The 144179-nt window shown below is 36.4% G+C and overlaps 1 protein-coding gene across 2 annotated transcripts; it reads right to left on the reverse strand.

Annotated features, from left to right (window-relative positions):
* Window positions 1–35133: 35133 nt before the first annotated feature.
* On the reverse strand, window positions 35134–103757 carry CDH9 (cadherin 9). Of its 2 annotated transcripts, XM_062568005.1 has the most exons (11): window positions 103530–103757; window positions 80036–80330; window positions 58640–58759; window positions 56830–56997; window positions 52770–52957; window positions 50688–50941; window positions 49171–49307; window positions 47645–47766; window positions 38748–38865; window positions 38408–38659; window positions 35134–35621 (listed from the first exon to the last, which is right to left on the reverse strand). In XM_062568005.1, exons 1-11 carry the CDS (start codon window positions 103752–103754, stop codon window positions 35134–35136), a joined length of 2367 nt encoding a protein of 788 aa, XP_062423989.1. In that variant the 5' UTR covers window positions 103755–103757. The 2 variants fall into 2 exon arrangements, with proteins under 2 accessions (XP_062423989.1, XP_062423990.1); XM_062568006.1 differs by lacking the exon at window positions 58640–58759 and having other exon boundaries at window positions 103530–103598.
* Between the last annotated feature and the right edge of the window lie 40422 nt (window positions 103758–144179).

Genomic DNA, 144179 nt, shown 5'->3' on the forward strand with positions numbered 1-144179 from the left:
CCTCATAAATGAGATGTAAATTTGTAGAATAGCAACAATGCCTACGTTTTAAACAGTTTTCCACCTAAATTCTAAATATCTGATGAATATCTGATATTGGCCCCTGACTTCTATTGGCCCCTGATTTCTTCAGTAAGAATACCCCAGACACTTTTGGTGTTGCTTACTTCTGCATGCTTGGGAGGAAACAATTCTGCCAAATAGAAAATTTTATTTTCTCTGTGAAAATAAAATCTAGTAAATAAAAGCTTGCAAGTCAGAATATCAAAATTAATTTTTTTTAATGACTACTTCTGTTGCACTAAATTTAAAGAGTGGTCTACACATCTGCTTACTTTCAAATGACTAGGGCATAATAAAAGTCATGAGGTAGATTTAAAACAGGAGTTTTAATGTTTGCTCTAGAGTGAATGTTAGCTTTTCCTACTTCCTTCTTGGAAGCTTTATAATAGATTCTAATCAGATTTTGAAGCTTTACTTTGCAATCATAAGGACTAGAAACTTATTTTTGTTTTAAATGAGATTTTCATGTAAGCACTTTGTTTCCATGAGCTGAGCTTTTTTTTTTTTTAGGAAGAACGCCAAGTATTTTGAGATTTGCGAGATTTGCAATATAAGAATTGGTGTTATGATAGTAAGGTCCAAATGTAGCTCTCAGCTGCTGTCAAATATGCAGCAAATATACATTATACACAAAAATCAGTGATAATAATTTCACAATGCACTTCAGTGTCAAAAAAGTATATTCCAGAAATGAAAATAACATTTCAACAGCTACTTGTGTCTTCATAGAAGGTTTTCTTCCTTCTCCACTCTACCTGCTTGAGAGCTGTGAAAGAGTTAAAAAAGCAGAATGAGAGTGTGTGTGTGTGTGTGTGTGTGTGTGTGTGTGTGTGTGTTTATTTCTCCATCTTAATGAATAAGCTTTCCTTCTGAGGTGTCACACTTTAAAAAAGTAGTACAGGAGTTTAGCAAAAATAATGGTTTGTGGGACAAAGCAAAAGGTAGAATAAGAAATGGTGTTGATGACGAAATTCCTTGGCTTATGGTAATATAAGGCACCATTTTCTTTCTTTCTTTCTTTTTTTTTTTTTTTTTTAATTCAGCACATTTCTGATGCCCCAAAACTTCTGTTTAACTTTTTGACTCTATGCCAAACATTTGCCGTTTAACTCTAACATTATCAGCTTTCTAGTTAAGTATGATCATAAACAGAAATATCACCATCTGTGGCAATGTCAGTTTTGATGAGATATCGTCAAAAGTATGGTGATAGATTCTCTCATTCTCTAGTAGTAATCTTGTAGCATGGAGGATAAGGCATGCACTGGGATGGAGGAAACCAGTTCTGCTAGATTCAGATTTTTAATCAGTTTGCCACTTCCTTAATGAATTTCTGGGTGGAAATAAATTGATCTATCTTTCTCTTTCTTTTCCTCCTCTACCTTCTCTCATTTACTCTTCCAGCCACCCCCCAAAAGCCTCCCCACAAAGAATTCTGAAAGTGTTTTTTTTTCTTCCTATTTTTAAAGGAGAGAAAAAAAAATCCTTTCAGAATTAAGTTTATTTTCCAGACAGTCCTATTTTTTCATCATCTATGTAACTAATAGGACTAAATAGTCCCGGCAAGATGTTTTCATTTAACACTGAGACTTTTGGGTTTTTGTCCCATTACATCTTTTCATTCAGTTACGTATGCAGCTATTCTGTAACTGAAATCAGTTTATGCACTCCTAACACTTGCTCTGAGTTGGCCACTGACTTAGATAATTTGTGGTCACACTTGCTGGTCCTCTTCTACACTCTATTCTCCCCTGTGGACTTGCTCCTGAGGTCGGGCAGTGCATGGCTCTCGGTGGAGAGAAAGCTTCAGCTCGTGAGCATCAGTTGCTTCTCTCTCTGCAGTAGTTCACCTTCACACCTTGCATAATGATCTGAAGAACTGCACACTTCATCATCAGTGAGTAACCACAAAAGTATTCAGTTCAAAGGATACTATTAAACGCACTGGAATTTCTTCTCAGTCTTGTTAAAGCTGCTCTCTTCTTTTACTCCAGTTTGAGCTATGTCATATGAAGGATTACTGACAGAGCAGTATTGATTTAAAATGTAATAATGTGCTTGAAGATTCACTTCTAAAACTAAAATGAAAGCTGAATATCTTTTCCAGGGTCAATGGCAACAATTGTGGTTGTCCATAGGCTAAGGGTGAAAGGTTCACTTCTTTAAAACCTCTATGAAAACTTGCATCTGTCAGCTGTGCAGAATCATGGCATCATTTTTCCCTTTCCTTCAGATATACTGTATAATTCCTGCACTGTGTATATGTACATGTAGGTATGAATGTACCTCAGGAGAACACCTAGCCTATAAAATGTGATTAAATGTAGCATTATTTTCACAGTGAAGTCATTAACTGTAGGTGAGTTATGTTGTGAGCTCTGTTTACGCTGTGTTACATTACTTGGAAAAGTGATCATAATGTAGCATGCTTTTCTCCTTGATATACTCTGCCCTTGTACAATCTATTTGAAGTAATACATCACTATTCCAGTAAGTGTAGTTAAGTATATTTTGGTGCATAGATGTTTTAAAAAAAAACATAATCGTGTTATATGCAAGCAAGTATATGCTTATACAATGACTGTGCCCAACTCTCCTGGGACTGGCCAGTCCCATTGTGTTCCCAAGATCCGCTCCAGCTACTGGTTGCTTCTGCAAGAAAATTGAAATCCAAACTGTCCTTGAAGCAAATGAAACTGGGGGGGCCTTTTCGGAAGGACTGCTCCCTGTTTTGCTTGCTTGATATTGATCACATAAAGGTGTCACGAAAGATGGATGGGGTACATGCCAATGGATCCTAGAAGCCTCCCTAGATGGCAGGTAACTGAATGCATGCTAAAATGCAGGGCATACTGAGGGTTTTCCTTTGGTGCAAAACAACTGATTCACAGAGAGCCTTACCTTTCTTGTGTTTCTGAGGGTTAATAGCATGGGACGTAACATAAATTTTGACTTTGGTCATTCATGCAATGAAGTTTCAGTTAGCAGGTGCTGTAATGCAGCTTTTTGAGATGATCAAAACTTACCAGTTGCACATGTGCTGGCTTTTCTGCTAGTGCTTCCATCACTGCAGGAAAAAGTAATGCTTTATTTTAATACTATTTAGGTTCTGTTATGATCACATTCAGGCACTGCTGAATCAATATATTTTGATAGGTCTGAATTAAATGCTTTGGAATTTCTATTCCATAAGAAATTTTTAAGCAGCAATGCTTAGCAATAATTCAAGAAAAGTGAAAACAAAACACAAACCCTTTAATTCTAGCCTTTCCCAGAGATTCATTTTTCAGAGCAGCTTTAATGAGTAGCAGCATTAGTTTAGCTTATGCTACAGATACATTTGAGGGGTACTGTGGTTTTCTGCTTTAAAAGGTTTTGAGGAAGGCTTGTGCATTTGCTTGCTGAATTTTGTTAGTGTTCTCTTTTCATGAGAAAATTTGCTTTCTCAGTTCTCCCATTGTGTTTTGTCTTAATAAGGCAATTTTTCTGTTTCATTAAGGTAACTGATACAGAGTGATTTCTCCCCTTTTTGTGCCAGTGCAAGGTCCACTTGGACATCTGTGCCTAAAAGGACATCAAAGAGGAGCTAAATGTTCAAGCTTCCCCCTGCAAAATTGGCTTTGTAGATAGTATGGAATAGTAAATATGTAACAGATGGTCTACTGCCTGCAGAAGGAAATGCAATAGTGGTACAAGGAAGGAAGCATGATATGACTGGAATATGAAAGCTCTTTTTATATTATCTTTCTTTTCCTTCTGGTTTTATCTGCTTGAGACTGTAGCCTTTCAGGATAGGGAGGGAGGGGGACAGGAGGCTTTAAGTCATTTTTGCTTTGCTGTGGAGAGAGGCCAATTGCCCCAATTATTACTGGAGAACCAGCTGAGGAGACAGAGCTGGAGGTAAAACAGCTCCCTCGACTTGAAAGAGAATAATAACGTGTGGAAAGAAGCCAGCTGTTCCTAGCCTGGAAAAGCTTAGGTGTCTATTTAATATTGTGTTGATCCCTTCCCCCTTGCACTTTTAATTGTCTTGATGTAAAATGTTTTGTTACACTTAAAATAAAACAACAACAACAAAAAATCCTGAGCTAGGTCTTTTGGTCAAAGTAGCCTGTAATACAGGATAGCCCAGAACTGGGGTTAGAGAATCTCGGATCGTCTTTCTGCTTTGCTGAACAGCCTCATGTAGATTCACATCCTGCAGCCTCAGTTTTGCTGTCTGTCAAATGTCACTGAAATGTACTGGTGAGCAATACCATATAATCCTTATAAAGATACTCTTTGATGAGCATCCAACTTTGCAGGCATGTGATAGAAGTCTTAGGTAAGGTAGAGAAATATTTGTAAAGATAACTGCCATATAACCTTAAACATGCCCTCCCCCACCCCCAAGTAATTTGGCTTATATTCAACTACCTTCTCATAGTTTTTGTTCTTTTTAAAGAACTACCTTAAAGAAGCTGTGTATACCTTTCTGAGACTTACATGACATTGATACTTAAACTCTAACATTTCACTTGTTTATAATTTGCGTATACCAGTTTGATGTAAATGATGTTGATTATGTACTTATCAGTTTAGATAAATATCACTTCAACTGCACTATACAAATTAATTTTTTTTATGTGTAATAACTGTTTTCATGCTTTCTTTTTCCGATGGATTTTAAGCCTACCTTCCTAAAGCAGTAAGATTACTTACCTGTGGTTCATGTGGCAGTTCTGAACTCATGTCTAATTGTAACTGCATTTGGATCTACTTAGAAGACAAAGTTCTACTCTCTCCACCACATCCCCCAGTAGCTCTGCTTGAGAGGAAAAAGGCAATCAGAAGTAGCAAATAGCTATTACTTTTGACTATTAGTTTTGCCAGACAATTGACATGTGCATATGGGCAAATGCTCACTGGATCATCACGTGCTTGTGCAAGCCATGGCAAGCCTCTCTGGCATGGCAGTATCCTTCCTTGTCTCTGAAGATGAAGAATTAAAGCTAAAGCAAGAGAAAGGAAAATCTAGGAAGAAGAGGCCTATGTGTAAATGAGCTTCATCAGTTGAACGGTTGGTTCATTGCACGTTGTGATATTCTCCACTCCTGGCATGCTTCTTGCGCTCTCCGCCTCTAAATTTAAGTCCTTCATTGCCTAGATTCTTTTCCTTACTTGAGATATTTTTTTTATAAAAATTATTTGCAAAAGTTTCCCTTCAGTTTCTGAAAAACACATTAATTTCCACTGCTTCACTTCCATCTAGTATTTGGTAATTCTTCTATTACTTGTCCAAAATGAAACAAAATTGTATTGATCATACAGTCTGGTCAACAGACTTAGATTGTGTAAACTGACCACATCTCTAATTGCTCCTGAAACATAATTTAGCTTACCTTTTTAGGGAAAAATGACTTGATAGCATGCAGGCTTTATTGATTTTTTTTTTCCATTAGAAATCTTAAACTATTTAAGTCTTGAACAAGCCTTAATTTTGTTTTAAAACAACAATGGAGTCAGTTGAAGCCATGCTAACAATTTCTGCCAGACTCACATAGTATTTGCATGAACTTTGAAAATAGATCAGAAGAGTATTCTGCATGATTCTCAAAGTATGCAAATATTGCCTTTAAAGAATGTATGCATGAAAAAAAAATATGCTTGCCATAAGTATTTCTTATGCTTTACTTTTTTCTACAAATCATTGACTGAAATTCCTTTTTTCTTCTACTGCAGCTTCAGAATTTTCATTTGTTCCTCTTCATTCTTTTGCACTCTTCTGTCTCCACTTCTACCTCTCCATATAGAACTATTCTCTGCTCCTTTATTATATTCCACCTCTGCTTCGGTAGACAGAAGATGGAAACATTTTGAAATATATTCAGTTCTCATGGCAAATGGCCATGAGAAAATATAAATCAGTGCAGGAGTTTGACTGTAGATGTAGTAAACAGAATTAAACCAGCATTAAGGAAAACTTCCTAAATTAATAAAAACCCTTAAATTTGTCATCACTGGTTTTGATTATTAGACTTATAAATGGTAGCTTAATAATAAGGGAAATAAGTAAAATATGGAATTCTGATATCAAGAAAGGAAAATGCATGTTATGTTGCTAAATACTGTTAATTTTCAGAGCTAAATAGGTCCGTGTGTTGTATTGTCCAGTCCAGTTCAAGTAACTTTCTTCTAGAGAATTCCTTGCTGGAGAATGTTTCTAATCTAAATAAGGCAAGAAAATTCTTCAAAGGTTCAAGCAAACTTACTTTTGCTCTGTATATATTTTTAATCAAAGAATACTTTTTTTTTCAATATGTGCTATATATTCTGATCACCTTAATGCTGTTTAGCAGACATTTCAGTAAAAAAGTATTATTACATTGAACGATTGCTGTAACTGCTTCCTGTATTTAAAGTTAAAAAAAGCTTGTGTTAGCAGCACTATTATTTTTACACACACACATAGACTTATCTGTAATTTTAGCATTTGATCATGGTTGACTCAAGTGATTTATTATGAGCTTTTGTAAGAAATGTTGGCTTCCTGCACAAAGGAAGCCACCTCTCTGGTGGGCTAGCTAGGAAATGGGACAGGTCTTGGAATGAAATCCTTACGCTCTGCTTAAGCCTCATTGATTTTTAGTGGGAGTCACTACAGCTCTTGAGAGGAAAATAGATACCTTTGAATGTTCAGCAACAAAGCATCAGCTTCTATCTCTGTGTTACTCTAGTGACAAATGCTGTTGGCTGCACAGCACAAAAGAAAAGAGCTCTTTTCTTAGACGGAGCTCATACTTGCAATTCTGATGCTGCCAGCTTTGACAAGCAAAATCCTACCACCTCCACTTTCCTTATTGCTAGTGTCAATATGGCTCGTAGATAATGAAGCAACGGATATGTTGTGAATCTCGGTGTACAGAGGTGAAAGAATCAGGGCTCAGATTACAAAGGAAGACAGCAATTCAGAAGAGCAAAGCGAAAGCAATCATTATGGTATAAAACATTGTAGAAAAATCCTATGAAAAAAGAAAGACTGTTACCTAGCGTTCCCATATGGTTTCAGCATCAAGCCTCTATAAATTTGCTAGTTTAATATGGAGGAGTTTCTCATAGAAATGTGGAATATGGGAATTGCTTTGTGTTTTCCTTTTTAAGTAGCAAGAAGTGAAACAAGTATCAGAGAAATTGCTGGATTGAGGCAAAGTGGTGATTTACTTGGTTTATTGTATGTTAAATTGGCCTGGGCGGTCTACTACCAAGAGCATGAGCAGGACAAAGCAAGCTTGTCTTCTGTGGCTGCTGACTATCAGGGCTGGAAACCTGCTCATGTGCAGCCTCTCCAAGTCCTTGCGAGGATCAGGGTAGGAAGAAGGTGCTGGTAAAGGCAATGGTACTGCCTGCTGAGCAGGGATGCAGAATGGAGTAAAGCCATAAGCAGTCTCAGAGCAGGTGATTCCCCCCACACGCACACCTTTAGAAAAACAAGAGGGGACTGCTGTGCTTGATAGCAAAAATGATGAGAGTTTGTAAAATCAATACTAGTCTTGAAAACCATTTGCAAGGATATTTTTTTTTGGGGGGGGAGGGGTAACTACCTTCTTAATACCTAAAATGAGCTGAACATTTAATGTCACATTGTAAAATGGAAATGTGGGATAACCTATAGTTAATCTGGTGGTGTTAATAATACATAATGGACTGTTATTGACTATGTAGATGACTTAAAGTGCAAAAGGAGGAAGAATCATTTACTGACAATAATATGTAGAATGCTACAGCACCCCTGGTCACTTACTTTACCATTTATGTTCATTGTTGAAAGATTATATTCACTTTACAGCTAGAGAGGAGTTTCCAAGCACTTCATCCTGTGCTGATTCTGAATATTAAATTAAATTTATATATCAGGCAAATTTTTAGTTGTTTAAAAGGCAGGATGACTTTCTCCTTGTGTGTAAGTGCTTAAAAGTCTCTGTTCAAGTCACTTTAATTCTATGACACTTCAGCTGTTGCACAAATGAGATGCTATTTAGGAATGTGTTGCTTTCACGTTGAGTCTCCTGGTAAAGAACTAAATGTTTCTAAGAGGATACCCTTGAGAGAAATAAAGAATCTACCCTCTATACTGTTATAATATTTTATGGCTTTTAATTTCTGTTAGGAAGTGGGTTTGTTTGTTTGTTTGTTTGTTTGTTTTTAACTTTTGGTTAATTATCATAATAACATCTCCTCCTTACTGAATAGTGAAATATAAAGATATAGAAAATATTCATAAAAGTCTCTTCTGGTTCTGTTCATCTCATATATAACTGTATAACTCTTTGAATTATATGCTGTTTGAATGTGACCCAATGTATCTAATTCATTATAACAGAATGCTTCAGAAGACAACATTGCTGCAAAGAAATTCACCTGTAATGTTGCAGTTTTCATTTATCTCTATCCACTAGCCATGAAGCAGAGGAATAACATCATTGTGCTGCTTTGAATCCTAGGCTGCAATATATTACTGTTATCAGGGTGTGTGTGTGTGTGTGTGTGTGCGCGCGTGTGTGTGTGTGTACATACTCCATATGACACAGAGGTGAATATATATTTATTTGAAAATGTGCATGAAGTTTGAAAGTACATATAATTCTTAATTCATTAGTTCTCTAATCGCAGTTTGTTTTGCATACTACACCAAAAAGCCACCACAGGTACATACTCTACATTTAAGGACCGTCATTTTCAGTGGCATGTGAGTCTGACTATATGGGTTTGTGTAACAAAAAAAAAAAAATATATATATATATATATAACTCAGACTCAAATTGGTAGCTTTACTAAGAGAGCAGGTCTGTTGCAATTACTCTATGTAAAATATTCTTTAAGCTTTTAGTACTTCCTGGAATTTTCTCAGTTTCACCCATCCATTAACACCTTCATAAAAGCTATATATATTTTTTTAAGAAAGAAAAAACCCTGTGAAACCTTGTTATTGCTGTCATAAAGATAGAAATAATACACCTTATACTCCCTAAAATCAGAGTGGTGATTGATAGAAGCACAGTTCTAGCAGGAAAAAAATCAAGGTGTTCCTTACTAACTAAATTTGTATGGCTGCTTGTGCAGGGAGCCATTAAATTCCAGGCAAGTAACACAAAGAACAAGGGCACTCAGCATGGTTTGCACAGTGTTCTTGAAGATAGACATGAGGGGATGGGCCCTGCGAATATTAAATTTTAAAAGCCTTTTTTATACTTTAGGAAGCCTTTAAAACTATAAAAAATTTAAACAGGTTTATAAAAACTATATATACACAGTCTTCAAAAGAGCTCGAAATATGTTTGGAAAGATCAAAGAAGAATATCTTACATTATCATATGTGGGGGGAAAGAGAAGGGAGGGAGGAGAGAACAAGTGCTGGAGTTTGGTGTTACGGGTAAAGAGCAGCAATGAGGATAAAGGTCTGCTTTTCAGTCTTATCTGGCACATGCTATTTGCAATCCTCACTTTTATATCTATCTTAGTGCTACTTAGAAAATGGGAGAAGGAGGTGGGGTGTGAAATGTCTGAATAACCCGTGATATTCTGCGGAAAAGAAATGTGCCAGTTTTAGTGCTTGAATGGCTCTAATTACCATATTGTGGGCGAGAGTGCTGAAAGCTTAACATTTCAGTGAAGTATGGTGGGATTATACAATGCAGGATGTTGATATGCACCTATAACTTGCGCATGGTATAGTGTGACATCAAAGCAACAACAGAACACCCTTTGCCCTTAGGCTAAAACAGTGTGGGAAATTTAGGCCTCTTCTAAAGGCCCTTTATAAATGTTGCATATTGTATGTTGCAAAAGGCTTACGCAGCGGCACTTGACAGTTCAAAGTGTTCCTTTTCGTTTTGCTATCGCAAGTGTGCTTCCAAACTGGAGACTCAAACACCCTCCACTTCTGAGCAATTAAAACACCTTTCAGCACATTCAGGGAGCTGTTCATTAAGCTTACATCTTCCTCTTGCTTTCTGGCTTTATTGTTGTTTGTTTTGGTATGTTGAGGTTTTTTTAGTGTTACAAGAGGTGATGTCAGGTTGAGTATTTTAAGCTAACAAAACATTAAAAAGGCAGATAGGAATGTGCCATCAATATAAAACAATAACCTTGAAGGAAGTTCTTGTGTTTTTGCAACTGGAATACTGTACTGCTGATTTAGTGCCTGAAAACCTGAAAACTGACAATAGTTTTAAAAATACATATATGAATCCCCCAAAATCACAGTCAATTTCTCACTGTTCCTCACTTCTGCTTCACTTTCATTTTGCTACTTTCCTTGAATTTTCCACGACTGTTGATGGTTCATGCTCAGATAAGTTGAAGTGATTTAACCCTCAGTTTATTTTCCTCTCTAAAGACAGACTCAATTCTGATGCAACAAAATCCATTCTCTCTTCAGCACTTGCAATCACTGCCATTTGCTACACTCTATTCTGCAAAAATCAGTGTTGCCTCAGAAACTTTTATCCTTCCTACTTTTGGGGGTTTTCCATGTTGTCTTTCTAGATGGTCCTGTACCTGCATACTGTTTCATGTCCCCTTCCGGTCTAGAGTCTTCCTGAAAAACATATAGGGGTCGCTGAGGATGCGCCTCCTCTCCCACTGCCTTCTGCACCTGGAGCAGCTATTGCAGTGTGATGCTGGTGGATCTTCTAGCTTGACTGTGGTGCCTGCTTTTGAGTCAGGCTTCTCTGGTGACCTGGAATGAGTAGCCAGCAAGAGCCTAAAGAGTTTTCTGTGTTTTTTTTTGTAGACAATAATTGGCTGTGTTAAATGACTACTTGGCCAGTTTTTTTATTAACATGAAATTGTATGTAAACAGAACACATGGGAGTTGGTCGTTCCCACTGTCTGTCTGAAATTGCTATATATTAAAATTAATTTGTCTTTTAGATCAATACTTTTAATGTTACCAGAGTGTGCAAAGGAGTAACTATGCTTCCTAAAGATGTTCAGGCGCCTTATATTCTTAACTGCTACATCTTATTTTGCCATGTTCTACAGAGCTCTCCCAAGAATTGTGCAATGCTGTATGATGCTGAACCATTTATTAGAGCACAGTTCTTCTTTTCTTTATCTTTAATGTTATCTTAAATAGAACTATGGTATTTTTCCCCAAAAGGATTCTAGCATATTTTACAAACTGTATAGTAATTATGAGATACTTTGAATTCAAATGCACTATAATCCTATTAAATAGTCTTTGAAAATATGTATGTACAGATAAAATTATGTATTTATCTACCCTGAGAAGCACGCAAGTGATGCACATATTTATAAGTCATATCTTGAATTCTTGCTACATTTGAGACTCCCACTGAAGCTATCAAGCATGTTACTTTCACAAGGAAAGTAGGCTCCTACTCAAAGTTAGTATTTCTTGTATACTTGTTACTTGTTATAGATCAAACCAGGGGATACTGAAGGAATACTGGATGCTACCTTTAAAAGTTACTGTAAAGTTTTGAGTTTTTAAACAATGGTATTGCAGGAGAGTAAGGGTGTGCAACAAACAATAAAATACTCCTCCCCTGTCTAAGCAAACCCATTCACTTCTATCAATTTGGTCAAATACAGACCATAGGGTGACTGATTACTGGCACAAAATAGAATGTGGTTTCTCTAAAACAAGCAGAATAAAGGAAGAAAAATAGTACACTATTTTTGTGAATGTGTGGCTTCAGCACCTCTAGCTTGACTCCTCTTACTTTTGAAGCTGATAGATGGGACTGGCTCACTTTTATTGGACTTGGCCAGATGCTCTTCCTTACTGAATGTCCTAACTACTTTACCAAAAAAATCAAGCTCTTCTACTGAGGTTTCTCTTTTCTGGAGTTAGTTTCTGTGTTTTTTGGAAGATGCGCACCCTTTCCCCATAGTATTCTAGCTAAAATATTTGATCAATTTGCTCGCTTTGCAAAAGCAAAGAATAAGCGTGAACAAAAACTATTGAGGTATTTTGAAATCTGAAAGTAATTTTGGCTTCACCATATCAGAATGGTTAGTTGCTATAGTAACAACATCATGTAAGGGGGAATTAAACATCAGTATAGCCATTTTTGGATAAGTACTGAATAGCTGCTCAAAGCTTTTCATCTTGAAATATGGCAAAATGAAAGGTTCATAACTTTGTTGCAGCAAAAAGGCAATCTGAATGGCTTTTTCCTCTCCCAGCTCACTCTCTGGAGGGACAGCAGATTAGCAAACTTCCCACAAGTAAGAGCCAGAATAAAAAGCTGCAGTGCCATGAAAGGCAGCGTAATGGTTAGGAAGGATAAGGAGACTTTGGATTCCACTCATGAAATGCTTTATTAAGCCAAATTCCTGTAAGTAATGTCTTTTAACTGCATATGGAGAGTGAAAGATAATGGAGAATACCTGAACTCCATTATCGAACGTGCAATAAATTGCATGACATTTTCAAGAGTTACAGAATGCTAGCTGGTGCTCACACTGGTTGATGCTAATCAATTAAAAAACAAAACAACAACAACAACAAACCCTTCCTAATCTCAGAAAATTTGAAAAGGAATGTTTTGTTATCACGTACTTTGTTTTTTTTAAAGAAAAAGTAGCAAAAGTCTAAACGTTCAATATGTTAAGTGCCTTGGGTAATGCTGAAAAAGATACAAAAATGGAATGTGTAGGTTGGCAATCCTACTAGCTAGGGTAGGAAATATGGGCCAATCTATCACTTCTATTCATATCAGCTTTTTCATTGTGTGCTAAACATTCTCTAAATCTTTCTGTTAAGTAAGGTTGCTAAGAAATCTCAAACACTTCTCTGATGTAATGTTATGTCACACAAATGTAAGACTCCCCCCCCCCCACACACACACACGTGGCAGTAGGGAGGGGATCTAATGATTTCAGTCATTTTCAGATGAACATCTCGTTTTGATTAATTTGTAAGCATCTGCTTCTGTTTACACACTAGTGTGTTGGACACTCTTCTGTCCTTTTGACTTTATATCAGAGCACAAAAGATATCAACTGGGAGAGTTGATAGGAGAGTTGTCCTGCTTCTCTGATATCTGAAACTTTTTTTAGTAGAGTTTAAGGATAAGTATCGTGAGACTAGGTGTGGTGAAGGACTTGGGCACCTTTTCATTCAATGCTGTAACTTTTAGAGGAGTCTGATGTTCAGAGCAGAATCTGGGCTTGACTGAGACATTGTGAACTTGTGTGCCTATGGTCTACGTGCATATGCTCAAAGCTGGTGTGGACTGGGTGTGTTGGACTCGGCAAACTTAACATCACTTAACTGTTCTGTGCATATATAGAGGTTTTCACTCCTGCTGAACACAACGAATGCAGCACGCGTGCGATCCACGGTGCAGAAATGCCCAGTTCCAGGAAATTCATGCTCAGGAAATCTCTGCTTCCTTAGCTCAGCTGGGAAGCTAGGCACTGTTTAAACTCCTGTTTTAAAGATCTGAACAGAGATCCTATGTCTCTCAAAACTCAGTCGTGGTGCTTTTCTATATAATTTTGATAAGGAATTGTTCCATGCTACAAGGTCACTCCATGCCTCTGCCTGTGCTGAGTTGCCTGTAGTGAACCAAACCTGCATTTTTTTTTTTTACCCCCTGCTCTAACCACAATACTACTGCAGGGGTGAGAAGGCGAGATGAGAGGAGATGGAGACAGTAGGTTGAACAGGAATGCTTTATTTGTCTCTTTGAAAATGAATCATTGCAGGTCAAAAATACAAAAGAAAACCAAGTTTGCTGAGATAGAGAGCTCCCAAATGAACATAGTTCTGTAACCTGCTTTTTAGATTGCATGTTTGAGGCAAGGCAAGCTTAGATTCTTGTCTGTGCTTTCAGACAACTTATTTATTTTATTCAAAGTGATTTTTCAGGTAATTCGCAAAACAATCCTTAGATTAGGGAATGAACTTTGTCATCATAGGCAATTTGGGTGCTTCACAAATTGATACAATTGATTTCCACCTAAAATCTGCTGAAATTCTTTTTTCTTTTTACTTTTTTTTTCTTTCCAAGGCTCATGATTTTGTATCTCCTGAATGACTAAAAAAGGGTATTTAGTAACCACCTTAGACAGCTCACACATTCACAGCAGTGTCCTGCAACGATTTGTCTTTGTTCCTGTATTTTCCAGTTCTTATGCAAAGCCTCCTGGCAAGATCATTTCTACACACCATGCAGAATGCAATTAGTATGCTATAGATAGAAAAGTGTGTAATATGTACAGTATATCATTTGTCTAATGTACCCTAAAGGATTGGTTACTACTCTGGAAGAATTTTTTAATAAAGGTATCTGATGGGTATGCCAGACCTATCTCATACAGTGAAGTGAGCTATAGGGAGAAAATGGATAACTCTCTTTTCAGAGCTTTATCCAAAGAGCGTGCAGTAAATAATTTATCTGTCAAACATTAAGTAATGATGGTATAGCAAAATGCAGAGCAAGTTTCCCTATGTGAAACCATCTATGTTGTGCATGGAATAGGAGGGTGAGGGGAGGCACCTCTGGGAAGAACATAGGTAAACAGCAATTAACAGACTGTATTGTAATTTATAGACATGAGGGGATAAAATATATGTTCTGCAGGCATATTTGTGGCATTTCCTAACTCCCCATGAGCTTGATTTTCTTTCCACACTAATTAGCAATTTTTGTAATCTGCTGATTTTCCAGTGTGATTTATATTTCAATTATGTACCATGGGTATAAAGCAAGTGATCTTATGCATAATAGCAAGTGATCTTATGCATAATTCTGTTAATATTTTACTCTTAAACATTAAGTATGTATGTGTATGTGTTGTACATATTCTGTGATATCATTATAACCTGCCCATTAGAGGTAATCAAATGTGGCAAAAATTGTGCCTGACACTTGAATTTGAGTGGCTCCCAGTTCAGTCCGTCATAAACCTTTCCCCACATTTTTATTGACACAAGAGGAATTTTAGTTGAACATTTGTTTAGAATGCCAGTCTCAGCATAAAATGTCATTTGCTACTGTGTGTTTATAATTTTTGTTTTGGAAAACTGTAGGCAAAGACTAGACTAGCTCATTTAATTTCATTGCTGTTGTATAAACGTAAGACTTTGAGTATGCCCTCAGTGTCTTTTCTCTTCTTACAATAATAAAGGAAAAGGGCTGTTCAGTGTCCTGACTTTTCAGATTTGCCATAAGGACCTGGAATCCTCTTGTGACCCATGGTGTGGAGTAGCATGTAGGGGAAATATTCTGTGGTCCCTCGGGTCAGACATGCATGGGCTGTAACTGTATGATGTTCAAGCCGCCCAAGCTCCCTTCAGTGCTCTGCTCTGACTCCTGTTTACCAATGGAAGAAAATGAAATGTATATTTGGAAACAAAGTACATGATATAACTGGTGGAAAAAACAAAGCAAATGGATAATGACAGCCTGTTGGCAGAAAAGCCTAAGGTGCTCTCTAAGCTGCTAGTTGTGAGATTTACCATTAATCAGAGGCTTCATGATGCAAAATGATAAATGATATCTTTAATGAATGCTTACAAATAATATAAATATTTGCAGAGATCAGGATTAATTGAAGAGTGTTCATTAGAATCTAATGTTGCGAACCATTTGGACAGCTATATGATTGTATAAGGACTGATCAATTGCTTTTCAGCCTCACTTTGGATTTATTAATTAGTAGGAGTAGGATGTTGAAACTTCAGTATAACTGATCCTCAGCTAAGCTTAAGAGAACAAGGTGCTGAAACTCTGTTAGAACTCAGTTTGGAAGAATAGCCTAGAGTTTAGAAGCTGATGACACTTGACTTCCAATCTCTCCAGTGCTACAGCAAATGACTTGGGTACCTGTTTACTTTCTCTATTCTGCAATTTACCATCTGGAAAATAGGAAAAATGTTTTTATTCCATACCTAAAGAGTCAGAGGTAATCAAATAATGTAGAAATTCATTTCTTAACAGCCTCTGCTTCCCTCCAAGATACGTATTACTCATAGAACAAATAAGCTGTAGGTTCTGATACCAAAAGCAAAATCCACGTATAGATTATTGCCTATATGCTGTTATTTATGAAATGAGATTTCAGATATAACTGGCTACACAGTATTTATTGGTTTACAGAACTGTCTGTCACTGTATGGGTACAGAATGTCATTAATGTTTTACAGCAATTTGTAATTGCTTTATTTTTCACATTACTAGATTTATCTTTGTGAGAGGTAATAGTAGAATAAAATATTTCCAATTAAACAATAGTAATCTCCATTGTCTTTGCAGGGACAGCTGCTGCTACTAAAACAAAAGCAATTCTCCTAAAATATTTTCATTTTTAGTATGCAGTGTATGCAAGTACAGATGCTTGCATATTCATCTTGTTTTGGAATTACTTCAGAATCACCTTAGAATGTCTTTTGTTAAAAGCAAGCAAAATCTCTGCATTTGCTAGTTTTAAGATGTGTATGCAATGCAAGAGAGCACTGTTTTCTCAGAAACATATTATTGATGACTACTGTTTAGTAAAATGATTAATCTGGTTAAACATCGGTAATAAACTTCTGCAAAATTAATGAATTTAAACACTAATATTCACAGAGACAATAAAAACTACTTTTTTATTATGACAGATTTTCTTCCCAAGCTTTGACAGGTTTATAAAAATCTACAGATTTAAAATCGTGTGAAATTTGCATCTACTGACTCTGTTCTCTATAATAGTAGAAAGTATCTTAACATAAGTATGAAAATAATATTAAAACTATGCTAGTATTTGTATTTTTTTTCCATTTATGGTTAAAGTAGGACAGCTTAATTCACTTAAAATACCTAAAAATAAAGTGTAACATGAATATGTCTTTAGCTAGTTATACAGCTGTCTGATTCTGGTCATAGTTCAATCAAAAAGACGAGTAATATTGTTGTCACTTGATTATGTAGCCCAGAAAAATAGATCCTGTTTTGCAGTGTATATTTATGTTAGCCCTTTTTGATGCATTACTTAACAGAGGAAGTAACAAGATAGTCTTTTTATCCACAGTCTCAGAAGTGGAGTAGTTTTTCTTTCATCCTTTTTTACTGTAACTTTTCTTCTTAAAAGTAATAACATTAATGAAACCAAATTTTGTATCGTGACTGATCTCAGTAAATATAGAGTATGTCCTTCAAGTACAAAAAGTAAGTTTTCACAATATCTTAGAATATTTCCATGATGCTTTATCAATAATCTTGCATTTCCTATATTCTACTCCCTTGTTCAGTGTACAAAAAGACTCTCTTGAGTGTGCAACCTAAGGCACTTTTTTAACATATCAATTCTAAACTTTCCTACTCTTTTTTCTTTTAAGTAAATACTAAGCTGTATGTAAAGATTGTGCCGCTTCACTGTAATTATGCACTCAGGTGGCAATTACACCCCTTATATCATACTCCACAAATGGGTACTACACATTTAATACAATTGAGATATTTGGCTTTTGTGTCCTTTGGTTTTTGATACTACTATGAAATGACTGCTTCACCAAGCACTGTGGATTATTTTAGCAGAATCTCCTACAGGCACTTCCTGTGAACTACAAAATCTAGTTTACAAGTCTTTGTAAAAAAAAAAAAAAAAAAAAAAAAGGAAAAAAAGAAAAAAAAGGGGAAAAAAAACAAAGAAATGAAATAGTCTATCTTACTGTGATTTTTTTCCCTGTCTTTCCTCCATACCTGTGCCTTCCAGATAGATTCAAAGAGCTTACATCCTTTTACTTTTTTCTCCCTCTCCCTCTTACCGCCTCACAAAGCTGTCTCTTTGTGAGTTATAGTGCTATGAATCTCCCTAATCTTGAGCTCCTATCCTTATGAAGGAAAAAAAAATTCTATCATTGCTCATCATATCCCTTAAAACTGTTTTCTTGCCCTGAAGCAATTTATTTGTCCCAATTCATTTTGGGTTCTGCTATGGCTTCCATAGAAACCGCTTTCCCTAATGTAGTTAGTGTCGTCTTATTCTTTGCTAATGAAGAGTCCTCAACCTCATTTGAATACTTAACGTTGTTGATAATCCCATCTTCCTGAACCATCTCCATAGCAATCCTAGTTATCATGTAGTTACTTTCCCAAGAATCTAGCCCATATTGTTGTCTTTCAAATTTTGGGCACCTCTTGGTGCTGATAACCTCTCTGTCTATAGCATAACAAGGTTAGACTCATGATCCTCCTTTTTCTAAGTCCAGTTGCACAATCTTCTTCTTTTTCCTTGTCTGTACTAAGTAGATTCCCAATATTGTATTATAATCGTAAATTCTAAATGTACATGTTTTAAGGAGAGAAATAGGTTAAGGAATGGTTGGCGTTAGAATTGAGATGTGATTTTTAAGACAAAATCTGTCATTGGGAACATACAGAGGATGTCAAGTATCTGCATAAAAGATGCCTTTTTAACTTTTTAAAGAATTTTAAAGGAAAACAATTGTTTTAGCATAGCTGAATTTACCAAATAGTTGTAAATCAAAGCACCATGCTTTCTATTTTTGCCTAGATGCATTGATTTGCTATGATCGGATATCATTAAATACTCTTTAAGTTGTATCTGGCAGTAACATTTATGATAGTTCAGAGTCAGTATTTTCAGTGGCTGAATGAATAACTCTTGGCTCTGGTACAAAATCATGAAGGAGATTGGAGGAATTATGGCTGAACTGGTAAAGACTAACAAATTTATTGGTACGTTCTAACATCTACATACCTTTCCTGATGTACCAGGAGATGATATCATTTACAGGATAAATCTAAAATTCAGTTTTCTCTAATATTAAAGTTAATCTAAACCTATACTGCATAATGATAGGGGGAATCCATATGACATATATGAGGAAGTACATTGCTTTTTTTGTGCATATGAGTGTAGAAAAACTCAGAAAAAATAAAGAATCAGGAATTGTAGAATCAGACTTTAGTAAAGAAAAAAGACTTCACACTAATGCATTTTTTCTTGCATAAGGCTTAACAAGATATGTAACACAATTAGTTGTAGCTGAATTTTAACAAAATCTTAACTAAAGTTTAGCAAGGATTCAGAGCATGCCTATGTTTGACATAAATATATTTGCATTGCAATATCTTTTGACATTATTTCTAAACTATTAGCTATTCAGTGAGCATAACTGATTAATTAGATGAAAATCTAATGACATGGCTGAGCATATTTTAATGTAGAGATATGAAATAGAAGGCTTGATTACAAATGAAAATTTCAGAATATCATCTTTCTTTGGAAATATGAATGTAGTTAATCCTTGAAATGAAGAAAAAAACTACTCTTGTTGTTTCAGATCCCTAGTGCTGAAATAAACAATATTTTCTGAGCTATTGTTATTAAACCATCTTGACTACGGAAAATATGATGCCCCAATAAATCTTTTTTCTGTTTGTTTTTTGTTTTTGTTTTTTGTGTTTTTTTTGTTTGTTTTTCAAAATCAGCTGAATAATTATTAGAAGTAAAGTTGATTTTGAGTTTTCTTCTAGGAGTAAAGACTGTACCTATTGAGGTCAAAATCTAGGAATACCCTATTATTAGGTTAGCATATACTAATTTAAGACAAAAAAAACCCCTCCTAAATAAACAAAGAATGCAAACAAAAAAAACCCGGTGTGATCCACTTGAGGAAAGATGCTGAAAATTACAACTCCAACTAGTGTAGAATAAACTTTAACTTATTTTTACTTATATTTGCTAGAAAATAATGTTTCGTATGTCAAGTACTGTGAAAACTTCAGTCCTTTGTGCGATTTCAGTTTCAGTTTCATTCGTGCGATCCATGTATATTTAGTTGTGGTAACCTTTTAAATCTTTTGGAGTCTAAGCTCTGTGCTGTCTGCCCATTGAGAAAGTTGGGCGTTTTGCAGAACATGAGCATCGAGATTCTGCATACCCCATTCATAACAGGCCTTCCTTAATTATTTATCTTTAAAAATCTTACCTTAAACTGGCTCAAGAATCCCAGAATTAGGCAACAGGATTGAATCAGCACTCTCAAAATGGTTCCGCACTCATCTCCAGGGGCGAAATGACATTGGCGCCGGTGCTTTTTTGTTTAAAATCTCGCCCTAATCCCGTCTAGGTGGCTGTGCTGCTGGCGCTCCCTAGCCCTCGCTTTCGGAGGACAGGGCAGCACTGCTGCCCCAGCTGTGGCCTTGCTCCCGGAGGCCGTGGGGGCTCCCGGCGTGGTGAGTGGGCCCAGTTCTGCTCGGTGTCTGGGACCTGCTGTGGGCTTCTCAGGTTGCCTCCTTATCTAACCGTTCCTCCAGCTGGAAAGCAGGAGGGGGAGTACAGTGTCGCGCTTACACACAGAAGTGATGTAAAAGCGGAGGGAAAGTGGCAATCTGGACCTTGAGAGTAGGTTAAAACATGATGTCTCACTGAAATAACCTAGATGCATGCGATCCAGTTCACAGGTGACGTATGAGACCTTGTATGTGTTTTTCTGCATGGCAGTTCCACTGATAATATCTGCAGATGGCAAGTCTGCAAGCGCATGGTGCACAGCTCAACACTTGTTTCTCTTCGGAGTAAACCAGTCTGCAAAAAGCATGCTGTAATTCAGCGATATCCTGTGAGAGGCAGCTGCGCTGGAGTGTACTTTGTAGCTATGTAGCATTAACCTGCTATACTGCTAAGGCTTAAGTTTAAAAGTACGTATTGCTGTTGAACTACTACTGTTGTTCGTCTGAAGAACTTCCTGTGGGGCTAAGTTAGCAAAGCACACATTAATAAAAGCTTTGCAGCTTCTTCTTTGTACTTAACAATTCATTTTAAAAAACAGGACAGGTTATTAGAAACTGAAGGAATTACTTCCATAACCATTTTTTCCCTGTGCTTGATTAAAAGAATCATTTAAAGAAACGTGTTTTAAAAGATTTGTTGTAAACTTTTCCATACAATAGGTTTCCAACTTGCTATATAGATATGGTATTATAAGCAAATACAAATTTGTATTCCGGAAGGAATTTTGCATATTTTTTTTTAACATGGAAACGAAAAAAAAAAGCATAAACTTGAAACTTCCCTAAGAAAAAAAGTTGAAAAAAATGTTGAGGGAATAATTTACAATGCATTTGTGATAATAGTCAAACATTTTGTTTTGATAATTTTATCTTTATCTTGGTTTTATTGAACTTATTTTTTAAGTAGAATAAAATTTGATGAAAATTAATGTATTCAGTGTGCTCAACTGGTAAATTTTTTATCTGAAGCATGAAATAGGCTCCAGAGTTGAGGATTTGGCCTCAAATGTTCAGGCTGCAGTATATAACAACAGCAACAGAACTGAGGATGAGATCAGCTTCACAGGTGGTTTTTCATGGCTACAAACTAAGGTGATGATTTGCACCTCTTTTTCCCTCAGCTTTCCGTGCGGAACCATGATAGTGAAGGACCAATCCATGTTCCTGAGTGGGTGTTCCAGGTTCGGCTCACTTCCCCCCACCCACGGAGGTGCAGACAGTGGTTCAAGGGCACGTGGAGAGCCCTGACTCTCCCCCTGTGCGTGCAGTAATTCGTCCCCTCTTGCCCTTCCTAGCGGGGGTGGCCTTTGGGCAAAAGGGGTGGCCTTCTCGGTGGCAAGGGAAATGGAGCAAAAGCAGTAGAAACTGCTCAGAGAATCCCACTCCCTGCTAGTGCTTTCCTACAGAGAATAAGGCTTTCTCTCCCCTCCCTCCCTGCCCCTTTTTTTTTTCCTTTCCCCATTTTTTTTTTTATTTCATATGTATCCTCGTATGGTAATGGCAGTACATCAACTATACTTCAGAACTGCATAATACAAAAAAATGGGAAAGAATAAAGAAAAGGTCCACATGGGAATGCTAATATTTGTATATGAATGTAGGATACAGAATATGTATATGCTATGGAGATTTAAATTTCCATATCTGAGGTATTGGTGATTTGGTTTTCTCTGATTACGTCCTGAGAACGTGAGAAATGTATGCTGTTAACAACTAATACATTGAACATCATATTTAATAATTTTCAAAGATAATCAAAATACTCAATATTTTCTTGTGGTTTCTTCAGTATAATGCTGAAATTAAGGCCAATGAAACACAGTTTTTTGGGTTTTTGTTTATGTTCCTTAGAATGCAGGAGAACATATAAATGACACATACTGGGCTGATTCAAGCATTTTGCTGTATTAGCATAAGCATTTCTTTTTGAAAACAAACGCATAAAAAGCACAGCAGGAATGTAAATTTGGCATTACCATGCCCCAGAGGGTTTATGCTTATGTAGTAAGGTTAGCAAATGAGAGCTTTATTCCAAAAAGTAGAACTTAGCCATATAAAGACAATTTGATAGGGGTATCTTACAGATATGCGAAGGTTAGCTGGTAGAGAAGCTCTGCAGGACCAGGTTCTGCCTCTCAGTACTATGTCATTAAAAAGAAGGAATCTACATATAATTATTTAATATTGCAGATGCTACTGCTGTAAAAAAAGAATATGGTCTTAGTTCATTCTCCATCCATCCCTTATGCCTTAGCAGAATGATTCTCTACTACATTATTGTTTGTTCTTTGCCTAGTTAATTTACATTGTATCAAGTAAACGAGCTTCTACGTTTGTCCTGGGGAGATAATTCTCCAGCACTTCGATACTGAATTTCCCCATAGAGACTCTGTACTTTCCTATTCTTAATTTTAAATGGAAAAACCTAAGTTTTTTAAGGAATATATCTTGTAGACCATACCAAGTATTTAGAGTTTTTTCCATCAGTCTTTTAAAATTTTTATGGTGCATTTCTACTGTGCAAAGCTGCTTGTTTTTAAAGGGCATCTCCTGATTTGTTTGTATGTTTTTACATTTTGTGGTTCATGCACAGGGTGTTGGCTGGATTATTTTCAACTTTTTAAATACCATAACATACTCTCCTTTCCTCTCTTTCCTTTTTCCGTCCATCAGTTCTAATTGCAGAACTGCTGGTGATGCATGAGCAGAAAAGGAGCACAGCTTGACTTTCTGAGTCCATGCTGTGTTTGAGGCAATGGTATGAATGAAAACAATATTTTTTGCTAGGAACCTGAGCATATATGATCTTGAAGTCACTGACACTTAATAAATTTGGTACTCCCATTTTCGTAGTGCTGTTTACTATGATAGGACTGTATTTTTTGTTATCAGTTGGAATTTATGTAAGTTCACATCTTACAAGGAGGAATCATACCTCAAATTATTTTGAAGATATTGCACAATTTTAAAAATATGAACAAGCTAGTTTAAAAAATAGGTTTGGAAATTAGATTAATCATATTTTGAATAGAAATTATAAAATATTTATAGAGTTTGTGGCTGAAAGAGGTTTCTACCATCCAGTTATCAACAAAAACTGATCAAGAGGTTTATCCTCTTCCAGTTTTCTGATTCCCATCACAACTCAAACCAATAGTATGCAGTAGATGCATAGACTTCAGTATATCCCTTTTCTGTTCTTGGTCACTGGTCTAGTCTCTGACGGCTCTCTGTCCATCTTTTTATCAGTCTGGCCACATTCTGTGACCCTAATGTAGTTTAAAATGTGATCAAAATGATTTATTCTTCCAATTTTTGCTCCCAGATTTCCATTACATTTCACCATTTACATCTATCCTTTTTAATTTTATCATTTTGATATCTGTATATCTCTCTCTCATGATATGTTTTGTTTACCACGTGACAATGAGATCTGTGATCCATAGTAATTAGTAAAGAAGTAGTATGTAAATGTTTGTTATGTCCTGCTCTTCCTGCAATTGCCCAGTTATTACATTAAATTTAGTCAAAAAATATATTTTTATCTGTAAGCAATTAGTTGCCACAAGGATGCTTTATAGTCTCTAATGAGCATATGTAGTTTTTCAGGAAACTGAAACAACATTACATTAATCATCTATGAATTAAATGATATCCTTCTAAACTTCAGTGAATTGCCAACACCATTTAACCTCCAGATTTTTTAAAAAATAACTATTCAAAAACTATGTATACAGTGGAAGAAATATTCAGGTAATTTAGAAAAGCTGAATTTTGAAAACTGTACAACCTCGCCATGTAGTTGTTTGGGAAAATCAGGTGGCAGGCTAAAAACAAGCACAAGCTCAGCTCATATTAAATAGCAGCTATTCAAAGTATCAATAGAATCAAGAGATTAAAAGCTTCATGAAAGATAGATCTATTTAGTATCTATTAAAATGACGGTCAAGAAACAGAATAAGATGAGTAATGAATCAGGCTCTCCTTTCATTTATCGAGGTGGTTTGTTAGAGCTTAGTGGTGTTACTGTTACACAGAGAGAACTCATATCCTTTGGTAAGAAAAACAGCCATAAAAATAGAGCTTTTATGTTCTTGAAATGCGAATGAATTGATCTTTCATTAAGGAACATAGAGAAATGGAAACATTTAAGATAATGTAATTATTGTTCTACAAAGCATTTTTATGAAAAATAATATTGTCCTAATATCTACACAAGCCTGAAAAGGCTGAACTGCTGGAGGAATCTTTTTCTGTGTCAGAGTGAGTAGAGAAAAAGCATTATTTTTTTTCAGTCTGTTCTATTTATTTGCAATATGCATGTTTGGTTGCTTTAACAAAAGAGTATTAGTAACATATCAGCAGAAGCAGCAGTATTTGTGAGAACGGAGCCCCATCCACAGCTGCTTTTGCAGTTTACTCCAAACCATAATCAATACTATAAAATTTGAAGGCAGCAGTCCGGGATCATGCAACATTGATGTAAATGCATGCATAAATATTATGTAACAATAAATCTTTTCCTTTGTAGTCAGAGATTGTAGGCCAAAGTTCTGTGGTTAATGACAAAGGATGGAGGAGGAGTAGCAGAGAAAAGGAAAAGCATTCAAATATAAATTTGTTCTTGAACTTGGCAAGAGATGATGGAGTTGTTCAGCTCTGTTGATATATGCTATATAGGTTTGGTGATTTATATATTACATAATGCCTCGTTTTATATTTTTAAGCAGTGTAAATCCTTTATCAAAGGAATTTGTGTAGGTTCATCATGACATCATTTTGCCATGCTCAATAAGAAAGGGATATGGTGCTGTTGTACACACGGAAGCTAAATACTCTGTCTGAGTCCCAGATGTTTCCCTCTGGAGGCACTACAATATTAAATCTAGAACAGCTAAGTATCATGTGATAACTTTACCACTTTCTTCTCATACCTGGAACCCAATAAAGCGATATCAACGAGCTTTCATTTTCACATGTGTATTCAGACATATCAGTAGTATCCTCTTTCACCTTAGAATAGTACTGTCACTAAATGGAATCATAGGAATCCATAAAATCTCTAGGGAGTAAATCCTTGATGTTCTTACAACTTGAGAGATACTCCTCTGACAATACTCTGCATCTGGGCGATGCTGGGAGGCTTGAATACCGACGAGGCAGGATTTAGATGCTACCTTTGTTGAACTGCAAATGTAAATAACTTTGGAATAATGAAGATTCAGGGTCAAGAGTTAAAAGTTCATCTCTAACTGAGACAGATGCATCTTAAATTTGGCTCCATAGGTAGAATATTTCTTCCCCCCCTCCCTTTTCTCTTTGCTTGCTTTTGCGAGGCGCAGAGAAAGGTTCTTGCTTTTGACATTGATTACCTGGGGCTGCATCCTGCAATGTCATGATTCTCTTCTTTGGCTGCTGGAACCCACTGACCTCACAAGAATTGTATGTGGTACCATAACTGCATACATTACAAGAGCCATGGGATGAATTGTCACTTAGTGAAATGTATTTAGAATATGTATTATACTTATGAAAAGTGTACTAGTTTTACTTTGTTGAAAATTGGTTATCTATTGATTTGAACCTTTTGCTTTTGAATTTTGCTCTTCTGCATCTCTGGGTATACTGACAGTCCTGTCCTGCAAAACTCAGGCTATATGTTGCCCCATTGGCTGAAAAGTGAGATTAGAAGAATGTTCTCTCACAAACAGATTTGCTCTCATCTTTATGCATATGTGACAAAAGTGAATTATAAGAAAAAAATACCAACTGGCTACTTAAATGTTACTATAGGGCATATCAGCACATCTACCTTGAAAAATGTCGATTAACAAAAATACTAAACATTTGCAGTTTATAAGATGTGAGAACTTCTGATAATAAACAATTTAAAAAAGAGTTTGGCACCTGGATTTAAAAGCTTATATTCTATAGTGGCATTGGGGATTTTTCTGCTCTTTGTCAGACCTGATGAAAGTAACCGTCTGTAAGCCCAAAAGCTTTTATGGTTTTATGAAATCAGGTAATATGACTGGATAAAAGATGCTACCTCTCTCTTCATACTTTTCTTCTTTTACAAGTATATACCTCTTGTTTTACGGGGAAGTACTTATTTGCTAGGCAGAAATGTATCTTTTTTAATCTTACTATTTTATGTAATATAATATAGAACTATAGTCATTGTAAGATTATTTAAAATTTATAGAAATAAGCTTTCTACAAATTATGTGAATGACCAATATTACTGCACTTCTCTAAATCCTATTAAAATCTATTTAAATCTGCTTTATAGGATTGTTAGGATCCAGCTTCTAATTTATATGCAATTATCCAGTTTAAAACATTGAAAGATATTTTCTTTAAATTACTCAAATGAATGTGTAAATTGAATTAGGCCAGATTGCATCATTTTTACTGGCATTTTTAATATTCACGATGCAATGCAAAACCTATTTTCGCTTTTTAAAGATTTTTCATAAATGCAGGATAAAAAAAATCATTAACATGAGTTTTTTGTTTCCTCTGGCAAATTACAGTGTGTGACTTGTCCCAGTACTTTGCAACGACTTTGGGGTTGTGAAGTACAGCAGCGAGTCACTGATGTTCGAAGAAAAATGCAGTGGGTGAAATCTGGCCCTCGCTGGTAGTGCTGAGTAGAAGCTGGCTGTCAAATGATGCAGGGTTGGCTGTACATCAGTGACAAAAAATATTCTGGCACTGCTGGACAAGATGGCTCAAGGCACTCCGCCACAGCACGGCGGAAAGCGTATTCTGCCATTTCTTTGGAAAAGATCAAGCTACCCCCTTGGTCAGCACGCTGCAGATGGCAGCATATGTGTTAGCAGGTGGAGAAGCTGTTACTCCCTTTGGCTGCCGGTCCCGGTCCCCTTAGATGGTGCTGTGCTGCTCGGTGTCCGCTCGGTCCTAATTTGGGCGTTCGTTGAAACAGAGCCCTTCAGTTGCACAGGTGAGGGGGCTGAAGAGCCTCTTTGTGCCACTCTCTGCTGAGTGCTGGTCAGGCTTGTTTCTGAAGCTCTGTCGTTAAGTTACCAATCTGGCGCGGCTGGGGAAAAAGCAATGCTTTTCTGCAATCAGGAGATGACGTCTCACTGAGAAATCAAATGTGAAGACATGGAAAGAGTCCTTGGTAATAATAATAATAATAATTATTATTATTATTTCTGAAGGAGTAGAGACCAGCTAGTGTTGGGTACCACAGCCTGATATTCTTCTGCTATTTGCCCCTTCTGTCGCACTGTCACCTCTCTTAAATTGAAATGTTAGCTTTTGGGTTAAGGCAGCTGCTTTGCTGAAGCTGGGTATGTTGCTGCATATGTCTAAGGAGCAGCTTCCTCCACATTTCATTGCCTCTCCTTTGCCCTTCTCCCTAGGATTGACAGCTCTTTCCCCTTCCTCCAGAAAGCGCACCAGTCTGGTCCTGCAGCTAGCTGGGGCGTCTCTCGGAGGCACGGACTTGTCCAAAGCACGGCTTCAGCTTGGAGCAGGCGTCTGACTCATGCAGGGCCCTTGGAGGTGCGTGTTCATTTAAGCCAGATTTTATTTTTTGAAGTTTTGGGGGCAGTTAAAGCTCAGTGAAGAGTAACATCTTACAGTCAGCTGAAGCAGTGAGGGTCCAAACCCTAGTGTCTCCTGGATGCTAATGCTCTCCTTGAGGCCATGCAGCTTGTGAGGAGAAGAGCTGGGTTCTGCCCCCAGCCCCAGCACTGTCCTGCTGGGCCACCCTGGGGAACTAGTTCATGCCGAAGCACTTTTCCAACCTGTAAAACAGTGATAATGATACTGACCTTCTTTGTAAAAAGCTTTAAAAACTAGGGGTGAAAAGCATTATATAAGAAGTAAGCATTATTATCGTTGCTCCTAGCAACTAGCAGCCTGCTTCCTGACAGCTGCAAGAGCAATTCACAAGTGACAAAAATCCTTCTCCTAATTTCCTTCTCCCCTTCTTCTTCTTCTTCTTCTTTTTTTTTTTTTTTTTTTTTTTCCCTCATGAAACTCTTCCTTTCACCCTTTCTTTCAGGAGTAAGTGCCAGCTACACTCTTACAAGATGCAGTGGCTGTCGGGGGGAGAGGGAGGAGTCCTTGCCTCCTGCTGCTGCTCTGAATTTCTTTGGAGGGAAGGGAGGGCCGTCAGGGTCCTGGATTGTATAATAGTAATAGGATGTTTTTTGGGTCCTATGCTGCTCCAGAGATGTTCTTGCACTACTCTAATGGCTAATATACTGATTCTGATGTGGTCTAAATGTCTGCCAGTAACTCAAAAGGTAAATTGAAGGACAGAACTGTAAGTAGTGAACAGAGTTATTATCATTTTACTCCCACCAGAAAATCAAAATCTGTGTTTGTGCAGGCTTACTTTGTACAGCTTGTCATTCCCCTGTGAGAAGTGATGGGAGAAATGCTTGGCACACTGACTCTAAAAGCAAATGCTTTTTAAAATTATGGAGTGCATTCCAAGCTTGATGAGGGTATATTAATATGTGTTATGACAGGAGCTGTGTCAAATTCCATGGTAAAATGAACAAAATTAGGAATATGCTCATATTGTAAGTCATGGGGTTGCTATGAAAATGTATTTCCTGCTAAAATAGTGCACACCAGCAAGAGGAAAAACCCATCAAAGTCGACAAGACACTCCAACTTCTTGGGCTTTTACTGGTGATCTGAAATCTGTTAAAAGGTATTCTAATGAATTTTGCTGGAGTGGGAGAAGGATGTTGCAAAGTGATTTGCTTTCAGCGGGGATAGTGGAGGAGAGTGGAGAGAGTGAAGTAAATGTTCCTGAGTCTCCTCCATTACATGGTGCCCTGTGGCTGGTGGTGGGTTGAGTGCACAGAGGCGCTTGAGTCCCTACAGACGTAACATGGGCATTATTTCTTTGGAGTGCAAGAACAGTGGTGTTCACAACTCTCCTTTTCCCATTTTTTTTCTTTCTATGAGATTTTTATGAAGATATAAAACTGAATTTGGAAGTGACTTTTAAGTAGAGTGCAGGCCAGATCTCTCCTACTTTGAATTATGATTCGTGAACTGAAACTTAGAGTTATAAAATATACCCTCTAACAGCTGCCTATGATAAGACCACATTCTCTTATGTCCTTCAGTGAGCACATAGTTGATCATCTCTTGTACCTTGCTATGCTTTTCTTCTGTTAAGTAAACCTCACTATTTGAATAGAAGTGGCACTTCTTGCTTGTTAACATTTTATATATAAAATAACTTTATTATCCATTTTAAACTTATATGGATGAAATAACTTTATTTACATATAAATATATATGTGTGTGTGTGTGTGTAAATATACATATATATACACACACACGCACACATCCACACAGACATGTACACACCTAATCATATGCATACAAGTAATATGTTGTCTGGAAAAAATGCTCATGGAATTTATGTTTTTCTTGTGTATTGTAGCTAATCATATAGAAATTATTATTGCTATTTTTTTTTCAATTTTAATAACAGAGGAAAACATTTGATTTCCCTGTCCTGATTGTTTTTTTTTTCTGGAACTGCCTCAGTTCATTTACAAATTCATTTGTATTACAATAATAACATAACAACACTCCAATATACAATGACTAAAACCACACTCATCTACTCTCTCTGCTTAGCACAAGTGAGCAATGAAGAGCAAATGTGACCTTAAACTATAAGTTCTGATGTAAATTAGACTATTAGGTATTGAAATACTTTAGGCAGAGCAGAAGGTGTTAATGCTAGTTGTCATCACTGCATAAGAGGAGTACTAAGGGAAGGCTTTAGAGGTGTTTTTTGTTTGAATAGTCTACTCTGAAAACAAGAATTTCATATACTGACTAAAAGTTTCAGGCATGTTTATGTCTGGTGATAGTTAACACTTAGGTTGCTTAACCTGGCATAATGAGGAGTCTGTTTCTATACTTCACTGAGAGGTGCAACCCTCTGTGGAAGAGTGTCCCCAGCAGTCTTTCACTGATGAGACAGTTAATCAGGATAAGTTCATGTAACAGTATGAGGCTGTTACCAAATGCAGTTAAACTGCAAAGAAATAAAAAATATGTAAGTATTATAAAACAAGACCTTTATCATATACCTTTTTTTTTTTCTTCTTCTCTACTTTCAAGATGGAATTTCTGTACATTTTTTTTTCTCAGAATGTTCTGCCACTTGGAATTTTTCCTTTTTCACTTGTATTTCTTTTCACTCATTTTTCTCAGCTTGTTTACTTTCAATCCTGGAGAGGGCCCATTCAAAATTGATTTAAGCCTCTGTTTTGCATGCAGATTTAGTATGTTTGTTTTGGACCTCAGCAGTCACAAGCAGTGTGACTGCAAGAAGCCTGGAACTGACCTTATATTTCCTAAGAGTTTCCAGCTATGTCTACTCCTTTGGAGCAAACCACAACAGATCGAAATGGAAGAAACTTCCCCAGAAATACATCCCTGGTAAAATCAATGCCATGAAAATGATCTTACTCCTCCTTCTTGAGCCTGCTATGAGACTTCAGGGCTTTGAGCTTCATAGTGAGGCAGGCTTAAGGTTTGAGGAAATCCTGCTGACCTGGAACATATCCACTTCCTTTCTTTCTCCCTCAAAATTCATGTTTATTCATGGAATAATTAACCTTTGTTAATGATTTGTTTCACAATAGTATTGTTTAAATAATCAACAAATTACTGTGCATAACCCCATGAGGCTGAACCTATTATCAGAAAACAGGTTAATCAGAGAGATCTGCAGTTTTTCTGCCATCTTTGTAAGGTAGATTTCCCTTTCTGCTGATGCCATGCAAAAAGTCACTCATTCCAATATCTGGCCTTTTGCCTGTTCAGAGTCATAGGAAACTTGAGATTTATTTGCCTGCAATATCTGTGCTCAGCATGAGGACACTGGTACAACATGAGCTTTACAGGCATAACCCACTAGCATTTCAAGCAGGCAAACTCAGAGGTAGTGTGATTGCTCTCCTGACAACCCAATATGGAGAAGGCCCTCACCTCCATCGTGGGCAAAAATAGCAGGGATACCCTTGAGGGATACAGCTGTTGCTGTGGAAATGGACTCTTGTGTAGGGAGTACTCTGGTTTACAATCTGATTTATGACACCAGAAATATCTCACTGATGAAGATGCTTAGAAGATCATCCTGTTGCTTATGGCTGTCACTCATTGGATCTGTTGAAGGAAATGTAATCAGAAAAGCAAAAAAAAACCCATAATATATGTAAAGAGATAAAAATGGTACAAAGCAAAATGGAAATACCCCAGTAGTTCCATTGTGAATACAAATGCCTCTTCGGTGGCATGCTGTGTTGTTTTAGATGCAAAAATAAAAGAAGATTCATTTTTTTTAAACAAAAATAATGAAAAATAATTTCTGCTACCCATTTGAATGAGTATGCCCACAGAGTTACAGATTAGGAATGCCAGATGATAAACCTGCCAATCAGTTTTAGTCATTTTAAGAATATTTGAATTTTTTAGTAATTTTGAGAAATGACTTGTTTCATTATATTGAATAATGTGAAGTTCTGTGAGTTATAAGTCTGTGTAGGTCAGCATTTAAACATATTGTTTTAAAAGGTGCAGGGTTCTTGGGCTCACCACTGGAAAAATGAGGAAGCATGGGAGAGTCTTATTGCCTTGATGAAAACAGGATAACCCTCCCTCTCTCTTTGCTTTATTGGCAATGACTCATCAGAGGGGAAAATTTAAGAGTGAGAGAAGGAGGAGCTGGCACCTTTTTTGAAGATCTTTTAAGGGTTTCTGATCTTCGCAAAGTACCACAGTGTAACATAAAATACTGAGGATATATCCCTAAGAGAACACTGTCTCTGGTAACTTTTACAATACTTCTTTTTTCTTCCTCTCAGACTTTTATGGAGAAAAAGATAAATAACAATACCTAAATGAGTGAATTTCTTTATGGAAAATACAATTTCTAAATTAAATTCAAATGTATTCAGAGAAGAAGAATGCCTCGCACAGTTTCTTTCATCCTGCCTTCACCAGTAGCCTCTCTCAAATCAAACTGATAGCCTTTGATGTGTCCTGCACCAATTCATAGCACCTTAAAGCCTTACTCAGTTCCACCAGCAAATACCTTTTTTGTTTCTGGCCTTGCTTGAGGACAGATGCATTTTCACTTTCCTCTCTCCTGCCATACTGTATCAATGTGTGATATTCAGATTTCTGGTGACAGCTTGCAAAATTGCTAAGAGCTCTCCTCTTAGTCTAATCTATTTTGTTTGTCACTGAAGGTAAAGTTTGGATGTACAACTTTTTCAAGTCTCTGAATTCTTATTATTTTCTTCATTTGAGTCAGTTCCTTCAGGAACATGGTTGCTTTATCACATGCTTCTTTTTTTCCCATCCCATCTTAAGGCAGTGCCTTGAAGCTATGAATATTACATTGAAAGGCTAATGAATTCCTGCGTACTTCCACTTTGCCATCCGCACCCTTAAGAACACATATGCCATAAGGCTTCTGCTTTCACTCTCACCTTCAAAAGACACAAAAAAGAAATATATATCTGTATGCCATCAAACCTGCATTATACCTTTACAATGGTGTAAACATCACATCCGTGTACATGGCTGCCACCTTTTATGCTTGTTATTTTGCTTTGTTTGTGCTGGTGATGTCTTTTGCATGCAACATACTGTTGCAGACTTGAAACACAGCTCACAGTGAACTACTTAGGCATCTGCTTGGAAACGTCCTCAGAAATTTCCATGTTGGAAATTTTGAGATGTATTCTTGGGTCTGGGAGGAGATAAGCTAAATAATTGTAAAGGTAAGTATTTGAGAGGAAAAAAAAATCTGAAAGACAATGTAGTAGAGAGGAAAATATTAGGGGGAAATGTGTTCCTATGTGTGGGGGAAGTGACCTTGTATTAAGACCTCTTTATTAACTTTTTAACAAGAGGAGAGCACAACTGTAGCCCCATTAGATTATCTTTTAGGTAGAAGTAGTAAGATTGGTTAATGTACATCAGCAAAACAAGTAGGAATGTAAACAGTAGAGGAGTTTTGAAGTCCTGTCTCCCAGATTTTGGCTTCTTTTGTGTGGGATTCTCTCTTTTGTCAAAATTCTGGACGTCAGTACAATGACAAATATTACCTCACCTGTGCAAAATATAGAAAGTACATATTTATGAAAAAGTGCAGCTATTTTGAAGTTTTGAAAATTATCATAATGAACAAGTGCTATGTGCTTGCAATACTTGTTTGTTTGTTTGTTTTTAAGAATTCTGACAAGTAGCACAAACTTGAGAGTCCGTTTTAAGTTTCTTTTTAAAACAGTCTGGATATTAACCAAGTAATCTAGACAAAACTTTTAAATATGATTATTTTGGATAGCTATATACATGTATTTTCCGTAAGGTCATTATGAAAGAAAGAGTGCTCTGAATAGTATCGTTGATCCTGTACTGATGGTTTCTTTGATTCTTTTTCTGATATTTTGGAGGGGTTGTTGTTTTTAACAAAGGTGGTTAAACATTGTAACTTTCAGTTCTCTCACAGGTCTATCACTCTTAACTTATGTGATAAAGGAAAATGTACATTGCTTAAAACCCGATTGTGTAGTCAAGCAAATAGATTTTAAACAGAAATATGTACTTGATTCTTGCCATTAATACATTTAAATACATTCAAATGTATTGCATATACATTTAGGGAGTTTTTTGGAGGAAAAGAACATTAAAGTTTTAAATAAAATATTAGCTGGACCGCTTTTTGTTGCTAAGCTCACTTTGATTTAAAAAGAAGCTATCAGTAACAAAGGACTGATTTGCCTAATTGCATTAAAAAACAAAAAAATGAAACTAGAATACAACAGAAATCTTTTGATTGTTGATGTTTGGTTACTTATTTTAAATTTTGTATTATAAAATTATTTTGTATCTACCAGAATAAACTTTTGTGATTCCTTAAATCCCAGGACGTATCTTTTAAAATCTCTCATTAGTCAACTGCTCATAAAAGAAAGTACGTGTGGAGAGTTTCACAATTAAACTATATTGTTATGCCATATATTAATACAAATCGCAACTCAGATTGCATTAATTTATAATCACTTTCTCAAAATCATTTTTTTCTACACTTCATTCTCATCACAGAGAATTCTATCCATATTGTTCTAGAACATGCATTTCAACCACAAATCCAGTCTAAGGAGATACATTTGAAAATGAACTGATTTGTGCAATGAATTGCACAACAAATATTTTCTTGTTGTTCAAAAAGATTGGACAGATCCTTGTGATTAGCAAAGTATGTAAGTAGTCTTTTTATAAATACTAATTTATTTCATAAAAATACAAAAATATAAATATACATATATAAAAATATCATGATGAATCAACACACAGACATTCTTTAACTCAATAAATATGGCAGTAATATTAATCTTTTTTTAAGTATACTTTTGAGATTATGTTACAATGCAGGTGTACCATGTCCCAGCTAGTAGGAAAGGTAATGCAAAGCTATTAAAAAAAAAAAAAAAAAAAAAAAAAAAGTTTCCATCTCATTATTAAAGGCACAAAAAGCCTTTTATTGTATTTTTATTTTCAATGAAAACCTTTCTTCATAGATTTTCAGGCAGGGTGAATTATAGATTTTTAAAAATCTAAATCATTCATATTCATTCACGCTGACTTATTGATTAAGCAAACCCTTACTAAGACAACACCTATTTTTTGTATTTTTTTCCCCAAGTAAGAGAGTAGGCCACTTTATCTAGTAACATAGACATTAATTCCACTAACACTGACCAGGTCACAGATTATTTTCTCAGTCTCGGTCGCTTTCCTCTCCACCATACATATCTGCTAGTTTTTTAAACCGAGGTCCCCAGTCACTGAGGTAATCATAATCTTGGTTGCCATCCGTGGTAAGTGATTCCAAGGAGCTGAGTGAATTTGCTATGGAATCATTTCCTTCATAGGCATACGTTGCTAATGAATCATAAGGAGGTGCACTTGGGTCTAAATCATTTTCCTTTAGCCTTCGATGAATAAAATCTTGGATGTCAATGTTTTCCCAAAGAGGTGCAGTCCGTCTTATCTGAAATATGGTTTCTGGGATGACATCTCTTCTCATTTTACTTTCCTCCCTCGCTTCTGGATTTCTTAGAGTGCCGATGTCAAAAGCCTGGGTATCTTCTTCCCCACCTCCCTCATCGTTGTAGGTCACAATGTTATCCCGAACATCGTCCTTTGAGATAATCAAGGGCTCTTTCTTCCTCTGTCTCTTGAGGGCTGCAAACAAGACAACTAATACTGAAATGAAACAAAAGATGAATAAACAGGTGAGTTGTTAGCGGTGAAATAAAGGATCGAATATTTTACATTATATGTGGTTCCTGAAAAGTTTTAAGGCTGAGATAGAGTTTAATGGAAAAATGACAAAAACTAGCTCCAAGTTAAAATGAAAGGAGAAATTATTAATTATTTATAGCAGTCAGAACATCTATTCTTTTATGGCTATGGGACTAATAATTAACATATTATGGATTTGATATGGATATACATTTTACTATTAAGCTGAAGTTGAAAAGCAGAGAAAATAAATTGTCCTACTAATGATTGATTTCGATTTAGTTTTGTGCAGTGCCGCCTTCTTGGCAGTCTGCAAGGGTAATTTTATCACAAGTAGTTGTATTTCCTTTGCAGAAGTAGTTCATGCTTTTGAAAGCTAGTGTTTTAGGTACTCCTAAGTGCCTAATTCAGTTTTCAAAATGGGAGCCACAAGTTTTTCTGAAAATAAGAATCTGAAAGCTTTTAGTTTTGATGACTACAGGAACTGAAATCCAATCTCTGCTGCTGTTTCTTTTTAAAAACATGATCCCCCTAGTTTAAAAAACGTTAGTTGAATAACTCTTCCTTTTGGAGAGGCAGGTATTGAAGCTGAAGTGAGCCTCTACAGAGGGACATGAAAAACTAGTGTTAAGATTTGTAAATACATTCTGGTACATAAATGCTATTGATTTCAGTAGCAATTCAATGCTTAAATGTGTTTAAGAACTTGAGCCTAACTTCAGTATCTGGAGTAAAGAGTGGAGGCCATCAAAATCATCTGTGGATGAGGCATAATGGCAGATGCCAAGTTATACTTAAATGCGTTACAACAGTGCTAAGCACTTGTGCTCAGTCTTAGGAGCAAAGTTTTTTACCCTAAATAACTTGAGTGCTGGTGAATCAAAGGTAAGAATGGGTGTGCTGAGGAGAGAGAGATGAACTGAGATCTTCCGCATACAATGCTGTGAATGTAAAGGCTATTCTGTATTATTTGTGATTTTGTAAGTGCACAGGCCCATTCTTTTGAAGCTTTTCTAGCACTGGATGAGTAATAACCCACTCAAGTATATTTAAGACCTTCCTTATGAAAGAATAGCAGCAACTGTGAGGTTAGATCACTAAAAAGTTGTTACAAAAAATGTCTTTCACAGCCAGGTATGTAACATATCTGTCTTACTCTGCATGTGGTGACACCAGTCTACTCTACTAACACACTTCATCCCTCTGGACTGTAATTAAATAGAGCACTGAGATCCACCCCAACTGTACACCAGCTATTCTGTTTAGCCCCTCTTCAGCCATGTACCACTCTGGCTTTGGCTATGCCTACAGCACTAAATAAATCAGGGTCTCGACCCCGAGGCAAAGAAGAACAAGGTGGTCTCATTTGTTTTGCATAGTGCACCGGTCCCTGAGTTTGTTCTCAGTCTCATGCAGTATTGCTGTGGTCCTAAGGCATAATTATGATTTTTTTTTAAAAAAAAAAAAAAAAGTTCTGCCTATAAAACTTTGCAGCCCATCAGGGTGATGTTTTTATAATAGGAGAGCATAGGTAATAGTTTTATGGTACATGTCTCGTGCTCTGTGTTGTGGCATGAAAGAGGGCTTTGAAGTCACAGACCCTGCTGCAGTGCAGTTAAGAACTGTGTAAGGCAGAGAGCCACACGTGGCACAAGGTGAGCTGTAAAGCCCACTGGCAGTGGTGCCCTGCAAATGCTGCTCCTCAGACTGTGCCTATGTGTCGTCCTGAGGGATCTGGGTTCGTTCAGACCAAAAGCACACCTGGGAGGCGTTTGAACCTCAACTGTGTGGGCAACCAGCTCAAGTTCCCTTCTTTCCCTATGTGGCACAGTATAGATGTTGTTCCAGTGTGTTGTCCTGCTCTTCTAACTCCCTCTGTGGTCCTTTGAATATTTACTATGGGTAATCTGAGTCCAGCTGATCTTGCTAACAGTCTAAAAACTGAAAAAAGTGTTCTCCTTAGAAATACATTAACTGATACGTGAATGCTTGTCACTGCCCCCTTGGTGAGCTTTTTGCTGGGACATGTGGGAAGAGAAAGATTAACTACAAGATTTGACGGGAAAGTAGGGAGGGCAGACTCTTCAAGGAGTTGCTTTTCCAGTAATGTGAGTTGCAATTTTTATGACCTTAAAGCCAGGTTATCTGCTAGCATTTATTCTGGGTCTTTCATCTAACCCCTCATCTTTCTAGTGGTTCTGCTCCCCAACCATCCATCACACTTCTGTGCTCACACTTTATGCAGTCAGCTGAGCTCTCTACCACTTGTGAGCATTTGAATGTTTCTCTGCTATGCTTTTCAGCTAAATATTTCCTGAGAATAAAAATTACAAATGATTCATGATTAAATAGCTAGTATAATTGATCATCTTTTAATTACTGATAAATGTACCATGCAGCTTCAGAAGTATGATTTTAAAGTCCTAGATTTAAATGAAGCTCTGTCTGTAATGTACAATATTACTCATATGAGCGTGATGGCTAAAACTGGTCCTAGGTTTTCAGTTTTAACACTACTTTTCACATTTTTGTGATTAGTAATAATGACAAACAGCCTATAATTAACTTCTCTGCCACCACTCTGCCAGCTCCTCTCCCACTTTAGAAAACAGTCGGGATTAAAAAAAAAAATAGCTACAAAATATTTTTCTGTAGTGTCACAGCAATAAAGAGTTGGAGAATATCAGGAGTCTAGAAGTGACCAGCGCTTTGCCTAGGTGATTAAACACCTCGTCGAAGGCGCTTACCTAGCAGGATAACGATGCAGAGGAGGATGGCAATCAGCGCCCCTGTGCTGAGGCCAGCCGGGAGGAGCAGGGCCTCGGCGTTGCAGGACTGCATGTTGCCCCGGCTGTCGCAGGCGCACACGCGAATGGTCAGCGTGCCCGTGCTGCTCTGGATCGGGTAGTCGTTGTCGAATATTATGACTGGCAAGAGATAGGTACTCATCTTGCTGCGGCTGTATCCGTTTCTTCTAGTCAAAATCCCTGCTGTGTTATCTAGAATGGAAAAGTCAAATAAATGAATGCTAGGGAATGAAGCTATATGTGGCGTGAGGCAGAGGAGAGGATATTGATCAGCCATTACCTTTGTTGTCGATGATGGAGAAGTTTGGATGAACAGCAAATTCTGGCACCAACTCAAAGAAAAATTTGTGTCCTCGAGGAGGCTCATCCTTGTCAACTGCACTCACAGTCTGTATCAGCTATAAGAAAGACAATGTTCAAGGAATTTTAGAAGCCTTGTTTGTATGAAATAAGCCCTCTGCTTTTCAAGTACAGTAAAAATCCACTGAAGTTCTGGCTGAAGGCACAAACTGATGTCCTAAGCCAAATGTTCTCCCCGTAAACATAGGAGAGAGTACAGTAAAAAATGTGTTATTTTATTGTTTAAACACATAACAGAGGACAAAAAAAAGGGCCCAGTCCTCACTGCAAGACAGCCATCTGCTTTGATTTGTAGTCAGTGTCTTGCAGTGGTGCAGACACAACTGCCCTTCTGAATAAGCCATAAATCTTCTGTGGCCTTATATAGTGAAGACACAGAGTTGGGTATAAACCAGATGTTAAATGGGTGTAATTCCCAATCCACCTCATCTGCTCCTGGCAGTAAATTGGGATATTTCACTGACAGAATGCTCAGCTGTCCTGAGGTAGTAAAGGGAGATATTTTACATTCTCCTCAAGGAAAACCTCTGCTTGTGGAGCTTTATAGCTGCCCTAAAAAGGGCTGTCAGCTCAAGCTGGGAGAGAATGATAATAGCACCAGCCTAGGTTTAGAGTAGAGTGGATTAAAAAAGACAGGCCTTAGCAGTAATTCTAAGTTGGGCAGTCTTCCCTGTTACATGCATAAAAATGTGTGCAAATCCATACCTGTGTGCGTATCTCTATACGCCCACTAAGAGTTTGTTCTTTTTTTTCTGATAATTTTTAGTCACTGTTAGAGGCTGAAGAAAAATAGTTGCAGAATTGAGGAAGGAAAAGCTAGCCAGGAATAGCTGTAGGTTATGAAATGACTTGCAAGTTAACATGTGCTACTACATGAGTAGTAGTAACTTCAGGGTGCAATGAGACAGACTGCTATGTCCTTTGCATTCCCTAAGAGGTATCTCACTGGAGAGCGACCCATACTCTACCTTGGCTTGTTATTTGAGTCTTATCAGAAGATAACAAAGCTTAGTGGTATGAGAATGACAGCAAGCTTCCCTTTAGGAACCTGCAACTCAATATGACCCAAAAGAGAAGTTCTTACAGTGCCTAATCATAGAAAAGTGCTCACCAGTCAGACTTGTTTCCTGGAAGCTGTGGGGGGAACCAATGCCTGCCTTGAGGTTTCTAACCTCAAGCATATCAGTATCCTAAAATCCCAGCGACATCAAAGGTACTTGTTATCAAAGGCTTACTTTGCTGCTTATTTGTCTGATGTTTCCATGACACGTGTAGCATGAGTTCTCCAAGGAAAATAGCAATTGACAAATAACATTAATATGACTGTTAAGCTTTGCAGCAATTAGGAATGGCTAAGGAATAACTTTTTCTCATGTAGTTATCTGAACACCAGTTTGAGTGGGGCTGGAGGATACAGTTAGATTTTTGGAGGTATTCAGCATCTCTCAAGACAGAATACTCTATTGGACAAACATATAGGGCCTACACAAATACCAAAATGTTCTCAGGAGCCAGAAACCTGCTGTTGCTAGTGCTATACTCCAAGATGAATAAAAACCAACAGTAAAGAAAGTCCCAATTTGATTCATTCACTTCTTAGGAGTTCTTTCTAAAATAATTGCAAGAGCTAGAGCTCTTCTACCTTCCCCTCCACTTTCTTTCTTTTTTTTTTTTTTTTTTTTCCCGAAGATATATTCTTCAATAGCCTGTTGTCGGTGAGGAACTTGAAATAGAATTTGCAAATATCAGCCTTGTACATGAGGAAGAGACCATGCTGAAAGCAGGACTATGCTGTTTTTGTAAGTGTGATTAGAATCATAACTACCTATTAAGTTCTCTTCATTTTTTAAAGCATATGATGATCAGGGCACTTGAGGAAATTTTTTAATCCATTTAGCAAGTTCCCAAGGTTACCAGAATCATTGTTTATGGCCAAGCAGCCTGCTTAGTATGTCACTCATGCTCTGTTTATACCAACATTTTTCAAATGTCACATTGTTCTTCTCTTTGTTCCAACATCCCTTTCATAGTGGCTGTGTATGGACTAAGATCAAGATGGTGCTTCAACTTAGTCTTCTGTTGTTTAATGTGAAAATGTAATATTACTACAATAAAGCATTCTAATGATAGAAGTAAAATACCAAAGTAGCATGAGAAATTTTTTTTGTCATATTTTTGAAAGTTTGAAAAGATGAGGAGAGAGAGTAAAAGCACCAGATATAAGAGAGAAAATTAAAATATGTGATAATATTTGTGCAATTACTTGCTGAAAAATTCAAGGAGAGAATATCCTGATAGTACATGTATATACCAGAAATTACAGTTAAGTATCGTGGGGCTTTTTGAGATGTATCAGTAGGATGTTTGTAGGAGCTGGATTTGATTCCCTTCATGTGCAAATCACATGGAGGAGACAATTGTGCCAGGCATAGAGGAACCTAATTACGCTGAAAACTTATTGTTGAGTGTAAGGCTGGGGGAAAAAAAAATAAAAAAAAAAGTTATTACCTGCTCTAGCTATTGGCTGCATAAATTGACAACCAGCTGTTCTTCCACCAGGAAGGATGGAAGAATAAAAGAACAATGAGAAAGGGAGATTGCAGGCGAATTTTTCCAAATGATGAATAGGTGAAAGGAAATTAGAAAGATTATCTAATTAAGTTTTTTTTCAGCTATGCAACTGTAAATAAAAGAGATAATGTTAATGATAATCACTGTAGAAATTAAAGAGATGTAGCTATTTTTGAATATAGCAGATTTAAGAGTAAATCTAATGTTGTTTTGTGTACTTTTTGTAATTTCTTGTTGGTAATGCATTCTTCTTCCCTTTTGAAGCAGTTCTGGACATTGAGTTATGATCACTCTTCACCAAGATTTCAGAGAAAGATCTCTGGCACTGCAAGATTTATGAGGGAAGAGTTATTTCAAGAAAATGACTTTTACTCTAATATGATTCAAGCATATCAGACTTAGAGGAAAAAATATACTATTTTTTTTTCTTCTTCTATAACTTCCCATGTGACTGGACTCAATTTGGAAAATGAAGCATTGCTGTTATTTCTTTTGTGCTCTGTGTATGTGTGTGTGTGTGTGTGTGTGTCCGCGCACGCGCATGTGCACACACACACACGTACATGTTCTTCTGTGTGTGTGTGTTTGAAGAAATAACATTTTTATTGCTCTTTATTTATTTGTTTATTGCTCACACACTATATCTGTAGTGGATTTTATAGTGCAAACTCAAATTCTTCGTGGTCACTTATCTTTGAGGATACTGAAAATTCAAGCTTAAGCTTTGCCATAAAGCTTTCTCTTTTATACTCAGGATGAAGTAGTTTTATAGTCTGGCAGTATGGGGGGAGTTGTGAATGAGAAATTATTCCCCTTGAAGTTGGAGGATTTTTTTTTCATGGTAGGGCCAGGGATTCCATTAAAGGGTTTGTGCCTATTTCCCAGTGGCATCCATACATTTTGGATATAATACTATTTTGTCTTTTTCTCCAGACTGCTGTGTTCTTAAACCATGACTTACGCTGCAGTCAAACGTGATTTTAGGTTATTTATATTCATATTTATATTCACCTCTGAAAAAGTAATCTGGAACAGTGAGAAGTATGATGTTCACTGATTTCTGTGCATAGGGCTGCCTTGCAGACAGATTCCCTCTATATTTCTGGTACCTCCCTAGGTATAGCCTGTACTCTTTATTTTTATTTATTTATTTTTTTAACACTTTGAAAGACAGGAAGTGGGTAAGAGCTAATTGGGGGCATTTTGAAATAAAAAGGGTCCTTGAGCACTTCAGAGCATGTCCTTGCTCTTCCTGAGACTGTGCTTCTGGGCAAGGTGGGATGCACAGCTAGGAATCCTGAGTCATGGGCTCAGCCTTGGGCTTGCCCTGAAAGCAAGCATAGGGATCATTAAGGTAAAGTTAAGCTGACAGGGTATCTTTAACAGTATTGAGATGAGCATTAGTTAGCCCCTTTTTATGTGAGCTTTTCAGCCTGCACCAGATTGGTATGTCTTGTGTACGAATCATAGCCGCATCTGGACTCCAGGATATACATTTTAATGATGCAGTAACATGCTTTAGAGGTGTTCTTAAAACGTTTGTTGAAGAAAGTGGAAAAGATGAGGACTATGGGAGGACAGACAGAATAGATTTTCAGGTTAAAATTTTCTTCTAATAAATCAAAATTTTAGACAATCAGACTATCCCCAAGGCATTGCTTTTCAAGCTATGCTGCTTTTCAAGACATCAGCCAGCATAATTAATCATTAGTATCTATTTTTTAAAACTTTTTTTTTTCAAATTCCTTCTTTTATCATTCACTTTACATAAGACAGTGAAAAATAACTTTAAGGATTCTGTGCTGTTTTAGACAGTGTCTTTCGGAAGCTTTAAAAACAATGCAGTTGTCATACAGGATGAAATTTGCACGTCCCAGGTCGGAGAAGTAAGACCACTGGAGACTGACATTGTTGAGCAAGAGAAGCTTCACAGTAACAGCTGCTGAATTTTTGTTCTTCTTCAAGTATGGGATTATATACCTGCCTTGAGTTCATTTGAAGTGTTTGGGCTTTGATTCTTGTTATGTTATGTCCTTAGTTAAACCTGGATATTGTATAACACAGGACAATTTTTCAACTGTCATTTTCTCTAGCTTTGCCAGCTTCTGAGATGAAACTTAAGAAAATATCACTAGTCACTTGCAAAAGGAATGTTTGTGGTATTTTGTTGTTGGGTTTTGTTTGCTGCTTTTTTTAGAAGTGGTTTAGGAGGGAACAGAACAAATCTCAGATAGTGGAGCCGTGTCTTTGTCGTTTCTTGTGATTTACTGAGTTTGTTTTGTTCTGCAAATATTTTTTCAGTTAATCTAGGAGGACCCCCACACATACTTTATCTGTGATAAGCTATGTAAAGTATGTTACTGGAGAGCCTGTGCTTTTAACAATCATGAGTGTAGTTGTTAAGGGAGGCTATGGGGAGAAAGACAGGAGAGTACCTGTTTCTCTTTCCTCACTCCTTTTCCTACCCATGTGCTCAAGCAGGGCCAATCATTAAATATTCTTGAAAAAGATGCTAACATAGCACAGTGATAAGCTTCTGAAATGAAGATTTTGTAGCAGATTTGGAAGAGTGCCCTTCACTCTGCAAGTGAAGCAATAGTATGGTTTAAGGCCCTTCCCCTGCAGAGGCATTTTGAAGCCAGTTCAGCTGTAAATGGCTACCTGTCTTGCCATTTAGGAGGCTGACAGATCAAACATATTCAGGCATGATTCTAGCCTGTGTTGCTGTATGATGTTGGTTACAGAAAGCAACAGCAATTGCACTAGCGCCGTACGTGCAAACACAAATAGACCTTTGGTCTTGACGCATTGTGTCTTATGAAATGTTCTAAAATACCTGCTATTTAATGAAGTTTCATGCTTGCTGGTCAAACATAATATGTTTTTCACGTGTTAGCTTTGTTCCATACATATTTTGGCAGCTTTAAAGCAGGACTGAATGCTTACCAGAAGTTGGAAAAGTCTCCATTGAACTATAATTCCTACTTTAAGAGAGAAAAAGAGCATTAACGTGGGTCTCTCACCAAATGAAGTCAATAGGTGTCTACCTAGAAAAGGCAGCTATAATGTATAAACAATTTGAGACTGATTAACTAGAAATGGTCACATGAGGAATGTGATCTCTGGCTGCCCATTTTAAAATGGGAGTGTATGCAGAGTGGTGAAAAGGGAAATCTGCCAGCTTTCTGAATGGCAAAACAAAACTCCTATGTTCTGACATTTGGGAGCCTCTGAATGACAGGAAAGAATATAGCATCAAGAGGGGGAAAAAAAAGATTTTTTTTTTTTTTGATATTGTAGTTGATGGATGTTTAAATTAGCTGAACAGTTACCACCCAGCTTTTCACTTGATTCAGTCTCCTATTCAACTCAATCTTGCTCGTTTCCATGGAGAGGACTGATCCTCTAAAAAGTCCCAATTAATTCCCATGACAAGGGCATGAGAGAACTGGTACGAGCACCTTTCCCACTAAGAGTCCCTGGGGCTCTTGCTGGCCATTGAAGGATTAGGGATTTCTAAATTGTGTGAGGGGAAGGCTAGGTCGTATTCCTCTTTAGCCTGTGGATTAGCCGGTGGAACAGGGCTCACGGTGACAAATCTAATGCAGCTACTTATGTATCTCTAGTGATAATATTTCTCCCAAATTATATTGTTGTTTGGAGACGCAGGAGTGGAGGAGAAGAGGAGATAGTTTGTAGGGTTTTTCTCTCCAATGACCCTCCTAAGGCTATCTCAAAAAAACACAAATAGAGCCTCTAATATCTGCTGATGTTGAGAATGAGTAATGTAACTTGGCGGTGGAAAGCAATATTTGATCATTCTGACTGCTTCCTGGTGCGACTGAGATCTAGAGAGCAGTGTGATTAATAGCTGGTCCCGATTTAAAAAAAAAAAAAAAAAAAAAAAAAACTTTCAATAATTAACCAAATATATTTATCTTCTCAATGTGGCCCTCCTGCTGTGGGCACCAGAGGTAGAAGCACTACTGTGATGTGTCAAGAAGCAATTATGATACTAATAAGCCAGCTGCTTTAGCTGATCTCTAAAATAAGGAGGAATAGTACTAAAGGAAAACAACATGGTTTAATATCTTTTTGCTATTATTGGAAGACTGATAAACATGAGCATTATAGTGTACAGGCTATCCAGAACATAGCGTCTATGCCCAAAATGTTCAAGTTTGCATCTCTATATTATTTGCTATTCTTTTTAGGCATCAAAATAAAAATAGTGTCACTTATTGAAAGTTATTTGTTTCTGAAACTCTAAGCCAACTATGTGCCAGTGTCGAAATATGAATTCAGATTTTGAAGAATCCAGTTGTGAAAAAAAAATAGAAGAAAACCTGGATCTCCCATTCTTCTGCAGCTACAAGCACCACAAATTATGTATGACTATAACATGAGTAGGAATGAGAGCTGTAGGGAATTACACTTGATGTACACTCTCTTTGTAGTATTATATATTATATACTATATAGTGTTATTATAGATTTTTTCAGTTAGGTAAAATATTTCCTGGAATTACATTGATAGGCCAGATGGACGGGAGGTCTGTATAACATTAGACCTGTCTAGCTAACAGGTCTCTGTCATCTCTGTAATAAGAAATGTATAAAATTAACCAGAAGGATAAATGAAATGCTGTATATTGGATATTTCACGAAGCGTGCTGGACTACCTGGTTTTTAGGTGAAGGAAACTGACAAGTGATACACGTGGATTGAATTTGGTTCAAATACACAAGCAGAGTTGGGTTTGCTGGGTCACAATATTGCACATGATTAATTTTATTGGAACTTTCATTTGGAAAATTGTGGAACCTTTCTTCATATTATGCAATTAAAGTATAACATTCCTGCTATTGGTCATTATACTAAGATTTCCAGATTTATTTGTTTTCAATTTCATATCATGCAAAGAGATTTTCTTACATAGAGAGCAATTAGGTCACATGCCAGTTATTCAGTGTAAATGGCTAGAGTTATCTGAATGTACTCAAGCTAGAAAAGCAGGTTATAAATCATAAAACGAAACTATGAGGGTACAAAAAACAGAAGTTTGGGGAATAGCTTTGTTCATTCTGTAAGCCTTGAATTGTATACTTTATGTGATAATTTATATCACTGGTTAAGACACTATGTTCTGATCATAAACTATAGTTGTTTTGAGAAGAGCACCCTTGTCATTTTTCTGATGTTATAATTCTCTCTACTGTTTAAATTTAATGTATCACTGCATTTTGATACACATATTTCTCAGTATATGTCGTTTGCATGAAAAATAGTAAGACTCAGAGAAAAAAAATGGCTAGGAACCTTTTCAGAAGCCAATTGATTTCATTCAAGGTATCTTGTGCCTTTGTAACTCATTTGCCTAACTTCCAGATTTAACTGCACTGAATGAAAAATGAGTAGAGTTGAATGTAAATTCCATCGTTTCACTATCTCCTCTTTTTTTCCTCATTTGTATGTATGTGTGTGTGTATGTGTATATGTGTATATATTTATTATTATATATTACATATAAATTACATATTACATATAATATTACATATTATATGTACTACATATATATGTAACTTTTAAATAAGTTGTAAAACGTCATTTGAATTTCAACTGGCAGATTACACATACTTGCTCTTTTTGTAGTTCCACAGGACCTGAGGTCCCCCATCAACTTCAGGTGACATCCATGCTATTTTCAGTACAGAATTGCTGAGATAGTTTAGAAAGGGATACACATAACCTTTGCCTAAATTCAGCTCAAACCCAGACTGAATTTTAATTTACAGTCGAAACCAGTGCATTTTCTTTTAATTTTGTAGACTTTTTTTTCATATTAGCATAAGAAAGTATTTTCTTGCTTTTTTTTATACTTGAGGACATGACTGCATCATTTAAGGCTTGGGAAAAAAATCTAGAAGGGAACCGGATTATCTGATAATATAATTTTTTTGTGGCATTATGCGAGACAATTTCTGAAAAATATTTTCTGATATCGTTGGGGAAAAGAACCCACCTTAAACTAAGGTTTTGTATTGTATTATATTAGTGTCAAATCCTACATCCTTTTATCTCCTAAAACCTTCTTTGAATCAACAAGTAGTTTCAGTAGGAAAATAAATGCAGAAAATAAAGAGGAGGAGTTGGTTTTCATCCATTCAAATTATGATGCATTGAAGTCTTCACAGTATTCTAGGATAGTTTCGTTACAAGTTCTCTAGTGACATAAATATATATTTACCTGTCCTGCTTTTGCATTTTCACAAACAAATGTTTCATAGTATTTGGCAAATTCTGGTGCATGATCATTTATGTCTAAAATCCGGATGAAGACAGGTACCTGGCTACTTTGTTTAGGATTATCTGGAAAAAAGAAAATAATTCACAGTTCAATGTAAAGATTAACAATTTGTGGAAAGACCTGAAATTATCAAATATGTTTTTTTTTATATGTATCAGAAATGCTAATTTATCTTAATCATATTAAAATAACTGTTTAATTTTCTACAGGCATACATTTGATATGCTTAAGAGCCATACCTGTATTCAAAACAAGTTATTGTAGTACATTTATTTTGAAATAATGCAATGTCTGTTTTAATTGATTTTCATTAAAAACAGGCTACTGAGTTATTATTGATGTCTGACTTGTATTCCACACATCAGTGCAGTAAATGAGTCATTTCAAAGAGCTGTTTCCTGAGGTGGAGCTGTCAAGAGCAGCATTTACTGGTTCAAAGCAGAAAACCAGTTAAATTGTGTCAGTCAACTAAAAAATTAATAAAAATTGTCCCTTGTTGCCCCTTTGAATGTTAAAACAAAAATTGGATATGCATAGCTGTTATCATCAGTTATTCACAAACTCACCCTCCCGGGTCAAGCTGTAGCTGGAGATGAATCTTGCAGCAGAAATATTGAAAATGGAGACCATATTTGACAATACAATGAAAGAGTTTTGCATGAAGAAAAGATACCAGTCTTTCTGAAAATGGGTATATAATGTACCTCTATACCTCTATATAATGTACCAAACACCTCCCCCAGGCTTGTTAAGCTCATAGACACCTGGGGGGTCCATAAAGGAGCATGAAGAAAGTGATAAGAAGGAGAAGAGCTGTAAAAGCTGTTCCTGTAATCAGGGACACTCTCTGTTCCCCCTCTGATGCCCATTATTTGTTGCCTGGAAAGGAAAGGACAGGCAAGAGGCATCCAGATGTGCCCAGCAAAAGTGTCCCACAAAACAGTGAAGAATCTGAGTGAAAGACTCAGGGCCTGGGTCTCCTTCAGGCCTGGGGAGGAAGTAGTTTTCTCTAGTCTTGGCGTCAGCTGAAGCTGTTTCCCGAGTTAGGTTACAGCAGATTTAACTTAAATATTTCCTCCCTGGATTGAAAGGGTTGTTCTGACACTGTTTTATTTGTCCAGCCATGGCCTATTTTTGCCAAAGATTTCTCTTGAATAGAAGACTAAGTAGAGGATAAACTTGATATATCTCTCCTGCACTTAATTAATTTCTGGAAATTCTCAGGGAACCATTTCACTTGTCTAATACATCCTCTACACAGTTTTGTTGAGCCTGAGAATTTCAAACCATCTTTTCTCTGGTGGGCAAAAATATTCCTAAAGTAATAAGCTGAGCTTAAAGATACTTTGTCCATTGATAATATTTGAGTAAGGGCAAGGTTAATGAAACAAGATAAATCATGAATGCTGTAAATTTTTATATATTTAGTTAGTTAGTTCTAATGTTCTTCTTAAATAAATACTTACTTATTTCAGTTGCTATGACAGTAATATTGTGCCAGGGAGTTTCTTCACGGTCAAGTGTCTTGGAGATGAATAAGGATCCATTTCCTGAATAGATGTTGAATATTCTGTCAAGGTCAGTGTGTCGATCCACAGAATATCTGCCAAAATACAGTACAGTTGAGTGTCAATGTCTGCTCTTACCCTTTAGCTTGTAGGCACCTATAAAAATTTTCTAATTTTACCTGTGGTTAATAAGGGATGTTTTCCTAGCAAGTGCCTAAGCTTCCCTGCAAATGCTTAAGGAGAACAGCATGTTGCAAATTCTGAGAAACAGGTTTTAAAACCAGCGAAGGAGATGAAGGGAAAACCATTTATGTAGGCGGTTTATTAGAGGTTGATATTCAAAATCTTATTTTAGCTTATAATGTGAATTCCAGGATAGCAGTGGCTTAACTAGAAATGAACATCCTTAGATAGCATTTTCACAAGTTAATTGCTTTCTGGAGAGCTCAGCCATCAAAGGACACACATTTCAGATATAACTAAATATCACTTGAAAAACAGATACTTTTGTTATGTCATAGGGACCATCAAAATCACCAGAAAATCTTTGGATTATGTTGCTTTTTAAGATGGAAGTCCTTAAAATCAAATTTTATGACACTTTCCCTTGCTTAAAGATTTCCTATCAAGGAAAAGGTCATTTTTATAGGTGTTTTTGGATCTAGAGGTTAGTAATTGCCATCCATAAACAGATTTTTTTTATTATTATTATTATTTTTAACATAGATTACTTAAAAATGTTTTATTTCCTTTCCCCACTCATAGCTCCTTCTCCAAATAGTACTATTGCAGGTCATATCCATTTTTTTTCAGAAATGTAGAAACCAGGTTTCCTAATCAGTTGCATGGTGAATATACAAATTTCAGTGCTGTGTTTGTCACTGCAAATAATAATAGCAGATGGCTAACAATTACAGCAATTTCACAGCACTGAACATTTACCTCTAATTGTTATGACTTTCTCATAGTCATTTCTTATTTAGCATACTGTACAAATGGTGATCATTAAATAGTTAAGCTGTGGAACAGGGTAGGCAGTGTAATGTCTAGGGGGCTATTTTCCTCACTGGAACTGCGAAAGGTGCGATACAGAAGGCTGACTGCTATCAGCCAGCAGGGAGGTAAACACACGCTATTTGAGTATCTTACATCGGTCTGACTTTGTAAACAGGGCATAAAAGCATAATCTTGTGAAAGGTTTGGTGAAGGCGCTGGAACATGATGCGTGTTAAATGCTGACCCCTCCTTGCCTTTTACCTAGTGCCTACAGGCTCTCTTTCAGAAAGATCTCCTATGTTCTGTTAACAGTGTTTGTCATTACAAGCTCTCATAGACATTTCTCTACTTCACATTTTTTCAGTGACCCCTATGGGGATAGTTACACAAGTGCCTCACTCCTACATTGTGTACTTATCACATTTTGTGTGCAAGATTTGATCTACATCTAAATCACTTTATTTTGTGTGAGCACTTACTTTATTGCATTCTTGGTTATGTCCGGATCTTGTGCTACAACCTGCCCAATAATACTTCCTTCCCTGGCATCTTCATCTACTTCTATTAAATAAGAGGATCTGCTGAACACTGGAGGCTCATCTATGTCTTCCACAGAAATTTTGACCAGAGCTGTGTCTTTAAATGGCCCCAGCTGAAGAAAGCGAGGATCAGGATGAGTGTTGATTGCTTCCACTCTTAAGGTGTATAACATCTTGTTCTCAAAATCCAGCTGCTGGGGAGCAAATAATAAAAAAATGATGTCATTTTACAAGAAAAGTGAGTCAGTTTTATAGTACTGAACTAGAGGTCTAGGTATTTTAAGTGCAAAAGTTCTAAAATTTCATCCATCTTGGAAAGGATGCAGTACATTAGGGCTCGTTCTAGGCGTAGGAAAATTTGAGAATTTTACAGAACAACAAGCCAATTATTGGCCCTCTGCCTATTACTTGTTCAGATTCCTGGAAAATCAGATTTGCTGTTGCGGTAGGGATCAAGCTACAAAAAAGTATGAAGACTCTTTCCAGAGGTAGGAGTTACTCATAATCTTAATTTTCTCATCTCTATGGCAGTAACATGAAGTTATCCCAGCTCTTAAAGGTTCTCTGTGTGCACTTTCCTCTCTCCCTTACCATGTACTTTTGCCTATCAGGAGCAAAACAGACTTGCCCCTGGCCTGTCTTCCAGAGTGAGAAGAAAAACTTTGAACTCTATTTCCAATATATGTGACATTTACATTATAACCTCTGTATCCACACTTACCCACATGCCTAATACTTGCTACAGGGAAATTAACTCTCAAAAATTGGGGAAATGCCAGATTTAAGGTAGAGCTGTACAGAAACTGCAGAGCCTGTGATCCTTGATGATGACTGACACTGACATTCCGCTATCAGGAGAAACATTAACAAAACTGTCCTTTTCACTTTGAAGCTTGTGTCCCAACATGCATTTCTTTCCATTTCAGTAATACCAACTGTCAGTGTTTTCTAGGACATTATCCAGACGTCCATTTTTTTTTAGAGATGAGAAATAAAAAGTGTAGATTCCCCTTACCTGAATTACAGAAATTCCGTGTGAACTAGACATTCCAATTTTGGGGCAATGCTGTTTATTAACTAATCTGGATGATCCTTGAACTACTCAGGTTTATATAGATATATACATAAATGTACTTATACACCTATGCGTTCATAGATACACAGGTATACATGCACATACACACACATACTCAGGCACCTCTCCAAAAACAGATGTGTATAAATCTATATTTTATGTAAATACACATTTTTCATAACTGACAGCATAAGAATAGAACTGAGTATAGTGTTCATAGCAGATATTAACAGATGAAACTTCCTTATAGGATCCATTCTAACATTTAACATAAAGTAATTGTAACGGTAGTTCAGTAACACCATTACAGATTTTTTTAATAGTCTGAGCTCTAAGAAGCAATCAATAAATCAATTAGAGATGGTATTTTGAATTAAATTTCTGCCTATTCCTTTCCTCTTCGGGCCTCCGCTGACACGATATCTAGCAACTTAGGTTTCACCAAGGTTAGACTTAAACCAATAGAGTTTTTAGGTGTTGAAGGTTTGAGCCCAGTGTTCTGGATAAGAGACTCCTGCAGATTGCCAGACAGATTAGAGAGGAACAGGTTAACCTTAGAGGTATAAGTTCATCAAATTTAAACCTTCAGGCAAGCCTCTGACTTGTGTGAGCCTCGCTGCAGCAGTCAGCTGGTGAACCCCACTGAACTGAACTCCTCCAGGTTTTCACAGCCCCAATTCAGAGCTACGGTATGCGAGAGTATACACACCAAAAAGACAGCAGCCACTGAAATATTGCTTTATGTGAAGTGACATGCCAGGAAATTTCCCTCAAGACTTGAAAGTAACAGATATATGCTGAAGAAAGAGAAGAACAAAACTAATACAACAACTCCTTGGCAGCCTGACCTCTTGTGAGATTTACCCTCCCTTCCCCTGGAAAAAGATAAAATAGCCATAACACCTGGAGAGCTAAGTACATATAAAAGAGAGGGAGAAAAAATAAACCTTTTTGACAGTTATAATCCCTTCCTGTGTGTCCTTGTCAGTGATGATGTCAAACATGTCTGATCCATCCCCACTGGAGATGCTGTACTCAGTCTCCGCATTTTCACCCACATCGGGGTCATTGGCTTTAATTCTGCCAAGAGGAGTCCCAGGTGGTGCAGATTCAGGAGAGCTGAACTGGTAGGTGCCTGGAAGATTGAAATCAAGCATTTATTATTTTGAGGACCTTTGTTCCTCTGAGTAATAAACATCTTCAGTTTCACCTGGATTTTTTAAGTAACTTGGAGTTTGATACATTTTAAGAAAAAAATCCATTAGTCATCATAGTAAACTTTAAAACATGTTCAGAGCTGATTGACAAACTGTCAAAAATTTTTCAAGTGATTCTTCAAAGCCATTTAGTACTGTGCTTTTAATGCTTCTCTTCCCCCCATCCCCCCCTTATTCTTCAGCCATAAGGAACACAAAAGCACAATAATATGATACTGATTCTAACATTGATTATTTAACAGTATAGGCTTTTTTTCCCCTTCTTCTCAATCCTCTAGAAAAGTTCCCAGATAAAAGTAGTAGGGGGGTGTTTGTTTTGTTTTCCCAAGACACCAGAGTTTTAGAAACCAACATGGATTTTGGAAGGAGGCTAAAATAGAATAGGATTTTTTTGCTCTCCTTTTAAATATGTATTCAAAAGTTTTAGGTATTTTATCTGAAAGTAATTCATTCAGCCGTTATTGGTAATACATACTGAAGAGTCATGGTAAAGAGCATTTGGATACATGTTCATGTTAATTGCTATAGTTAATTGAAATGCAGATACGTTCAGATTTTCTTTAATTTACTCTGCACATACTTTTTGTGCTCTTTTAATGGTTGGTTTCATTTAATGTTTTTATAATCAGGTTTTGCTAGAAAGAATTCTGATTACACAGACATTTTAATCTTGAATATGTGTATGAAAAGTGAATTTGTATGTATTTTCTGACAAGGTTTGCAATAAAATGTAATTAGAAAGACATGTTGTTGCAGAAAAGGAATTAATCACATGGTTTTATTGACCGGTTAAAACTTGGCAATGACGACCTTTCATCACTGGTAAGACTCAGTATGTTTCTAAATTAGTATTTTCAGTTATTTACTAGAAAGAAAATGTAAGATTTTTCTGATATTTTCAATATTTTACATTCCAGAACCCGATATTTATTTTCAGCTATTTACTCATGTTAATCAATATCAATTTACTGAGTGAAGCGGTAGCACTGGAAAAATATTGCAGAGGTCTGGACTGGACAAAACTGGCATCTGACAAGATGCACAATCCTTATTTGAATAGTGTGGAAAGGACCTGTATAAATTGCATTGACTCGTAGTGTAACACAGTCAAGTGTCTCTTTTGGAGCTGGCCCATTTCTTATATTTACATGTCTTTTGCTTTCTTTCAAGGCATTTAAATGGTCCCAAAGGATCCTTCTAAGTACAAGGACTACAGCAGACATTTGAGTGCTGAATGAGTCTCTATCCTCAATTGTATACTCTAAGTACAAAAGAGTGTCACTGGAAATACCCTATATTTATATAGATATGTAACAAAATGGAAGGTAATGCTTGATGCTAAATTGCATTTGCTGTTACAAATTCAAGGCTCTAAGTGAAAGCTCAGCAGTAGACTGTTCGGCTGCAATCCACACAGACTAAAATGCACGTTATTCCCTTGAAACAAGCTGAAAGTGGGGTGAAGGTTAGGATTCCTGAAAGCTAACCCTAAGTTTGAAGGCTTGCTCAAATTTGGGGGTGTGGCAGGGGAGCCAGCCCTACAGTGAGAGCAGATTTAATCACGCCACTTACGACTTCTTTCGGAAGAAATAACTACTATAAATGCTTTTGAAAGCATTACTTGTGGCACTGTGTGAGTGCTGCGCATATCTGGCATGCGAGATGGCTAGTTTGGCTTAGGGTCCAACTGAATTCCAAAAATGTAAGGTTTTCATTATGGTGCAGTTCTGAAGAGGCTTTTCCCCCACTGCCATTAAACCATTAAAAGACTCAGGCCTTATAGCTGGGTAAGGCCAAAGTGCCTTCCAGGACACAAAATAAAGCAGAAAATTAATTCATCCTCACTGCAGCCTGAACAGCTGATGCTTTGCACTGCAGACTGCTATTTTTCCTTTCTTCTGACACCTCTCAGAAACCAATCTTTAGTTCTTCTGTACTTTGGCATTAATTCCTTTTGCCCCCACTTTCAGTTTACCTTCTGCTCTGGGCCATACTTTGACTTACTGTTGCCTCACATGAGAGAAAAGGGAAGGTTATTGTATTCGGAAGGAGCAGACTCCCAGAACTACTTAGTCCTTTGAAGACATGCTCCAGTTCATAACTATCTGAGAAGAAATCAAAACCTCCAGATGTTTCTTTATGTTTGATTTACCAGGAAGTGTTGAAAACTGCTCTGCTGAGGAAGAAAGAAAGTAAGAGGGAAGAGTCATCAGCAACATGAAAATTACACCCCTGCATTTGTTCTGGAGCAGGTCATCTATGTATTTCAGTGAAGTTTAAAGTAGCAAGCTACAGAGAGTGTTTTGTGAGGCATTAAACTATGTGAATTTCTCTACAATTAAGGACCTAAACCAAAGGTTATTGAAATCTTCAGAACTTCCATAGACTTCACTGTTTTTCAGATCGAGCTTCAGCTAAACTTGAAAGAAGAGCAACAGAAGGAGCAAAGACTAAAGAGCCTGAGAAGCCAAAGTTATTTTGCAGTTCTGTGCATCTTTCATTTTTTATCTTTTATCTCTCTCTCTTTTTTGTTGTTTTTATTTTTAACTCAGCAGCCAAGCCTACAATGCAATACACTGAATTCTAATTTAAGTTCAAGGATTCCTATTTGCCAAAATATTATGGCTCCTGTAGTCAAACAGGAAATTTAGTTAAGAATTTGTGGCTTGAGTTTGCCATGTGAAGGTGACTCTCAGCAATTAAACTTTGACTATGAATTTAAATAACATTTTCTTTGCAAGATCCTCAGTACTGTTACTCCCCCTCTTTTCCAAAAAGCAATCTGTTACCATGAAAGGAGAAAAAAACATTACATGAAACTTAAAGAAAACCTCTCTTCCATACTTTCAGAGTTTTCTAATATTTTTAAAAATCTGTTCTAGGTTGATTTGCTTACGCTATCCTGATTGTACTTATTGCCACAGCACTGAAGTGCTTTTCAAGTTTCTTTAAGTCCAGGAGAGCATTTTCTAAATCAGTCTCATTTGTTCCATCCTTGGCAAATCTGTTAAAAGAGCCAGTCAGGTCCCCAATCAGTGCCAACAAGCAATTCAAATTTTATAATATGGACATTTTTCCAGCAGGTGCTGAACTGCGGCTGTAAATTTCTTATATCTACAGACTATCAAATAGTTACTGGACACTGATTGTAACAGCTCGGGATTGGTTTTAAACCAGTGGCTGAGGATGAAAGGATCTGTAGTACATTGTGAAGATTTCTCTATTGTGCAGCTTTCTGTCGTTTGCCAGTTTTTAGTCTACAGAGATACTTTTAAAAACCTTAATCATGTTTAATGTGGTCTAGATTATCAAAAGCATTCAACATCAAGAGCTGAACGCAGATTACAAGTACCTAAACCAAATGGTCAGATTTCCAGCAGAGCATACCACCCACCAACTCTGACTGTGCATGCTGGTAGGCTAGAAAATTTGGTGACTTGCTTGCTTGCCTAAATATGTGGGGCTGTCTTCAAAGACAGAACCCTAGATGTTATGAAATTTCTGTAATTACATCCCTGTAATTAGCCTAGGTTATTGTTACTGCTAACATTACTGTGAACAGAGGTGGGAAGTAAGTTTACTAATCCATGAAATAGTTTGCCTTTACAAAAAGGAGTCAGAAATTCCTGTTTGCCTTAATAATGCTGCAGCATAAACAGACACATCAGTGGGCTTATATTTATTAAAATGAATCAAAAAAAAAGAGAGAAAAGATTCCAGATGGTGACATGAAAAAAGTGATTTTAGAGAAATTCTTTGAAAAATAAAAGTACTGATAGATGTTCCATACTCTGTGGGAATCGAGGCGGATTGTCGTTGACATCTGTCAGTGTGATGTTCACTGTGGTGGTCCCTGATAGTCCTCCCATCTGGCCTCCCATATCTTTGGCCTGGATGACCACTTGATACTGTTCCCTGTTTTCTCTGCTCATGTCTGGTAAAGCAGTTTTGATTATGCCTTGGAGAAAAGAGACAGGGGAAGGATAAGGAGAAAAATAACCACACATTTTAATTAAATGGGTTTATGTAAGATATACTGTGCATAGCAAGCAAATACAATTTAAAGTATAGGGCTTTCAGTCTATTACTGATTTAATTTGACTTTAAGAAAAGAGAAAGAAATATAACAAAGACATTATTCGCTGTTTGTGATGTGCTAAATCGATGTAATTATTCTTTTGATGACAAATATATATAACTGTTGAATTAATGAAACTTTTCAGCTATTTTTCCTGACTATTATTTTAATAGCATACACAAACTCCAACCTTAGTGAGATTTTGGTATTCTGAATTCTGTCTTGTCTTGGATTCATTATTTCAGATTCTACTCGTAGGTCTATAGATTTTAATGATAAATGGGAGCCATAGCGATCATCTAGGGCTATAGATAATAAAATAACTGGATATTTTAAAATTAATGCTGGAAAATCACCTTTGGGTGTCTCCTCTACAAATAACAGTTCCATAAACATAACTTAAATGTCTCAGCAATTTATACAGCACACAGGAAGAACAGAGACCGCAGATGGGAAAGCCAAAAATCCTGTACCCTAAACAGAGAAGTGATCTCCACGCTTTTGTGATCCAGATCCCAGAAAATCTTGTCATGAAAGTAGACACTCACAGTTTTGCTTTGTTTTATTTTTAAGCAGTATTTCTATATGTAAAAAGGTGGTGGCTTTGTGAGATTCAAGTACTACTTAACACTTTAATCCTAGGCTAGTTCATATTAATACTGTAACTATGTAACTTTTATTATCCCTTTGACAACCCCTTGCTGAGTTTCACAAATAAATTATTTTTAAAGGAAATTAGATATCATAGTCATTATCCAAGCATGCCCATGAGATTGGGAGCTTCAGGGACCTTGGGTACCACTGAACTTAAATTTTAAATTCCCAAACCAGAATGATTTTGTTCATGTGCAGGAAGAGAAGTGTTAGGCAAAACAAGGTCATGCCTTCTAAATCTTACTTGTATTTCAGTGTCTGCTAACTTTTCTTTTCTGAACCGCAATTTTCAAAATTTTGAATATAGACAGCAAAGATTTACATAAATTCTTCATTTATTTGTCTGATTTTTATTGGTTTTCCTGCATAACAGTTTCAGGTGCTTCCATTAATTAAATCTTGCTTCAATACCAATGAGTGTTAGAACTAGAACATAGTTTCAAAAAACATCTTGACTTCAAAATTGCTAGTAATCAAGAATCTATTGCAGATGTTTATCAATATATAATTCAGTTGCCTTTGTGAATTTTTTTCTCCTTCTGATCTGAACTTGCTCAGCTCCCTTTTTTAAAATGAACAGATGAAACTCCCAGAAAATGGTGTAAACCAAACTTTTAATTACTTTCATGATTCTCTGAATCCTTTACAATATTCTACACCCTTGCTCAACTGTAGACTTTTACAATGAACTTTTGGGAGTACATTTCTTCTACAATAACTTTTTTGTTTTTTTACATGTCCGTGCTTCAACAATATAAGTCATTTCATGTCATAAATCTGCTGCAAAATTGGAATATAGTTAAAAGTGTCTTGATCCCAGCATACTATCTCTGTCATTGCAAAAAGTAGGACCACATGAGTTGCTAACCTGTTTCTGGATCCACTGAGAAATATGGCTGTCCTTGGAGGATGCTGTACACAATTTTGGCACTGTTTCCATAGTTGGCGTCGTCAGCATCTGTGGCTGTCACTTGAATAACAGGTGTACCTAAATGGATACCAGACAAGGGCTCAGTGGATTTTAAGACAGCTACTTAATATTAACCACAGAGGATTTTATTTCAGTAAAAAATTGAACAGCATCCACTGGAGGAATCCACTGTTATCCTCTCCAAACAAAATACTTCCTTCCCAAGCAAACAATAAATGACTAAAGCTAAAATCGTTATCACTTAAGCTCTGTGCTTCAGTTAAACAAGAATAAACGCATAGGGACTGGCACGTGTCTTTGAAACCCAGTGCAGCATTAGTTTTCTTCCTGTGATCAAACAGATTTAAAGATTGTTTCCTGGTAAAAACATGTCATCAGCTGACATTGTTCACTGAAGTTGTAGGTACCTTCTGTGTGAAAAGAATTAAGGTTAAGTCTGGTTTAATTGATAAATTGAAGCAAATTTCCCCATACTCATTTTCTCCCAGAATGGCAACCTCCAAATACCTAATGTCAGACTGAATAAAATATTTTTCCTTATCCTAAATAATTTTAAAGATGTTTTTAAAAAATAGCTCAGTTTTGCAGTCAGAAATGAAAGTTTGTTTTGTTTCTCTTGATCAAAATTATCCACTTATTTGGCAAATAATTTCAGGTCAACCACAACTACATTTTTTCAGTAAACATTTTTTTTGCATGAAAACAGCTCACTCAGGTCCTACATCACTATGAGGAGAATATAGGATATGCAGGATTAGGAGCATTGGGAGCCAATACTTTGGATGTAGCTTACAGATTAGAAGCAAATGCAAGCTTCTGTAAAGCCGCTCTTATGAGATTTATAAAAGGACAAAGCTATTCTCACAACCTTTTATTTCTAAGCAAATTTCAAGATGTCAAAATACATTTTGCTAAACAATCTAGAGCTGGCAAATGTCTGGATAAATGCAGACAGTCCAGCAGTTAGAATGCAAAGGTCCTTAGCTCCTTGCCATGGGGATATGGCTGATTAGCAAAGCTCTTTTCCTTATTTTTAAAGATTTTTTTCTTGTGTGTGTGTGTGTGTGTGTGTCTGTGTGTGTGTGTGTCTGTGTGTGTGTCTCATTTCCCTGGTGAACACTGTCCACTTATAGGAACATCGCTTCTTATCCCTGTTTTTCTTCACCTTCAGTCTCTCTAGATTGAAATTCACCCCGATAACTTGCAGCCACGCACCAGTCTAGACTATAAACCTGGAAGATACTTGTTCACCTGTGACTAATGGAATCGCAGAGCCTCGTGTATCATGTGTATGAAGGCATGAGGAAAGTAGAAATGCAGAGCAATCAAAATGAAAGAATTATGAGGTCAGGTGTTTTCATTAGGTCCTCTTAGATGCAGGTGTTTTCTCTTTGTAATACATCATACCAGCTTACACATAATACTTGTACCTGGCTAGCAGTAACAACACCCACTATTTCAGGTTATCTGACCGGCATGACTGTAGAGGAGGAATAGCTCTCTCCCTGCAACTAATCAGCAGAACAAAATTACAAAAATGCTTTGTCACAATTCATCAGACTCTGAAGTAGATTTTTGCCACCAGCACTCAAGATTACTTATTGCCTGATTAAACAGTTGGTGGTCATCTGTGCACCAAAGGGAGCTGTGAAGATAATCCTGAAGCGAATATTTAAGGACAACTTTATCTCTAACGGTGTCCAGCAGAACTATTTGTCTGGCTGCAAAATGAAGAATATTCTCCTGTAAGGAATGTAAAACTGAGTCCTATCTGCTCTGAAAAAGGCAAATAAGATAAAGCCAGTGACTCCTCAGGACCAACAGTGAAAGAGGAGTCAGTATCATTTGCTATACAGTTTAAAATGTACAAATCAGCAGTGGAACAATAATCATGTTCTTATATTGTGTGCTACTGTAGCATCTAAAAGATGAATAAGAATTAGAGGACCCCCCAAAAAAAAAAAAAATCCAACAAAAACTTCAACAGGAAAACTTAAAAACTTACTGCTCTGGTCCAGTTTTGGCACGGTCTTGGGACTTACACACTAGTTTGAGGAAGGTCATAAAAACTGAACACACATTAACTTTCATCTCCTAGCTTGCTGTTTTCCTTAAAAAAAATTGAAGCCTGTTTTCACAATAATAATTATATATACACATATTCATATACATATATATAATATTATTATAATATATAAAGTATAATATAATAATTTTTATATATATATATATTTTTTTTTGAAAGACTTTCCAAAGCTCAGAGCTATCTTTGAACAATTTCTGTCTTTGTCTCTTTGGAATGTATATCTTTATTTCCTGAGGCACAAGTGCCATATAATTACAGTTGTTGTAGAAAGTGCAGAAGAGAAGCTGTAACCCTACAGAAACTTTGGAGGTCACACCAGATAATTCAAATGGATCTGATATTGAATGAGATCCCATTACAGTTAGCAAAATATCAGTGTTTTATTTTGTTCGTCCCATTCTGTAGAGTGATGAAAATGTGGTGGTGTAGCAGTTTCTGCTTGCTAGTAAAATAATAGTACGATTGGGGAAAATGAATAACATCTTCAGAAAAAAAAGTAGTGTCAGAATGTAGCAGGATGTGCTTCATCGTAAAGCAGGATCCTTGTGGACAATAGGCAAATGCTTGTTCAGCTTTTTCTTTCCTCAAAAAGAAAGAAAGAAAGAAAGAAAGAAAGAAAGAAAGAAAGAAAATAAAAAAGACTTCTCTGCATTTGAGATTTGAGGTCAGGAATTCAACTAGCATGGGCAGTGAAATGAAGCAACTCAGAACTAGCTATGAAGTTACTGGAAACAGGGTAAAAACAACTTAGGCCTTTTAAGTAAAGTCAATTATGGGCTATTTCCTGCCCATCCAAAAAATACCCACAGAAAGTGGATTCTAATATAATTTTTGGCTAGATTACCTCACCAGGAATGCTTTGCCCACATTTGCCAGATTTTGATTTAAATTATGAATCACTGCTAGATTAGAAACTGGTAGTCTCCTGAGCCACTTCTACCATTCCCATGAGGAGGATCACCTGAGTCTGAAACCTTCCAGGTGTGGTAGAGAGGCATGTGTGACAACTCCCTTTTTATTTTCAAATTGGGTTAAAACTAATACACCGATGAGCATGTTTGTCAAGCTTTGAGCTGAGATCTTACCTCCATTCCAATTAAAAGCCCTATTTGCTTTTGCACCTCAGTTTACAGAGAGTCAGGGATCTCTTAGAGATGGGCTGGCACACTGACCCTTTTCTCTTGCCTAGATAGGTTTTTCAATCACCTGCAAAGGTAAGGCCGTAGGAATAGGAATATTGCTATAAGTCACTAACTTTGTCATTTCTGTCCTGTAACTTGTCAGAAGAAAGTAGGTAAGGCCAAGAAATATACTGCAAATATGGCCCTCATCTAAGGCCCACATCTTAGAGAGAGTCTTATCCATGTCTGTGTCCTTCATGTCAGAACTGGCTGGAAAGATATTGTTATAACTAAATCTCCCAAACAGAAAGATTTTTCACAGTGTATCATTCTTCATAGCCATGTAAATAATTGACGGTGAAACCGGTGTAACAGATGCCAGAGAAAATGTGAGATAGACTGCAATAGCAGTCTAAGGAATAATAAACACATAATTTATCTCCAAAACAAAGTGATCATGAACCCAATCCTAGCCAACGTGCCTATTCCATCTCAGGGTAGGCACTAGCTTTCAGAGTTTAAGAGGCATAGTTTATTTCCTTTTTCTTTTATTTTGTTTGACTGAATTAGTATTTTTTCAAACATCTTCCAGATTACTTTTTGGGATTCAAGATTTTCTGTGTCTGCCTGCTATTGCAGTTTGTTGAATGTGTTGAATTTGCCAAGCTTCATGAGCACTGGCATGTCAGCATTGGTTCTCTGGTTTTGTTTTCATCCCTGCTTAGGTGATGGTTTGAGTCTGGAAGCTCAGGCAATCTGACAACACACATGTGGGAAGTGGGATCCTAATACGAGGGTAGAAAAAATGCAAAAGGAGGATAATCTGAGAGAAGAAAAATCTAGACTAAATATGTATAAGTAGTGTTGGTGTGTGTGAGTGCACATGTGTGCGTGCATATAAGACTGTGGAGTCCAAACAGGAGCTCTGTATTAGAGAGAGCATCACTCCACATCTGGGACCAGAGCTGAGCCCCACTAACATGGATTGCAGAACTCATGAGGAGTGGGACATAAAGTTGAAAAAGCATTTCAAATGAGAGTGCTTTTCTGAATTATTTTTAAAATTCTTCAGTTCCATGTGCTACTCAATCTTTAAAAAAATTCTGGTCTCCAAGCGCTTTACCAAGCTGCATTAAAAAGCTGATGTAAATAGCCCATAGCAAATTAGTGCAAAAGAGGTTTTCTACTACATGATATAGACATACATTTTGCTACCTTTTCATGTAAAATCTTATCCTTCATCATCTATCGTTTGTTCCTATTTGGTTCCCTCAGTTAATACAAATTAAAGAAGCTCCTGTTCCTTAGAGGAATAGATTTTACTGAAAACTTTTTCTGTAGCTTTTGGTTTGAACAGTAATCTCCAGCTTGGGGGTAGTTCATGCACAAATTATGCTCTTAGCTTGGCGTTTTTCAAGATTCTACCTTAAGCACTGGATCCAAAGGTGAAGGCAATGCTTTAAATATTGTTCACAGAAATTTTATTTAAGGAATGGGAGGGAATTCTATAACTTCAAAATCCATCTTGAATTTGGTTTTGACATTTTTCAATAAAAATATGATTTCATATCAATTCAATCAATTAATTTGCAAGAAAAAAAATGTTCAGACTTTGGCCTTATAAAGTCTTTTTAAAAGTCACTTGGAAATTAAAAAAAAAAACTTTGAAAATGTTGAAGCAGGATGTTTTTGACATTACCAGAGTGCTTCATTTCTATTTTTTCTCAAGTCAACTTCTGTCAGAATTGACAGTTATTGAAAAGTTCTGATTTTTCCATAGAATTTTTTTGCCCAGCTCTGTTTAAGAGAGAGCTCCACTCAAAACTGAAAGGCTGTTTCATTTTCAGAAATAGAAGACCAGCTGGAGTAAGTGGAGAGGCAGGAAGGCCTTTGTCTCCCTAAAGGACAAGCTCTTGTGCTTGCTTCCTGTTTTCAAGCACAATGACAATCTGCTGTTCATCAAGTTTATTTATGGCAAGAAGATTTTAGAAGTGGATTACTTTTGCAAGCTGAAAAGAGACAGGAGAGGTCTGGAAAACCTCTAGGAGTAGAATTGGGAATTTTTTTCTGCTAGAAGCCTAATGAAGATAAGTGGAGGGATAGTTTTCTTAATTAACATGGCTCCAGGGATTGTTTTCATGTGGACATGGCATATAGATGCCCCTGCTGAAGATCCGACTGAAATATTAAGCAAGATGCAGAAATATTAAGTCATATTAAAATAGTTTTCTTTTTGAGAAAAAGTTTTTTTTTTTGCTAGATAGAAGTAGTCTGTGCTTACACAATGAACTGGAGAAACTGTGAACTAGGAGCGGTCATATGCAACTGCCTGGGCTTACAGAGTTTAGTAGCACATATAATTCACCGTTAGGACCTCATAATCACATCAGTTGGACGACACCACATCCGACTACTTTCTAGCAGGACAAAACAAGGTTGAGACATAACCCTTGTGATCCTTTCAGTTTGACTGGAAGACAGGCCCTAGATAAAAAGCTAAAGGACTGGGGAACTGCAAAGTGAACTTCACTCTTTTGTACATGACCCCAATTTAGAAGAGATTTAGGTAGACTGCTTTTTCTTTGATCTAGAAAAGACTGAAAGGTTGGTAGCATAAAGGGTTAGTAAGAGCAAAGGCAAAGGAAGAAGAAAAAGCAGAAAAGAAGCAAGCACCAACAGGTAAACAGATAAATGATTCCAAGCTAGAAGAATAAATAGGCATGCTTGAAAAAAGCAAATTAAATTAAGTTATAATAAATAAGGAACCTGAGGAACCAGCCCCAAAGGAACAATAACATGACACTGGACAACCAAGAAGGAACTTAAAATGTAGTTCAGCCATATGCATTGAATAGAAATGTATGAAAAAGAAAAAAAAAGTGTAAAGAGAGGGCATAAAACAAGAGATCCAGTGTTTTATAAGTTTCATTTTACCCTTTTAGTTATTTTCAGTAATCGTCTGTACAACTGTGATGTAAAACTTCATTTCATTTGAAAATACGCTGTCTCATATTTTTGTGCTTATAGTTTTTCATAATGATTGATTAGGATGTCAGCCGATGTGCTAGACCCTGTAGGTGAGTCACTGTAATCCCTGCTAATGAGATTAAAAATAATTAATCAGAGACTCAAAAAAAAAAAAAAAAAAAAAAGAAAAAAAGAAAAAGACAGAAGCTATACTGCCTAGTATAATCCTATGTCCTTTTTCAAAACTACCTTTTCCTCACTCTTTCACTCTATGGTAGTAGAACAGTAGTAAAATCAAATGAAACTTATTCTCCCATTCCTCAAATACAAGATGCTATTTTTGCATAGTTTTACTCTGGAAACATTCCTCTGTATTTTATAAATACAATGGAGAAAGGGTACCCATCACTTCTTGTGTGTGTTATGTTTTGATTTTTGAAAAAAAGGAAACAAAAAACAAAAACAAAGTTGCCTTTTGTGTGACAAAATGAAGTAATGTTTTAGGTTATGGTGAGAAACTCATTAGCGCATACTTACTTTAGCGCAAGTCCCAGTAACACATAGAAAGATGCAATGTGACTAGGCTACTCTGTCTTTAATCTGCCTGAAATGCTGTGTGTGGCAGAGGTTTTTGCCATGGAATACAATGCATACACCGTTGTGAAATAATGTCTGAGACTGAACTGGAAAAGAATGGCTAAAGCCTCTTGCCCTTGTCCTCCTGCTGTTCAAAACCTTGATACAATAAATTAGGTTTCTGTTGTAGTAATTCTAACGGTGAACTGCATCAGATGCCCTGCATGAGAATTTGAAAAGCATTATGAATACAATAAGAAGTGGAAAATAGTAGAAAGAATAGTAGAAAGAATGAGAAGTAGCTTGAAATATTGGTGGATGAACAAGTCTGTGTATACCTATTCTCTAGAGTTTTTTTTTACCCCTCTCACCATAAAGACACTCACTGCTGGAACAACAATTCTGGTGTCATCAAGTGGCAGTGATAAGAGAGAGAAAAAAAATAGTCAAGCTCTTTCAAATGATAATCTTGACTAGCTATTACTAGCCTGGTGACTAAAGGAGTACAGTGATCTACAAGTGATCTGCTGTCCAAAATAAATGAACTGTAGATTAGAAGACTCTTCTATTTTGTGCAGTATGCTGTAAAAACTTGCAATTAGAAAACACATTACATTTAGGGAGAGCAAGTATTTGCAATCTGTGTTCAAAAAGAAACAAAAACTAAGAATAAGAAAAAAAATTCTATTCAAAATAACGCTAAAACTCACCAGTTGCACGTTTCTGGGCCTGGAGCTACTGTGCATATGGTAAGGCTGTTCCAGCTTGAATTAGCTGCTGATGAAAGCAACGTACTGAAAAGCAACAAGGAATGCCACAATATGGCAGATAATTACCTTATTTTTTCTCTGACCACATTAAGCCTTTTATAGAGTACCTGAAAGCAAACCAGCTTAACCAACAAGCATCTGCAATCCATGGTGCATAAGGCACAGAAACTCCAGCACAGGAATCTCTGAAGGATTGGGTCCATTTTAAAGAGGAGGCTTGGGGATCTTGGCACCTTGCCCTATGTTTTAATTTCTGGAATTCTCCAAAACAGAGAAACAACTTTCAGCTTTCATGAGAACCTTAAGAAGACCTCGTTCTCTCTCAATCTGCTTGGTAGTAAGCAGAGCCTAAGCAGTAGTTCCTAGAGGCAGCACTATGGCTATTTATAGATTAAAAAAGTTATTTTATGACCAGTATTTCCAATAGAATTTGCAGCTATATTTAAAAGATATAAAAGAGGGAAGTAATCACTGGTTTGTTATTTCTTCTCTGCTCTCAAGGCTTCCTGTTCCTTTAGCTCAGCATTAAGAATGCCATTTATTTAGTTATCTTCGCATGGTTGTTTTGCCCCACCCTCAAAGCCCTCTGCTTGTCTCCACTCCTTTCCCTTTCTTTGGCCAGAAGAAGTTTCCTGGATGCCTCTGGATGGTCTTCAAAACTTTCACTTGGAAGCAAAAAAGCAAACTTAAAAAAAATCTATAAATGCTGGTTTTTAGGACTAAACTTGGGAGTTTCTGAGATACATGGCTGTACACTTCAGGGAACAGCATGCTCTATTTCACAGCACAGGCAGGTTTGTGTTTTGTGAGGGGGATGATGCTGGTTAGCTTTCCTTACCTGTCTTTCATTTAATCTCTTACTTAAGGCTTGGTTTTTGTATATCTTTATTAGATTTTGGAGAGTCCCTTTGCTATGGATTTCTGTCTGCAACTGGGACTGGATCCTCACTGTCATTTGTATCTTCAAAATTCCTTTGTAATACGAGTAAATAGCAATCGTAACAGACTCCCCAGCTTTTCTACAAACAAGATGTTGTGATGGGAGACTGCCTGTGAATCTCTATTACGGCCAGGAGAATGCATTGCATTGTTGTTAAGACAGCAGACTGGACTCAATTTTGTTTAAACTGGGGGTGTTTCTGTCATCTGTGGGAACTCTTGTTTGGGTGGTGATAAAGTCTGTCCTTTTAATATTAATATAAGTGCAGAAAGTAGTCATTTTCTACAAAAATACAGTAAAATATTGTAAACTCAAATTTACATTAATTTAATGTGTGATTCATGAAAGCCTCTTCTGTCATGCTTAGATACTGTGAATGTCATCTATGGAAATGATAATAAAGTTGTAATTTGAAAGAGCCATAGAGTCCAAAGCAGAGACAATGAAACAAATTCCAGGATTATCTTAGTCACGGGCTTTTTTGAAATTGCACTACTTAGAGTACTATTTTTAGACAGCAGCTAAGCAGTTCTAGAATTCACATGTATATGTAAGTGTAAATGTAAGTTTGCATATATACGTGTATTTGCAAAAAAAAAAAAAAAAAACACCCTAGACCTTTAAGTAGAAACACTCTAAAAGGAAAACTAAGGTAGAAAAAAAGTAGTATTTTTTTTCTAAAAGTAGAAACTTTCTTTTTTTTTTTTTTTCCCTAGACTTTTCATTAATCTTCAAAAGTATTCAAATGTCTTGAGTACGGTCTTCCAAACAGTTCACATACACAGTCTTCTGCTAAATATTTCTGAGTTGCCAGTATGCCAGCAAATTGATGTGTATATTGAATAGGAATGTCGTATATAATAGTACAGGAATGTAGTGCTTTGGTCATAGTGAATGATGCAGATCATGACAGTCTCATTTGGACAATCTCAAATCTCATAGATGTGAAGACTTCTAGCTGGAAAATATTACACTTATTGATTCAAAATCATTAGTGGAGGTAATATTCTTAGATATGCTGTGAGACCATTTCCGAAATTGATTTAGGCACTGGGATGTCTAGGTCTCAGTGAAAATTAATTGGACATACAGTCCTAAATAGTTTTTCAGCTTCCTCAAGTGGACATAGTTCCTGATAGCCAAGGTATCTTTTAAAATGTTACCTATGAATTCATTAAATCCTAGTCTTTCAGTCCATGAAATATAATGGACTTTTTCATGTTCTCTTTCTTCCAGACTCAGTGCCCTAAAGAGGTAGTTATTATTTAGATGTTTTGTACAACTGTCACATATTTTGACTTTATGAGGAAATAAACCTTTCGATTTTTTGTTTATGCCTCCAATATACTGTGTACATAGTCCTATTTATCACAGGCTATTTATCATTTGCCTTGGGGCAGAGTGAAGTACTGTTATTGAGTTGACTTTCTGACAGAAAGCTTTGATGAAAATTTGTGGCTTATTGACAACAACACTGTTCCATGCAGGTTATTCACACATCCATACATAATCCAGTGGACAGCAAGTTAGATATTTTTTTAAAAGTTACCAAGCAGATGTGAGCAATATTACATTGCATGTGAAGACATGAAGAACTGTTTCATAAGGAGTAAAAGTGATATTGTAGAGAGCTTAATCATGCTTGATCTTAATTTCACAATATCACATATATATGCTATGGTTGCTGAGAAAAGCTTTTCTGGAAAGTCTTCTGAGGCACCTGATCAGATAGCACATAGCAAAGTAAATGCGAACTTCAGACTTGCTGTCTTTGTGAAAAACTTGGAAACACACATTTTGCTAGATATTAAGAAAAATGTGGTGATTGCGGTGAGAAATGGTATAAGTCTATTGCTCCATGTACTTAATAAATGATGAGCATCAGTGGGAATACTATCGAGTGATTTTCAAATAAGCAGTGGTTAGACATGATAGTCTATGATAAACCTTTTCTTACTTTCATTTTCCTGACTCTTTGAAAGCAGTGTATGGCACAGGAAATTTCCCAAGTGACTATATGATTAACAAGGAGGAAAAAAAAATACAATGTAATAAGGAATTCAAGCTGAATCATCATTAATTGAATGAAGAAACACACTCATGGTGTAATGACCATTTCTGTAGTTTATCTTCTGTGTTGCCAGAAGCTTTTTATTATCAATTTTCATGCCTATTTTCATAATTTAATTGATTTCTGTAATGTTTATAAGCATTTGTATATGTGCTTATTTACATATGTATACATAAATATGTGTGTGTTTGTGTGTACATATATACATGTATGACAACTATTTTAAGTGAAGAAGCAACTGACTCAACAGTAGTAAATCCATTGCAGGCAGACACTCAAATTCCTTGCATTTCTTTAAGGAGCCATTTTCTGGCCTCTTTTAGGGAGAAGGCAGAGTTCTGGGGGAATAACATGCCTTTCCTGGGCTTGCTATTTCAGGTGGTGTTGCGCTGCAGCAAAACTACCCCAGGTCATTCTAATTCACATGAGATAAAGTCTTCAGTTCTCAGCAGCTCCACTTAAATGGAAGGCTGGCATGGAGGGGGTGAGCTCATTAAATGAGGAACCCAAGATTAATAAGGATGTTGGAACCTGAGCCTTTGTTTCCTGTCTGAGAGTAGCATGTTTGATAAGACTGTTATCTTTTTGGAACACTGGAAGTTATGTTCAAAGCATCTTTGTGTACGTTGTGCCATGAGCAACGCTTAGTTACTTTAATTTTTATTGCATTAAAATAGCTTGCTGTATATCATCTCACCCCGAAATACATTTTATTGTGTCTTATTTACACGTATTGGAAATATTTAGTAACTGTAGAGAAATCCGATGAAGAAAATTGCCTTTGTGTTCCACTTACAAAATAGACACTGTCATATGCTGGCATGATTTTAAAGAACCAGCCTGACATTTTACATTTAGCTGCATAATGTTAGCAACTGGAATGTATATTCAGGCACTCAAATAAGTACTTCTGTTTTTAAAAAATACTGAAAAGCTTCTGTTTTCAGAAGGAGATAACACTAAAAATATTCCAAAGGTTTGCCATAGTGCTTTGATTTCACAGAATAAAAGAATGAAATAATAATTCTCAATATAATTTATAAATTTCTTTTATCATTATTTTAACTAATTCTCAAATGGACTTAATATAGAGCTAATTAATTCTGTTTCATGACTGAGATCTGTGCGACCAGTCTTCCCAGCCTAAAACAGATCCAACATTTGAGAAATCCTAGTCTCGAAAATCCTTTAAATGAAGAAAAGGTGTTTCTTCCAGATACCTGAGACCACATAGGTAAGTTAATTATATGGTGTGAGGCAACAGGAGAGAACCTTGTGCATTAGCAAGGTAGAAATGGAGAAATTAATATTATGACTTTAAAAGCAAGATCTGCCCTTAGCCAACACATTACCTTCTCCCTACTATTAATTTGCTTATTTTAATCTTTCTGTGGTGCTTTAGTTTTAATGTGGGATATAATATACCTATGCCTCCATTTGCCGTGTTCCTCCTGACAGAGACAGGTACGGTCCTAACATTAAAAATGCTAATTGGTTCCAGCTATTCTAGTCCTTAGCATGGGCAGTCCAATTGCTGCAGGCTCCTATATGGTCACATAAATATAGGAAGGGGCTCACTGTACCCTTTTCATCGTAGCATATTCTCAAAGAAGCAAAATTATTGGGTGACTATACTAGCAACAGTTCATGAAGGAAAAACTTAGATGCCTGTAAGACGGTAGCATGCAAAGGAACTCAGTATTTTCTGTGTCTCCCAAAACAAGCTACTCACATCTGTGAACTGTAACACATTTATGTCAAAGAGAGAAATATTGGTTGAAGCAACACAACTGCCCCTTAATATTCTCAGAATAGCATTGAGATTTTCACTTTCTAAATGTGAAGCCATCAAAGCTAGAGTGAAGGGGCCTTGGTTTAACACCCCATCTGAAGGGCAGCCTCTCTAGCAATGCAGAACATCTCCCATTATACCGCACTGCAGTGTGAGCAAAAAGTGCTGATGTGAAGAATCCAGCCCCATTATGTTTTTGTCCAGAGATTAGAGCATTATAGTTGAAAAACTACTGAAATAAAAGGAAGGGAAATGGATACATCAAACAATTTTTAGTGGAAGTTTGATACAGGCACTTTCAACACTAATTTCAAGCTCTGATCTAGAGAGCTCCAGACCCACTTCCTTTTTTATGTGCACAGATAATGGAGAATAAAATGAATGCAATAAAATAGCCATGCAAACAGTATTGCACTGAATCTTTGAGAGACATCTAAGGGGAAGCCGTGTTTAACATAGCTCAGGCTTGAAAATCCCACTGGGTGAGAAGGCTCTGTCGCGCCAAGGGCACTGCAAGGTCCATGAGTGCAGGCTCATGAGATGCATCTCGCGCCTGCAGGGTGGGATTGTGCTTGCTGTCCACCGAGGGGTGGGAAATCCCAGCACGCAGCGATTAAGCAAGTTCTTAGTGACTAGTGACCTTGAAATGATATCTCCGAAGTTTAGGCCAGCTAGCTGACAGACTTTCACGCCCTACCTGCTGCTTTACCACTCCACCATCCCACTTACTGGTCGCCGCATTTGAGCTGCTATGGCCTTCTCTCTCCCTCCAAGAAACAGCTGAGCCCACCTGCCGTCAGGGGTGAGCAGGTGGCTGCATATGGGAGCTCAGATACCCTCACGAGCTTTTAGCAGAGGCTGTGGGCAACAACTTGGCTCCCTCACTATGGAAACGTGAGAAATGTTTACATTTTAGTCCCTGTGTTTACATTTTGTCTAGAACTAGAACCAAGCAGTTACTTGCTGTGGGTCAGTAGATGGTTCTGGTTTCCCTGTTGTGCTGGCTCAGACTTGCGTTTTCACAATAAGCCAAGGAGGAGTCACTCTCCCGAAAGGGGGGAAGGTCAGAAAGGAAGAAAAAAATGTGAGGAATCCTGTTTAGAAGATCAGAAGCTTTTCTTGCTGAAGAGAAATGAATATACCAAACTATTTTTAGCGATGTCTAACTATCACTGAATGACACAGTCTCTCCTGCCCTGTTCTGCCTGCTCCCACCGCTTTCCTAGCACCAGCTCCAGTGCTTCTCTGATACAAGAACAAAGGTGGCAGAAAAAGAATATTACAATCAAATAACTTAATTTTCTGGTAATCTAGTTCCCTAAACTGACTTATTGTGGGGTTAGACAGGCAGCAGGTAAGGCATAAGATCACACAGCTAGGAACAGAGAGATAATAAAAGTACAGCTGCTCCTTTGGGTTGTAGATTAAAGATCTGCTTATCTGCAATGTTGAAGTATTCTGTAGCTCTTAAGTTTGTGAATTATTTGAATTCCTCAGTAGCACTGATCTGAATCTTATTAGCACTGATTTTTGTCCTTTGTTTTTCTGAAGGGGCCATGGCTCTCAGTTCTTTCAGACATTAATATCCTCTGCATAAACTTTAAAGGTACCATAGCTTGGTGGCTTATGAGAAAATTTTCAAATTTGTTGTCATAATTTCTCTATTGAAGCTTAATCCTTACCTTCATATATGTATATTCGTATATATTAGTTTTGAAGTGATTGCATATAATACCTTTAAAAGAGATTTTTAATCAATTTCTTCTTCGGCAATGTTTTATAACCTGTTATGGATAAAATGTTTCATGTAAAGACAAAATAATTAAAGCTCTGAAGGAAAAAGTATAATATAGAAATTCATCGTATACTTTTAATTTTATATATTATATTAGGATGTTTAGTAGAAATGTGCAACTATAATCTTCCCAAAATGAGACTGTTAATATACAAGCATTAAATACATTTCTTGATTTGATCCTACACTGAAGCTATTGTTTTTCATTTGAGTCAGGAATTTCCTTCAGGATGGTTTCTTTCTGGTTCCTTACGAGCCAAAAATTCTACATTATATATAATTTTTTGTATCCAGTTACACTCTCTGTATATATAGATACAGCTAAGGGCGGAAGAAAAAGCAGTTGTGAAAGGACATTTAAATGCTACAAATGTTGTATGCATTAATCCTAGGATAAAATCCACTCAGGAGGATCCTAACACTTTTGTTATGTCAAGCTTTAAGTCAGTGGAACTGTACAAACTCAGAGTAATCTGTTTATAGTATCAGAGCTCTAGCAAGTTTCCTACAGAAGAGACCTCCTTTTGTGAGCAAAATGCTGGCATATTATACAAATGATACACTATACAAATGATACAGTAACTTAAGGAAAATAAAAATCATGACCTAAATAAGATTCCTTTGGAGTTTCAGTTATTCTTTTTTTGTAACTGTAAATGCATAGTCTGAAAAAGAAGGACACCCTCATGTTTTTCTGAAAATATTCTTCCTCATACCAAGCATAAAATATTTATAGAGAATCCTATGCATTTTTCTAAAAAAAAGTATAGTGTAAGCCTATTGTAAAAAAACTATGCAAATATCGAACAAAACGTATGCCCCAAACACACAAAAAATTTCTTTTAACATTAAACCTGCATTTTGTTAAATGTTCTGGAAAAAAAAGTTGTTCACTTTGATATTTTCTTTAAAATAAGTTTTAAGAGGCATTAAACTCTTATATTGTTATCTTTATTTTGCTGAAAGAAAGGGAAATTTCTTCCTTATAAAGACTCGTTTAGCAAACAATAAAGCAAACAATAAACTAAATTAAAAGCGGTTAAAATAATGCATATAAAGAAGAATGCCCTGTTCTAGCAGATTTTGACAATTGTAAAGATCTTGAAATTCTTCAGTTATAGCGGTAAATACAAGCTGAAATATAGAAAGTATTCTAGGCACAGCATTTCTGCTACTGTGCTTGGTTTGAATGGAATCGAAAAGGAATTTTAGTGCCATATTCTAACTGCAGAATATAAAATATCAACATGTGGAAAAATATTTATTTGTAATATATCTTTCTCTTCAAGCTAACTCAATGATTTATTTTTGGACAGAGTGTGTGTTAACAACTACCAGTCCAAAATTTTGCAGGTTAGCGAAATAGTTTTTGCATGCTTGTGATAAAGCTAAACCAGTCAGCCACAGCCTTTGTTTATAAGCGTCTGAAACCAGAGAAAATTTGCAGTGGAGAAAACATAATTATTTCCTGCTGAATTATGAAAGATGAGAGCTGCCTCCGTTTACTCTTTTACATACATTTGTAGATTAATGCTTACTGACACAAGCAAATTCAGAAATAGAAAATGCAATGGTTACTGTATTTGGTTTAAGTTTCTGTTTTTCCTCTGTATAAGGCCCACTTTTTCATGTAAGAGCCTCTCATATAGCCTGAAACAGAACAAACTGTTCTTGAGGGATGCATAATTATGATTATATGGCTCTGAAAAAAGTGATGCAACTATGCTAAAATAAATATCAGAACGCAGTCTTATTGAAAGCTAGTGGTAGTTGTGATTCTTAATGAGTCTAAAGAGAGACTGTAGAGCAGTGAACAATGATAATGTAGCTTCTAGTACATTCATCGCCTTTGTGTAACTGATATTGCACTATATATTACTGCATTACCCAGGCAGTAGCTTGGTAAGAAGGATGGCAGTAGTAATGCATCTTCCCGTGTATGTTTTATTGCAATTTCAGCTTTTTCTCTCTTTCTCTTTGTGGGTATATATTATATATACATATATATATATATATATATATATATATATACACACACACATGTGTGTGTGCAAGTATATATATAATATGTATTATTTAGAGTGGCTGTTAAATACAAGGCATGTGCAGGCATTTTGTGATCCTCTATGTCTGCTTTAAACCAGCCAAATTCATATATAATGCCCCTCTATCTATCTGTCCTGCTGAGAAGAAAACTTTTAGGCTGGCTTTATTTGCAGTGAAAAAAATTAATGGGAAAATCAGTAATTTTAAATTTATCCACTTATAATATGGCCATTTATATTTATACGTTACACAAATCTTATCACGTAGAAATTCTGTCTCAGGAGCTGCCTTTGGTTAGATCTATAAAATCCAGAGCAGCTCAGTGGAGTTGAGTAGGAAGAAATGAATGCCAAGGTAAATTAAGCATTATCCTTTCTCTTAAAAAGATCAATTTAAAGATTAAAAATGTGTTATGAAATACTAACCAGCTCCATGCTAAAAATGCTTAATGAGAACAACGGTAAACATTATCCACTAAAATTAGCAGGAGAGGTAAGAGGGGATGTAACAATATTGACCTAGGAGTCAAAAGGAATTGAACTCCACAGGGCATCTTATTGCTAACTTCCCCCTTTAAAAATGTCTTAATAACTTTTTTTTATATATATATCCTGAGAAAAATCATTTTCACAGTGAGGGCTTCAATTTTTTAGCAAGCATCTTTCATTAGGAAAAGATAAAGAGATCACAGCTTATTCCAATTTAACATGCTTTTGACCCTTAATAGACTGTCCCTGAAGAAAGCCTCAAAATTGAAATGAGATTATTTTCAGCATGATTAGGGCAGTTCTATTCCTTCTGCATGAAGAGGAAATTTAAGATTATTCCCAAGATTCATAACTTGATTTACCATCTCTGAACTTTCCTCCCAAAGTATTTCTAAAACATAACCATATCAGAATATGTTATGCTTGATGTCTATCTGCCCTCCATTGTAGCCAAGATTTCATCTTATGGTTTTGGCATTCCATAAATTTAAAATGTCGAGTACCTTCTTTTCCTTTACTTTCTGTATTTTGTTTTGATTAGCTTTTATGGGACTGTCTCACATATTTTTCTCATTTTTGGAACTATTTTATAGAACTCTTCAGATTTTATGGAGCCAATTTACATAGCTCTGAAATAAATCTCAGCAGTCTGTAATTCTTCCAGTCAGCTCTAGCACTCCTTAAAAATATAGCTACAGCAGTTATTATCCTCCAGTCCTTCAGTATAGTAGCTGATTTTAATGAGAAATTCCATGTTACTGAGTTTTAGAATCTCTTAAACTAAATTTCTCGTTTAATTTTTTAAGTTAATATGACTGTGAGCAGTTTGCATGATCATTTCCATAAAATTTATCTGAAATGATACTTCAGTCAACTCAGTTCAATGGTTTTGATTACTTCTAGAACTAACTTCACTACGCAGCATTTTAGGTATACCCATAATGCTATCGGAGGTATGATTGTATCACATTTAGGCATAGTCAATTTGTATAGCCAAATTATAGCTAATTTATGCATAACTTGATGGTTGCAATATAAATGCAGCAGCATGGGATTAGTACAAACTAATGCACAAATAAGCATTCATGCTTGAATTGGGCTTGAATTGTGCTAAAAATCCGTGATACCTTTTCACTGTTCTTGTTACCAAACCAGTTAAATATGAGCAAGGTTTGCCTGTTGATACTGAAAATCACACATTCTGTCAGTTTTGGTTTATCTTTCTCCCTTGTGTGCTCTAAATCTAGTTATTCTAAGAAACAGGCAATAACACAGGAAGAAATATGTATGTGAGTTGGTGTTTGAATAACAGATACACAAGTTGCTGGAAACACTGCTAGCAATGACTCCTCTTCATCTTCTCAATCTTAATATCATTTTCCTGAACTTTCTTAAATATCTTTTCATATGTGTTAATTTTGAAAAAAATATGTATACATACATACATATATATATATATATTTATATGAATAAATTTTTATATTTTTAGGAACAAAAGTGGAAGGAAGAGGTAAAGGATGGGAAGAAACCTGGATTTTCCCAAAACTTTTTGGCCTGCTCATGCTCATCATCTGTTTCTTAAAATACGTATAGCGTACTTGCATAGTTCTTTCCAGTCAGGATGTTACTTGGTTAGACATGAAAGAATCTGTGTAGGCACAGTCATATCAAATAACTTTCATGATCTTAAGTGTTTATAGCAGGTAATGCAGGACTCCACTAGCTTTTTCTTTCTATATAGTCTTTATAAAGATGATCTCTGTTTGCCAGGCATTCTTGTTTCTTGTTTTTCTATTCCTATTCTGTTCCATTTCTTAGAGAGGCACTTTTAGCATTAAGAGGCACTCAATCCTTTATTCTGAGGTCTTCCTCTTTTCTGCACTGCACTTCATTGATCTCTGTTTTTGTTGTTGTTGTTGTAATATATTTTCTGTCTTTTTTTCTTTAAGATACACTTATCTTTACAAAAACAATAACCCTGAAAGACACTACTCTTACTCAATAAGTCCTCAGGATAGTTTGTTCTTCTTTTGTTACTTGTTTTACACAACCCTCCAACTTCACATTCCACCGGAAGTTCTCACAGTTCAGGATCATTTAAATGAGTTGCAAAACATAGCCTTCACATAAGCTTGTTTCCACATCCAAATATAGCTTTGGGACTTCTTTTTGCCTGTCTAATCTACCACTAGCAAAATACGCTAAAACCACTGAAGAGATTGTATGAGATGTTATGAACCTTGGCTTTGTACAAGGCTGATAATTTGTGATGCTCTGCAATAATTATTACTTCAATAAAAAATGACATGGGCTGCATATCTAGACAAAACAAAAGCATGTAGTTATGCATTAACTCGTGTATATTGAATGAAAAATTATTTCTACTTAAATACCATTTCCATAATGCATTTTAAATTCTGTAGTGGACATCCTAGCCATCATGGAAAGTGTGTACCAGGAGCTATTTACACAGCTCGTAACCACACTATATTGTTTTGAGTTTAATTTTTTTCAATCTTTTTTCTTCTTCCCCTCCCCCCCCCCTTTTTTTTTTCCTTTTTCTTGTATGCAGTGGCTAGTATATGTTTTTTTGGCCTACGTTCACCTCTCTTCCTTTGTCTAGATATTTCATACACCATCTTCATGCTGTGTTTTCTGTATTCTATTGTGTGTGTTACGAGAAGGGCTGCATGCTCACCTGTAAATTGCATTCCACTTAGAGGTGAATCTCACCCTTTCACTCCAAGTCATTTTTCCCAGTCATGGCATCTGCTTCCTCATCTGGAGGAATGGGAAAAGGGTCCTTCAAGGATGAAAATCTTACTGTAGTTCTCATCTACGTATATGCCTGATTAAATGGATGCCCCGCTCCCTGACTGTTGAATTAGAGTTCTTATGACTGACTTCAGAGTTCATGAAATTTCTGTTTCCTGAATACACTGAGCTGCATTTGGGGCCTTATTCTCTGCTACCGTAAGAAACTACAAAATTGCTTATATCCATTCAAATCTGAATGATAAAAATTTCGTTTCTGGTGGAGTTTTTATACCTCTAAATGTAAATGTCAAAAAAAAAAAAAAAAAAAAAAAAAAAAAAAGAGTAATCAGATCCCATTATTGCCTTTACACTGGAAGCTAAGGGCCTTTTTACTGTTTAAATACTTTAATGCTATCTTCACAGGAAATCTCTCTTTTACTGGGTCTTTTATGGACACTCTCTCAGTTTAAAGTAAATTCAGTGTACATAATGGTATTTATATTATCATCATCCTCGTCAAAGATAGACTTCTCAAAGACTTAAAATTTCAAAGACAGTGCCAAGGCACTGGGTCTGATGCTACTCTCTTTTATTCATGTTTCTCCATTGACTAATGCAGTTGGGCTAAATGATAAGGTCAAAGTTGGACAGTGTGCTTTTTCCTTTCTATATTCCTACACAGTTCCTGCCTTGTGAATGTATTTCAAATAGAGTGACAGATGCACTTTGAACATTTTTCCTTCACAGATTATCAGCAAAGTAAACTCTGAATTAGAAGGGATGTCTCTATTTTCCATGTATCTTTAGGTAAACCTCTCTTGTACCCTTTGCATCACATACAGTAGTGTACGAATTACCTTTTCATGCTTATAAAATAGAGCTAGTCTGGCTTTTATGCTTCCACTACTGCTCTCAATGATAATGACTAGTTTCTGGAAATTGCCTTGTAATGATACATATTGGTCACCAGTGTTGACTGGTATTTTATTCTCTCTCTCATCAATGCCATCATCTGGAGCTGATTTTGCAAACCATTAAAATAATGCATGGTAAGTAAATAACCATTGACAATTTATCTGTCACTTGTTGCCCATGGCCGATGTAACTTATGCTTACTCATCTTATCAAACTATTTCTACTCTAAAAAAGTAAAGCACTTAGGTAATCATGATAGCTTCTGATGAATGTATACGAGTGAGCATTCTCTATCATTTTAAATTATTTGAACAAAATCTAGAGAATGATTTTCTTTTGAGGCTATATTTCTTACCCAACTTCTAATGAAATTCTACATTTTCAGCAGCTGTGAAAAGCTGTAACCTTTTGAACCATTAAGAAAAATATGTATCTCTTTAAATAGTTATTTTATTAGGGGAGGGTTTCACATATTTACATCTTTAAAAAAAAGGAAGGAAGAAGAGAGACTATATGAAAAAAAAAGAGAGATTTTGAGACCAAAGAGAGAAAAAAAATCTTAGGTATTTAGGGACATATTTTTCATTATTTTGATGCATGAATTGATTTACTTACATGTTTTGCATGTTTAACATTGTTTGTTTGTGAAGGTACAGAAAGGTTCAGTGAATTAGACTCTTTACAACCAGATTTTGTGCAAGGTATTCTCAGCTGCGGCAAAACTATGTAGTAACTGATAAAACAACCTTATATGCTACTTTACTTGCTGATAACAGTGGCGTAAAATAGCAAAGAGTAACTTATATTGTGGAAAAAGGATTAAAAAGTGGATGAAGATGAAACAAATAAATGAGTGAACCAATCATTTATGATACATTGCTGTCAACAAAAATTGTTCCATGGATATTCACAGAAGCTTGTTTTAAATACCTCAAATAACAAATTACTTATACGTTCCAAATCCACCCAAACCTATTTGCATTTTACTTAAGGATAAGTTTTTACCTACCAACTCCAGACATCTCCGGAATACTGGCGGTGTACATGTCCTTGGTGAATTTTGGTTCATTGTCATTGATATCGTGGATTTTAATGATAAATTCAGATTCTGGCTCCACTTGTCTTCCAGTCTTTCTGTCTATAGCCTTGGCACGTAGCACATAGAGGGACTTTTCTTCTCTGTCCAATTTCTTTGCAGCATGAATATCTCCTGTATTTTCATCTATAATGAACAGACTGCCAGCCCCATCTCCTGTTAATATGTATTTTAAATTTCCATCTCCTTTATCTTGGTCAGTGTGTAGCTTCAGGGAGGTAGAAAAGAAGAATTCTATAAATATATGTATTGTTATTACAGACCAAATCATTCAGCACATATGAATAAGTCTGTACAATCTTGACTGTAATTGGGGTCAGCAGTGGTTATGTTATGTTTCACTGTTAGAAAAATTACAAATTTGAGATTCAGTCATACACAAAAATATAACTCTAAGCAAATTTGTAAGGACACAAGGGATGCAGAAGATAATGGAGAAGTATTTAAAGTGACCAGCTAATAATAATAAAAAGATATTTCTTTCAATAATCTGTCCAGAAACCTGCAGAAGTCTCCCTACTGAAGATAGCAGGGGTCTAAAACTCTCAATTTTCCCTCTGTAAAATAAAGCTTGTCTTCCTGTGTTCTGGTTGCTGGTAAGGCAGCAAGAAAAGGAGTTTAAAGATGATGAGAGCTTTTTGAATGTCCCCAAATCATCTGTAAAAGTTCTGATTTAGGAAACTATTTCTTTTCTTTTTTCTTTCTTTCTCTCTTTCTTTTCTTTTTTTTTTTTTTTTTTTTTTTTTTTTTTTTTTTAGGACAATCTTACCTCAGTTAATTACTTCCTGCCTTCTAGTTCTCTCCACACAGGAGAAATAATTTTCAAGAACACTAGGAGGTAAATTTTCAAAGCATTGAGTGGAGTTTAGCAGTTCTTTTCCTACTATCTCTCTTCACAAGAGTTCCAGACTATATCCCTGTGAACTTACAGGCACTGTACAGGCATCGATTAGTTATACTACCACTACGAAAAAGTGCCTTAAAAGAACAGCCAAAGCAAGCAAAAGGTTGACCCAGACACTAGAACTTCCTACATAGTGTTCTTTTCTTGAATTCTGTCCTCATCATTTCATTTACAGGGACATACAGTCTTTTTTCATGAACATCTTCAGTATATTTTTTTCAGATATATGTTTATAGTTACATAGGGCCATGGCTTGATGACCTGAGTGTTTTTCAAATATGAGCAGAAAGAATCTTATCCTTTTTTTTTTTTAATTTATTTTGTCCAAAGGCAACAATACCATAACCTATCATCCACCTGAAAAAAAAAAAAAACAGTATCAGTAAAGGTATTACTCTAGAGTCATAAAACTTATTTTCTGCCACTTTTTTTTTTTCTTATTTCTGTACTCATGCCTGTGTTTAACTCCATCTTTCCTAGCTGGTTATAAGGAGATACTTCTTAATTCCCATGGAGTTATAAGAAAGTACTTCTTAATTCCTGCAAAATATGCTCATCAATGACTTATCAGTAATATGCTAAATTGTTTCTAAAATGCTAACATTAATCAGACAAGTAAGTTCTGAAAAACTGAAAGGTTGCATATTCTGTTTTCATGTATTTACAAAGTTATATCTCTTGTACTTTTGAAAGTAATTTCTGGCAATCTCCCCAGGGCTTTTTTTTTTTTTTCCTGTACATGTGTACATTCCAGTACACATTGTTATTGATTGATAGAAATGTATATAACTTATTTATTGTTAGATAGATTAAACTAGTGCCTGGCCCACAGGTATTACCTCCATAGCAGCCTGCCTGGCAGACTGAAGAGCAAGAGACTTAACTGTCAGGAGCCTTAGTCTTGAATGGTCAGGACCACTATGCAGTGGTAGAGTGTAATGTGGCCAGACACACCAAAAGTTTTCCACTTCAGAAGTAAACAAGAATTGCTGAAACAAAATACGACATAGTTCTGAACCGAAAAATTAAAGGAGTGAGGACGTAGAATGAGATTTTTCTGTTGTTTTTCCTGCTTTGGAGCAGAAAACAAAATTCTACTTTTAAACAAGAATATATTGTATGTGTGGAATTTTATCATAAAAATAAATAATAGCCATTTTAGAGGAAATTATATCTGAAAAATAAGTTAATATAATTTTATTTGAAAATGTGTTAATAATGTAGATTATATTTACACATTTGTTAAATACTTTTTCAGGCCAGCTCTTCTAATAAAAACATCTTTCAAGGAATATAAAATGGGCTTAAAGCCAATATTTTACTTATATTTCAAATTTTGCTATTTGAAAATTTTTATTCTTACAAATACTTTCTTGACTTGGAGAATGAGGCTTCTGCTGAAAAGAGATCAGAGTTTATGGAAGAAGGCAAATGCGGTTGGCTAGCAAAGATCCAGGTTGCGAATATAAATAGTGTTAGTATAAACAGTGCTCATATAACAGATCCTGGGTCAACAGCTCCTTGCAATGGGGCAATAATGAGCAAGTACTGGGAGCCGTGATCTCTCCTGGGCTAACAAATGGCTCTGGAAAAACACGTCTATCCACAGCCATTTACTTATCCTGCCAGTCAACTGTGTATTGATCCCTGAAGAATAGGTTAATTTCTTTGATCTGTCTGTTAAAACTATCCACCAAGAGATCAGGTATTTCAAACAGTGATATATACATTGAGCCTCTTGCTTAGCTTGTGTTTCTACCAAATGATGAACAGAATTTTCAAATATGGCAAATTTCCATATTCTGTTGTTGATTTCAAGGTCCCTTGAAGTACAGTTGTAAACTATGAGTCATTCTACATGTAGTGATTTCTAATTTCTACTGCATGTTTTGTTTTGCTTTGCTTTGTTTTTCACTAAACATTCAAGAAATCTTCATCAATCTGTGATATAAATTTTAAACATGAATGTTTGCACCAAAAATGAGGATATTTTCATAAAAAAGAAAACAAAAAGGAAGTCATTATCCCATGTCTTACAGAAATAAAATGCTAGGTGTGTAAAACAGATCACACCACTTTCTCACGATATTAGAGTTCTGTAAGTACAAAATATGCTTTTAATTCCTGAGTCAGGGTAGTTGTACGTAATGTTATAGATCTTTACAAAAAATAAATTCAGGGATTTATAAGATTGAAAGTCACTGTAATTTAATTTTGGTCAGTCTATATTCTGTTTCTTTATGAGTGGTAATCTCTACAGGGTTTAAATATTTTGAATATATAACATAAAATACCTTTTCAACCTTTCAAGTTTTAATTGCTTTACAGAAAATCACATGTAAATATGCTGTCCTATAGTTTATTAAAAAAATACCATGCCTTTTATTCACTAAAGCCAAGCAACAAGAACAGGCTAATTTTCTTATTTCTATTGCCAGTTATAGTAAATAGAAGATACTTACATAAATTTATAATTTAGTAAGCTGCCTGTATATGTAAATGGGGGTAAATTGTTCAGCCTGGAAAAAAAAACAGCGTTCCTGTTTTTCATCTGGGGGTTTTCAGTTTCCCTATAAATTTTCCAGAGTCAGTTGGTCTGAGGGTGTTGACTATTTGCTATCAGCATAAACTCATTCTTGTTGCAATATTTTGTTTTGTTTTTGTCTACATGATCCTTTTTCACAGTTGGAGTGGGGAATTAGCAAGCAAGAATTTTGTATTTGTTGTCAGTTGCCTTCTTTCTGATACCATAAATTGTTCATTCTACAGTTTCTGTGAGGAGCTAACATAACAGATCTGAAGAGAACTGTGAAATACTTCAACAAAAGAAAAAAAAACCCACAGCTAATATATCAGATTACTCAGTGTATAGTGACCACCTCAATAACAAAGGTCTTCATTAATTCAATATTCAGCCTTAAGTCATCTGAAATATGTTGAAAGTCATATTAGGCGATGCACTGCTGAGTTTCTTGTTTTCATCTTCTGCACACATTTCCTTTTCTGTAGTCTTCTGTGTGGCTGGCTAAATACATTCTCAACACAATTTCTCCTGAGAATCATCAGAGACAAAAACATTGGAAATGGTAATGGGAATAACAATTAGCTGTTTCTGTAACAATGTATGTTTTACAAATATGGACATATTTGTAAATAGTCTCCCAATCTTTTTTTTTTCTATTTCTATAGAAAAAAACATGTATTTGAAATGAGCCTGTCTATTCAGTTCTGTGAAGCCGAATTTTTATGAGGTACAGTAATCAAGATCTGAATGCTGTCAGAAAAAAATCTTGACATAAATTTCCATGGGTCAGTGTTAGTGTAAAATCCAGTAAGAAAACTAGTAGAAAAACAACAGGTTATCTCAGAATTTTAGTTCTGTTGCATGTTTCTATTTCCCCTAAATTAAGTACCTTACTCCTTTGACATATACTTGACCCTCACCGAACACTTAATATTTATTAACAAATGGTAGTTGTGACATGTACCTGCCTGGTTTCAGGAAGTATTTTGTCTGACATTGGTAGTATGTACAAAGGCTTGTTCCTAACCTCTCCCCAAACTACTGTCATTATATTGAATGGAAAAGGTATGAGCATTGTTTGGAGGAAAAATGAACTCATAAATGACCAAGTTAATGGATTGGTACTGAAAGGTAAAAGGAGTTATACAGAAGAAAGGGTAAAAGATGCTGTCACAGAAAATGGTTCCTTAAAAGACCATGTTTAAAATTAATTGTCAGTTGATCTTGTTCTCAGCTCTTTGCAAGAGAGAATAACTCTTTTGAAGTTAGGCAGACATATAATCAATGGAAAAGGGGAGAATCAATGGTCACAGCTAACACAAATTATACAGTGATATGAATGAATTCTCCCCATTTACAAACACAAAATTGCCAGACTTCATTTAGGTTTCATTTTATTTGCAATTTATTTCTGTACAACTATTGTTGTAGATGAAAAAGGGAGAAAAGAGCAAGATGAGCTACTTACAGCTTGTGAGATTGTTATGAATAAACACAGCAAAAATACATATTTAGTTGCCTAAGCTCAGAAAAGAGGTGTGATCTCATTGTGAAGAGGAATGCAGCAAAAAGAAGGACAAAGACACATAAAGGGAAGGGTAGATCCACACTTATGTGGTGGCAGGTGAGGTACTAATCTTTGCAGTTTAGTTGGCTGACAGCCTGCCTCTGTATCGTGCTATAGGAAAAGGCCTATTACTGAGAATTTCCTTCTGTCATTGCCTACAGCTACACAGCTGGTCCAGCAGAGGAGTCCTGATATCCCACCCTTCTCTCATAGATCGTGTTTGCTTGTAAACACCTTCTAAAAAGTGTGAAAAAATGTTCTCTCCTTACTTTTCAAGGGAAGTTGTACTGGAGGATTAAAGAGATCAAATTAACTCTTCTTAGTTTCACTAAACTGGCACAACTGTGTGTTTCTATAAGAGAAGAAGGCCACGCTGTTTTACATGTTGTTGCAGTTGATTTACTACCAGAATGCAAGCAAACCTCTTTGAGGGTACCTGTCTCAGGCATCCTTCTACAAGAATGCAATCCTATCCAGATTGCAGATGTCAGTGGAAATAACATACAGCGACAATATCGAGTTTTTAGTTAGAAATCTTATTTCATGTATTTCATAAGCTGACTAGATAGGTAGGCAGGTGATTAACAGCTGCCCTAAAGGGCAAGTGAATCCAAGGGCATGCCAAATCCCACTCCCAAACTCCTGAACTCTTTAAAATCCTGATAATATTGTAGAGAGAGCGGAGGCTCCAATCCATCTAAGCTGTTTATATTTGCTCTCCTGAAACCAGGATGGGCCGAAATGGGAGGAATATGCAAACTGGAGTCTTTTCCTGACATGGGAAAGCAGTACTGCTTTCCCACAGGTTAGATATAGCCATGGCATCCTACATTCCTTCCTGTGTTTGGTCTTGATAATGTAGCCTTGTTTATTGTGCAATGCTACACTTGGATGTTGATCCTTCACAGAGTAAGGACAAACTAATACTTATTATTCACCAGAGTGTATTAGTAGAAGAAAGAGCTCCTCTGTGCAAAAATCCTGTTAACTGCATTAGAAAGTTGTATCATCTTTACAATTTTTTTTTAATTCATCCTTTAGAATTGTCAAGGTGCTTTTATAATTTCTGCAGATGTGCTATCATAATCAAAAGGACGTGATTCTTTGTTACATGTTCTAGTTGTGTGAAACCACTTCTAGGAAGCCTACTGCTGTCTTCTCTGTTATTTCATTCCACTTGGACCAACAAAGTTAGACTACATACAATGCTGCAAATGCTAAAGGTAAGATTTTTTATGTGCTGATACATATTTTAGAAGGTTTGAGCACTGGCTTGTTGCATGCCCTTTGCTAATTTTGGCTGGATTAGGTTTTGTTCCAATATGTGTTATTCAAAGGCCTTTTGTAAAGGAGAATATTGGGGTTTGCCTGCTGTCTTTGTTTTCTTTCGGTTACTGGAGGCATAGCAATAAAAATGTAAAGAATAAATAGTGCTGGTTATTCTGGTTTGAGGCTATCACAAGTTAGTCAGCAGGGGAAACTTGGAAGCTATAAAAGACAATTTTTTGTGTTGTTGGGTTTTTTCTTGTGAAACTGAAAAATAACCCAGGAGTGAAGTTGGTACTGTCTTTTCATACCAAATATATTTCTACTTAAGTTTTTGCTGAGCCATAACACAGCTGTCTGAACACATCTCTGTTCTTTTTATACTTCATGTAAAAATTAAGCCCCAGAGGGAAAATATCTTCCTCTTCTCCCCACCCCAAAGCACTATGTATTCAGCCTCTGAGTTTCCAGTACAGTTAAGGTGCTTTCTATATGCCAGTCAAAATTTTGCCTTTACTACAAATTCTTTTCTTTAAGTTTATCTTTCATAACATAGCTCTTTTTATGGCTTATGGCAAAAGACTCATGCCAGGTGTAACTTTAGATTGAAAAACTGCTCCATGAAATTCACATAATACAGCATTAAATTGATAGTTTGACTGACAGAAAATGTTGAATTTTGGTTGTAATATCTCTGGACCTAATGACTCTGGAAAACTCATAGAGAAACCATGGTCTGTATGTGGCCTAAATGATCAAGTAGCAAAGCACCTTTGACCACTGGATTTGGTATGATTCTTTCAAATATGTGTATGGCCTTTTAAATGTGAAAGCAATGAGCATAATTATTAAGCAATGTGAAGAGAAACATAAGAGAAACATAAGCTAATCGGGCATGTCCAAAGTGAGAAGTCACACAGTGATCCTTTCAGAAATGGTGGGGTGGGGTGAGGGAGGGAGGTCTCTGTTCTTCCTGAGCTCCTTAAACATCTTTTGATCACACTTGCCTAGTCGTAGCTCCTGGGCTGGGGGAAGAAACAACAAAAACACCAGAAAACACCGGCCCATGTGTATGCTACTTTTACAAAACCGTGCACTTCTTTACATCATTTTTTATTCTTCGTATTTGCTGGTTGTGCTATGCAGGTTCTGCAGCAGGGGCACATACTACTCTGGGATTTCCAAAACTGCACAACATGTCTTAAAGCACCAGCTGATTAAGCCCAGGAAACTGGACTGTAATTCTCACTCTACCTTTACTCGAAGCCAAGAAGGTATGCATACAGAGCTGGGAAAGAGGATAATAGTTGATTAAAGGGAGAGCTGAGTGTTACATATATCAAAAGAAATTAATTGATATAGAAAACACAAGAACTTCAGTAGAAATAAGAGCTTGTGACATCAGAGCCAACCCTAAAATCTCACAGAAAATATGTGGAGTGCTAGTGATAGGTAGGTTATTAACCAGTGCCCCCACTGTATGATTTCAGATCTCTTTGTGAGATTTACAGCAGCTGGGATGCAGCACTACTAGCAGCTCATCCAATATTCTCCTTCATTAACATTTTAACTAATTAAAAAGTCTAAAGGCATCTTAATAACTGCAGTAGCTCTTCAGCGTGGATTGCAGTAGCAGTATCTGCTTTGCCTTAATTTTCTATTCATGTGTGTTTAATCAAAAGTTTTTTATGTATGTGCTAAATGGCAATGTATTTACCTGACTTGAATTTGTGACATCAGCACAAACTTCTTAATTAAAACAGCCCAACTCTGTGTGTGATGGTAACCTAAGTGACTGTATATTAAACAAGGCAAATGACATTTACTTTTCTTATCTTCTGTTTTCCAGCATCTGGTTCTTGTGTTTAGCTGTCTATTGTTACAAATTCTCTAGAGAATGATATTATGAAACACACTGCTGACACCAGCTGCAGTGCTGATTCTGACTTAGTAGGGAGAGGTGGGGTAAATCTGCTTTTTACTTAGGAAAGACGGAGCAGAATCCTTAGTAGCCTTTTGGTCCTGCTGAAATAAACATAATACAGGGAAATTAATTCCTTTGGCCCACACCTCTTCCTCATGTCTTGGAGAAGAAGTTCTGGAAATCAGGGTTTTTCTTAAGTGTCTCCTGATCCTATCTAATTTACTTCTCCTATACTCTAGATGGTAGCCAAATGTGGAAAAACAGTTGTACTTCTTACTTCTGCACAAAGAACAGGATCTCAGAGCACATAGAAACCATTCTTCTTTCTCTGTTCTCTGAATCAACAGCAGGTTTGTAGGTTTTCAGCCCAAAGAGATAAGCCAAACTACATATATATATATATATATGCATGTGTGTATATATATATATATGTATATATGTATATGTATATGCTGTGAACTGTAATTTGGTTGTTCCAGAACAAGAGATAACAGGTTTACAGGAAGTAACTTTGGTCATCAATCATGTCCACAGGTCAGAAATAATCACATCACAACTCAACATCGAGTAGTGTTACTTTAATTAATCACTGGAACAGGTGCTAAGTCCATCACTGTTTTAAAGGCTTCGCAATATGACAAGATATTTTTCTCACAGATTTTCTCTGAGCATAAATTTCTAGGTGCAATATTCTTGTGTGTGATGTTATTTGCTATTTTAGAGTCACCCAGACTGGTTGGTAGTGCCAAGAGATATGCACGGTGCTATGCAAGAACACAAGTTTTGGTCCTGGAAAAAGTGTAAGCGTATCACATAGACGGAATATCCTTTACTCAGAACAGAACTAATTAACTGGGCCCAGCTCTGCACTAAGAATTATATAAGCAGTAGCCTGCTGGGTCAGAGTCAGTGATCCCTCTAGCCAAGTACTCTTTCTTTGGGAGTGACAATAGAAGATGCTGTTTTGTGAGAGCAGGCTAGTCTAGCCAGTCTTTGCAGTTTATTCTTCTTTTGCTGCCCCAGCATCTACAAATGTTGGATTATGGCTGTTTTGAGGTATCTGGTTCTTTTTGTTGTTATTGTTTTCTTTTTAAATGAACCTGATGTCCTTTAATTTCTTTAGTTACCACTACTTTAACTTTGGACAAGTGCTGCAATGATTAAGTTAAATTGTTTCCAGGTGTGGATCATCCACACCAATATGAAGAACATATCAATAACAGAACTTTCTTGCTACTTTTAGTCACAGCACTGATTTTAATATAACACTGGAACAGGTTGCCCAGAGAGGCTGTGGAGTCTCCATCCTTGGAGATGTTCAAAAGCAGTCTGGACTGTATCCTGGGCAGCCTGCTCTAGGTGTCTCTGCCGGCGCAGCAGGGTTGGACTAGGTGATCTATAAAGATCACTTTCAGCCTCAAGCATTTTGTGATTCTGTGGCAGTTCTATATGTGTGTGTTTATGTAAACATATACATATGTGTGTATATATATATATATATATATATAAAATTACGCAAACGCACACACAAACTTTGTAAGGAGATGTCTCCAGATCAAGACTGAATGTCTTTCATAAAATCATGCAGCATAATGCAAGAGTAATAGAGTAGGATGTCAAGATGTGAGTCAATGTGATCAAAAAGACTTTTTTTTCCTAAGCTGTCCAATTATTTGTCCCTTCTAGAAATATTTAAAATATTTAAAATTATTTATGATCCTTAAAATATATTTACTTTTACATAAAGTGTGTTTCAACCCTGAAAGCCAGTCAGGTTCCAAATCTGTAGATTCAGTCACTTCTCTATCTAAAAGTTTCAAATTACAACTTCAAAAGATGTATTTTTCCTATTTCCTTGCTCCACAGACTGATAATGAGTGTTTAATGCAGTTTGATCTTTAGAGCCAAAACATCCAAGAGAGTGTATTATATTTACTACGTTATTCAGTATTAGAAAACTGTCTTGCTATCTTTTAATTAGTTGTATCTTTTCAAGCCTAACCAAAATGAGTTTTTTGTTGTTGTTTGTTTACTTGTTTCTTTTCTGTTTCAATAATGGCAAGTTTTTTCAGGACAAAGTGACTTTTGTAGAACTGTATCCAGCCAGATCTTAGTAAATAAGTTTCTACAATGTCTAAGAAAAAGCCTGCTCAGGACTAGAAGACTAAATTGTGTCAAAAACTGTACTGTCATTGAAGTAGCAGTAATGATTTTAAAAGGTAGTTGACCTGCTACCTGAGGAGACAGCATTTTTATATAGTAACAGTTAACAGAATATATATCTCTACATCTATCTACCCATCTATATCTTATGCAATTTTTTTTACATTGAATATATGTTTACAATTCTAAGCAGAACAGACAGTCTTTCTCCTTCTACTGAGAGTAAATGCAGGGTAATAAATTGGAGTTTTATTTTGACTTACTTATACCTTTTCTTGATGGCTTCTTACAATCAAATATTTTATGAACACTGTACAGTCCTCACAAGCAGTAATCTAGTCAGTCCTGGGTATTTAGAATATGGTTTAGAATATGGTTGCTAAAGGATGAATCTTTAAATGCCTGAAACATGTAACTAAAACTAAACTTTCAAGCATATAGTGGCGGAAGGTAGGTAAGGCTTGACTCAAAACACTACTAAGGTCCTTTTCTAGTACTTATTTGTGTTCAAGTTAATCAAACAACAAAAAAGAGAGGCTGAAATTAACTTTATGCAGTCTAAATTGGAAAAGTGAACTGTAATATCAGCACAAACGTACCCACTGAAGGTGTACTGTGAAGAATTACCGTCCGTCTCCTGCATTCCTAGTCTGGGCCTGCTCTGAAAGGTAGAGAATGCATAACTGCATTTCTTCATAAAATTTGGGGAAAAAAATCCTATAGGTCGATATACCAAGGCATCAGGTCTGAAATCAGGACTGGGTGTAATAAACCTCCAGTCTCCAATCTCTATTATAATAACATAACTTCCCAAGTGAAATGCTTGTTTCAGAGACAAAGGTTGATGAAAGTTTGTATTTAGGAAAGCCATATTTTTCAGGTCAGTCTTTTACTATCCTTTATTTGACACTGGTTTTATATTTATTGAAATTTGCATCACCCAATTCTACAGGTTTTAAAGATCTTTTTTCAAAATACCATCATTGGAAAGTTTCCACTCTAACAAGAGCAAAGATAAGAGGCAGTGATCAGAAAAGTTATGAAAATAGCCAGGTTCAGGCTACATCAGACTTCAGATAAAAACTCCATGAAAGCCAGGTGGTACCTAGAGAAGGAAAAGTAGAAGGTACAAAAGAGGCATAAAGCCCTGTAGACCAACAGTGTTGCTTAATTGAGGATAAATCTAATACAGTAGCTGAACCTGCAAGCTGGAACAGATGAGAGGAATGTGGAGATACTAGACAATGCAAGAGTTATGTAAGGGTTTTTTAGATACTCAGAACAGATATTAATGAAAAATAAAATAGCAGGAACTGCATTTTATGTAGTGTTAAACTAATGTTAGTTTAAGAACATGGATAGACAAAGTATTTGGGTCTGGTTAAAGTAGATAAAAATCTGACTATATCAATGTTAACTCTGAATTAACCTTATAAAAAAAACTTGTCTCTTTTTAGGAAACTGGGGTCTTCAGTACTTATTGCCTACATCCTTTGAAATCTATATTTCTCTCGGTAGCTATTCAGTAGTTTAGAGATGCATGCAACACACAGTACAACTGATTGCTCTGCAAATTAAGTATTTTTGACTATTTGGAGATAGATTTTAAAATAGAACTTGACATTTTACTATTTAGGATAAGGAATCCAAACTGTTCCTTTTTAAAGTGGTTTCCACCTTCAATTTCTGCTGTCATCTCTGACTGCTGTCAGCTCTTCCAGAAGCTGAACCCTGTCGTCATGCTGAGTCTCTCCCCACGTAGGGGTGTTGGTGCTGCGTCCGATTGTTGTCATTGACTGGCTCTGTAACCTCAAATCACTGCTTCAGCATCTCTGCTGCAGCTTGCTCTTTGGAAAAATAGATATTATGGCATTGCCTACCTCACCATAGGTCCTGCGAGTTCATTTAACATACTTTGACATATTTTGATAAAATGTGCTTACTGAAGTGAAAATTATTACTAATAATCATTGTTATAAAGTCTTACTTCCCCCTTCCTTTTCTATTCTCATCAAAGAGATTAAAATAAATATCTTTACCCTGAAGAGAACCCAATGTAGAAAAAAAAGGTATTCTCATAGCTTTAAGAAGTATAAAATTATTTCAGACTATATTTTTTATTGTTCCTTTTTTCTTTTTCACATTTTGAAGTTAATCCAAATTTAACCACCTGAATTACAAGGAGAATTAAGTGCAGTATTTCTAACAGAATGAAAATAGAATGGATCATTCATGTTTTTCTCCATTAACAACATTTGTGAAGGTCTAAAGGATTTCTTCTGGGGTGGATTCACACTTTGCCTTTTACTTCAGGCCCTTCTGCAAATGATTCTAAATCTTTCATATGAAATGTGTGGGAATCAAACTGTGAGGTCTTCCATTTCACAATTACTAGCCTTTACAGAGATGAATGTACTTTCCTGTTCTATAAAACAGTGAGAGTGGGGAAAAAATTTATATGTAAATGATTTATCTTGCTGTTTTAAAACATCTTCCCTTCCATATTTTTCACCAAAAATGTAACAAAAATTCTTATTGCACGGCATACTCCTCCTCTCATCCAGTTTATTGTCCACATATTTTGTGAAAATCTAATTAGCATCCATTTTTAACAATTACTAATCCTAAAATTAAGGATAAATATACACAGTTATTTCTTTTAATCACTTCTGTTACACAGAACATAGGTAATTCTTTCAAAAAAAAAATATATATATTTGATTTAAAGGATCTTTAGTCTTACTAATTTTAAATTTGAATGTTGCAAAGACAAAAATATTTGCTTAACTTGTTTCTCTTTATTTTATTTTTCATTTGTTAAATCAGTCCTATCAGGTAGCTACCTGACCCACTTAATACCATATTTCCTCTTGGCTTGTGACAGTGTTTATCCATCACAAGTGCTTATTAAAGGAAAAAAAAAAAAAATTACTTCTACAATCTCTATTAGATTGAACTATCAGAAAAGCATCATTTTTAAAGTTTTCCTCAGTACATGCAACGTTTTTAACTTGATAGAATAGTACAATTTTTCCTTAAGCTACATAAAAGTTGCAAACCACAAGATTTTTTTATAAGGACCAAATTAATTCTCAATATTTATGGAAACTAAATCAGTGCCTACCCTTAACCAGAAATATGTAGCAATAACTTCAGTTTGAGAAATAAAACTGGCCTTAGTGACACTCACAGATTTGTCACTGTATGCAGCCAGTCACTTAAGTTCTTGCCATTTTCATGCACTGAAAAAGTTAAAGCAGTCGTTTATACAACAATGTCAAACAGTCAAGCACTACTTCTAGACAGGCAGCTATTAAATATTTGGTTTTATTTTTTCTCCTCCTTTTCATAGTGTGACTTCATATCTTATTTAACTCAGGGCATCCAAACATTGTCCTCAGTCAAAAGACCATTTGATTCTTGGTCTTTTTCATGACATTCCAGAGCTTGTGTGTAATTCTGTGTGAGAATACCTCAAACATAGGCATGTTTGGAGGAAAAGCCTCATTAGGATAACTGTTGGGAATTACATTTTTCAGATAGAAAGACAAAGCAAAGCATAGATAAGGCCAACCTTCAATCAAATTCTCTTTCAAATTATCATAGATGAGTTTTATGGCAGGATTTGGACTAAAACCTTATTCTTGTGGCTGAACAAGCCCTCCAAAAGGACCATGTGATTTTGTTGGGAGTTCTACCCCATAAACAGAAGAGAAGTGATGTCATCTCTCCTAAGATTGATGCCACGGAAGTGGAGAATACATAATAACTCATTCTCTTCAGTTAAAGCTAAAACTCATTTAATATTATCAGCCTGGTATTCACTTCCTTACACTCTCAATTTGGCAAAAGTGGTATGATGGCTCCTATCTGAAATTGGCATGATTTTCCTTGAGAATGGAGGTAGTGGGGAAGAATTTGTAACTTCTGCCATGCTTGTGGAGGCCAGAATGCTTTCTGACTCTTTTTATTGCACTCTGCCATGTGAAAAGAGAAAAAAAAGGAGACTTCAGTAGAGATACTTGAATGTAAATTGGGGTGATAGAGCAGAGGTTCGCCCCATGTGTTTATGTCACTATTGAAATACATACAGCATGGATTTGACCACAGTGTTGCATTACTACAACTTGTAAGGGACCACAGATTTCTGTTCTGATTGATACCCAGCATAGTGTTAAATTGACTGATTATGTTGGCTAGACTAACATATTTTTCAGTTTCTGAAAGGCTGAAATGTGTGATGATTCCTGCAATGGACAGGATTTGATGTATCAGACACATACAGGAAGAAGAGAAAAGACTTGCTGTTCTTGACAGTTGCTTGTTGACAGCTCCTCTTTTTCTCTTCAAGGAGACTATTCATAAACCTTTCTCCGACAGACAAGATGTTGCACAATACCACCATCTGATGCAGTCAAATTGCCCTTTCTAAGTAGTCACATATTGATTTGCTCTGATGGGTTTTACACTCTTTTTATCACCAGACTGGCAGATACTAGTAAGCCACAATATACTCAAAATGCTTCCCCTTTGCAGAATCGCTCCCATAATGTAATCGATGCAATAAATATGCCGCATCATGGAAAGTATCTTGTGAAATACATTTTCCTCACCCTCCCACTTTTTCTTGCATAATGAATGATTGCCTGATAACAGATAATGATAGCTCTGCAGATTGCTGTTAGTCTAATCTTTCCTTCCCAGTGGCTTAAAGCTGCAAGGCTGGGAAGTACCAGCCTAAAAAGTTTTGCAAGAAGCTATGGCTAAGCTATGAATAACAACGGCCTATTGTGGCAGAGCCCTGAGCCAGCCAGAGCTTTGCAGAGGACTCGTCAGTTCTCTTAGCATAAGGAACTTGCCAAGACCAAGAGGCTTTTAACCTCCAAAAAGCCATTTTTTATTAAAATAAAACCAGTATTTTAAACAGAATTTTAAAGTCTGAAGCTCAGCACCTCTGTTGGGCAAAGAGTGAGTACTATGGTGCTTGCTACAGAGGAGACAGCACACATATTGCTGCTATGTTGGGTTATGTTGAGTGTAATTTTAAGGGAGAAATTCTACATCTGAGAGACAGAGCATAGACAAAGGGAAAAGGGGGGGGAGAAATTGGGTGAATTATTGTTTTGCCTTTATTTTATTGTCTCATATTGGCTTTAAAAGCAGCTGTGTGTTTTGTCATATGCCTGTGTGTATGCTATGGGTGAAGATAGCATTAATAACCTTGTAAAATTTTCAAAAAATGTTATCTTGCAAATGTTCCTGTTTCAGGCACCTGTTTGATAGGGCACACATGCAAATAATGGGCAGCTTTATTCCTGCTCCTCTTTTTTTTTTTTTTTTTTTTTGTTTTTTTTTTTAACTTGAAGATCTTGGCATCCTGTCTAGTTTGCCTCAGTTTATGGAAATAAACAAGAAAAAAAGTTGGAATAAAGAGTTTGGGGATTTCCTCATTTGCTGGTTTAGTTTTGTTTCTCACAAGCAGCTTAGCTGATTTAACGCTGAACATGGAAAATGCACAGCATCCTTGAACACAGAACAGGAAGGGGCCTAAAGAGCCCCTGTGCCATCCGTGCCATCCTCCGGCTTCCGGGCGAGATCAGCGGTTCTGGCTCATCTTTGGTTGGGTTGTTCTGAAACCTTCAGCGCTGAGATATTCCTCTCTCTATGTGTGATCTTTTCCAGCACTTCACTGTATTTGCTATATTTACTATCAGAAAGCTTTTCCTGATGTTGAATGTAAATCATCCTTACGACAACAGGAACCTGAATTCTTGGCCTGAACTTGACAGGAAGATAAAATTATTTTATTTTTTTCATCAGTCTTTTATGTAGTTGAAGAAATGGAGGAGATATTTCATGACAGCTGCCATATCTGTACCACAGACTGACAAATCTTGTTGTTGCATGTATATGTGTGTGTGTGTGTGTGTGTAGGTATATATGTATATTGTATATAATGTTTATATATTTGCAGTCTCTGATCATTCCAGTTGTTTTCATAATTGATTCTTTATTTTGTGAAGTACGATTCCAAAATTTGATTGTAAAATTCCAGTTTAGGCGAATTAGGGCAAAGCAATTTTAAAGACATTTCACATCTAAACTCTTATTTATATATGGATTATGCACAAGGTGATTAGATCTTTCCAAATATTTCTGAAACTTTAATTAAAAATGTAATTTGTCAGACTTGGCAACTCTCCTTTCTCCGATAGAAAAGTCTTATTTGTTTTTTGAAAATGTAACATTTTTCTTTCACTATTTTTGTCCCTGTCTCCAGCCTTCTGTCCAAAAACAGCAGTCAAATTTTATTGATGGTTTGGATATTGAATGTAGTTATTGGAATCCTAAGATATGGATCAAAAATAATTTTTGCCTCCAGAAATCCTCCAATAACATTTATATTGGAAGCTTCTAGAACAATAGCTATTTTTAAATGAGTAAAGCTGTGTTTTTTATTGGTATTTGTACTTAAGTTATGCATATAGTTGTAGACCAGGATTTTTTTTTTTTTTTGTGTGTGTGTGTGTGTGAGTTTTTAAACAATCAGGTTGGGTTTTTTGTTTGCTTTTGTTTATTTTTGTCTGATTTGTTTCCTTTCCTGTATTTTATTTGGGGGATGCAGCTCCCTAGACTGGTGGCTGGTTAAAGCTAGCTCAAACGGTCATTGAAAAAATGTGCCAACTGAAGAACAAAATAAGAGAGAAGATAATCCTGATGTCATATCAGGATGTCATTTGTTGTTGATTTTGGAACCAAACAGATTTTCCATTTCTTGATTTGTTTGGTTGTTTGTTTTTAAATATTGGTCAGACTCCTTATCTTTGTTCTTGATCTTTTCTATTCTTATGAGGTTTTTACTTCTTGTTTTGATACATCATTATTTCTGCAGTATTCATTAACAGATCATGAAAAAAAGGAAACAGAGAGACTGAGATGAAGCCAAAAGAAGGAAGATTCACTGATTTTTCTTTAATTTAATCTTAAAATTCTAATTTTTATTTTAAGAACAGAATTTGTAATGAAAAGAAATACTACATGTTCTTCTAAAGTTGTGTTTTAAAAGATAACATTCAGTTATAGCATCCTAGATGTGGCATGTTAAGAATGTTGATGAGAAGCCTTCCCTAAGTATAAATTATTTTATTTCTGCAAGATATGGCTGAATATGATTCTGCTATTTTTTGGAAACTTGGCATACAGCTAAATCAGAATACACTGAAAATGAAAATACACTAAATACAGATACACTTAGATTCTGTATTGACTGTAGCAGCCTTCAAGTGAGACAATTAGGATGCATCTACAGTGGGAACTGATTAGGATGTGTCTACAGCGGGAACGGGAGGGCACACCTGAAACACTGATAGCACAGTGCACCTGTACTTTGCCTCAGCCTAAGAATTATGGAACTCATTGTACTGAAGGAAAATAGCAAATATTGTGAAGCGTGCCTTTGGATTAATTGCATTGGTTGATTAAAGGCTCATGTGAAAATGTAGATTCTCTGTCATATTCTTAAGGAAAAATTGTAGCAAAAATCAGTACGTACAAAAAGCAATATTTAGGCATTAAATCAAAAAAAAGGGGGGGGGGGGAGGTGGAAAGAAGCATTGTTCTTCAGGACAGGGAAACGGAGGCTACCGCAGAGTTCAGTCCTGCAGGTGTTGCCAGGAGCCGGATCAGTGGGGTGGCTTTTCAGACCGTGGGGTGGGCCTCTTACTCCCTGGCTGCTCAGGGCTCAAGCTGAGCACTGCTGACTCTTCAGCAGTGTGGTTGAGACATGAGTGAACGAGAGTGAGACTGTCGGGCGAGGACTTCACTGCCCGTGCTTTCTGACTTCTCTTACGCTTCAGATATGAGAAGGGAGACCACTCTGGCTTTCTGCAGAGTGCCAAAGGCAACTTGTAAAGTAAAGAGAGAGAATATTTCCACGTACTAAGACATTTTCTGTTTGTATATTATAAGGCAGTACTATCCAATCCCATTAAGTACGAAAAAACATACAATGTGAAGAGATTGCTGAGTGAATATCTGCCTTAAATAGCAGCAATTCTTGTGGGTAATCCAATAATGTGGATTCTAGTAATCCAATGAAGCTGCTTGCATTATTATATGAAGTTCTTCCAGTCTTCTCTCTTCTTTTTATAAGGCCGACTGGCAACCTCACTGATAGATATCAAAGTATTGCTATGAGAAATAAGTGTTTGCATTTGCACAGATGCTGGAAAAAAAAAAAAAAGAAAAAAGAAAAAAAATGCCCTCTACATATTTTTCTTTTCATTTTCTACTTTTTAACAGAACACATGTGCAAATGTCATGAATCAAACTTACTGGTTAACTACAGGCAGACAGAAAGATTTTTCTTCAGTTTGCATTCAATTTAAATGGTGCTTATGGCAGGCAAAGCCCAGTTCATTTATTTTTATGAAAGTTATTAAACAGGAGGCTGTTCATGGAGCAGGCTAATTCTGAACAGTGCCACTTCATTTCAATTTGTATTTCCCCTTTTAATGTGAAAAGAAAGGTTATATTTCCTAAAGCCTGAGCGCGTTGTTGTGTTGGTAAAACTTCCAGGATATGACAAATGTTGAAGCTGTTTTATACTGTATAATTTATGCTTGTTCTAACAAACATTGTGTGGCGCTTCATACACATTACCTGCCAATCAGGAGCCTTTAATTTGCAGAGTGCCCTGACTGGTATAGGGACAAACTGACTTCCTGTGAAGAAATGTGCTTGGGTGACCGTTAATACAAGGAGGAAAAGTCTCCTAGCTCTTATGTATCTTCTTGCAAACCATAAAGTACTACATTTTCCAAAATGGCTGATAGTTTTGATTAGGTCAATTTGTTCCCACCTAGGGATATTTCATAAAAACTGCAGTTAAAGAGGAGACATATCTGCAGTTTCTAAAATTGATGCCTATTCAGTGGGTGTCAGGTAAGTTACTTAGAAATGAAGGCACATAAAATAAGTAACAGCTTTGGAAAATAAAGCTAATTATCCCTAAAGGGCTACCTGGTTAGTGACTCCTTTGCTTTTTATTACCTTTCTCTTTAATTAATGAACATGATCCCCATCAACACTTTAATACTCTCTTAATTGCATGTCCCTTTCCTAAGTTATCTTTTCTTTTTCTTTTTTTTTTTTTTTCCCTGTGTGGGAAATGAGCAAATTTGGATAGCCTTTTTTCTCATAAAAGATCAGTGTTTTAGATCACATTTCTTGGGTTCTGCATAGGGATCCTGCTCAAGCCCTTTTCTCTCCTTAAAGCTAGTAGCAGCTGAGAATTTGGATCTTTGATCCCTCCCTAGTGAAAGGAAAAGAGATCTCAGAAACCAAAGAATGCCACAATACAATATATAAATGGTTCTTTTCTTTAACCCCTTCATACTTTACAATATAATGTCAGCTGTTCCTTTTCTTTTTAAAAGATACTTCTCACACACTGATGTCCAAATGCTGTATTGTAATGTATTCCATTTTCTTTCTTTTTTTGTAAATAAATAAAGAATAAGTTTTACAGTTCCTCTCACAGAGTTCCATGAAAATTTCTGAAATATACAGGTGTTGATGATCACATACTCAGCATTCAAGTAAGAAACGGGTATCTTGAATAATATGATAATTTTAATATTTTATAAAAATAAATCTTTTTTTTTTCCTCAATAATTATACCAAAATTTAATTAGGACACTTTAAAACTGCTTACTTCACCTCTGCTTGAAAATTTCAATTATGAACTGTCTGGAGCAAAGTTTATTTTCTTGTATGTTTTTTATACAACATAAGTATGATGGGGCCACAGTTTTCTCCAACTATTTCCTGAATTTAATTTAAAATAAGGAGAAACCAAATAAAGTCAAAAGTGGTTCTTCCATTGTTTCAGGTATAGGAAACAAGAGACAGAGCAAGAAAGACTGGACCTAAGAAATGTCAAGACTTTCTAACCATTAGTTTCTTTTTCTTTTTGTTTTTTTCTTTTATTTCTTTCTCTCTCTCTCTCTCTTTTTTTTTTTTTTTTTTAATGGAAACATGTACCAGTGTTTAAGACAGTTGGGTCCTCTGAGTTGGGAGAAGGAAAAAGATATGTGTAATGGATATATTACTGAGCACTGGAACAGGCTGTCCAGAGAGGTTATGGAGAGTATCTCCTTTTCTGGAAATATTCAAAACACACCTGGACGTGATCCTGTCTAACATGTTCTAGTTGACCCTGCTTGAGCAGGAGGGTTGGACTAGATGATCTCCAGAGGCCCCTTCTAGCCTCAGCCATTCTGTATGATGTTGGTTCTCCGGATTTACCTTGCCTCCTATCACATTCACAAGACATATATATTTATATATATATATATATATATTTTGCACATATATCCTATATATCCCAAAGGGTGCACAATGATTTAGATCTGTTCTTTGAGTAATTTCCTTGGTTCTAGCCACCAAGCCTGTTGAATTAAATGTTAACTTCCTTAGCTCACCAACAAGTATTTTTCTATTTTTGCTAAGCACATTGGAGGTGCTTACTGGCTCCCATTTTGTCACCTGTCACGTTTACCACTGCCTCTGTCCAAAAGCTATCCAGCTATAGCTAAGATTGCCATTCGGATGGGTAAGGGAACACAAACAATGTGTCCTCACAAACACAAACAATGACCAAACAGAATAAGAGTGTTTGAAAAATGAATTTATTGAGGAAAAGATAATTTCTTATTGCTATGGTTATATGCTCCCTTAGAAGTATATGTCCTGAAAAGTTTCTTAATTCATTTTATCTTTTTTTCTAGAGCAGTGTTTATTATTCTACCCTGGTAATCCAGCTGCATGTGCCTGTCCATATTAAAGAGGGATTGGATGAGAATTCTCGCTACCAGCTCATCCCTGTGGGTTGGAATAAAAGTGTTCTTTCTTCACGCATGCCAGTTTGCTAATTACTATCACTTTGAGCAGGAGAATACTAAAAATGAGATTTAAGCCTTTCTCAGAAATAACGTTGGTCGAAAAGTCGTTTTCTTCTTCAGAAAATTATTCCTTAGCTGGCTTCTCTTTGTACATTATTTGGAGCTGCCATGTATGTCACGTGTACTTAGGGTAATTTGAACTAACTGGAAGGGAATTACTGTGGTTTAATACCCCTTTAGCTGAGGATAGCCATGGTCATTTTGTCATGTCATGAACTGTTGTAAAGTCACACCAATGAAGTCATGCAACCATATTGAGGATATTCCCATCGTTCCAATGCCATCTCCTGGGAACCTAGGATAAGGGTTGGGTCCATTTCCATCTTTTCAGAGACTCAGTAATGCTGTGCCCTCCCTCAGGGCCTCCATAGTACTTCGCAGAGAAGTGTGAGAAAAGTCAGCCTGTTCTCTGAGTTGGAAGAAATGAGTTATCTCAGATTCAATGGCTGTGTGGCCACAATTCCATGTTAATAAGGTCCCATGGCTTTTAGTTATTTTGGAACAAGTGCAGAGTAACTTTGCAGCTGCTACAATAAACTACGTAGAAATTCTCAGAAATTAATTTTCCTCATGAAAAACAGAGATGATGATGATGGTTTTAATAAAAGTTTAATTCATTTGAGATTTACAATGGTATAAATGGTCTGGAGTCCAGTCATCTGCCACAGTGAGACTGAAACCGGAATCAGCTCATCTGTTTCATACTTACTTGTCCTCTGTGACAACCTTCTATTTTTACAAAGATTTAAATATTTCTGGGACTGCTGGTAGAACTTGAATCTATAGAGATCTAGAATATTGTACACTTCATTACGTGTTTTCTTTGAAAGTTTATTCAATATTCCAAAATATCTTTAACCAAATTTTATTTAGAAATCTATGAAGTTATTTCACTTTTAAGATTCCTTTGCTTACAACAAATCTCCCTATTTTATACACACTGATAAAAAAATAGATGTAGGATTATTGAATCTCCTCTTATTTCCATTATTGCAAATTAGAATTAATTACATTGAAACAGAATTGCATGGGTGTAGAGTTGGTACAAATCAGGGTCAGAAACGAGTTCGTAATTACCCTCGTTGGCTTCACTGGCATTTCTGTTTTAATAATTCTTGGTTTCCAGAAGAACATGTTTCCCATAATCAAGAGGTATTAATAAATTTTAAAAAATAATTTTAATCAGAAATGTCTCAATCCATTTGATATGAATAAAGAATGAGAGAGCTACATGACAATCCTTGCAAGTGACAGTACTGTGGATGAATGACAGAAGCAGGAATGAACATCTATTAACTTAGTCTGTTAAGATAAATATTTTCTTGAAGCTCTGTGACTTCTAGGTGTTACCCTATGTCGCCACCAAAATTGCTTAGTTATACCAGAATGCAAGGCAAATCAGGTGGGTGGTGTAGCACAGCAAATGGCTACAAATCTGAGACTCTTTGAGCTAAACATTATCAGAAAAGGCAGGAATCCATAGAGGTGGAATTTAGAGTTACTCTTGTAGGCAGTAGTTGATGGAGAGGGGTCTCAAAGAATGGAAAATCGTTCAAGCCATTAAGTAATGATCTGTGTTAGTTTATGGGAGAAATGATGAAAATCCCATTTTGTCCATGAAAACATGGACAAAATATTTTGTCTATGAAAAGCATGGACACTTTATCCATCCAACATTTTTACTATTAATAAATAGAATTTTGTATTTGAATTGAGGATTTATACATCCTGGTAGAACACCATGAGGCAGATGAATGAAGGCATAACTTCTCTATTCCCTTATCTAAAATTTATGCTTAGCACTTGAAAACTGGAAATGATTCAGTGGTAAAACCCACATAGGCATATATAACAAGAAAATGGTAATTTTTAGTCTAAACAGTTCCCTATTTTATTAATTGAACTACTTCATTTCTCCCACCACTTTGAATGATTATGAAGCCTCAAGTGGTCCATGACATGTGCTTTCCTTGATTTCTAATGAGATATTGGAACCATTGCTGTATAGGAAGCAGAACAACTATAGAGAGGGAGGCAAAATACCAAGGTTGTCAGATGCATCACCTCCAAAGAATCCTTTAAAATCAAGGCTTACCTTGCCTACATATTGTGTATCTGGACCTGTGTACTCCTCCAGCAAGAAAAATTGATTCCACATCCAGCCACGCTTGGTGCGGTGCAGTGTTTTTCCATCATTCTCTGACAATCCTGTTATCCTTTCACTATGCAAGTGTTTGTTAGTCCTTTTTTGGGAGAGCATCACAGGAACTGCATGAAGCATACAGCCCCAAAGCAAAACTGTCAAGGAGTAAGTCCTCATCGTTTACAGAGATGTTGTTACGCTCCAATTCTCAAATAATTCAGCAGAACAAATTTTTTAAATGTCGTATTCCTCTTGTAAATAGGACCTAAAGGGTGGAGAAAAGTATTTGAGTAGATTGCCATAATATTGCTTTCCTAAACCTAGGCTATACCAATAGCCTAATGATCATGACAATGACTCATGCAAATTAGATATAAGTATACAAAAAGGACCAACTGAATGTTTAATTGATCATTTTCTTCAAATAATTGTATGCAAGAATTAAAGAGTTAAAAGTCGTCTTTTAATATCTCTTTGATCCTTTGTCTTTTAATATCTCTTTGATCCTTTTTTATTTCTCTCTCTCTCTCTCCCATTGTATATAGACATTCATTTAAAACACAGTTTAATTGCATAAAATATTTCTGAAATCTTTAGAGATCTTAAGTTTTTGAGTTACCAGTTTCAGAGACTTGCTAAATATTAGAGCTAGTTCCCAGCTACCAGCAGCATCTTGAGGCAATGCAACAGTCCAAATAGCAAGAAACCTTCCAACCTAATCTCTTCCATTGCTCAGCCTGACATCATCCTCGCTTGGTACCTGTAAAGAAGTCTCTGTAAAGCTGAATTTTTTGTTACTTCATGATTTATAAGATTTCCTCTTCTCCTCACTACATCTGTACAAAGGATCCTCTTTAACTCAGCACAAAGGATCTTACGACATAAGATGAAATTCAAAGTGTTATTGATGCCTTCTGGAGTTTTCTTGTTCAAGAATGAAAAGTACTTGCTAGATAAGTTTCTATTCATAGCAATCTTCCTGGGGTTGACAGAATTTGGGACAACTTTCTTCATTGATATATATATTTTTTTTCTGCCTGAATGAAAGGAAAATTTCATGATTGAGACTTTTTTTTTGTAGCAGTATGAAACTGGGATGGATAGTTTGTGTAGAAATTTGTAAATAATGTTTAATATATATATTAGTGTATATATATATATATATATATATATAAATCTGTACTCTTGATTCAAGAGTAGAACAGAGATGCCCCACATACTAGTCTCTTTCATAATGTCTTTCTGGTAAGCTTGCTTTTGTTCTAGAGCATCATTTACTGGGCTGTCATTGCACATTACAAAATACTAGGGTAACAGTGCATCATCTGGCTTAACTTGGGAATCTCACTCCATAAACAGTGATGATGGCATGAAGTTTTTCAAGATTTTTTTCTGTATAAAAAGATGAAAATTTTTGGAAATAGGATGTCTTTTGTGAAAATTAGTTTTCACTTGGGAACCAAAACTATTGGAATGAAAAATATGTAGTGAATTGCACTTTGAAGGCAGACTCTTGTCCTTGTGCAGAGTTCTCCTTAAAATGATGATGCTCTGTATGGTCTCAGGATCTTAACTAGCAATCCTGAAAAAGGATCAAAGTCTTAGTGTTTTAGTAACTTCAAACAGTTTTATCTGAGCAAGAAGTGAAGGCTTGGAATATTTATCACTTTCTGACATCATGTTCAAAAATAAAAAGAAAACAATTTAATAGGTGTCAAATTTATGCAAAAGATCATGAATATTATGCAGGAAAACTCTTATTTTCTTTTATTTATTTATTTTAATTGAAGAATCAAAGAACAAACTAAATTAACTCCATTTGCATGAATCATGCATGTACATATGTACGTAGCTCTTTGCATACATTAGAAGATGTGTTTTCTTTGAATTCTGTAGGTAAACTCAAAGTCTTTTTTTTTTTTTTTTTTTTTTTTTTTTCCTTATAACACTTGATATGTTCCTGTTGTCTTTAGAGAGCCAAAGGGGAAACCTCTTGTGGTTAATTTAACACCAGTAAATTTTGATGTTGTTAACTGGAAAACACTTTGCATAAATGATAATATTGCCTTGCGATACAAGCTCAGTGGATTCAAATCAAGAGATGTTTATTGAAAAAAAGTCTCAGCCAAACCTAAGTGATATATATGTCTAAAGTTTGATGACTCCAATACTCTTTATATTGAAAACAGAGATTGAAATAGTTTGTATTATTGAATAAAAAGATTTGTCAATGTCAAACATACAACATGACCATCTGGACCTTCAGATCCATCCCAGTGCTGTAGCAGGCAAATACATTATTTACTCTTGGTCACAAACATTAAAATTAGCTCAGTGGTTTGTCCTGTGCTACAAATATTACAAGGAAGTTGTTAAGACTCTCACAAAGCTTCCACTTTTCAGCTTAGAATTTCCTTCTGGACAGTTCATGACTGTTTCATTGTTACATGAACATTGTTATGAACTTCAGATAGTTCTTTTCTCTCTTTAATGTTTAGCTTATTTTGCTTTTGTTTTATTAGACTAAATATATCAAGCTCTACTAGCCTTCTGCTGTATGACAGGATCTAATTTCCTAATCATTTTCTTAGCTCTTCTCTGCATCTGTCCAAATTTCACTTCGTCATCATTGAGTAAATATGATAATAAGCAAATGTACCATTATGGACATATCTTGTACAATAGATCTGTAGTTTCATATCTTTTCTTGAGATACCTTGCTTAATATAGCCACACTGGGCTTTAGTCCAAGAATTCATTTTATATATGTTCTCAAGGATCAAATGGTATTTTCATATTGATCAAATTTTGAATATGAATGATTTTGCTTTGGATATGATGTCATGGATCATGATATTTATGAATCATGGGTATGATGTTGCTACTTAACTATTCTGATATATTTTATGTATTTATATACTTAAGGTCAATGTTGGTTTATTTTTCTAATTTATTGGAATACATCTGCTCTTCTGTATTAGAAAAACTTAAAAGGGCACATGCATTTGGCAGATTTTAATACAGAGTGAATCTATCAAACTATTAAAAAACATACAATATATATTTTACATACCCTCCAAGCCTTGTCAGGGTACTGTGAAAAATAAGTTATCCAAAAGTGTATTAATTTTATCTTTCAATTGTCATTATTTAAAAGCTTAGAAAAATCTAATACTCAAAAATTTTAGTCTGATCTGCTTTTTCCTTTTTTTGAGATAGTACTGAGTGGGACAGATGGGGAATATCAATGTATTCATATTTGGTCAACTGGAGATGTGTAGTTGCATATTCAGCTTTGAAATAATATTAGATGGAGAGTAGAATGCTTCCCTTTTACTTTTTCAAAACTAGGTGTTTTTAATTAACTCAAACTCTTCTTGCTCTTTTCTGTCCAAAACATATCTGCCGTACTCTAACAAATGTATGAGCAATTTTTACTACTCTTTTCTTTTTGTTCAAGGAACTATTTCAAAAAGGTCATTGGCAAATACATCTTGTCTGGTAGCCAGCTGGTCAAGAGACTGGTGGGTTAGGAATTGAGTCTGATAGACTCAGAAGGGGCATCGTAACAGTCAACCAAAGGATATAGTCTGGAAAAGTAAGAGCAGCCTTTCAAAGTCTGTACACAGCTGCTCTTAGCCAGCTGTAAGAAATTATTTCTGTGAAGATGCTAATCTTTTAATAGATTTTTTTTGGTTTTGTTTGTTTTGTTTTCTTTCCCCGGTAAGAGTCTAGGTTCCCATATTTTGTTCCAGCCAGTGCAGAACTTAATATGAGATTGTTTAGTGTGTGGTTTTCTGTGTAGTGCTGCCCTCTACTGCTAATCAAAAGACGGCATTAACCACTACTGAGAGAAAAGACAGTATCCTTCATGTAAAGCCTCTCCTTGGACTGAAAAATATATATATAGCTAACTAGCTAGATCCCATTCTCTCCTACTTTTCATTTATAAAGTAGTTTGATGTACTGTCTGTGAAGAAAGATTTATTAAGCTGAGTCAGTCTGGACCTAATGAACATTATGGAAAAAATCTAATTTGATTTCTTCTAAGAGTAGTACAGATCTTAAGTATGAAACTAGAGACTAGAATTTTAATGATTTTCATTATAAATGAAGAAGAATAGTAACTGATCAAAATTATATATGCAACTTCCCTTGCTTCTCTTCTGCTTCCACCATTTATACAGTGCAATGATCAATTTATTGTTCTTGTTAAACAGTAAAAAATGATTTTCCTCCTAGTTGCTGAAAACTGCTTTTAAGATGGGCTACTGGTTTATTAAACATTTTAATGCCCCAGGCTGTGGAGAACCTGTATTCTTTCCCCACATTGCAAATTAGAGGATCTGAGTGAAGGAAATAAATGTTTTTGCTTTTTCTGGTTTGAGAGATCTGTGGCAGTAGCCTAGAATCACTATGGCCTCTCCTTGCAGTAAGGACTCTGATATCAGGTCCCTACAAGAGCTCCAGGTAAATGAATTGTCTCTGTATGAAAGACAAGATTCCCCTTAGCATAATAGCAATTGAAAAAAAAATGCATCTTTTAAAGTCCTTTTGAATTAAAATATTCTATTTAGATTCTTCAGGTGCAGTGTGAAATAAGCCCTGCTGGAATCAATACTAGGGATTTGTTAGCAATGATGCCAATTTAAATGTTTCTATAGCAATTGCCATGGCAATGTTTTTAATTAGTGCAGCACAGTCACTCACAAGCATGACATGAAGGAAGGCTAACCTTCGGCAACTTGATAATGTACTTCATATTACTTTCTTTCATTTGTTAATAGTGAAGTAAAATTCTGCTCTAAAAGAAAGAGTCTGCGGTGTTCATTTATGTCTAAAAATAGTAGAGAGTCAGCTGCAGCTACAGTACTCCATATTGCCCTCACCAGTCTTTACGTAAAAAGCTGTAGCTGATCTTCAGAACGATTCAGACAAGCTGCAAAACTAAAACATGTATTTAGACAGGGCGTAGCAAGTGTCAGTCTTGTGTGACCTGTATGCATGGGAGGGGCCTCCTTGGCTTTGGCTATGTTTTCTTCCACAGACAAAATATCTCAGTGTAATTTGAGCTACCTAGCCTGATACTCTGTGCAGTGAAGCCACAGCAACTATAAACCACACATGGCCATCAATAATACCAAGACTTAGCTGAGACCCGTGCCACTCTACCGTCACATTTATTGTGCCCCTAACTAATTACAGATAGTCCTGGTATGTGTATACACGCTTCTGACAGCAATACTCAGATATTTGCTGAGTACAGTCACACGACAAACACAAATATAAACTGTCCATGTGTTTACTGATGGCTGACTTTCAAAAAGCAAACTCCTTTTGTTTCGATCTCCCTAATTTTACTCTCCCTCTCTTCTTTGCAGGTAAAGGTGAGGTTGAAGGAAAAAATGAGAAGGTAAAAGGGAACAGCCAATGTGGATGTTGACTATGACATCCAGTGTTGAACCTTGGAGAATCAAGAAGGGTGTTTTCATTTATTTCTAGGAAAGCTGAAGCAGCTTATGAGAGATTGCAAATAATTCAGGGACAGATTTGCAGCTGAAGAACACCTTCTCTCCGATGTAAAGCAGCAGAAGTACTTAAATCCCATTCAGACACAGGAGCAATGGCCAGACTAAAGACCAAAGAATTTTCTACTCAGCAGCTCTCCTTGCAAACCTTTGGGAATAGATTTTCAGAACCACTTTTTGCCCATTGCTGATCTGTTGAGCAGGATATACAGCAAAGGTAAACTCAGCTGAAAATTTTGCCAGGAAGCAACTGAAGATCGTTCTTTGTGCCTGTGATGCCAGTGCAGTTTTCCTTAGCTGTATGAATCAGTGAGTCACAGGAATAAAAGCAAAGTTTTAGGGAACATGAACTAATAGCAATTCATATTGCATGTCTGTTGAATTAAGGTCCTTAGGCAAATGAATCTATGGTCTGTAGGTGCATTATGAGAATCATTTATCTTGTCGTGACTAGCAGGAATTAACGTTTATTTTAGATCTCTGCCAGCCTCTTGGACAGATACGCTGGAGGTGCCAGTCCAAACGCAGCCATGGCTTCAGCCACCCTCTCTATAGCACTCACAGCAAGCAACGCCAGTCCCACAAGTGGGTGGATCTGGCAGGAAAATGTATTGATTCATGTCCGGACAATCCCCACTGGCAAAAACTCGTGCAGAGCCACAGCTGTGATTTAAAGCAACTATTCCTGGGCAGTGAAAATACCATCTGCCCTTCTCTGGAGCAAGTCCCTTTCACGGTGCAGATGGAACTGTTTCTGGCCTTTTTTCCCCCTACCCATACCTCATCAGTTTGTGAATGAAACCTGCATCACTTCTGATCCATCCTATATAAGGACACTTACTTGCGAGCAATGGCATACAGTTAGGCTAAAAAGAGACTTTTAAAATATATCTTCTTGAGGCAGCAGCTTGCTGGATTACAAAAGAGACACCTGGGTTTTTTTTTTTGCATAAAAAAACCCAGAACCTTCTTTCCCGTTAGTGATCCTTTTTACAGGATCTGTTTTTCTTCAACATGAGGGGAGCAGAGAAACACAGCACTTGTACACCTTTAATGCAAGGCCTTTTGAACATCTTTCTTTGATCTTTAATATCGATTTTTCTCCACAGGGAACATATTTCACTCTTATCATATAATGAAGTTGCATTATATGTTTTTATACCACACCTTATTTACAAATGCAACACGTTTATGTTTTTTACAGCATAATCTTCAGAGCCAAGAGGAAGAATAAACACTGTCATCAAAGCAAGATTTCTTCTCTTGGCTTCCCCTTCAGAACTGTCTCGTTTAGTTGACACGACAAGTCCTGTCACTCATAAACTGGTTGTCTGCACTTTGATATTGATACCCTGCATTATTTAAGGCATTTCTGTGTTTTATAAACATCATAACCTTCTATCTGCCAAATGCAAAACAAAGCAGTATCTGGAGGTGCAGAATGCTGCTTTCCAGATCCGTCAGCTCTACTCAGTCTCTCTCTGAAGCAGATGAAATGCACCTATGGCAACGCTGCTAATGGCTGAATGTACTTACCAGGTCTACTGATAACTGGGGCTGTATGTTTTCGTCCAGTGTCTGTTTCTCACTGCTGTATTAAGCAGTGGCCCGCTCCGGTTACACAGCTAGGTCCTAATGAAGCAGCGCCAGACTCCACCTTATATTCCCCCTACTGCTATACATCTCCTGAGCATGACATATAGCAGAATAAAAGCTTGCTATGTTTTCTGAATCTACAGGTTCTATAATGGCCCAAGAGCAAGTTAGCATTTCTTGCAATAAAGACACTCCTTCTACCTAATATTTCCCCCCTTTTTTTGAAAACATTTACTTCTCCCATTCTTTTTCTTTTTGCTTCTATACTTCTGAGTCATTAGAAATTCTCTTCTTCTTAAGAAGTATACCGAAAATCAGACATAATTATTACTTGTAAGCGAATACATATTCACTTTTCTGAACTGGAGAAACTCAGTTACTGTAAGGGAGATGGCAGATTCAAGACTGATAATTGCAACCTGTTGTTACTGCTTTCTTCAGAGGGAACTGAGGAGCTGCTGAATCCTGTCATTTAACTGAGTTCAGTTATGAGCCCTTTATGCCCTTTTCCTGTTACAAAGGGGATCTCAGAACTGAGGAGAGTCTCATTCTCAGAGCTGAGCAGACCCGTTGCAACCACTGGGTTGCAGAGCAGCGTGAGCAGAAAGAGTGCAGAGGTTTAACGCCGCTACTGCCGTTTGTTCTTACAGTCAGTCTGAAAGGTGTCTGACACAGCTGTGGTTTCAGCCTGTATTTCCGTAACAAACATCCTATAACACCTACCTACACGTGGTAATTCTGTACCTTACAGGGATAATATAGGCCTAAGAAATGCAAAGTATGAAGATGATGTTTTCCTTCTCTATGTTGAATCTCTATCCTAAAAAAAAACCAAAATCCTTCACGTACGTGTTTTATTTGACTTAATTAATGAAATAGAAATGAAAACCAAGCAGATTCTTAACCCAGGATCTGCTCTCCAACAATAGCCCCAAGCAGGCACCTATGAAAGCTTATATGCATAGAGAAGCAAATACTATTTTTTCCCCCGCATGTTTTCCTAGTCTCCAGCAACATTATGTATTAGTCACCTGTAATAGATTTTCTTTTTCATGACTTTCTCCACTTTGGTCTTGAAACCGCATATGCTTCGAGGAACCGCCACATCCGGCAGCTAGGAGACTCACAGCTTAGCAATCTGTTTTGAGAAGAACCACCACTTTTTGTTGGTTTCTGAACATTGTACCCGATGGCTTCGTTAGACACCTATTCCTATCTCTGGAAGTCACAGAGAATAGTCAGTCCCTCTTCACTCTCCTTGCCTTTTATGGATTTACAGACCTTTATCACCTTTAGCCCTTCTCTGATTCTTTTCTGGTTTTACGGTATCTCCTGTGAGACAGGAGACTGGCATTTGGTGCAGTATGCAAGCTGCAGGAGTTTTATAGATTTATAGGCAGTAACTTACTCACATTTTCTATTTAGTTGCATAATGATTCATAGCATACTGTTTGCTAGCTTAGTTGCTGAAGAGCTCTGGGCTAATGTTTTCATGGAATTATCTACTGTTACGTTAAGGTGGTGTTGCCGATGGTTAAGGTCAAATTTTGTTCTTTTAAATGTAAAATCTAGGTTTTATCATCTGTGTTACTTTACATAACTTTATCTGTCATTTCAGTGTCCAGTCGTTGTATCTCATAAGATACACCTGTACTAACAAACCACCTTAGTCACATTGTTATACCATTATAACGTAGAGGCTGATTGGCATGGCATGGCTCAAATCCATTTGGCTAAACTCTCGTCTCCTTTTCCTCACCTCCCTCCAAAGCAGGATTGTTTTGTCATTGCCACCTATGAGAAGTCATCTCAGGCTTGATTCTTAAGCAGTTGCAGGGACTTTTCTGGGAGAGTGCCAGCTGATACGGGCTAAAATGGTGTAAGGTACATTGAAAGGATATGATACATGACAAAAGCCTGTGTCCTTTCCAGGTGAAGTATATTAGTATGGTCACAGCCATAAGATGCTTCTGTAAGCCTTCGCAAAGGCCCCTTGACTTTACAATGCTGAATGACACTTGCAAACTTTTTCACCTTGATATTCAAACCTGTTTTCTGTTTATTTATGGGTACATTGAACAGTCCTAGTCCTAGCACAGGTCCCTGTGGAACACCACAGCAGACCTTATTTCAATGTGAAAACTCATTATTCACTTCTTCCTTCTGGTTTCTGGCATTTAATCAATTACTGATATATGCAGGAACCTTCCCTTCCAACTTATGTCTACTTAAGAGCCTTTAGTGAGCAACTAAAAGGCTTGTCAAAGCCTGTAGAAGCACAGCTAGACCGTATCAAACAGGTCATAGCTGTCCATATGCTAGATAACACTTTCAGAGGACTCCAGTAGGTCTGTGAGGCAGAACTTTTTTTTCCAAAAAATATGCTTTTTCCCAGTATTCCATGTGTCCACCAACCATATTCTTTATCAGGGTTGCTAATAATGCCCTTGGTGTCAGCATCAGACTTTGTGCCTCATATTTGTCCCTCATAAAATTGAAACTCTTTGTAAAAGCTGACATTATGTTTGGTACCTTGCAACTCTCAAATAGCCAGGAAATTAAAATGAAAAGTTGCAGAAAATAATTACTATTTCAATAGTTTCGCCACTGGTGTTCTTTAAGATTTTTGATTGTATTCATCAAGTTACTGCCATTTACTGCTATTATTTGAAATCCTAACATACTGAAATTAGATCTTCTGATGAGTACTTATTGAAAGAGAATTTTGACATTTAATCCTTAAGAGCTAACAACCCTTTCTCTTTTCTCCTGAAAGTGGCAAATCATGAAGAATGAACCACAGAATGTTATTTAGCCACAAATATAGCACTGATGGTAAAGTTTTTAGGGACCTTCCCCTAAAATATGTTTTTCAGTCTCTATATAACAGTTTGCTAAAATCAAAATATTTTCCCAGCCTTTGACGAAATGATAGAAAGGGCATCCCACAGATTCATAACTCTGGAGCTTGGATGTCTATTCTGTTACACTAGTGGAGTTCCATTCTGCTGTTTGTTTCCTGAGGGTTTGTGCCCTCATCCCAGAACTTGTAGTTAGATGTGGTCTATCAAACTATCCATGTTGCTTGAATCTTAATGCTACAGAGAATGTGAGCTGACAGCCCTCCAAGAACCTTGGCCATTTGACAAGCTCAGAGTTTGGCTTCTGTGCTCAATTGCATATTGAAATGTTGATTAGTTCAAATAAGAAAGCTCTTTGGAGAAAGGAATCCTCTAAAAGTTGAACTATTGATAATGTTCTTTTTTTTCTTTCTTTCTTTCTTTTTTTTCTTTTTCTTTTTTTTTTTTTTTTTTTTTTCCTGTTGAATTTGTTACTATTTTTGCTAATTTGTCCTTTAGGAAAAGTTTATAAAGAACTTCTTTTCATTCCAAAATGGAATATTTTTACAGAATTTCAAGATTTTCTCTAGTGAGTATTTTCTGAATTTATCCTCCTTTAATTTGTACCATTAATGCAGAGTTTTTATGCAGTTTATTGTTGCTACAGTGATAGGCAACTTCAGAAGACTGAAATAGAAAACAATGTCTCAGACCCATCTGGGACTGAGTCTAAAGATGGGGAAATATGTCATCTACGTATACATTTAATCATTTAATCATGCTCTGATCAGACAGCAGTTGTTATTGCTAATACCAGCTGTTTTACTATTTGCTTCTTTTGTTTCTAGCAACCAGGCAGAGATGATTAGTTCATTTCCCTTAAAATATCAGCTAGTTTTTAACTGACAGGGAATGTGCTTCATTTGCCAAAACTTGGGCCAAAGTTGAGACTTAGATAGTGTGTATCTCAATATGTTTTCCCAGAGCATGTAGATTTTCATGTGATATATTCCCATCAATTTTAAATGCACACAGATCAATTTTAAATGCACACAGTGTCTTTAAGATAGCACTTTAGCATGATCCTCTATATTTTACTGCCTTCTTCAGTGAAACTCGGTAAGAAGCAAAAGCTATAACTGAAAGAAACCAATATATGGTTCCAGTTTCAGGGTAAAATAAGAACAAAAATATGCCCTCAAACAGTTGATATATTGTGGGAGGCATTGGAAAGTGTAGGGTTATGTTATCTGCTCAAGTCTAGACGTTTTGTCCCAGCTGGCAGGGCACAGTCAAGCTCCCAGGCTTCTTTCCCACATACACTTTTATGCACACCCATGCCCTGAGCGTCTCCCTCCCTCCCTTCCTCCCTCTCTTCCCACCCTTTGCAAAGATGAGGGGGGAGGGTTTGTGAGGGACCTTTGCTGTGGCTGGTTCCCATACTGCTAAGACAACTCACAAAATATCTGGCTTTGTAGGAAACAAACATACATGAGAGGGAAGGGGGATGTGGAAGGAAGCGCAGAGGTGGTCTTCAGGGGTGTGTATGTCAGCCCTTTTATTCCTCCTCTTGTTTTATGCAGGAATGAGTGTTTTTTGTGTGAAACAAAGGTAGACTTCCTACAAATGCATTTCATCTCTTTTTACCTCTGTGATTCTGAACTCATTATTACAGCATCAAAATTTGATGTCACTTTGTAGCGGTATGGCTGTGGGTGCACAATAGCAGTAATGAAATATTTTCATTACCACTCTCAGTAAAGCATGCAAAATTGTCCTTTTTTCCTAACTCAGAGAAACGGCATTGTTTGAACTATCTACAGGCAGTTCTTTGTGAAAATTAATGTAGTTTCATCTAAATCCAGTTACTACAGTCTTGATTTTATAATAAACATTTTATATTTTATTAATAGAAAGAGTGAGCAACAATGGTCAAGCAAAGTCAAATGCAATTGCCCTATTGGTCACAGATCTTTTATCTGGTTAATTCTCAATTCTGTGAAGGGAAAAGGTGTTGCATTACTGTAATTAAGATGGGCATCATGATGTAACGATTTCAGATTAGCTGATAGAAATCCAGATAATTGTTTAACCATATAGCCCAGCAGCCCAATAATATTAATTTTTATGAATGTTAAAAAATGACTATTTTTAGAAACAGAAAGTGCTAAACAAAGCCTGCAGAACAGTTCAGCTATACACATCTCCCCAAATATCCATGTTTTATATAGGGGTAATAAGAAAGAAATAGGAAGGAAGCTGAGTGGAATAAAGTCTGTCTTCTAGCTGACACAGTTGGGCTCATTGAATAATGTTACTGAATTTTTCATGAATGCTTTTGTGCCAAAAATTCTATTTCTAGTTGACTCAGAGCAGCATACATGGAGACATGGAGAAAATTGAACCTGCTGTACAATGTGTGAATGTCTAGCTATTCATGTAGAATGGTGATATGCCTCCAGCACTTGGGAAATCAAATTCCAAATTCTGAACTAAATATAAATATATGCCTTTAAAGTCAACACTGTTTGTTTACTAGTTTTAACAGTTTGACTCCTTCCCCACATTTTTTCTCCTATAAATGGTCTTTTATTTTACAAGAATGATTTTTTTTTCCTTTTAATAGCTGCAAGCTTTTAATTCTTCAAGGATCTGTTCCAAAATTTCTTGAAGCCAATGCATATAAGTCAGTGAGCTTTAAACCAGGTCACAGTTATGTTGAAGCTTTTTTAAAAAAAGCAAACTAAATGGTAGTTTATTTTATTTTTCACTTACAGTCCCTGATGAAGTAATAATAATGTAGGAACTAAATTTGTTCCTTTCTTGTCACTTGTCTAGAGAGTATGTTAGCTTAAGAGCTTTCCCATCAGTCTTCTGTGCATTGTGCTCCTTCCATTTGTATTAACATCACTGCTAAAATAAGGAGCTGCCCATGATAGAATTTTACATTTCAGTTTTTATAGGTACTTTATCGACTAATGTTTAATATACTTCAGAAATATTGTAGTTACAGCCCTAGTTGCCAAATGTATGTCTGTTTTTATAGAATATACAGATTCCGTATCTGCAATATAATTACATTTTGCAATAAACGTATAAAAATGTTTTATTGGCTTCATTTATCACTGTTAAGCAGGATCTTGGGGGAAAAACAGAGGCTTGTGGGTGTTTTTGGTGTTCAGGATATACTTAGGTTTCTTACTATGAAATACTAGATATGTGCTATCCAAAAGAGGGAGCCATAGCATTACGCTATATCTTTCAACTTTATGAGACAGTGAAACTGCATACATTCTTTTATTCTTTTTTCTTAATTGTACTTAAACATGAAGTTTGCACTGAGACTTTTGTTCTTATACTCATAAGCTGTAGCTCAGGACTATGCTAATAATCTTATGTGGAGCTATGTGAAATGGTTGTGCGAAAGTCAATTATGCTTAAACAAGAGAAAAACAACTTGTCACAAAACAAGTCAGAGTAGTTTCTCTTATTCTTGATTCCACTGGGTTCTTGTTTAGCAATTTTGAGCAAATGGTTTAATCTCTCTGTATTCATTTCCTTCCTTATGAAAAGGAAAAAAATATACATATACATATACACATACACATACACCAAGGAAGAGTGGTCAAGACAAGACATTTACTAAAAAAGCTTTGATTCTCTGTGTCTGTAGCAAGTGAGGTGGAATCATAAAACCTCACTCTTAACAACTGATGGGACATGGAGCTGCAGGAAGCTTGTTCTGAGAAACACAATGCTCCTCAGTTCCCCCTCACCTCCACTGCACAAATCTCCGCAGCCTTATGCAAGGAGGGACCTCCTGGTGCTTTTGACAACAGAGGAGCATTGATAGGCTGTACCTAGAAGTTGTTTAATCTCTTTATAACTGTTTTGATTTAAAGTGTGGGTTTGATTTGCCTGTTCCTTTACAAACAAGTTCTCTAGTTGGTTTGGCTATGACCATATCTCATTGTTTGGTAGCAATGCAGGTGGCAGAAAGTTAATGTTAACGTTGGTGTTATAAGCCTATATGGTAAAAGAGAGAGCCAGGGTCAGGTTAAAACCCTAAAGATGCAAGTCCAAATATAAATGCTATAGTTGAAACTCCCACCCCCGCCAAGTTTGTAATATACTTGTGACAGCTGTTATGGAATACATTTTTAATAGGTTTTATTTTTCTTTCATAAGTAATATTAGACATCATAGCCTATATGAAGTGCATAGTCTAAAACATAAGTTTTCTTTTTTTTTTCAGTGAAGTGAATATTAAGTAAATAAGAGAAGAGAAAAGAAAATATACACTGGAAGGGATGAAAGAGGACAACAAAGAACATACAAACACTTGAGAATTGGAAGCTGCAGGAAAGGCGGATAAGTGGTGTTCAGCAGAGAAATATTTATTTAAAGTTAAATGTGAGCATCCCATTAATAGCATATGTTTCTTAGATGGTGTTCACCTTTTAGTAACTGTCCTATTTCATATCACTTTATTTTCAATTACTTGGTTTAAGACACGTGGATCTGATTTTTTTCAGGACTGCTGGGGATCAGTGGGTTCGGGAATTAAATTAGTTTTATAAATGCTCAGCAACTCTGAAAACACTATTTGTTACTCTGGGTCTACCATTTCATTTATTTTGAGATACACGTAACTCTTCTGTTCCTAGTTTTTTCTAGCTCGATAAATATGCAGTTTTAGTACTTTCTTTATGTGTGTTAAGAGCATCTGCTACTTTTTGTGGAGCTTCAAATATACACGTCAGGCAATAGGCATCCTTAACAAAAATCAGCATTTATCAGGGTGATATCTAAAGCCATCCTATAGTTTCAACTGAAATATAGTATATAGATGAGTTTTAGGAAAACTCTTATATTAGTGATTATGATTATTGATTATGATTAACTCTTGTATTGTTGATTATGATAAATTTTAGGAGTTACTCAACTGCAAAGTAGAGATGTAGGACTGTAATTCTCTTTGAGAAAAACAAAGTCAACTGTATAAAGCATAGCAGAGTAAACAGTCCACTCTGCTCTCCTCTTAGTCCTTAAAAGTAGCTTAGTTGAACAAAACAGCTGTTCAGTTTCTTCTTCCTTCTGAAATTCTTTAGATAGTTTTTGCTTACTCTTTATCTCATGAGGTCAATTCAGCTGTTTGTGTGCCATGTGGGAACACCTGTGGCTTGCCCTCCCTGTAATTAGTTACATTTGAACTCAAAACTTGGAGAAAAAAATCACAAGATTGTTCATAGTTGTTTGTGTTCAACAAAACATTTTAAATTTTTAAGATTTCCCACCTTCAATTTTAGCACAAATATTTTATGAGCTTTTACTTCATTGCTTCACAATTTGTGAGCAGCTTGCACTACTATTTCTGTTGTGGCATGGTATACAGTAATGGTTAGTATGAAATAGTTAATAAAACCATTTTAATGTATTCTTTAAATTATTAAAGGCACTTGTTATCTAATACCAACCGAAATACTATATCTTAATTTCCAGACTGAACAGCTCCCATGCTTGTATTATAATCAAAGTTTATAATTTTGCAAGTTAATTTCATTGAATGAAAAATTATATTACCAGCTATCATTAAGTCACTATGAAAGAAATTATAAGCTTGAGGTTAAACCTGTTTCCTGACCTTTTAGCTCTCCCTTTAGTCTTGGAGGATAAATAAGAAAATGCACTTGTTTACACCAGCTTGTGAGTGTTCAAGTTATGCAATGCATATGCATATGCAATGCCTGGAAAATATGCTGTAGATAGAACTTTCCTCTTTTGGGTATAAGCATATTAAATGTAATTAAAAATGGAAGTGCTTACTCTGGCCATATTTCTACTTTCTGTTTTTTCTGTTGGCATTTGAAAGTATGTTCCCTTTTCTACACTTAACATTCATGGAAGTTATTTTATGTGCCATTAGGTTTCCTTTTTTCATACACTGTATTTGCTCTGCTTAGGTATGCATAATAATTTCTGCTGTTCATAGTTTTTGTTCATAGTCTTCACAGGAAATTTGAGAGTTTTTTTAAGGTTTATAAGTCAGGGAAAAGATTCTGCTGTCTTCAGTGGCTTATGGTTAAGTCTTTGTTGTATTCAGTAGTTTTTCAGCATCTTATCTGGCAATAGTGTCTTGGTGGCTCTATCTTTTAATGAAATTCTGTTTAAGTGATTTTAATAGATTCTAAAGCAACATGTGATCTTGATTTTTTAAACCAAACATTTGCTAGCACTATATACCTTTTCTAAAATATGTATTTCATTTTTATCTGTTGTTTTGTTTTTTTGGTATTCAAATATAACTATTTTATTTAATAAAATGACTGCAATTGTCCCACTTTAGACTATACTAAGATTATATTTTCATTCTCATTTGAAGGTTGAACAAGCCATAATTCATCTGATTTTTCTCCCAACCTGTGCATAAAGAAGCATGTTTAACACCTCTGATTTTTCTTCTAAGTTTATTGTCTGATGTATCAGAAATCAGTATTGATGTCATTTTGCAGTATTGTTTTCTTTGACTTTCATCTGGTAAGGAGTACAGAGTTTTTCCACTTTGCCTGGTCAAATTCTGATGGTTTACATGCAGGGGAAAACGCATTAAAAAATACCCAAGTCATACAATCTTTTTCCTCTATTATATGTATAGTGGCTTTGTCATATAATATTATGAAGCTTTACACATTATAGCTATATGCATATATTATATATGTAAACTTTTTAGATTCTGTGCACATACCAACCTCCATGCAGGAGGAAGAGCATGAAGAGCCTGGAAAGATAAAATTCTTAGCATTTAACATTAGTCCTGGTTTCAAAGCATTTGACTATTCCCTCCCTATTTCCACATGGAGTAGCCCAGCCCATGTGCTCTGATACCAGTCAGGCACTGCAGATGCTCTTGAAAAGCCTGGTCTTAAGCTGCAAGGTGAATTCTGCCCCGTGTCTCTCTGCAGCTCTCATGTCATCTGTCCTTCATATTGAATGTCCACGATGGGGTTTCCTCCCTGAAAAAAGACTGGATCTAAATGTTACTACTGTGCAAGCGAATGCTCGTCTAGACTGTGTTGAGCTTTTCACCAGGACTATGTGCATTTTTGCTGTTTACCTGGAGCTTGTACTTTACTGCTTTCTCAGAACACTTTGAAATGCTTCATTGCAATTACTAACCGATAATTGGTAATTTCTGATGGGCACCATAGGAATGTCAATTTACTTAGTCTAATGCAACATTGACCTCCTTTCATTTCAGTTATACTGAAACTGTATCATTGCAAAGACATTACATACAATGCAGTAATATTATTTGTATAATTTTCTCAACTCCTAGTATTTCTCCTTCAAGATTTAATTTCAGTGTTTTATTCTTGCTCAATGAGAATTCAATTTATTCAGGTTAGAAGAATGTCTTTTCTTCATGGATAGTAAGCTATGTCTCTGTTTAAACCGTCCTATTGTAACAGCAACTTAACATGCTTCAAATTGTATAGTAAAAATATTTGTTTAATCTTACCTCAACTGAAGTCAAAGACAACACTTGAACTTCAGCAACAACTTCAGCAAGATTTGCATCCACACAAGTTAACTTGTTAATAGCTTCATATGTGATTGTATTAACTAAAAGTAGTTTTTATGCTTTACAGCATAAAACTGTTATCTGCATCTTCATCTCTGCCCCGACCTTCAAATTTATTAGTATTATGAAAGCGTAAAGCTATTTTGAATAAAAAAAAATTCTTCACTGGGGGCCACAACCTCTCCTTTTGCTTGCCTGCAGTATTTCCAGTATATGAAAGCAAGGCTACTCAGCCTACATGCCTTTTTTGTAAACCTCAAGTCTGCTGCAAATACAGTCAGCAAATTTTGTTCTAAGTTGTTTCCGTTTTAATTACTGTGGTTTATAGACACTATAAGCATTTTCCATCAGCAAAGTGAATTTCTGTATGACAAATTTAAACATACTAGTAATAGGCATTTTTTTAAAAAATGTTCATTTTTATGAGACTCTGAAACAGGCTTCTTAGAGGTCATCAGACTCAAAGACTAAAAACCCTGCTTACTTAAAGCAGTGTATTTCCAGTGAGCTAGGTAGTGTTGTGTTGTTCTGTAAGAACTGGGCTTGGTGTCTTTAATTACAAATTATAGGTTAATTATCTTTCACTTAAAGAATTGGTAATATTTTCCATATTGCTGGAGTGAAGAAATATTATTTTTCATTAGGCAATCACAATCAGTGGACATAAATGCGACAGAAGATTATGTAATTTTAGGTTGCTGGACCCCTGACTGCCCTAATAGTTGTGCTCGTATGGATGAGAAACGCCTTGCACCCAGCGACGTGGGTGCATGAACTTAAGCCACGTTGCATCCCAGGCTTTAGCCCAGTCCCTGGCCTGCACTCTTAATGTCCAAGTACAGACACTGGTGATTCTTAAGACCTTCTGAATCACTTAGTGTGTCAATATCAATATTAAGACAAGCATGATGGTGATATTAATCCTTCTGAACAAGGTGTCAGTGACATTTGTGAGGAGGGGAAGGATGTTTTTCTCTGCTTGCTAACCCAGAGCAAAGAAAAAGGACTTTGAGACATTGCCTCGCAGTCATGACTGCCCAAGCAACTGAGACCTCTTCGTTTTTCTTCACTTTTCTCAGAATGGGGCAACTTTCAGGCACCTCTGCTTCCTCCAGTATCCACTTCCCTCTTCAAATTGGAAAATCCCTACAGCCCCCACAAAACACAGCTCAAATCACAGCAAGGCCACATCCTGCAGAGTGCAGTCAGGCCCAGCCCTACAGAACGGTAGGTGGCATAAGAAGAGATGAATGTAGGAAATATTGTGATACTGCTGCCGTTCTGGCAGACAGCAATTTTTGTACTTAGTATCATGTTAATCTATAACTAAGTTTTTACTCAGGTGTTGAGGTATTCTGCTAATTGATGCACTCTATGAAATTGTAATGCACTTAACTCTCGCTAGTAAGTTAACTCCACCTTTTAATGACAATTACATATGTCCAGGAACATATACATACATGCGTAAACCATATGTGTGTTCTTGTATTTAAATTCTGTGTACTTTTACACTGATCATGTTTGAATTTCTTTCGCATGTGATTTGAAAGAACAGTAGGTAACAGACCAAATGAACACTAACAAATGTTGTTAAATTAATAGTAAATTCTGAGTGAGATAAACTGAAAGTTTTAACATCTAGTCCTAGCAATAATGAAAATGGATATCAAAGCATTAAGATTTATTGATTCTCAGGTACAGTAGTTTAATATATGCTAATATTTCATTTCTTGAAGAAGAAAAAAGCTATACAATCCATATTGTCTCCAAAGGTAAACACCACTGTATTTACAGGACAATTAATTGTTCTTCATCTTTTGACTGAGAAATGTACTGTTGTGTGTCACTTGCACCCGAGAAAACAATTGCTTGTAAATGGAAGTGGTAGTTAAATCCTATGAAGACCTTTTTCTTTAAAGTTTAACATCAAGATTTATCCATTTTATCAATAGGATAAGAAATACTGGATGTTTACAAGCAGAGATTGTATAAGTACTAGAGTAAACACTGACTGTCATAGGATTGTCACGCCATATCATTGTATTTAAGTGGTTTAGTCATTAGTGTCTCTTCCAGGGAATTCTGGTTTCAGTATTAAGTTATTGACTTGAAGTGGACATTTTTTTTTTTTTAAAAAAAAAAGCTTTTCCTTCTGCATTGGCAGTGTAAGCAAAACAGCTGGTTCTCTGTGATTTCCTCTTCACTGTTTACCAGCCTGGGTCTGCTGCTAAAGGATACACAGTTGAAATGGCCTGCAGAGCTCGTCTCAGCACAAAAGACTTAAGCATCTTACCTTACATGTTATTGGCTAGAATATATACCACAGGAGTCCTTACAATGCTGTACTTTTATGTAGCATGTACATACATGGCTTTCATGACAGTGATGCTATGCACAAAAACAAATATATGTGTATATATGTATTATGCATATGTGTATGTGTATACCTACATGTGTGTATATATGGATATACATGTATATAAATATATATATGTTTTCACCACAGGTAATGAAATTTCAGAATTTCTGTCTTTTCTACTAAACTCACAGGCTGACTAGCATGAAATTTAATTTGTGCTAATCAACCTGAGGTGAAGGATGCATAAAATTAATTTAATTCATTTATTTTCCTTTCTGCAGGAGTGTCCCCAATTTATGTTCCTTAAAAGCATGTATATTGAGATACCAGCTTTCATACTGACCATGTCAATGATTCCAGTGCTGTTGGTACTGAGAGCATAAGGATAAACTCTGGCTTTCAATAGTAGTTAATAATACTCCCTCTATAGGGTAGCAGCCCATAGTAGTATATTTAAAAAGAACTCAAATCAGGCAATCCAAAATCTTAGGCTGGACTATACGAATCTTTATCCTGCTTCGGCTTCATGAATCCATTCTCAAATCTTTGGAAGGAAAGCCAAAAGAAGCCTTCCCTTTTCCTTTCTCCAAAGAACTGGTATCTCTTTGTGTCAAGAGGACAGGCCTTCTTCTAGTGGCTGTAAGCACATTCTTTAACACTTATATCTGGTTACTGCAATATATCTGCAGTACTGAAAAATGCTACCATGATTCTGTATTCTTTGGGACCCACATTTGTAGGTCTGAATAAAGTTCCTGGTGATATGCTTGGGGGATGACTACTATGACTGCCTCCACTTTCAGGAAAATATCACTTAAACAGTTATACTGATCTTATAACTTTTCCTGCCTGCCAAAAACAGTGACATTCTTTTATAATGGATGTTGAGATCTTTATTGTATCTTGAGACCTTGAACCATAAGCCTGAGCTTATTAGGGCTTAAGTCTTGTTTTAGCCTTGTTCAGAACACAAAGTGTAAACATACATTACTCCTAGTGTGGTGCACACACAAATACTGTATACAAATGATACAGAAACTATCTGGTCTTATTTACCATTGCTAGGAAATTATTTCAGACATATGTTTTCTTTGAAATTGTCATCCATATGATATTACCTGCTATTACTGGGTGCATCTCCTAAGCAGTCAATGGTTACTGTGATCCTGTGTCTGTGGATAGCGGTGCCCTTCAGTATCTAAACAAATCCTAGGTGAACCTAATCCTTAAATATAATTTAAAATGTTCAAAATATAAGCTTTTACTTTTGGGAAAATATTGTGAACTAGAATCTGAACATCCTTGGAACAGAAAAAAAACAAAACAAAAACAAAAAAACCCAACAAAGTTATCCTTTGTATATTTGAGAAAATTATTCTTTGTGGATCTATATTGTAGGGCTTTGCTAGTATTTGCTCGGACATGTAAATGTGAAATGGATGAATATAAATGCAAATTGAAAATAAATAATAACTAGAGCCAACACTATTCACAGCAGTGCTAAATCTTTCCCTCTCATCAGAGCTAACATATATGCGTCTGGAGGTGCAACAACATTGAATACACTCCTAAGACTTTATTTATTAGAATCAACATTTTCAGAGCTACATTAGGCAATATGAACAAGCCTCTTTTATTTTACTTCATGTTATATTTTTCTCTAAATACATCTATCCAAGATGCAGTGTAGCCAGCTTCTTCCGAACTTACTCCCCATTTTGCTTTACATAGTGTTTCCCCCCACCCTGTTCTGAATGAAAATTTAAAGGAAAGGTTTTTAACCAGTAGTTTCTTGGCCACTTGTAGCTCAGAGAGCAGCTGTAGCTGCTTTCCAGAGAACTTATTTTCTTTAATTGCCTTAAAGAGTAGCTAGAAGTACATTAAAATACATGATTAACATCTTCTTGTTTTGCAAGTTGCAGTGTTTGCTGAAGGGATGGTTTACCATCATGATAAGCAAGGATTTGTCAAGAAGATTATCGAAGGAAGAACAGGTGGCACAGAGGCTCGAATTAGGTTAAAATGTGACCCCTGCTATTGAAACGTCACAAAGCGTTCACTTCAAATGGTATGTGATTTCTCAGTCATTGTAATAACAATAATAAACAAATACAAACATCTTTAGTATTATAGATAGAGAAGTTCCATCTTCATGATGGAAAATGAAGAGAATAATTCATTTTCTTTAGAGCACAAGGGGTTCCACTTCGTGTCTTACCCCTACAAGACATACAAATGTAATCCAAAAATGTGTCTTAGTTAGTAAAGAATGCATGTATCACAGAAATTTCAAAACCACTCTGGGACTGGATCTGGCTCAATTACAGCTAACCCATGGGGTGCAGATGACAGCAAAGAATGCAAAGTCTACATTAATTTTTAAATATAATTCCATTTTTCATCATGTCTAAATTCTCATTAGAGGTGAAATTTCCTTTCACATTAGGGAAGTAAATGTAAGAATTGTTGCAAATCTTGTAAGAAATTAGAAAAAAAAACTTTCTGTAATGTAATATTTTTATTTTTACTCTGAGGAAAATATGTGCTTTTGTGGATAGAATCATTGTAAAAACATAGCTTCAGCACTCATTCTTATTCTGAGTAGGAAAATGCACAAAAGTAATTTCACTGGCTTCAGTGGGACTAGTCTTATTACAAAATGTTATTCATTCTGAATAAGGTCTCCAGCATCTGGTGCAAGCACAAACAGCTCTCCTGACAAATAAGTTAAACAATTACAAGAATTTCCTTTTGAAATAACTATATTTTCTGATTTTTTCCCACAAAAGCAAAACATTTCTATAAGATTTCTTACCTAGGCACCCATGCCTTAAAAATCAGAACAGAAGGAAGAACTTGTTTGCTTCTCATAGTTTCCCATTGCAAAACTTTACAATTAGAATCCATCACTATAAAGAATTATGATAAAAGTATAAATGGATCATAATCATATTTCATATGCAAATCATATGAAAATATTTTGATAAAGAATCATATAAGCAGCTGAACAGATCCAACTATATAGAAAATAAGAGCAGATTTTCAGCCAACCCTTTTAGCTTACTGGTTTCTTTATAATTCATCTTATAATTTGCTTGAATTATACTTGACTTTATGTAAAAAAACAAACAAATAAATTCTATCTGTAAAGTAAGGTTGCTTAGATTTGTCATATTCTGCTATGAGTTGTTTCCTGATAACTTCTAATTTTAAAATATTTTATTTAATTTTTATCATGCCTATTTTTTCTTTTAAATCAGAAGCTATGGAATTATCTTCTTCCTTCTTCCCAGATCAATTGATTTTCCATATACCTCTTTGTCATCTTGTCAAGAGCATGTATTGAATGATGGAAGACAGAGGAAATAAAGATTATTTTGGTAAGATCTTGAGCTGAACATGTTAAATCAGCGTAACTTTTGCCTATTCTTTATTGAACAATCTTACATACCCTGATGTTTTATTAAATTCTTTTTTAAGAGATGCCAGTATATAAATGTCAAATTCTGCACCACTGATTATCAATGTAATTGATCATCAGTTTCCAAAAGTAATGGACAAACCTAGTAATGCTTGTATTTGTTGCTAGATAGGCTGATGTAAATTATTCATTACCTTCAACAGAACTAATAAAATGCATGCAAGTTGAGATTAACTCCTTGTGAGTTTTGTTATATAGTTTGTTTAATAATGATGAAAAGACCTGCTGCTTCCATCCCTGAACATAGAAGCACTACTCTTGGTATTTTTGATTTCATTGGATCTTTTCTTGGGTATAATTTATTAAAAGGAAAAGAAGTGATTTTTGATTTTGGAAAAGTAATTTAAGAGCTTTTTTTATATGATGGGAAAATGTTTTCAATGTAGCTTGGAAAATTGGGGTCTCTGAGCAATGACATGCATGGCCCAACACTGTAGTATTCTTTCAGGCAGAATTTCCAGTGAAGCTAGTGGTTATTTCCCTTGACTAGGGTTTATGAGGTCAAAGCAACCTGAATAACATTTAGTGTCTAGAAAATCTGTACTTACATAAACCTCTCTGACATTTGCATTTTTATATTAGGGGATTCTAATATCAAAGCTATGTGTGTGTGAGACAGGGAAAACTGAGTCTAATGTGATGTCGCCTTCGCGCTGCTGTTACACTTATTACTAAAAGGTGTGAAATTTAAATATAGAAATTTGCATTTAAATGGTAAAAAAATACCCTGGCCATCACTTGAGACATTCCCATTTTGTGGTTACAGAAATGTATTGCTGGAGCAACATTAGCGTTTATTTTTGGTGTTATCTAAGAACACAAGTCCTATTTATTTTTACGAATGTTGGAGCAGTCATATGGAGAAATTACAAAACTGCTAAAACGGAGGCCCAGGTCTACACCTGGCCCTGACACTGAGCTACTACCTAACTTTGAGCAAGTCACTGTCCTGTTCACTCTCTGTTCAAGGATGAGGACAGTGCCACACATCTCTTTTTGCAGTCTTTCTGAGATTACAGAATAAATATTGTAAATGATATATTTAATTTGCTAACTTTTCCATAGTTACATTACATACTATGCATTCAGAAATTATTTTCTTCTAAAACTTAATCATTGTAATCATTTTAGAGCTTTCTTATAAGCTACAGAATATACTCACTTTTTTTTTTTCCCCCTTCCCCTGAAGTTGGTAACAACATTTTCCTTCAGGTAACCAAAGCCTAGTTTCCCTAGAATTTTCCACTTTAAAGCACAAAGTATGATCTGATCAAAGCATGTCTCTCTTGTTCAGTCATGCTAGGCAAGCAGGCCTTGATGCCATTGGGTTTTTGTCATGGTCATTTGCTGGAAGTCAGTATAGTCACTTACCTTTTGCCATTCAGTAATTTGCTATTTGATTAAAAGGCCAAAGAAGGAAGTTCTTAAAATGATGCTTGACTGCTTTTACCAGAATTCTTTTTGTTCATGGCTGAGAATCACTCCTCTTTGCTCTCTTTTCCCTCTCCTACCCGCTTCCAGGGAAATTTGGGATTTATTCTGACAGAATGACTTTTCATAAACTCTCTCACGCACATGCAGAGTGCAGTCAGCTTCCTCTCAGCCATCCTTATTCATGTTCAAATATTTGTGCTTCTGCAGATAACATTTGCATGTAACACCTGCTGCAAGCCTTAGAAATTCAGAAGGCATTCTGATATGAGTGGGAGAGGCATTTTTGTCTCGGCTTTTACTCCAGTTGCATTCTACAATTAAATGGCACTGAATGCACAAAAGAAACGTTATAAAATTATATAGGTGATGCTGCCCTCTACCCAGGTCTGTATTGCCCAGATCTTTTATAAGCACAAGCCTTATGCAGGAATTGGGAGAATTTTTAAACAATCATCATTACTGAGTTTTGATTTCCAGAATCGTCTTGCTATATCTTTAGAAAGGGGGAGAGGTGGAGAGAGGAAAAGGAGAGCAGTTCTGTGTCTCTGTGTATCTCAGAAAATAACCACAACATTTTTTTCTATATTACCCTATAACAAATGAAAATTCTGAAGTAAGACGTTGTCCGTTCATGCGCCTTGTTATCATTAAGTTTTGGTCAGCCACCAGGAGACAGCAATCTACCTTGTTTTATCTTCTGGACAAAGTATTTCTCAGAGGAAATTGTGAACCCTGTCACTTTCTACCTCTGAAGGCTTCTGCCAGTAGATTTCCTGCAACCTGTTGTGGGGCTTCAGAAACCATTTCACAATGCCAGGGTATGACCTAATATCAGGAGCAAGCTGTATGGTTCCTTCCATGACTGTGTGGGTAGTAACTTAGTGCAACGATGTTTGAGATAGTTACTATTGGTATTACTTTCTGTTTTGGTAGATAAATTGGGGAATGGGGAATGAAATTATCCTCATTGGCTGATCCCATCTTCAGGGAGTGTCTCTGCCAACCCTGCGCAGCTGCCATGGAGCGCAGCGACCCTGGGGAGAGGTGGTCAGAGAAGGAGGGTGCCAGTCCCTGCGATGAGCTGGTGCCTGGCAGTGAGGATAGCTCATCCAGAACCGTCACTTCTGCAGACAGATATGAAAATACTGAAAGCCTGAAGCCCTCCCACCGTAAAGTTGTGCAAAGCATTTGACAGGACTGCTTCATTCTACGCTGTGTCTCCAAACTGCGTTTTGGGTTGATATAATATGTACTGGATACTTAGGGAATCTAATTTTCCATGATATTGGCCACAACACAGCCTCTGAAATGAAATATTCTACTTTATTCACACAAATAAACATAGTAAAAAACTTTGACTGTTGGAGTCACCCCATCGTGACCAAAAAGACGTGACAACGATTTTAGGTACAACTTTGGTGTGTAATAGTGATACAGATTCATGTCCTCATTTAAAATTAATCTTACTTTTCTAACTTCAAATACCAAAACAAGAGTTATTTCTTTCATGGGCATTTGAAAATATAAGCTGATCTTCTGAAAGTTTTAAAACTTTGCTAATAGAAAATTACATTAGCTATCAAGTTATTATTCAGTTCTCTACTGAATTCATACTATTAGATAGTGCAGTCAAATTCAGGACAATACATTTTATCTGTTAAATTGACATGGATAACAGTACGACTTTTTTAAAACTAATACCATTCTTTTACAGAGTTCTTAATAATCATAGAAAAAATATAACACAAAACATCTAAATAGTTAAGTCATTTTCACTTTTTACAATGCAAATTAACATTTTAATCACGAAAAAGTCTTGAAAACAATGATTTTTAAAGACCTATCATTATCAAATCCTATCATTACCCCCAGTATTATTATTAATTAAATAAAACGTTTGATCCCATTAGCAATGCTCTTGCAGGTGTTGCACTTGCCCTTTTATCCGTATTTGTTCTTATCTTGAGAAACTAGGAGTACAGTACACGGGGAGGGAGACAGTCCTGCTGTGATTTAGGAAAGATGTTTATCAACTTGAAAGAATTTTACCAATGACTTAGAATTGGGGCAAGACTGATACTTTGGTTGTAAACTTGTCTACTACAAATGGAAGTTATCCTGAGCAAAGTACCATTCTGTTATTCTGACTCACTACTTAAACCTGTCTGTGATAAGGCAAATGACTACAGTTTGCACATTGCCATACAACTGCAAGGGATATTGATTTCTTTACACTTTGTATGCATCGTTCTCTGTTTGATGCTTGTGTGCTCAGTGAAATTGAATGGATATGATTGCACATTTCGTGCATGTGGAAAAAAAGCAAAATGTCATCCATTGGGCGATAGCATTCTGCTGGTTGCTTCAAAATCAAGCAGTCAGGTTGGCCTTTTATGCATTCCACCTGGCTTTCTGTGCTAGTCTCTGTTTATAAATACCAGGTTAAGACAGCTGTTTGTTAGTACTTCTGGAAAACAGCCATATACTTTAAGCTTGCTGACTTTTGCTCTGAATATCCTGTGGGAGCATCTCCCTCAGCTCTCAGTGTTCCTGAACCTGAGCTGTCACTTTAACCCCCAGAAAAGATTTTAAAAATACAAATCTCATTCTGCCTGCTAAGGAAAAACAAAACAAAGAATCTGTACTTCATTCTAATTAATAGTTAAAACCTTCTCATTTTTTATCTGGTTTAACTGTGTTTGTTTTGCCTAGACCTTTTCAATAAAAAAACGAGATGGAAGACAGAAAAAGATGACGGGTTATATCTGGACAGGAGAAAAGCACTCTTCACAAAAGTTAGGCTATATTTTTGCTGTTATATTGAAGTAAAAATGGAATAAATGTAACATCCTGTCTAAAGGTGTTGGCAATTAGCATACACGTTGTTAGCTTCCTAATACACACAAGCAGTTGTCATGTACGTAGTAACAGAAGTTTAGGCTTCAGCAATTAAATACAATTATTTTTATTTCTTTCTCTACTGTGTAAATAATAATAATCCTCCCCAAACCGCCCTGTTGACCCCTTCCCCTACCTCCCACTCCCTCTGCTAAAATGTCAAAATCTACCAGGGACCTTTAATGTTCTTGACATTCTTCAAGAAAGCATCTACTTTTCCATTGTCAGCAATTTCAGTGCTAAAGAAAGTTCATTTACTTACCTTATTTGCCAGCGTGAGACTAGCTCTGCCCAGCACTGCTTCTCTACCTGCTTTCTCTCCCCTGCCTGTCACAGCAGCATCTCCACCGCCGGGCGCACTTGCATCGAACTAGCGCTCCCTCTCTCCCAGCATCACTTTTAACTCGGGCAGGCAGGGAGCTGAAGCCAAAAAGGACTCTCTATCTGATTGGTTTCCGTTCAGTGCCCCTGATTAATCAGAAACATCCCTCACGGAGAGAGATATTGCTGCTGGTAGAGCCGCAGTGCTCAGCATGAGGAGGTCCGGGGCTGGGGGGGCGCAGGCTTTGCCAGCCACACAGTGATTTGCAAGTGAATGCAGTGGGAGGGTACAGAGAGGAGGGCTTAGCTAAGGACCCTCTTATTAACTGAGACTTAAGCACAGACACTCATCCTACCAGCTCAGTTTGATCTGTTTTCAGTTTTAATAATAAGGGTGAAGGCATGTCCATAACCTGTGAATTATCTGGAAAAAAGATCCCTAATTATCTGCACCAGCAATTCAGTGCCATTTGTGTGCACATATTCACTGAAGTATGCAAAATTATCCTATACTGCCACAGTGACAAATGATTCTAAGTTGAAAGAAGACAAACAGTGGAAGATTTTCCCCTGTATGCAATATGCTTACAACACTAGTCTCACTTACAGTTGTTGATAATGATAGGCTTGTCACTGTACCTCAAAGTGGACGTAATGCCAAGTTGCAAAGGAAGTTTTGGGTATTATGACTTCCAACGTGCAGATCATCTACAGAAATATATGTTTTTTCCAGGCAACAGGAATGAAATTTCCTGCTTTGTCGTGCAACCTATTTGGATACAAGCGAGCAGGAGGAAATCAGTACTCCCTGCTGTGTCCCCAGATGTGCAATATTGCAGAATATGGTGGTTTGTTTGGCAGAGCATCTTCTTCAACTGAACCATCATGTGTTGCCTGTTAAACTGGATGGACCAAAGTGTCATAACCCCACTTGTTGAGTCTGCTATTTGTCATTTTTGCGAATGTACAGACACTACTATTTCAGCCACTGACTTAAATATTTGTAATACACCCCTAGGAACTGGTACTCTGCAATCACTTTCTGTCCCAATGCACCCTGAAGATATCCTTCATCAGATGTCTATTGTGTGCAGCAATAGAACAACGTGAATATTGAAAGGAGTAGTTGTCTGGGCTTGCAGCATAAATAGCTTAGTACCAGCATTTTCTTCTTAGAACGATTGATAGTGATGCCAGTTCCTAATTACGAAATATCATCTGGACATATCATCTGGACTGCGAGTTTAGTAATTGGGGTGAAAGGAAGAATCCACTTACTGTGGTGAAGAAACCTTATTATAACAACAACAAAAAAAAGTTTACATCAATAGACAATTAAGAAACATCAGTAAATAATTCTCTTTTTTATGCCTTTATTATGGCTTTAATACTGCCATTGATGAACTCTTCAGGGCCCTATTCACAGTACCCTGTTCCTAATGAGAACCATTTCACTACTATATCCCATTTGAAATGATTAAGGGATTGATGCCATGCCTACAGACATTGGTCAGTCTTTCCATCGATTTCAGTGGGAGATAAATTAGGCCCTGAGTGGACAACGAGGCCTTCTCTGAGGATAGCGTAGTGCTACATATGCATTAAAACAATATTTACATACGTATAATTAAGTGTAGAATTTGGCCTAATATTTTGAAAGTTAAAAAGCAAAATCCAGATCCAGAAAATATTGATTACTATATCTCAGCTAAAAATGTATAAAACAAAGTTTTAATCAGCATTTCTGTCTCACACACAGTCCACTTTGGCAGTAGAACTACTGGAAAAAATGTTTAGTAGAATTTCTGTTTCAGTAATTACATGAGAATGTAAAAACAAAATCTACAGGTAGACATATATATATATATATATATATATATACATATATATATACTTCTGATGCCCCATGGTCGCAGAGAAACCTTGAATCTTGAGGATCCCAGAAGATGATTTCCTAATAGAGAGGTGACAGGATTGTCGAAAGGCGTGAGTAATGGCTCTGTTTTTTCACTGTATTGACTGTTTTCACTTTTTTGGCTGTTCTTTGGGAACATTGTGGCTGCTCTTTTCAGTATTCAGAGATCATTCAGATACAGAGGAATTCCCCAAATTGGAGAGATAAGCAGGGCATCTTTGCGCAGTCCTTCATTGAACTTCAGAAGTGGTTCCTGAGTGGCGGCTGAGCATCTGACCTCTGCTCTAAAGGCAGGCATCAATACCTGATCAGTTCAATACCAGGCACTGAACACTCAGATAAATGAGAAAGGCTGCTTTTTTGTTGATGCCATCTATAAGTTAGTAAAACAAACAACATTATTTATATTAGACAGCATAATGCTTGCTTTCTTGCTCTCATATTTTTCATGGTGTTGTAAACATAGTCCAATGACTAAAGGGAGAGGGGTAAGAAATAATATACTATACATTCACAAACAAGAGACACTTCTAATGCAAGCAATATTGCATGATCAGGGTAGAATACTATCAGGAATATATGTCAATAAGAGACCAAAAAAGAAAAAGTGTAGGTATGATGGCAAAAGGGGAGGATGGATGGAAATCAGATTCCGTGCTGTAGTTCACAAAAGGCTACCCATATAGAGTAGGGGAAAAAATGACTCCTTCTGTAAAAGAGTAAGCAATGGAAAGAGATACGAAAAAGCAGAAAGTGCACCAAGAGCATAAAGCGGGATTGTTTTGATTGCAAGACAGGCTGTATTTCAGTCTTATGTCTTATGAAATCTTGTTGGAATCTTTCCTTCCAATTCTTCTTCATCTTCCTTCCCCCCCCCACTCCCTTTCTTAATGGAAAGCACCTGAAAATTGGTCTGTCAGAGTCCATGGGAAGTACTGATTATAAATCCAATCTTTGTTGAAATTCTGAGCACTTCCTTATTTCACAGAAGCTAACATCACTCAGCAGTGCATGAATTCGGGCTGGTTGCCATGTTAACTCATTCTGAGTTCAATCAGTTTCCCACCATTTTCTCTTTTCCTTATATATTTACCTTTAAATTGTTTAAGCAAAACTAAACGCAAAAAAAAAAAAAAAAAAAAAAAAAAAAATCAGAAGAGGAAGTGAGTCATCTGTCTTTATCCCTAGGCATTTCCATCAGTAGGTAGACAGCAGATGATATCTAGAAATCTACCAGTGAGACTTTGATAACTCATTTAATCTATTCCCATACCTCCCCTGATAAGCTGGGGCAGGGCTGAGTCCTCACAAATCTGTGTTCACACAGACGTCCTAGGGTCTGTAACAAGAAATTGGTCTGGGGCTTGGTAGTACAAATTTTTCTTCAATATACCACCTTTATGGGTTTTGTCCATTGTTAGAAATGCTAAATAAGTATTTAATCTTTCTCAAATAAGAGACATTGTGTGATGACAAAAAGAACAGAACTGAACAATCAAGAAGCACATAGATAAAAAAGCTCCCCGAGATTTACAGGAGCAAAGCTAACAGCTGTGCAGCTTGAGCTCTGTTCATTTTCACTGGAGCCTTCAAGACTTGGAAACACAAGGAAACTCGATCAAATACTTACCACTAGTTGAAAAATTGCTTCCAAACATATCTTTATTTTCAGGTAGTTAATCATTTCAAAGAAAACTGTTAGCTTCTTTCCTATTTTTTTTTCCAAGCTTTCTTCTTCCTTTCTGTGAAAGACTAAATGATTCATTTGTTAAAGAATATGGTGAAGTGTGTTATTTTGAAAGACTGACAGAACTTTGCTAAATCAGACCTGACAAGCACTTGAATATGGCTGGACCTCTTTGATATATATACGATAGAGCAGCAGAGGGAAAGAGATCTTCTGCTCCTTTCCCTCCCTTTAACCTCTTCCTTTGGTACGATTATGCAAGGAACAGCCACTCTCTCTTCTCTGAGGAAGAATTAAAATTCTGTGCCTGGCTCCAAGTTCCCCAAAAGGCAAGAGAGAAGGGAAGGTGAGTGTGTGGGAAGGGTAAGAACGTGTAAGAAGGCCAAAACATGGCAAGAACAATTAGCCAACACTAAATTTTGAGCTGCTCGAAACAAAGCAAAGTTAAAATGCATACATCAGGCAACTCTGTGCCACAGAGACCCCTGGATTAGGCTGTCATGTCTCCAGACGTAATTGTGTTTGTGATTTGGGAAAGACAGTAGTAGAAGCTTTAGTTAAGAATATATCCAACAGCTAGTTCCACAGCTTACTGTGTATATTCGTTTAAAGTATTTTAAAGTAAATTAAATCTCTAAATTCAAAACTTTCCCAGCTGGGCAAAAACCCAGTGGTAATTTTTTTAGACAGTTGGCACAAAATGGTTGGTGCTATTTACATACACACAAGCACACACACGCATATGCACATACACACACACCTTATTCTCCATTTATTCTGTAGGAAAGGATGTTTATCTCAAAAAATCATGATTAAAAAATAACATACATTAACTTGACTTGACATGTTAAATATGTAGAAAATCATTTTAAAATATCTCTAGAAGATACAAATGTGTGATTTTTTTTAATTATAATTTTGTCATCCATAAACCAATGGAACTGATCACTTTTATCTTGCTTTCCTCTATCTCCAGATACACTGCTTGGAGATTTTAAAATAAGATAGCGTTGGGCTGGGTTTTTCTAAGAGGGAACTGAAATTTTAAAATATCAAACCAGACTTTGCAGCAAACCAAGCCATGGGCTTTTATGTTTTCTCAGTATTCAAGTTCAAAGATGGTGAAAATTTTGAAAATCCATAACCATCAATATGACAACATATACTAAAATTAAAATGTTCTAATTTGTAGCTCCCGAATGATCAACTTACCAAAAAGACTGTAGAAACATGCTTTATTACACATGCACACACTAAAGTGCACTGTATTTGAGAAAAAAAAATTTTTGAGTGGCATATATTAAGACATGACAAGAAAGTGAAAATAAAATCATGTAAATGAGAATGTGTCAGGCTGAGTTTCAAATCATAACTATTTGGTGGACTGACTTATTGAGCACCTCATTTCTCCATAATGCATAACTGCTTTTATGTGCATAATTAGAGCTGGTCAAGACATCTAACATGGATTTTTGCTTGGCAATATTGGTTTACTAAAACTATTGCCAAGTATTGGTAGTTTCTTGTTTATTTCCTTCGGGGAGGAAACTGTGACCATACCATTCCTGCATGAAACGAAACCTTTCAAAATGATTCAGATGCAGTGTTTTCTTTGACCTGATCCAAACTGTTTATTTTGTTTGTTTGTTTGTTTGTTTCATTACAGTCTGCAGAATATTTTAAAACTATTTATTTAGGGACAGGACCTTTTTATCATGTACTTGCAAAATCAAATTAAATGAGCAATTCTTTGACTTCTGTACAGTATTATCCAATTAATTGCAATATTCCTTGTTCTAATGCACTCTTATAAGACGTTCTTGGGATAATATTTGCTTCCACAGCAGGGATGAAGTAATTGAATTACATGTTATGTGGTTCGGGAAACAAAGTTAATGTAATAGTTTGATTCGGTTATCCTGAATCCATTCTCTGCTCAAAACAACATGATCCTTACATTAAGAAAATGGGACTTCTTAAATATTAATAAAAATATGCAATGTTCCTGAATGGCCCAAAATGCTTGAGCACAAAGTGGATCTCTGCATATGCTACTTACAGAACAGAAAACTATATTTACCATGGTATTTAAGTACCTTCCACAGCAAATAAGGATATGTATAAACAAAACACTTATCTCCCTCTCGAAACTGTCCCACTCTCATGGGCAGGCAGAATCCATCTTCAGTTTGATGTTATAAAGACACCACTTCGGTGGCCGCAGCCGAGCCCTCACCTTCATTCAGATGCACAGAACTGCGGCTGCTGCCTCCATCCACTCCCTCGCTCGTGCACACAAACTCCTTTAGGGCAACGAGAGCAACGCATGGGTCTCCTTGGAGGCACAAGGCAGCCAGTGCGAATGCAGCCAGCTTGCTGCAGAGAGAATGAACCCTGCGCAGTGTAGATGCAAGCGATGGTAGTTGCACGAGGTATTTAACAATACAGACGTATTCAAATGTTCTAAATTAATTTGTAAGTCTGTCCCAGAAAAATGCTAATATGGAGAAAATAGAAAGTGTGTTTTGCATGAATTTGACTGGAATTTTAGAATACCAAGAAAATTACTGATTTTTTTAAGATCTTTATTTTTCTGGGAAAAAGATATAAAATACTATGATATTTCTGACTTGCTAAGCTGCAGCTAGAAAGTACATGGAAGTCTTTAGCTTTTCCCAAGAGATTTCCAGCCTTAGTTCCTTAGCTAAAGTCTACATGAGCTCTGTATGTATGTTCAAATATTTATCAAGCTGAACTGCTAACCCTTCCACTGCCGTTGCTTCCCAAGCTTGATCCTTAAAATCTTTCCTTATGATGTGTGACATACAACAGTCATGAAGAGCTACTGAAATATTGTGGGAGGGTGATTGTTTTCCTCTAGCACTGGTCAGGGAACTAATTTAGAATAAAGAAAATAATAAGCTTCCTGCTAGGTTATGTGGTAGAAAACTTGTCTCCACAAGCACAAAGGCACATGCAGAGATCATGTCAGGTGAGAACCTGAATATCCTGATGAGCCCATCAAGAGCTCATCTCCACCAGCACAGGGTAGAAGCACAAGACTAATTATAGGATGCTTAGGGAAGGAATCAAATGACAAGATAGGAAGGGACCCAGGTGATTTGAGGAGGAACAAGTATGGGACACCAGAGGAATAAGGGGATAAAAAGGGCTGGACCTTATAAGCAGGTTGCTGGTCAGTGTGCTTGTCCAGCCATGCCTTGCAGCTTTCGGGGAATGTGGGCTCAGAAGCTCATGTGCCCTGGGGCTAACAACTGGGGAGACTGGGGATCCAGGCCAGCTATCAGGTGGACCAGCTGCTGGAGGGATCCATGTTGTCTCTCTGTCTATATGTGTGTGTATACATATATATATATATATATGTATATCCCATTAATAGGCATTCCTCCTGATCAGCCAGGAGGCTGAGTGCACCTGTCTGTGTTGATCTGTGTGGTCGGCAATATATCTGTTTATATATGTTGTGTATGTGTGTGCAAGTGTGGGTACTTACTGCTTACAGTCTCAGCCTCACTGCTTGTTGGACCTGGGGACGTGGAAATGCCATGGCCTTGCTCCACTGGGCTGCTGGATTGAGCCTTCTTATCTACACAGTGTTTAATTCCCTTCCTAACGCTTTTCCTAGCTCCACCAGACTTTGTTTTGCTCCTTGATATGACAAACATAAAGGATGATCTCAAAACTTAATAAATTCTTTTGCATCCTTTCTCTGTTGGAATAAATGTACACACATAAAAGAGAGTGTGAACAGGGATTTTAGGCTGTCTGCGCAGAACATCCCTGGGCCTCTCCCATGTCGCTTTCTGCTTATAGATGTTACAGCAATGCATAAATGCATAATCTTTACAGCACATGAAATTGCTGCACTCTTCCAGTTTGGCAAACACCATTTCCATTTAGGTCAGGTTATTTAGAGGAACTTCTTCACCTTCTGTGAGGTACTGCTCAAGTTCCCTTCCACTGCTGTCCTTGGAGCATCACCAAAATCTGTAATTGCACTGTAATTGGATCTTGAGATGGAATTCATTTCACTTATTTTAGCGATTCAGAAGTTAGGCAGCCACTTTAAGCTATTCCATCTGTAATCAGTGGAAGGAGGAAGAGGTCTCCAGAGGAAGACTCATCCCATTTTAAGATAGATCTCTAAGATATTTGAGGAAAATTGGAGTTGCTAAGCAACCCCATCTGGAATTTCTTTGTTTCTCTCAGCTGACTACAGAGGGAACCCTGCTGACAAGCTCAACTGTTTGCCTAACTTTCAACAGCTGATGATCGACAAGATGAGTCCTTTTCTCAAAGGTTCAGCTCCTGGAGCTATGAAATATCTATGATTCATGATACCAGTTATTCAAGATTCTTTCTTCCCTTACTTGTTGGTAAAGTACATTTATAGTCACCGTGTCTGGGAAGGAAAAATGAAAGTGGAACCCAAAAGGAAAGCAAAAGAGATTTTAGAACTTTATTATTTGTTCAAAAATATAATGGCTTTTCATTATTTTCTCAGAGCTTGACTTTGCCGTGCTACTAACTTACACATAGGTATCTATATCAATCATTAAAACGTTACCACGCTGAAAGAATTTGCAGTGCTATTGATCGGTTTCACCTGGTCAAACCAATTAGACTTAACATATCCATAGATAGATTCCAGTAGCTGTGTCATCTTAGAAAGCATAGTGATGATTAAGAGTTTTCTGATTAAAAATGTTTTGGAATAGAAAAGAAAATAGTATGACAATACCAGTTGGTTTTGTGGAAACATTTTAATTTAGTCAAGATTTCACCAAAGCATTATCAGAAAGCTAACAAAATCTTGTTTGATGTTCAGGTAGTTTGTAAGGCAATTGGAAAACTGCGGGGTTGTATGAATGGATTCAGAGCCAGGGATTCAGCAACAGCGTTGGAGACTGCAAGGCCTGAGAGTCCCAGACTTGAGCTTTGGCACTGAGAGAAACTAGCTTCCATAGCGGGTCATATATGGCTCGAGTGAGAGGTGGTATTGTCTGCCAGAAACTCTTTCCAGTGCATTTGTAGGCTTTTGTAATAGGAAGATAGCTTTGCCTCTTGCCTCATTACATTTGCAAAAATCAACTCATTTTGATTTTCTAGAGAATAGCTGTTTTATTCAGAATATTTCATCAACTGGATTTTTTATTATTTTTATTTTTACTTTTTCTACTTTTAGTTTTGTTTTGAAAAAAGAACACCCTAACATACTGAACAGAAATTCAATTTCAATGAGCTCTCATAACACTGCTCTCAGCAATAGGAGGAGAGGATGAGTATGAAAGGACTGAGGAGGCAGATGAGAGGAAAATATATTAGGTAAATATTTCCAGATTTGAAGCATGATTATCTGGCTACTTTGTTGACTTGCACAGCATCCAAAAAGTATTCAAAATTAGAATTTATTCAAAATCCAAAAATTATTTACACTTTAGTGAAAAGCAATACACATTATTCCAAAGAATGCATTATCCAGAGGTACCGAGCAGCCAGAGCTTCAAAATACTGTGCTGGAGTGAATAGATATCCTCTTAGGATGAAGTCCAGATGGAGGACTGAAGTACTTTGTTACTGTGTTCCTCCAAACAGCAAAATAAGAGGTTTACTTCAGCAGGCAGACAACGCAGTGATTTGGATGTTGCCAGCTTTATACAAGCACTTGCGTTTGAGTGAGTCTCCAACACTATGTTGTGACAGTCAGACTTTATTAGTGTCATTTATTTCTGTTTTCGTAGTGAAAAGAGGTCTTCCGTAGAACTCAAGGTCATATTATGCTAGATGCTTTAAAAGCACGCTGTAAGAAGGTGGTTTTGCATTAGCAAATACACAGTTTAAATAGCCAGAGACCTCTTAACGTGAGTGGAAGGGAAGCGAAGGAATAGCAGATATAAAGCTATGCTGAAATGATTTCTCACAATCACATAGCAGATTCGAGAAGGGAGGAGAGGATTGAGCTCTCCACCTTCCAACTCTAGTGCTGTATAACCCCTAGGCCATCACATTGATTTGAGACCTCTTTACTGAAACTTGTTAGAAGCTTAATCATGGATGCATTGCCCTGGCTAGAGAAATAGATGCGCACCTTCTGTTCTCTTATACATCAGTCAGCACTTCAGCAGTGTGCTACCTGCCAGCAGCATCATCTTTTGGTGCAGATTTTTTTTTTCTTTTTTTCCCCCTTCCCCTAGTAGGATCCAGTGGACCACCTGCACTTGGACAAGGATTTTTTCCTCAAATGGCCAGAGATCATTCCCACCATCTGTGGGAAGGCAGCATATGTTTTAAAATGTTGTGCTATCTTCCATCTTGTCAAGAGACACTCAGGCTTTCTCAGCTCTAACTATTGCATGCAGTGGCCAAATGGCTTTGACATGTATTATCCAGGAAGCTAAAGCAGTGATAACATAGCTCCATCTGCTTGCACATTTTGGCCAGTTGCAAATGACAGAATCTACAGGAATATATTCAAATCCCACTAGTTCCTCATTTCTCACCCTTCCTAGCCTCTCTCTCTTTGAATTTATTATTTATTATTAAATTACAAGAGTGCTCAGAACTGTTCCCAACCCCCAACATTGAAACTCAGGAAGCCAGACACCAGAATTAAAACAAAACATGTCCAAAGAAATCGTTCTCTGAACAGATGAGTCGAACAAACTAAGCGGTATTATTTCTGAGCTTAACTGTTGCACACTTCACTTGTAAAAGACATAGAAATGCTTTGGAACAAATAAAGAACAGAACTGAAAATTATAGCTACATCAGCTGTAGCAGTAGGGCAAATTAAAACACAAAAGCACCTTTCTGGAAAGCCTGGAGTAAAGTATAAGAATAAGCAATACCAACCCAGAATGTTGTGTTGCAATAGTGAAGCAATCAGCAACAATTTTTCCCTCAAAATATCCATGTTTTTTCAACAACTGTTGTATAATGCGCAAGCAATAGAACATCATTTTCCAGTAGCCTTAGTTATTTCTGAGAATTTAGCCTGTAATGTTAATTGCAGAACTATGCTGTGATCAATTCAAATATTACGAGTTTGGAGTAGGGATTATTGTTGATAGATAAAATGTGAATAGTGTCTTCTGTCGCAATGCTTTAATGGCAATGTTGTCTTATTGCTACCAAGAAACCATCTACATTATATATATAAAAGCTGTTGTATTGCCTTAGGCAAAAGCTTAGCTATTTAGTGTGCAGGTTGTTAATACAGTGAATTCTCTGCTATTCTCTCAAGCCAAGTCAAGCAGAGAACTGAGGCCACTATGGGAAGGAAGTCTTTGGGTTGGAATCCCTTTTAGCGGAATCAGTTAGGAAACAAAGGATAATTTTCTCTACCATAGTGATGGCTTTTTGCTGTTTTAACTAAGGATTTTCTAACTATTCTATTGGAAAGCATAATTTTGTGGTTTAGCTGATAATTCAGTTGTTTAGGAAAAAATGACTCTGAGTAAAAAGAGTGTAAGGTTATGAGAAATGCCTATATTTTAACCTCAGTGCATCCAGCTTCACCTACAACATTTTGTTAACTTGTCGTTTGTCATGAAAACTGCAGAGCCAGCCACTCACCCACTCCTACCCCGTTGCCTTTCACGACTCCTGAGGGGTTGGTGTGGGCCCTGCCGGGAAGACTGCGCAGGAGCAGCCACCCTTCTCCTGGCCCTCGTTATCTTCCTCGCAGAGCCCAGGTGGGTCCCTTCCACCCCGAGCCCCGGCGCGGACCTGCCTCCCCACTTGCCGGGGAACTGCTCTCCTATTACCGCTCTCTTCTCTGCCTCCTTCATCTGAGAAGTACAGACAGGGCTTTCATGCTCCTCCCTGGAGCCCTAAGCACCGCTTTGCTGCCCTTTAGCTGGAAACTCAATGTTTTAGAGGACAAAAAAAGCCCAAGCAGTTGGAGGGCTATTAAAGAGATGACTCTGAATTAAAAGAATTTCCTCTGCAGTATAACTCTGAAGAACTAGTATTGTAAAATTAATTCTCTCCTGGTAAGCTACAGTGCTAGTGCAGGCAAAGGGTCCTTCATGCCTGGAAAGATGCAATGATCTTTTGTCTGTCAGACCTGTGGTCAGAATCAATACGCTCGCAGGGACGAGCTTAGAAATGACTGCAGGATTTCCTCGAGTATAAGCAGCCTTGTCTTAAAACTACCCTCTGGGATTTTTTTTAACACTCCCTTCTCATCTTTTATGGGTTCTAAATTGTTTGTCTTGTCTCATTTCGGTTTATATACCTTCTGCCAAGCCTCTTAAAAGATTAAACTGAATTACCTCTCCTTTCCATCTAGGCATGAGAGTGAGAAAGAATTTGATGGTAGTCTACATGTCACTGATTAGCTTCAAACTATGGATTGTCATTGTTTTTAAGCACGGTGTCATTCATAATCCCAGCGAAAAAGAAAATCCATCTATTTGCAACTTTTCTCAAGGGCAGAGATTGTTTTTGTATTAAGGGGAATGTAAATCCTGGCAAAATGAGACCGCTACTGAAATTTAGTCTGTGCCAGGTTGCCTAAAACTGTTTTGGGGGGTGCAGTGCAAACAGAGGTCACCACGGAGATTGCTCTGTGGGCCAAAACGGGTGTGCAGCCCATACTCAGCGCTGCTCCAGAGGTGTTAAAGACCTCCACGACAGATCAACGCAGCCCAGCCACTAAGCCAGCCTCCCTCTGATCATTCTGATACATTTCCCTTTACCCCAAAGGAGAGCCGTAGTCATTTACTCAAATGTAATTTCTCCTCTGGCCGCTGGTTGTTGCATTTTGAGATTAAAAATATCCCAAACCTACAGGACTTTGGTTGTTGACATCTTAGCACCAGCAGGAGGAAATCAAAAAGCCTTAGATTAAGAAGGCTTCGGGGCCGATTTGTTTTATTCAGATGGTTTTTGTCTCATTCTGGCATGTCCCTCTGTTGCTGTAATATTTGCTTTCAT

Source organism: Rhea pennata, chromosome 2, assembly GCF_028389875.1.
Source record: "Rhea pennata isolate bPtePen1 chromosome 2, bPtePen1.pri, whole genome shotgun sequence".
Classification (NCBI taxonomy): domain Eukaryota; kingdom Metazoa; phylum Chordata; class Aves; order Rheiformes; family Rheidae; genus Rhea; species Rhea pennata.

Excerpts from the sequence above, each read along its gene's own strand:
- CDH9 (XM_062568005.1), bottom strand. The coding sequence starts at position 103,754 with ATGAGGACTTACTCCTTGACAGTTTTGCTTTGGGGCTGTATGCTTCAT. Across the intron at positions 56,998-58,639 it reads CTCAGTGGATCCAGAAACAG|GCATAATCAAAACTGCTTTA; the intron begins GTTAGCAACTCA and ends CTTTTCTCCAAG. Across the intron at positions 38,660-38,747 it reads CTCCATCATCGACAACAAAG|ATAACACAGCAGGGATTTTG; the intron begins GTAATGGCTGAT and ends TTTCCATTCTAG.